General features: G+C 43.8%; 4 protein-coding genes across 14 annotated transcripts; 2 read left to right on the top strand and 2 right to left on the bottom strand.

Annotated features, from left to right (window-relative positions):
* The first annotated feature begins 4,779 nt into the window (after positions 1-4,779).
* On the top strand, positions 4,780-28,323 carry slc41a2b (solute carrier family 41 member 2b). 2 transcript variants are annotated; one of them, XM_010887014.5, is made up of 11 exons: positions 4,780-4,948; positions 5,913-6,582; positions 7,146-7,253; positions 9,948-10,019; positions 10,420-10,564; positions 11,697-11,843; positions 13,517-13,664; positions 15,929-16,008; positions 21,079-21,210; positions 22,174-22,322; positions 26,764-28,323. In XM_010887014.5, the coding sequence occupies exons 2-11, from the start codon at positions 6,043-6,045 to the stop codon at positions 26,947-26,949; spliced, it is 1,707 nt and encodes a 568-aa protein (XP_010885316.2). In that variant the 5' UTR covers positions 4,780-4,948; positions 5,913-6,042; the 3' UTR covers positions 26,950-28,323. The 2 variants fall into 2 exon arrangements, with proteins under 2 accessions (XP_010885316.2, XP_010885317.2); XM_010887015.5 differs by having other exon boundaries at positions 5,997-6,582.
* Positions 28,324-38,987: 10,664 nt separating this feature from the next.
* chst11 (carbohydrate (chondroitin 4) sulfotransferase 11) lies at positions 38,988-83,800 on the bottom strand. 8 transcript variants are annotated; one of them, XM_010887016.5, is made up of 4 exons: positions 83,556-83,800; positions 56,699-56,784; positions 41,086-41,315; positions 38,988-40,995 (listed from the first exon to the last, which is right to left on the bottom strand). In XM_010887016.5, the coding sequence occupies exons 1-4, from the start codon at positions 83,671-83,673 to the stop codon at positions 40,371-40,373; spliced, it is 1,059 nt and encodes a 352-aa protein (XP_010885318.1). In that variant the 5' UTR covers positions 83,674-83,800; the 3' UTR covers positions 38,988-40,370. The 8 variants fall into 8 exon arrangements, with proteins under 8 accessions (XP_010885318.1, XP_019898592.1, XP_010885325.1 ...); XM_020043033.3 differs by lacking the exon at positions 83,556-83,800 and adding an exon at positions 78,225-78,684; XM_010887023.5 differs by lacking the exon at positions 83,556-83,800 and adding an exon at positions 77,055-77,228.
* An 18,150-nt stretch (positions 83,801-101,950) lies between these two features.
* Positions 101,951-105,105, top strand: LOC105020202 (nuclear transcription factor Y subunit beta). 2 transcript variants are annotated; one of them, XM_013140220.4, is made up of 7 exons: positions 101,951-102,264; positions 103,014-103,104; positions 103,257-103,387; positions 103,640-103,837; positions 103,949-104,027; positions 104,162-104,241; positions 104,552-105,105. In XM_013140220.4, the coding sequence occupies exons 2-7, from the start codon at positions 103,014-103,016 to the stop codon at positions 104,582-104,584; spliced, it is 612 nt and encodes a 203-aa protein (XP_012995674.1). In that variant the 5' UTR covers positions 101,951-102,264; the 3' UTR covers positions 104,585-105,105. The 2 variants fall into 2 exon arrangements, with proteins under 2 accessions (XP_012995674.1, XP_010885328.1); XM_010887026.5 differs by having other exon boundaries at positions 101,953-102,289.
* Positions 105,106-105,717: 612 nt separating this feature from the next.
* Positions 105,718-115,961, bottom strand: LOC105020203 (histidine ammonia-lyase). 2 transcript variants are annotated; one of them, XM_010887027.4, is made up of 18 exons: positions 115,741-115,961; positions 115,427-115,501; positions 115,279-115,351; positions 113,833-113,899; positions 113,655-113,692; positions 113,176-113,301; positions 112,156-112,295; positions 111,981-112,028; positions 111,751-111,898; positions 111,474-111,569; positions 111,305-111,363; positions 111,073-111,153; positions 110,644-110,709; positions 110,365-110,530; positions 110,144-110,278; positions 109,949-110,028; positions 107,576-107,674; positions 105,718-105,888 (listed from the first exon to the last, which is right to left on the bottom strand). In XM_010887027.4, exons 1-18 carry the CDS (start codon positions 115,825-115,827, stop codon positions 105,811-105,813), a joined length of 1,662 nt encoding a protein of 553 aa, XP_010885329.2. In that variant the 5' UTR covers positions 115,828-115,961; the 3' UTR covers positions 105,718-105,810. The 2 variants fall into 2 exon arrangements, with proteins under 2 accessions (XP_010885329.2, XP_010885330.1); XM_010887028.3 differs by lacking the exons at positions 113,655-113,692; positions 113,833-113,899; positions 115,279-115,351; positions 115,427-115,501; positions 115,741-115,961 and adding an exon at positions 113,525-113,648.
* Between the last annotated feature and the right edge of the window lie 458 nt (positions 115,962-116,419).

The following is a 116,419-nucleotide window of genomic DNA, read 5'->3' on the forward strand; positions in this document are numbered from 1 at the left end:
CACTGTGCAGCTCGATTGGCATTCGCCAAAGATCACCAGAATTGGCAGGCCCGCCATTGGTGTCCCTTTCTCTTCACAGATGATAGCAGGATCACACTGAGCATGTGACACATGTGAAAGAGTCTGGAGACTCCGTGGTGAACGTTATGCTGCCTGCAACATCATCCAGCATGATCGGTTTGGCGGTGGGTCAGTGATGGTCTGGGGAGGCATATCTTTGGAGGGTCGCACAGACCTCCACATGGTAGCTAATGGTGCCCTGATTGCTGTGGTATGAAATCGTCAGACCTTACGCTGGTGCATCGTGCCCTGGATTCCTCCTGATGCTGTACAATGCCCAGGCTTGTGGCCGGAGTGTGTAGGCAGTTCCTGGATGAGAAGCGTATTGATGCCATTGACTGGCTCTCACATTCCCCAGACCTGAATCCAATTGAGAACCTCTGGGACGTTATGTATCGGTGCATCTGACACCATCAAGTAACGTTCCAGACAGTCCAAGAGCTCAATGATGCCCTGATCCAGGTCTGGGAGGAGATCCCTCCCAGACCAGTGCAAAATTATCAGTTTCTCTGGTTACACATAGGTATGTGTTTAAGTAATGTGTTTATAGAATTTTTTTAATTCTATAAACTACTGACAACATTACTCCCAAATTCCAGTATTTATTTGTAGAAAATTACAACTGGTCAAATGTACCAAAAAAATATGCAATGTTTTCAGACTTCAAATAATGCAAAGAAAACAAATTCATATTAATTTTTCAACAACAAAATACTAATGTATTAACTTCGGAAGAGTTCAGACATCAATATTTGGTGGAATAACCCTGATTTTTAATCAAAGCTTTCATGCGTCTTGGCAAGTTCTCCGCCAATCTGTCACATTGCTGTTGATTTTTATGCCACTCCTGGCACAATAATTAAAGTATCTCGGCTTTGTTTGATGGCTTGTGACTATCCATCTTCTTGATCAAAACCAGAGGTTTTCAATGGGGTTCAGGTCGGGAGATTGGGCTGGCCATGACAGGGTCTTGATCTAGTGGTCCTCCATCCACACTTTGATTGACCTGGCTGTGTGGCATGGAGCATTGTCCTGCTAAAAAAAAACAATTATCTGAGTTGGGGAACATTGTCAGAGCAGAAGGAAGCAGGTGTTCTTCCAGGATAACCTTGTACTTGGCTTGATGCATGCGTCCTTCACAAAGACAATTTACAGCCTTGCTGAAGCATCCCCATATCTTAACCGATCCTCCACCAAATTTCACAGTGGGTGCGAGACACTGTGGCTTGTAGGCCTCTGCAGTTGTTGGGCAAAGATTAAAATTTGACTCGTCAGAGAAGACGACCTTACTCCATTCCTCTACGGTCCAATCCTTATCGTCTTTTGTAAACTTTAGCCTGGCTCTTCTTTGCTTCTCACTGATTGCTTTTTTTCTAGCTTTGCACGACTTCAGCCCTGCCCCTTGGAGCCTGTTTCGAACGGTCCTTGTCGTGCACTTCAGCCCAGCTGCTGTTTACAATTATTTTTGTAGGTCACTTGATGTCATCCTACGGTTGTTAAGTGACATTCGTAGTTGACCGTCATCTCGGTCAGTGGTTGTTTTCGCCTTCTACCTGTCTGTAGCTTTGTTGTCCCTGATGTCTGTTGCATTTTCAGGATAGAAGCAATCTGACGCTCACTCTATCCCTCTGCCAGTAAAGCCAGAATTTAACTCTTCTTTTCCTCATTCAGCTTTTCTTTTCAACTTTTTTGTCATGCTGAATAGTGTTTTTATTTTTTATCCAAATTACCTTTGAGGTACTACTTGCACTGTTTTCGCCATCCAGCTGGTCCTATTGCAAGAGGATAGTAATGACCACAACAGTGTTTTTTATACTTTTCCTTAAATTAGATTTGGTTCAGGTAATCACCTAATCAGCACCTCATTAAGTAAAATGAGGTGTGCCTGTGTTGGAATTTACACTGGAATGGCTGCCCTACATGTAGAGATGCTGATTTGAGAACAATTAGAGATGCTGATTTGAGAACAATTAGGAGTGGAACAATTCCAATCATGCATGCCTGCACTCAGCCCTCTGATAACCCAGATTACTAACCACTCCCTCCAATCTAAATGTGTTCCACTTGTACTTAAGACTGTCGTCATCAGCCCCCTGTCGACAAAGCCCACCCTAGACTCAGAGGTGCTGCCCAATTATAGGCCAGTCTCCAATCTCCCCCTCCTCTCCAAAGTGTTAGAGAAAGTGGTTGCTATACAGCTTCAGGATCATCTCAAACAGAGCAGCTTATTTGAGAAGTTCCAGACAGGTTTCCAGGCAGGCCCACAGCAGTGAAACAGCCCTACTCAGGGTTACCAACGAACTACTGATGGCAGCTGATGCAGGCTCCCCGTGTCCCCTCATCCTCTTAGACGTGAATGCTGCCTTTGACACTGTCGACCACCTCGTCCTCCTAGAACTTCTCCGGGACACCGTTGGACTGTCTGGACAAGCCACAAGTTCCAGTCATACCTCTCAGACAGGACTGAGAATCATGTCACCTGCGGTGTGCCACAAGGTTCTGTTCTTGGTCCGTCCTGTATATGCTCCCCCTGGGTGTCATCAGTCGGCATGGAATGTCCATCCACTGCTATGAGGATGACACCCAGCTATATGTCAACATTTCCCCTAACCCTGATGGGTGTGCCTGTCTGAACACTTGCCTCGAGGAGATAAGGGCTTGGATGAAGCAACACGTCCTTCAGCTGCTCAGCAGCAAGACAGAAGCACACCGCAGGTGACACCCCCCAGGCCCAGTACACCCCAATAACACACCACACCTTTGCAGGACAGATCATCCCTCTCTCTTCATCAGTCTCCAATCTGGGTGTAAAGTTTGATTCCTCCCTGACTTTTGACAGCCACATCAAACAGCTGTATAAAGTGTCCTATCATCTCAAAAACATAGCCAAACTTCATCCCTCTCTTACTCAGTCTGATGCAGACTTACTCAGTCTCTTAAAGGTTGGACTATTGCAATTCACTCTTCGTCGGGATCCCTGGCGGTAGTCTCCATAAACTCCAATACATCCAAAACAGAGCTGCCAGGATCCTGATGAGAGTATGGAAACGTAACCACATCAACCTCAACTGGCATCTCTGCGCTGGCTTACTTTCTCATTCTGGATAGGATTCAAAGCCCTCCTGTTGAACTACCAGTTTAGTCACGGTAGTGCCCCTTTATATCTCAAGGAACTGCTATCCCTCCATTACCCCACCTTTATCCTCAAGTCAAGTGATAGCCTGCTCCTGCTCCTTAGGGGATCAGGCTTTTAGCTCGATCGCTCCTAGCCTCTGGAATGCCCTCCCGAACCACCTGAGGTCACCACAGACACTGGGCTTATTTAAAACAGGCCTAAAGAAATGTTTAGATTGGTGTTTGGTTGATAACCCTGTTTAATTTTGTCCTTACATGTTTTAAAAAATATATTGTTATATATTTTTTTAATTTAATGCACTTTGAGATTATTATGAATAATGAGCACCCTACAATTTATTATATTTGTAGAGCGCTCTACAAATATAACAAATAATTATTATAATGTGAGAAGTGGGGACTGTAATAATATCTTCATCAAATGTAATAAAAGTAAGCTTAACACAATGCATGAGAGTACTGACTGAAACCTACAGTTTGAATAGAGAGGAGGACAAAGAGAGTCCCTTTTCTGTCAGTTGTCATACAGAGGAAGTAATTTGACACCAACACTTATAAGACACATAGGACATCTCTCAAGGGGGTGTGAGGAGTTGACAACACACAATTGCTCTGTTGGGGTCTGAGGACATCTGGTTGGCTAATGACCATTGTCTTGACTGCCTCATCTATTTTCTGGCATAAAAGACAATGTTAACAATTTCCTCCCATGTAGTCAAATGCCACCATCTTGTGGTGATTTAGCAGTGTTGCATTCATTTGCCTAAAGTTGTGTTGGAATTATTCAGCTGATATGATGGCAAAAGCAAATTATTTTACTTTGACATCTGATCCAATCACAATCCTCCATTCATTTATACACAACAACCTATGAACAAAGGGTTTGGTTTTATTTCTATTTAAAAGTGAACTTTATTTATGCTGCTAGTTGTATTATTTATGAAAGTGTTTCCCAAAACTACTCCTAGAAACGCCAAGGGGTGCACCCCACAACGATATATCATTAGAGTTAATAGAGCATTGTAAGGTAAAGAATAATATGTGGAAAACAAGGTTTTCTGCTTTTTGTGTTTGCATTTTCCTTTAATATCTTTTTTTCTAATCCCTAAGTAAAATCTATCCATTGACTTAATGTTATCTAGTGCTTCCATATTTTGGTGATGCATCTACTAGCCTCAACTTTCCATACTATTTCTTGGTAGACTGGGTAGTTTTCTCCATGGTAGAACGATTGTCAAAAATATCCAAGACAATTTCAGGGTTGGTAGAGTCCACTGATTATTGGAAGGCTTTCATTTGATGAAGAAGGCATAGAAGTGAATACGTTTTCTGAAAAACTAAACTAAGAAAGCCCTTACGCGGGCATCTTCTGATTGGCATCTTCTTGTCCATGTTTTTCAAAATGTTGCCCATTGCTGTGTTCTCAAATCATAATTTGTTACTACTTAAAATAACGAGCGGGTTCACTTGCTGTATAGCCAAACGCAACAGATATTGACAATAATATAACTGGTTGAACGTTCAAGTGACGCAATCTTGCAACACCAGAGATGGTTGTATGAAGAGTGGTTCAGGGAGTGACGAGACGGAAATTACGTCCTGTTTAGAGAGAAGTGGTGTTTACGGACAGGTTGGTCTGTAACTGGATGCTGTAGTAGCAGTGCCTGGTTGTCAAGGAATAGACGGGCATCTTTCGGAAAGACGAAGAGGAGAATAAAAACAATATTTAATGAGAATCAGTTTCCTGATACATGTAAGTAAATGGTTCATATCGCTTTAGCTATAGGTAGGACATTTCGCATTTCCCTGTTTCATTAGCTGACGTTAGTTCTAAGACGTCCTACTTTGTCGCTCCTCCTAGCCATCTAGCTATTGACTACTGTAGTTCGCTAACGTTATTAGCTCGGGCTATATTAGCATATGCAGTTGCTTTGCGTAGCAAAAGAAGATTCATACATTTTTTATTTTTTTTTAGAACAACCGGTGATACTCCATGTTTTTGAAAACAAAATAACCAAGCTAATTTCCACTTCGTCATCAAAATTGCTTTTCAGTTTGCTAGCCATTCTAATGACGTACAGTCATGTTTGGTGTGAAATATGTGTCGATATTTGTCCGCCAAGCTTGACAAGACAAGCTTGAAAGTACTTTTAGTTACGGCTGTAGATATCCGAGTGTCTTTGCCTAAACTACCTTTTCCTGGTGACATAGGCCTAGCCCAGCCAATACATACGAAATGATATGATAAGTGTCAGTACATTATCCAAAACAACCATTTACCTCTGATAACAGGTTATGTTGAATTATATTGGTCAGAGCGTCAAAACTGCTAGCATGGACTCGACCTGAGAGCTGGTGTCTACAAACTTAAAGAGTATGTATCCACGCAATGAAATGTGTGAAGGTTTGTAACAGGTATTCAACCTAAAACCAACCAGATATTCTGTTATTATAGACAGATCATCCTATCTTCAGCATCATTCTGAGCATAACTGCACCAAGACTAACATATAACCTTTCTAAGCTTATTTGTGGTGTTGTTTCTTAGTCTCTGGGGTGAATAGCTTGCCAGTAGTCCGATATTGTTTCTGTTTGTGTTGCTTGAATGATCCAGAGGTAACGATCCCATACACTCAGGAACATACATTTTTATGTTCACAAAGTATTTTCTCTGCTCTTCTCCTGTGTTTTTTTTTGTATTTTTTCATCTCTGCCAGACATAACAGGGCTGAACCTTGTGGATATGGGTGCCCATCTGCCTATTTAACAAGCTCCGCCTTCCCCGTTTCTCGCTACACTAGCCGGGATGAAAGCAGATAAGACGTGGATACAGCAGCAGAGCGCAGCATGAGCATTCACACGCTCGGGGACTCACTAGGCCCTAGCCTGGCAGTGCGTTTGAGTGGAGCCGCTGGCATCTGGAGCAGTCTATCCCTGAAGCCAGTGCCCACTGGGCGAATACCGTCTCTGTTCCAGACAATGGTCCCTACGGGATACACCAAGCTCCAGGAGGAGCGGGGCATGGCAATGGCCGAACTGGGGCCCAAACCGGAGGGGAATGGCTACCGGCCCGACCAGCCTCACCTGGAGGCCCGTCGGCACTCGGACCGTGTAGCGCGGACGTCCGTCAGCCTGTCAGATGGTGGGGACGCTCGTTACTCTGAGACCGAGCCCATGCTTCCCGAGGGGAGGTTATCAGCGGAGGAGGGGGATGGTGATGAGGTGGAGGTGGACGAGGAGGAGGAGGAGGAAGAGCAGGGTCAGAGGCCCACCACACGGAACATGCCCAAGGAGTCGCCCCTGGCCATGGCCCTGCAGATCGTAGTGCCTTTCCTGCTGGCTGGGTTCGGCACTGTGTCGGCAGGGATGGTCCTGGACATAGTACAGGTGAGGCTCAGAAACAGGATGGTATGCCATGAATTAGATGAGATGGATTTGGCACAATGTAATGCAAATGGTTGGAATTGTTAACTTCTGCTTTGTTTTCCGGTGTTGTCTATAGTTAATGGCGCTAAGGGTTTTTTGAAGAGAGTTGTGGTACAGGGATATCGGTCTATTGAAATTGTGTTGGTTAAAGGATTATGCATAGTCGCTCAGCAAATGCTAGGGAGAAGGTTGACTCCTCTGCTTCTTGACAGAACCTTTGAATGTAGAATGTAAATACTGTAACGGGCACACATTTCTAGTTTAGAGAGACTGAAACCTAACCCATGGTGAAGACCCTTCTACTCTGTACCAGTATCCAGCTACAGATGATTGTCAACAATTATGTATAACCTACATCTGTCTCTCTACCATCTCCCTCCCCTCCTTTATCTCCCTTCCTCTATCTCTCTCGCATAACCTTGCTGTTACCTCTTTCACCCACCCCCTCTCACCCTCCAATCTCCTTCCCGTTCTCCATCCCTGTCTCTCCCATCTCCCTCTCTCTCTCTCCTTCCTCTCCCCAGCACTGGGATGCCTTCAAGTACATCACGGAGATCTTCATCCTGGTTCCGGCTCTTCTGGGCCTGAAGGGCAATCTGGAGATGACCCTCGCGTCACGACTATCCACTGCGGTAGGACACGCATATTTTAGGCGTCTGTCCTCGTGAGGACACCGAGTTGATTAATTCAAAATTGTGTTCCCTAACATTAACCCTCAAAACCTAACCCCGAACAATAATTCTAACCCCAATTGTAAGTTTTCCCAAAAATGTGCCTTTCCCTTGTGGAGAAAACGGCCCGTTCAAAAGAAGTCAAATCGTGCCTCTTTTCTGTCTTTGTGAACACCCACACAAACCCACAAGCACCATCCCGATCAAAATATTTACACACACACATTCCTTCATGCTCTACTGCACCACAGCTATCTGAGAGCTTCTCTTCTGCCAAACCTGTTTCACATATCAAGGTGGTTTCCTATTGGCCTAATTCTACAGTTGTGATGTCATTGGTTTAAATGAGGATGTTGGCTCTCTACAGGAGGCAGGCAGGTATGATTAGGTGACGCTGGTGGTAATAAATGGCAGTGTGTGTGATTTTGGGGACTACAGTGATCCGTCATGTTTACTGTTGTCATGCCCTGGCTCATCTCTAAGCAAGTGTTTTTATCTTCAACCACGTGCCTGGGACACCGCGTTGTGCCTGGGACACCGCGTTGTGCCTGGGACACCGCGTTGTGCCTGGGACACCGCGTTGTGCCTGGGACACCGCGTTGTGCCTGGGACACCGCGTTGTGCCTGGGACACCGCGTTGTGCCTGGGACACCGCGTTGTGCCTGGGACACCGCGTTGTGCCTGGGACACCTCATACGGTGAACCTCCAGTCCCAAAACATCTGTTTTTTCCTTTCACATTTCATGTATTTTAGTCCTGGGGATGTTTTTTCAGGAACATTGTCTTATTTGCTTATATTGCAACTGTTTTTAACTGGTGCTTGTATATATATTTGTTGAGTAAGAGGCAAACAAATGAGTCATTGGTTGGTGGTGCCTGTCTGTGTATACCATTCAGCCTAGCTGGAGTTAGGCACTCTTAACGTACTGAGCTGGGCCTTCTGCCAACCCTTTACATCCCAAATGACATCTAATGCGTGACCTTTTAAGGGGGCATTGTTCGTTTTGGTTTCTGTGACGTCCATAACAGTTGCTCTATATCCGTAGAGTGTAAATTACAAACTTTTGTTTATTGCTTTTGTGTTCAGCCATGCCTTGTTTGTCTTTTACATTTCATGTAATGACCATGACAGTTTTCCAGTTTTCCAACATAGCAATGTTTCCATGTTTCAGTACAGTTTCAAGGATTTAGCTTGTTTCCCCCTATGAAACCTCCATGCATATTTACCACATTAACATATGATTATTAGCTAAGCTAATAACCTGTGAGTATGTGTCCAGCACTTTTCCCCTGCCTGTCCCCTCATGAGTGCGTGAGCTTGTGAAACCGGATGTGTATGTGTTGAATCTGCTGAGGAACTGGTCTGTGGTACAGCCCCACTACTCTGTCCTTCGTACTCCCATCTCTCCTTGGAATAGTGCGCCAGGGTCCGGCTAAAGTTTGGCCCGATTCAGTGGACTGCAGACACAACAGTGAACCGGCAGGCTGATGACAAATCTGACGCTCCACCTCGAAATGAGAGCGCAAACAAGCTGTGTGAGAGAAGGAGTAGGGCTGTTGGAGAGGGGGCTGAGGACAGTAGAGGGAACTCCAGAGGAGTGGGAACAGACACGGAAACAGTGGGGAGTAAGGGCTTCTCTGAAGTACTGGGATTTTGATAAAATAACTATTCTCGAAGGCAAGACAGTAGTGCGTGGGGAATAGGTTGGATTGGTGAACTGTTTTCTGTTCTGGACTTTGGGTCACTTTCTGTTAAGTGTGAAACGTGTTATGTGACCGAAATTTAAACAACTTCTTGGCCATATCTCACTTGAACTATTCTTTCTGTGGTCGTCCACCTCAAAACTCAAGTGTCATCGTGCTCTCCTGTCCTCACCGCGTTGTCTTCTCCCTCCTATTCTCTCTGTTGGCCGTTCTCGTCCTGTGTGTAGAGAGCAGGCTGGCAGTACAGGTCTAACAGGACCATCTGAAGAGTTTTTCTCTTCTCTGTGCCCCGCAGCCACTGGCCATCTGTCCCACAGCTGCACAGACTGTTTACTAACCAGCTTCCCTAAACCGACCCTATAACAATAATCATCTCCCTGCATCTTGAGTGACACATTTACTTGCATTTAACTGCTAGTTAACATATAGGATACACTCACCTCTCATATCCCGTCTTGAACTCTCTACCCACTGTATTCAACTATTACATACATTTTGTCCGATATGTTGTCTACCTCTAGGAGTACCAAAACACCAAGTAACATTCTGGGTATTTGTCAATGCACTCTAATTGGAGGGATTCTGATTCTATGCAAGTGATGTGGGCATGGAGAGGTTGATGAGTTTTGACCCATTCCTTCTCTGCTTGGCGCCTAGCAGATCCACAATCCCACCATTCTGTTCAGTTTCACACAGAGAACCTCAGTGTTGAGTTTCAGTCGTTTCCTCAGCTCACACTCTCTTCTCCCAACGATACACTGCTCTGCTCGGCATACTTTAGCTGAGAAAACAAGAAGTCATAAACTGTGCTGTCCGAAACAATCCCCGTAACAGGATTAGCTGTTCCTGCATGCTGTGCAACGTGGGGGTGTTTATCCAGTCATAGTTTACATTAGATTCAGGTGAACGTTGACTGATGGGAGTTACTGGTGCTGGTTTTCCCTTGTGCAGGTGAATGTGGGGAAGATGGACTCTCCCATAGAGAAGTGGAATCTGATCATAGGAAACCTGGCGCTGAAACAGGTAAACACACACACAGCCCTCTTCACCACAGGCAGTGTTGGGTCTTTGCGGTATGATTATTTGCCCTTTTCTGTTTATCTGCGTTATGTTTGTACCTGTAGTTAGTTCTTGGTAATCATTGACAGTGTGACTGATATTTAGACACACAGAGTTTGTTGAGCCTTTGACGATGCTGATGGTGTATATCCTTAGAAACCGTTAAAGAAACAGTTTATGTTACACTGACTCATTCCTGTTCATTCCAGACCTCTGTCTTTCTGCCTGTTGGTCAAGTGAGGTTATGTTAAAGCAATGTCTTTTTATGTGGGTGGGCGTGTTGGGAGGGGGCGCCTTTGTTGAGACATTGATGTCACCCAGACAGACAGTCAGTCAAGCCTCTGTCCCCCTGTCCCATCCCCAGGTGCAGGCTACGGTGGTGGGCTTCCTGGCGGCCGTGGCGGCCGTGGTTCTCGGCTGGATCCCAGAGGGGAAGTTCCAGATGAGTCACGCTGTACTGCTCTGCTCCGCCAGCGTGGCCACGGCCTTCATAGCCTCCATGCTGCAGGGTCGGGAGATGAACACACACACACACCCTCACGCTCTGATATAATTGGATGAGGTTTCCTGGTGGGCCCGTTCGGCAATAAACAGGCTTTGTTATGCATTTAATTAGATTATCCTTGACATTGTTACCATGAAAGATATGTCATGACATTTGAAAGACTTAATTTACTTAGCCGTCTTTTGAATGTGGTTTTGATTAACCGTGCGTTTAGCCACCGCTGTGCATTAGCCCTCCGGTCACATCCACTGCCCTGACAGTGGTACCTTTTGTTTTCCACCACTCCAAGCAGCAGTTACAGGCGTTCACCTAACAGAGTTTCCACAAGACCTGAAACCAATCAATGCAAAACCAGTAAGCTCATTGGTACAAGAATCCGTTCTGTCATGTCAGAAATGCTCGCTTTCACTGGGGCTTTTAGCATAACAATTACAGAGAAATGCAGTGTTTTTCTGCTTTATAGCTCTACCATGTGCATTTTATTTTCATTCTGACGGATGTGTATTATTTTAGACATAGGCTATTTAAAGAAAATATATCTACTGTCCAGATATATTTGATCAGTGAGAATTTCCAATGCCCATCCATAAAACAAAGTGTAGGCGCACACAGAAGATAGAGTGATGCTGCTTAAAAACAGCTTCTCCAATAGATATTCCAGATCATGCTTGTAGGCATTTTTAGCTTGCTGAGCTAATTATCCAACTAATTATTATTAGATCTATTTCTGACTGGTTGGAGGGCGTTAGACCCAACTGCACATGTTCAGGCCCTCAAATTCAAGGTCATTCTTCAACAGTCAGTTTGTCAATGATTCCATCAAAGGAAGAACAAGTTGAGCTAACTAAGACATCATCTTCAATCTCGGTCAATTAGGTCACTTTCACTTCTTTCATTGACTTCCCATACCCTGATCTTGTCTGAGCATAGGTCTAAAAAGTGTTCCACCTTACCTTGGACTGTGACATGTGACTCCTGACATTTCCACCCATTTTGACTATTAAAAAAAAAAAAATACGATCAGAAGCCAATCTGGCATCAGGTCTCGTTCATCTACATAAAACTATCGTAGTGTTTAATCATCATTGGTTGGTTGAGGTAACGGCCTCCTGAGCTTTGCTCCCTCTGTCCCTCAGGTTTCATCATGGTGGGTGTAATTGTGGGCTCAAAGAAGACTGGCATCAATCCAGACAATGTGGCAACGCCCATCGCTGCTAGCTTTGGTGACCTCATCACCCTGGCCATCCTGGCCTGGATTAGCCAGGGCCTCTACAACTGCCTGGGTGAGGGGGAGGGGTGTGGGGGGTGGGCGGGGTGGGATGGACTGATAAGAGATGCATTTGCAGCCTGCGAGTTATTTGATTTTCTTTCCAGATGAAAATAATTCCCACACAACTTCTTCACTTAATCTGTCTGCTAGTGTGAATGGTCTGTTTTGGAATAGCTCTGTGCAATTTTCGGCCACTAGATGGCACTCTTACTTTTTTGCTTTCTTTCCTGGTAGCGGAGCTCATCGTAGTCATCAAAACAGGCTTTCCTTCCATAGTCCGTATTTAATTCATGCCATGCACAGTCCTACATACGCTTCCTCACATTACATTGCCCAGCACACATTGGCCCAGCAAGCGTTTCCTCTGGAAAGTGTAGCTAACTAACCTTGACTCGTCTGAGCCCTATGAAACAAGCATTCATCACCACAGCAGAGACAACAAATCAATGAAAGGCTACAGTAAAACCTCTCAGCTAATTTAATACAAGAGTTGTTTCATATTTTTATAGCAGCTCAGTGTAGTAAATCTGTTTGCTATAACACCGGCTGTGTCAAATGACCCCTGTTTCATGAACTACATGGAAAATAGGTTGCCATTTGGGACACGGAGAGTCAGGACACTGGCCCAGTTGTGTCCCTATTGGCCACTGTGTTCTGCCTAATTGGGACTAATGGGAAGTTTACTCACAGCTAAAGTGAACAATTTTAGCCTGGTGGTGGAAACCAATGTCCAAACAGTGGCATGAGCCAGGCAGGAACACAGGCACTCAATTGCTTGGTAGTGAGATAAATATCTGGTGAAATGGGGAGGGGGGAGGATGGCAGGAACACCTGGCAGCAAACAGGTGTTTCCCCATCTCCTGTTCTCCTTTAATGGCTTTGATTTCAGGGCTATAATAATAATTTGCTTGGCTCAAAATAAGTTTGAATTTTCCAGACATCTGACTCTATATAGCAGAGACATTGACCCCTATATAGCAGAGACATTGACCCCTATATAGCAGAGACATTGACCCCTTTATAGCAGAGACATTGGCCCCTATATAGCAGAGACATTGGCCCCTATATAGCAGAGACATTGGCCCCTATATAGCAGAGACATTGACCCCTATATAGCAGAGACATTGGCCCCTATATAGCAGAGACATTGACCCCTATATAGCAGAGACATTGACATGAAGTAGAGCACTCAGAAGAGTATGGTGAGTGATGGTAGTTTCTAAGTCAGTGGTGTGTTTATCCAAGCAGGCTTTAACAACCACACCAGACGGCCTATTCACTTACATAAGACCCTGCGTCTATTTCTGAGTCACCTAGACAGTCAGCCAGAAACGCCTGCCGGGCAGATGCTGCACTGTGCATACATGCCCAGTGGAGTTCCTGTTTTCCAGCTACTGTACTGGCTGACCCATCCCTCGGTTGTTGTGACTCTGTTGTTTTATTCCTGTGTCCTGCTGTCTCTCCTGGGGTGACTGTCAGCAGCTTCCCCTCTGTCCACCTTGCAGCTGTGGCTGATAATTGGCTGTTTGTCCTAACGCCACCATCTGTTTCTCTTTCTCCCCCTTTCCCTTCACTCTCACTATTTACTCTCTCCCCCCACCTCTCCGTCATCTCCTCCTCATCGTCCACCCTTTTTTGCTACCTCTTCCTCCTTCTCTGCACCTTTCTGTCACTTTCTCTGGGTAGATTCTCACCCATATGTGTCGTCCCTGGTGTGTGCGTTCTTCCTGTCTCTGACTCCGTTGTGGATGGTGATCTCCTCCAAGCACCCGGCCAGCCGCACCCTGCTCTACTCTGGTTGGGAGCCCGTTATCACCGCCATGGTCATTAGCAGGTAGGTGTATGCGTGTGCGTCTGAAAGCGGCTCGACTCTAGGCCTTACTGTTCAGAAGAAATTGCCCTTCACAGCTAATTATACATTAATTAAGCATATTGTGCATACAGTTCTAAAATGAGTTTAGCTTCAATTAAGTTTGGTTTATGCTACACCCACTTCACTTGTGTAACAACCTGGCCCTAGGGTGTATTCACTCTGCCAAACACAACGTTTAAGTTGCAAAATAGGCTTTCTCTTGGGGAGATAATGGGTAGGTCCCTCAGTTTTATTTTTTTGCATAGTGTTTTTTTGTAACTAAAACGTTTTGTTCAGCTTGTGGAAAGCTGCCAGTAGTATAGGGTTTATTTAAACATTTGGTGTCTCAGAAAAGAAGGAAAAGGAACAGTTACAGTCATGTGAAGTACACCCCTGGAAAGTGTGTGTGTGTGTGTGTGTGTGTATATATAATTTGTACCTATGTATTTTTGATCTGCATTTCCACACTATTGAGAAATAATAGGTAACCTGAATTTACAAATGACACTGAAAGATTATGCTTAGAATAATTTATTAATCAATAATTAACTGAAATGCAGTGGCATAGGGCAGAAAATGTACAACCCTGTTTCCAAAAAGTTGGGATGCTGGGTAAAATGGAAATAAAAACAGAATGCATTGATATGCAAATCATTTAAACCCTATATTTAATAGTAAATAGTACATAGACAACATATCAACTTCAGGGATATCAATCTGTCCAGTTAGGAAGCGATTGTGAATCATTGTACATGTTTTGGTGCAAATGAAATTGATAACTGGTGCACTGGAGAGGCAACAGCAAGACAACCCCCATAAAGGGAATGGTTTTGCAGGTGGTGGCCACAGACAATTGCTCTCTCCTTATCCTTCTTGACTGATTATTTTCTAATTATTTTCTGACCAGTAGTGTCCTTGTCACTACTGGTCGCATGAGGTGGTACCTGCAGCCCATTCAGGTTGCACAGACAGTCCGGCTCCTCATCCTCAAGTGGGACCTGTGCTCACAGCCCCGCACCATGCAGCTCAATTAGCTTTTGCCAGGGAACACCAGAATTGGCTGGTCAGTCATTGGCGCCCTGTTCTCTTCACAGATGAGAGCAGGTTCACACTAAGCACAAAAAGAGTCTGGAGACGCCATGGTAAATGCTATGCTGCCTTCAACATCATCCAGCATGACTGGTTTGCCGGTGGGTCAGTGATGGTCCGGGGAGGCAGGTTCTTGGAGAGTCGCACAGACCTCCCCGTGCTAGCCAACAGTACCCTGACTGGTGTTAGGTACTGGGATGAAATATTCAGACCTATCGTCAGACCTTACACAGGTGCAGTTCCTCTGGGTTCCTCCTGGTGCAGGACAATGCCTGGCCTTGTGGACGGAGTCTGTAGGCAGTTCCTGGATGACGAAGGCATTGATGCAATTGACTGATACTCACATTCCATAGAGCTGAATCCAATTCAGAACTTCTGGTATGTTCTGTATCGGTGCATCCAATGCCGCCAAGTAGGGCCACACACTGTCCAGGATCTCACTGATGCCCTGATCCGGATCTGGGAGGAGATCCCCCTGGACACCATCCGCCATCTCATCAGGAGCATGCCCGGACATTGTCGGGAGTGCATACAGGCATGTGGGCGCTGTACACGCTGAGTCACATTATGAGTTGCTGTGAAGAAATTCACACAAGTTGGAACAGCCTGTGATTTCAGTTGTTTACTTGGATTTTCGGTGTGAGTTTAAATCCAGCCCTCAATCGGTTGCCGGTTTGAGTTTCCACTGACCGTTGCGATGTCCTTTTGTTCTCAACAAATTACACAATGTACAGTGAAGTTTTTGATCTTTATGTTTCCTTCAGCGAGACCCAATGTGTGATTTGTGTTCGCCTAATATATTTTTTTGCACTTTATATAAATTCATTAATCAAATATGATGTGTCATTTCAGGGGACTGACTTTGTCACGTGACTGTATCCAGTATTTAGTGTCTAAAACCCTCTTGCCATTACAATGTATTTGGCCGACTCATTGTTATGTTTTAGTCTGGACCCTTGACTCAGGAGATCTACAATTCAGATTCCAGCTTTGAGTTGAGACTCAACCATTGGTACTGCTAACTTGGACACTGACATTACCTCAGGGACTTGCGACTAGACTTTGATTATGGTCATAGAAAATCTGCAACAGACGTACATACACATGACAAGGTTATAACTGCCGTCATTTAATGTGTACATTTATTTCCTCTGCAGTATTGGCGGACTCATCCTGGACAAAACGGTGTCGGACCCGAACCTGGCTGGCATTGTGGTGTACACCCCTGTCATTAACGGTGAGCTACGATCCCACTGACCACTTAGACACACACTGTGACTAACCTGGTCCCCCGGCTGGAAGAACGGCCACGTGAGATCGTTTTTGTGGGCGTGATCGTACAGTTCCATAGGAGTGACCTCACTGACTAACGTGTTGGTCACCGTTTTATTTGAGCAAATCCTTTGGTGGCTTCGTTTCCGGCATTTGAGCTTTTAAAACGAACACTTGTCCATTACATCTAGTCTAGCCTGAGCCAGCCACTTCATAGTTGAATCGAGAAACTCTAGCTGGTAGCTTACGATGTTACGCAGAGTTCCATCAATTAGCTAGCTACCGTAGTGATATTATCACAATAAATCAGTTTTGACTCTGCTTTCTGTCTCCCTCCACATACCTGTGTCCCTAACCTCTGCTTCATCCTGTCCTGTCCTTACAAAGTTTCCCAGAAATGTATAGAAAGACATTTATTCCAGTTAACTGCCATGTTCTGCCCCAGTCAATCAGTATCCAGACTCAGCTTTCCCTCAACACACTTGGAGGAAAGTGTCACAGGAGATAGGTTTGTGATTGGTTAGTAGGCTCAGCCCATTTAGCCAATGCCTGTCATGCTTGTCTCGCTGTACTTTCTATTGGAGTAAATTACGGACACCGGTAGTTGCACCAATTTAAATGAAAGTTTATTTAGAATAAAAAAAGTTATGTGGAGTGGTCAAAACACAACTTTTACATTTTTTTTACGTAGCTGCCATTGTTATCCAGGGGCCGTTGCCATGGCTGTTTCTAATTAAACATTGTTATTGGGAGACATTTAACCATATGGAAGGCGACCACTGTGTCTATAATCACTGTTTCTGCTAATATGTCTATGTGTGCGTGGGTGCGCATTGTTTCCATCTTATTGTAATAACACTGCTGCTAAATTGTGACGCTCTGCCGCAGAAAAACAGAATATTTGTATGAAATACAATTTTTGCTTGAGTGCGTAAGGGGAGCCGGCCAAGAAGAGTGAATGTCTCTCACTGAGTGAGTGCCTGACTGACTGACTACCCCTTGTTAAACAGCGTTGTGGTCAGAGACGCTGCCTGCCACGTAGGCAACCGGCGTTCGATCCTCATATGGACAAAACAAATTATACATTAGGATTTGTTCAGGATAGACTATAACTTTGCTGGCTACAAGCTTCAGTAGCTACATTATAGTAAGCCTAAAATAAAACTGTTTACGATAATATTCCAGTGGACGTACTGCATGACAAAGGAACATATAGCTCTTGATTTCGAGTTACATAGCGTAGTGGTTGGCTGTTCAACTGTCATTGTTTTCTAAAGAAACAAACCAGCCATGCAGTGATTGCAGTCATTGTTTTCATTGTAGGTACTGTATAGCTAGACTAAATCTTCGCTGGCTACAGCTTCAGTAGCTACATTATAGTAAGCTAAAAGTTAAACTGTTTATGGTTATATCGCGTTGGACAAACTGCACCTACACCGAGCACATTCCTCTGGATTTCGATTTCCGTCATAGCGTTGGTCATATAGCATAGTGGATCCAACCATGGAGTGATTGGAGTCATCGTTTTCATTGCTGTATCGCTATTAGCTAGCCATGGTAATATGGTAATAAAAGCATTGAATGTAGTGTAGTGACCGTGTTATGCCTGTTGTTGGTTTGGATGTTAGCTAATGTAGATCCCTTGAGTTAATCCGTGGGCTTATTGGTTTAACCATGCAGAAGTAAACAGACACTACATCTGTACACACGTATCACGTGCAACAACACCCACTGTTTAAATAGCCTAGTGGTTAAAGACAGTTTTCCACCTAAGAAACCGCAGATCTAATCTAGCCAGGGGCAACAACATTCATCCCTTCTAATGGCGGCCCAGCAGAACTATGCTTGCCCGGTTCCTTTTCTTGTTTTTCCCCAAGCTGAGCACAGTATACTATTGCAACAGCATCAGAGCAGAGCAACAACATCCTACACCTGACATTCGGAGTATCAAACTAGTGAGTGAGGTCAAAGAAACGTAACTGGCTTTGTCTGTGCACAGGCACGTTTGTGTTGAGCTGTAAGTGGCTGTGACATGGATGTAAAGAAGGTAGCCTTCGTCTGAGCGACAACCAAAGGTAATAAGCAAGCTAGCTAACCAACTGTCACAACTCAATAGCTACAGTAGGCTACAATAGATTAGTGTCATGCTGGAAAAAATATAAACGAAACAAAATGACTATTTAAATAATAATTTACATACGTTTAAGAATATTATATGGTGGGGAACACTGGGAAATGGGTGCTCTAACCCACTCTTGAGTCCACCTGTGGCAAATTCAACTGATCAGAAAGGCACATATCTGTCAATATAAGGGCCTACACCTCACAGTGAATGTCAGAGCAAAAACCAAACCAAGTCGCAGATAGTTGTGTGGTGACATCAATCTGGGTAAGAGCATTGAATGTTCCCAGGGGCACAGTGGGCTCCATTATGAAATAAAAAGTTTTGAACCACACACTCTTTCTAGAGATGGCCGTCCAGGCCACAACTAAGTTACTAGACAAAACTGGCCTCGTTCAGGGCAGTGACTATGGGAGAAATGTACACAACATTATTTATTCCTATACTAATTCAGTAGGACGGCTGTATCAGTCAGACCTTTTTGGTAGTGAGTAAAACGTATATGACATGCCATCTGGAGTTTGTCGAACTACACTTAACAGGACTTTGATAGCACGAGGAGGAAGATCCTCTGTCTAATGAGACCAATATCAAACAATTACAGGGAGGTCCTTGAAGAAAACCTGATCCAGAGAGCACAGGACCTCAGAGTGGGGTGCAGATTCATCTTTAAGTATGACGATAACCTGAAGCACACAGCCAAGACAATGCCGGTGTGGTTTCTGGACTATTTTGATATGTTCTTGAGTGGCCCAGTCAGTACCCAGACTTGAACCCTGTTGAACATCTGTGGAGATCTACAGATTTCAGTTCACCTATACACCCCATCCAATCTGACAGTATGTGTGCATGTGTAAGGGGACCACACATACAAATAACTCTAGGGTTGGAAAATGGAGGTTTCACCAGCAACTCAGTGATTAACAACACACAGAGGTGGAAACTTCCCAACTGGAAGGAGATGACAAGACTGAGGCTTTTCTTCAGAACATGCCCTGATCCTCACTTTAAAATTACAGACAGAATAGACTACAAGAAGAGGAGAGAGGAGGGACGCTGAGAGAGGGTGGAAAGAGCTGAGAACTGAATGGGGTGGGGGCGGTAGATGGGTAAGGTGTGGGAAGGTTTCTCAGACTTCATCTACTTCTGCATTTAACAAGCTGAATGTCAGTAAAGAGACGTGGAGAATGCTAAGATTTAATCGGGTGACCACTAATTGGCTGCCCTGATTTAGGCCTGCCTGGTCTGGATAACCTCTTGGCTACAGTTCCTTATTTGATTGCACAAACTCTTTCTTCCTACCCAGACATCCCTGTTCAGTACCCATCTTTTCCCTTTCTGTCAGTGTTGTCTGTTCCAGTAACTAGTACTTTTGGTTTATAGTTGTTGTTTGGGCTGCCCACCTGGAAACTCTGACGGTTTCTACTTGAGTACATTTCATATATCTGGTCTACTCTGAGTCACCAGGTTGGAAATTGTGTTTGTCTCTGTTGAGAATATGAAATGGCCTTGTGCTGTTGTTCCTCATGAGAAATGATCCTGTGCTTGCTACAAATTATAATCTCCATGGAGAAGCTGAACGGTATTAAATAGGGCGTTTGGACAATGCGGTGATTCATCACTACTGTATCATGCTATCTTTAGCTGGCGAGGCCAGGCCATGACGTATTGAAAAATGCATATAGCTGGGCATGGCTGCATTCCAAACCAAAACTCACATCCTTTCGTCTGTCCTTATGGATCTGAATGAAATAATGTGGAAAGGACAGTACATTCCCGCATAAGGGGGAACCGGTCTGTGAAAAGTAGGCTATTTTCCCTCTCTTTAGATTTTCTCTTTCTGCATTTTTGCTTTGATCCAAACTTGATATTAAAAAAGCACCAGTTGCTGTCCAAAAAGTTATAATATAGAATGGACATAGCACACTCTTCCAAGGTTCTATTAGAAAACTTGAGTGAACTTTTTGTGTGACATGGGTCTGATTTGATGACTGATTTGATGACTATAAATTGCATCATACAGGACAGAAAAAAACAGACCAGCAGAGATGATAAATACACATGTATGCTCCCACCCCTTCCTCTTGGCACCCACAGGACCTGCTTATTCATGTCAGTTAATTTAAATGACTATTTTGGTATTATCCTGTAGTTTCATTTATTATAATTTTACACCATGGAAACTGAAGAGGAGGCGGGGCTTTGCACCGTAAGACAACCATTCTCTTGGCTGCTTTTAGGATGGAAAGCCAAAACCTTCTTTGCCTTTATTTTAGATTCATTTATGGACTAGTTTTCAACCAAATGCTTGACAGTTATGAAGCCACAGACGGCGAAAAGGAAAAATGCTTTGGGCATTCCCAGACCATATTACTGAATGTCCCAGGACTACTTTGTGCTCAGATTGTTAATGTTCAGCTGGAAAAGTTTTTGGGGAGTTGCATAACTCGTGAACAGAATTGTAGTACGTTTTGGTTTTCTTATGAGAATGTTATGTTGGACTGCACAGTATGCCAATGAATATCTACTGCTAGTATCTTCATTCCAGTGTGTCCCTGTTAAGTGATGCCATGGTAACTGCTTGTTTATTTATTAAGTGAAATGCAGATAAATGCAGTGTTATTTGCTTACTCAGGTTCACATGTTCTAATGTTAGGTTTTAGTTGAAGACCTGAGAACAGTGTGTCGAGTAATAAGTTCCCACATCAATGTACAGTAGATGTCAAGGAGGATATAGCTTATAGAAAATATGGTCTGTCTGCTTCCAGTCATTAGTAGGAAGGCATCACATTTTCAGGGAAGTACTTAAATTACTTGTATTAGTCCTTACGTTGCTTTTTAACCCTCTCATGAATCCAGTCCGCCCCTGACCCACTGACTCCAACCATAAGCCTGTCTCTGTCTGTTCTCCAGGGATCGGGGGAAACCTAGTAGCCATCCAGTCCAGCCGCATCTCCACCCACCTGCACTTCCACAGTGCTCCTGGGGAAGTGCCTGAGGAGGCCAAGGGCTGCTACCACCCCTGCCGCACCTTCTGTGGAACAGGTAACACACAACCAGCACTGGATGAGAATGTCCGTTCTACGTCCAGATGAAGTCACTAAACCCTGAAGGTTAATCCACGGCCGATACACACAGGGCCACATTCAGAACCCGGAGGGCTCCGTTTTTAGTCCTAGATTAGAGATTAGGCGTAATCTGTGTCCTCGCAACCAGACCCTAGATCTGTTTGTGTGCAGACTTCTTTGTGACTGTGGCGATGTTGTTTGAACTTCTTGATCTGGATTATGTTTGCTTAAAAATAATATTGAGCTACATGACTGATGTTCTGTGTTTTTTTGTTTTTTTATCACTCACTTCTTAGGATTTAACTACTAAAACAGAAGTCTAGCTCGGGTGTCAAACTGGTTCAATGGAGGGCTGAGTGTCTGCAGGTTTTTGGTTTTTCCTTTAAACTGGTTCCCAGTTCAGACCTAAACAGCCAGGTGGGGGTAGAAACTAACCAATTAATGACCTAATTAATCAAGTACAAGGTGAGAGTGAAAACCTGCAGAGACTCAGCCCTCCATGGAACCAGTTTGACACATCTGGTCTAGCTGTTTCCAATTTGGAAGAACGTAAGCTAATGGGGACTCCTGATTGGTTGAGAAGTAGTGGCCGGAGCCAGCAGTGGAGAAATAGTTTTATTTCAGCAGTAAGAGCTGGGTCTTCAGGCCTTTCACCATTCCCTGTAATCCACCTGGTCTAATCACTCTCTGAAATAGTGACAATAAGTCAATTCCTAGACCTCTGACCAAAACACAGAAATGTGTAAAGGAAGTAGTTGTCCATGTTATGATGTGGACAAACCCTGACAATCCACTGTTCTTCATTTGCGCAAACACTGGAAGTCATCCCCGGTCAGTATTTAGGCTAAGATACACAGGTTATGAACCCTCTTCACATCTTTCCTCTTGTGAGGCACTGTTACAAAGTTTAAACTCTTTAACTATTCTCTCGTCTCGTCAGGAGCCAATCACCGTTCGGCTCAGGTTCTCCTCCTGTTGGTGCTCCCAGGTCACCTGATCTTTCTTTACACCATCCACCTAATGAAGAGTGGCCATACCACCCTGACGCCGATCTTCATGACCGTCTACCTGGCTGCAGCCCTCTTACAGGTCAGTGGGGAACTCTGCATCTTCCAACTGTGGCCTTCATCAGAGCTCCGCGTCACATGGCTAGCTGATTTGGTGTCACCCTGTCTTCGGTCCGTCTCGGCATCCCGGCCGTTCTCTTATTCCTGTGGTGTGTGATGCCTAGCATGTACTATGAAATATATAGGAATACTAATTGCTTCGTGGGAAACCGAGGAGGTTCAAGCATGACGGTGTAATTTAAAAAATACCATTCGTTTAATTACATTCCAGTTTACTCAGACTACATACCTCTCGGAAGCCTGTCACAGCATGAGCGAATGGGGGCTTCTCATCCAGAGGGTATCCTCACCAGGTGTGTTTCACTCTTCTGAGGCTCATTTTCCAACAGTGCCCCTAACCCTTGATTAACGTCACATAAAACCTTCTAGATGCGGCTGTCGCCACACGCTGCTCACTTTCCCAACACACTCTTTTCATCCTACACTGATATAGTCCATGTTAGGGAACGTTTTATGTCCACAACATCTGCTTAAAGTGCTGCGTCGTAATGCGTTTAAAAAAAACAACAACCAAGATGTAAAAAAGTATTTAAAATCTTTACTACACACTTTCTGCCTGGTGTTAGCTGTGTAAATTCAGACTGGAGTGTTTTTTTATAGACACATATAAAATCTCTACCCACCAGTTGAGAAGCTAAGCATTCCTTTCCCTGTGGCTTTGGGCTAGCCCTGCAGAAGTCTGTCTTGTGTGTTTTCTTTCACTGTTTTGATAGCAATTAGGAACAATTATCGAAGCGAAGGCTGGAAATGTGAATCGATGCTTTTACTGTGATAGCTATTTCACTGCCTGCCATGGCTGGAATGTGTGCTATTTGGTAAAGGTGTGTGCTGTTGATATTTCCTTGGACAGTCGTATTGCCCCCCCCCCCCCCCCCCCGTCCTCAGAGTGCAGTTAAGTAACTGCTTTCACACTCAAGTCAGTACAACTTTATACTTCTATGTAGTATTCAATATTAAATTGCACAAAGACGTCTTGAATTGTTGGTCAGTTACTACATCATGCAGTAACTTTTGTCAGCGGAAGAAACAGGTAATTCATTCAAGTTGACCACTGCTAACTGGATTAAGGTTTTTGGTACTGAAAGATCTGGTGCCCACTGTTAAGTGATTTCCAGTATCAACTAGAACTAGACACATGTATTTCTAAATAAAGTGACACATTTATTTAAAAAGGATTAAATCCATGAGCGTACACAGGTGATCTTGTGTATTTATCAGTAAGTATGGGGTTCTCTTCTGCTGGTATTTCTAGAAGGGTCCAAAGTGAATTGCAGTCAGAGTGGAGGAACCTTTATTCCTTTCCCTAAAATTATTTGAAGGGAAGGAATTTCGGGATTACGGTAAAAATCTCCCAAAGATAGAGGGAACCCGTAATGACAGCCATTACCATTTTTAGACTGTGCCACAGGCCCGGCCTGGTGATTTTGAATTACAGACTAAACAAAAACCTGGTGTGTTTTTGGTTATTTATCTTTGATGAATCTCTTGTATTTCCTCCTCCAAGCAATGATGTGGATTTGTATGTTTCTGAGGAGCAATTTGGACTGACCAACTGCATTGAACATCTGATCTACATTTATTTGCGCTTGTGACAACACACATCTTGCAAGTTGAGGGATTGAAAGGCATAAAAAAAGTGGTACATTTTTGATACCTTTTTTACTAGCATTCAATATTATTGTATTTAGCGTAGATTATTGTTAGAAACTATTTTATACCGCATTTTATGCTCATTTATCTAGGGTGTCCGTCATTTTCACAAAACGCTGCCAGGAGACGCTAGAAGGTCACCAGACAATGTTCATGCTGGGAATCTTCACTATGCTTCAGTTTTCAGGATAGTTGGTTTTTCTACAAGCAGTCAGTTCTCTGTTCCTTCCGGTTCAAGTTGTCATGGCAGTCCAATCTAGCTGATTACAAAAAGGCTAGATTCTATCGAGTCATCTATTTATTACACAGTGGTCAGTCAGCAGTTTCCAAGGTCATGCTTTACGGTTTCACTTTTCCCTTCCCCTGTCTAGATGAGGCCACCTACAGTACTGTTGTGTCTGAAGAGCAGCTCCTGTGTTGTCTGTCTGAATGTTTTCACTGAGCCTGCCTCTACTGCATGTGGACACTACATCAGCATGGCCTCTATCAGTGGATACAGGAATACCAGTGACCCTGTGCCGCTGTCCATCATGAAAGAAGTTCTCAAGAAGTTCTCCATGTGGTTGAGGAGGGATAGACCACAAAACCCAAGGAGCTAACCCACTAGCAATAGATGATGTGTTGACTGAGCAGGACTGTGACAGAAATACAGCAATGGTCCTGAATTGACTGCAGAATGTTTAGGTCAAATACATGGTAGAGCTCAGTAAGAGAGATATGGAGATGGTTGACAGAGAGCAGGGCTTCAGTGTTTTGATGCTCTATAAGCCAGGCTAAGCTAATTGCAGTCTCTGAGAAGGAGCAAAAGCAGAACAGTGGGCTGAAGAGCTCATTAAAGACCTGGAGCAGGAAATCTGTGTTGGAGCAGCTCTCACACACTAAGGACCAATTTCACCACCTCCAGAGTTTCCCATCCTAGGACAATCCCCCACCCACCAAGGACTGGTCTGAGATGTGTGATCTACGTGAGCTGTCTCTTCTGGAGGAAGAGGAGTTAGGAGTGGCCACAGGGTCCGTTCTCCAGCAGGGAGATGTCATATTCAATCCTCACTCAATCAGTACAGGATTGTGTACCAGGATTTTACCTTCCCCTCCTCTCACCCTGACAGGGAAGTCCCAGAAGGGGGGGGGGGGGGGGGTGTTTGGGGATTATGTGGAGGGTCTGGTCTTATTTTACGATGTTGAGGCTAGGTTCTCACATCTGCACTTTCAAAGAGAATTGATTGATTAGCCCTGCCCTCAATGATTATGGTTAAACTCTGCCCCCCTGGTAATCTCTGTCAATCAGGCCAGATATTATTGATCATTCAGTATAGTGTTGATGATTGGTGGCTGGAATGACATGGGAAAGGTTTTCACTGTTGCTCACATGGTGTGAAGCGCCATTTGATCTGAACAACTCTTCCTCTCCGTATCAGCGGAGAGGAACTGAAAGGTGGAGCGGCGAGGCAGAGTGATCAGCCCACAGATGATAGACAAACATGGAAACAAAATGAACCGGAAGGATCTGAAAATGGGCTAATTCAAAGCACTCAGGCTTTTGCCAAACATTCAAAGCACTCTTGTTTCCTGTGTAAATCCCTTTAATTATACAGGCAGAAACAAAGGGTTGGTTAAGAATCCCACAGCCATCAGGACATCAAACAGTGTCTGGGTTCAATCATGGAGATTCTCCCTCATCTCTGCATTGATTTGACAGTTCTTGTTAACACACTGGGGATGGAAGGAGAGCCTGATTGGATGTGTTGATGTTCTCCTTAAACTTGTTTTGACAGAATTTCTTGGACAGTGCTGACTGTTAGTGTTAGTTCATGTTAGTGTTGATTGGTGTTTGCATGGGTGTGTCAGAGTGGTACTTGGTCACCAGTCACTTGTGGTAAAAGGATGGAGTTGGAACCGGGGATTGGACTTGATGGACTGAGATAAGGAGAGAAGGGCTGTGAGATGGGGACTGGGAGAAGAGTTTGACTCACTGCTCTGTCACAAGGAGTGAAGTTTTGGTCTGCATCCCACCCTCCCCATTATCTACTGCGTATGACGAGGCAAATGGACTTTGTCGTGTTGCGCGGAGTCGCCTCTAAGCAAGGAATTTCAGAGACTCCTATGCAATCTATCTTATCTATGCAATATATCTATATAACCTAGTGCAATCTATGTGATATCGTATCTGTTGTTGCAACCTGTCCATTTCCCAAAAATGCATTTGCATCAGATTGTGTCAAATATTGCACATTGCTATCAGTGGATGCTTTATGGTATCCTATTAAAGCTGTCATACTGTGTCTCTGTCTTTGGTTGTCCTAATCGTAGTTGGCAGAGATGCAAGCTCTTTGTTTTTTGGACAGTGAAGCGTGAACAACACCTGTCACTGGAACCCAGTTTATTTTCTCCGGCAAACATCTGATCTCTTTCTCTTCTAACCCTTTCTCTTTTTCATCTCTTGCTTTCTATTCTCACTGTTTCTTCTCTCTCCTCCTTTCCCTTCTGCTCACTTTCTGTTCTCTCTCTCGCTCTCCCCATTTGCTTCAGCTTGTCAGTTGGGTGTTGCCTGGCTGTGTGAATCGTGAGGATTGTGTCTCTCAGGGTTTTTATATTGGCAGCGCGTGCGACGTATTCCATAGTCATGGATGGGGTTTCTTTCTGTAAGGAATGGCATTCATTGATGTCTGCTGCTGTGTTTTAAGTCTAGCTAAGACATTTACACCACTGTATTTTCAAGAGGGACATCTTTGTCATTCCTCCATGTCTTTCAGGTGTTCCTGTTGTTGTGTATAGCTGACTGGATGGTGTACTCAATGTGGGGCAGTGGGAAAGACCCGGACAGTTTCTCCATCCCCTACCTGACGGCCCTGGGCGACCTCTTGGGCACTGCCCTCCTGGCTCTCAGCTTCCAGTTCCTGTGGTACATCGGTGACCAGGACAGCGATGTGGGCGACTGAGAGGACCTGGGACGGAAGGGAGGAGGGGTTACGCCCATGCCTCTACCCCACTCTACCCCACTCTACACCCTCCCCCTTTCTGCTTTGCAGGGTGGTTGCGGTGAAGTCAGTTGGCCTTGCTTAGCTATTTATTAACCAACCAGGAGCACATTTTGAGTTGGGGAAAAAAAATATATATATATATTTTCTGGAATAAAATTTTCTGCATCTAGTTCATTTTTACATTCAAACAATAGCACTGTAATCTAGCCAAATGATGCTTCTTACAGTGCATTTTATAAAGAGATTTGACCCTTATTTGTTTGCACAAAGGCACTTCAATTCAGCGGACACTGCAGGACTTCCTGCAAGCCTGTAGTTGGTAGCGGTAGCGGGGCTGCAGTATTTCTCTTGACAGGAGGGATTCATAGACTGACAGGGTTATGATACGACAGAGCGTCAACGCTGGGCCTGCAGAACGTTTTGTTCCAGCCCTGCAGCCAGTGACAGTCCTAGTAGCTGATTCAGGCCTTTTAGAGCTGGTCTGGAGCAAACGCCTGGATCTGCCTGCTCCAAACTACATACACCCTGAGCCCAGGCCACTGCAGAGGCATGTCGTTTTAATAAGGCTCAGCCATACATTGAACGTCTGTAGTTTTTTTTCCTGATGGGACTGTTCGTATGTCTTCGTTATGCATAATCACCAGAGGACTAGTCGCAAGGACAGGGTGATGGTGACGCTGATTAATGGTACTCAAAGGGACTAAGGAATGTACGGGATACTTGGTATTTGTGTCCCTCGTGACTTTTTTCCTTGTCTTTCCCGGACTCTTTCTTTCTCTTCTTTCTCTTTTCTTTCTTACTCTTGCTCTCTCTCCCTCCTTCTCTCTCTCACTCGGTTTCTTGCTCGCTCTGTCTTTCTCTCTTCGCTTTGTTTCACTCTCACCCCTGCTAGCTTGTGTGGTCTCCTGTTTGCTCTGTCTATCAACCTGTCTATGTTTTCCCTCCTCCTTTCTCTGATGAGGTCCGGTCACAAACACAGAGTAGAGAACAACGGCGACGTTCCAGTCAGGTCTTGTACGATCATGTGGTTGTCACCATAGACGTTTACACGCCAGGCCCACTCTGTTTCCATGTATTTATGTTCACCATGTTGACTCGGACGTTTATATTCCATTGAAATGTGCCTCCAGAGATTCACTGGTTAAAAGGCTGTTTCTCTGTCTGATGCCATATTCCTTTTTTCTTTTGTTGATTTATTGTGTTTTTCTAAAATCTAATGATCAGTTCCAAAAAAAAGAAAAAAAAAGCTAAACAATGAATGTCCTGTTTGCCAACTTTTGACATATATAAACCTTTTCATAAATAAATAATGTCCAACATTTCGTAAATGTTTCTAAGCTGCCTAACAATGTCTGATTTATAGTTTTGCCGGAGCATAAGAGAGCGGTTGATTGGATTGTGTCTGCTGAAGCTTTCGTCTAAAGAAGCTTAGGCCAATGTCTGTAGTCCACGGTGGCTGGTGGGATCCTAACTGGGGAGGACAGGTTCATGTTAATGACTAGATCAGGATGGTTTATGCATTTCTCTCCCCTCCATTTGCTCCATTCCATTCTTTATTATTAGCCTACCAGCCTCCTGTGATACGCAGAGGGAAGGTACGGAACAGGACACATTTCTACAAGTCAGCGTCACAATGGTATAAGATGTAGTGTTCTTCCTGATTGCCAGGAGATCACTAGACAATCACTAGCTCTTTCTTAGTCTCCATGGTTACATTGGTGTTTATGTCACATTTCATGACCTTCGCATTCTGTGAACATGCCTACACACACTCACACACACACACGTGCGCGCGCTACCCCTTGTTTCCTTTTGTCATGGCTTCTCGCTGAGCTTTTCTCTCTGTTTTTGAGCTCTGATTGTGTGCGCTTTAAATCTCTACACTCTGTTTCTGATACCATCATATTCCTTTATTTTTCTAGTTATTTTCTTTCTCAGGATGCTCAGAGGTTGACTTATTAATGTGCGGTTGTGTGTGTTCCCCGTTATTGCACAGATTTCTTGTTGTCTCTGAAGTGTCATTACCAGCAAATTAATGACCAGCAGGGCCTACCGAGAAACAAGTAACCCACGGAACAGAGTTACTCTTGGCTGTCCACCTGCTTACCACAGGACCGAGTTAAGGATCAGGATATCTTTCATCTATACTTGTGTGGTGGTTTCTGTTAGACTTTCCTCATTAAATACTCATTCTGAAATTACTTAATGCATGAGGGAAGAAAGTGAAAGACATTCAAATCATTTATCTGCGTGTCTCAGGTTGATCTAGTGGTCTAAGCCGCTGCCTCCAGTGCGTATATAGTGATGTTACATTCCGCCTACTGTTTTAAAAAAATCTATCCTCTTTCAGTAAAAAGCATTAAATGGCTTCTGAAATAATGAATGCTGCTTACCATTCAAGTAACTGCCAAAATGAAGGAACAAATGAGAGATACAAAGTATATGGTCTTATTCCTCACTGGTGTGTCTTTACACCAGTCATGGTCATGATTGGCTATTATTTTGGATGCCATTGCTATAACAGTTCTTTGTGAAAAGAGGGGTGATTGTTGGAGTATTAAAATAAATGTATCTGGCTCATAGCAACCAAGCCCCATGTAGTACGGCCAAGTCTAGCAAGATATGGTGGTTGCTATGGGCTTTCTTAGCTTTTAACATGGAAAATACAAAATAATTTCATAGCACTGAAGCAAGAATACTTTCTCTACATCAGACACGGAGTCACTATCTCCCTTTGAAGTGTTTACACATTTGAATACTTTGCAGTGCTGACTGGATGTTTCTAAGTACACCTCAGGTTTATAACAGTTTATCAGAAACGAGTTACTGAGTTTTCCAGAACTGTGCAGCATTTGCTAGTTGTTATTCATAATGAATAATAAATTAGGAAAAATTGACATGTTGCAAAAAGGTAGTCTCAGATTGTTTAGAGTGTGAACTCCTACTATATTACAGTTAAGATGCTAAGCATGATTTACTGCAATTACACCACTCTGGTTTTATGAAATGGCATGTCTCCAGTGATGGCCCATGACTCTGTCTGGCTACAGGGAGGAACTGTACTGTAATGTCTCTGTCTGGCTAAATGGAGGAACTGTACTGTAATGTCTCTGTTACACGCTTCTGGTCTTGTCCAGTGTGTGAATGCCCATGTGCAGCTGGTGTATGTAACCCTGGGATTTTAAGTGGGGGTACAGTATCGGGCTTCTGTTTGGCTGTTCATGACTAGGCGCCCTGGTGTTACCAAGGAGGCAATCCGGGGTCAGTCAGGAATGGTTTGAGTTGACTTGTGGCTCAGTAAAAGGAGCACCGACTGCTTCGGGGGGGGGGGGGGGGGTGGTGCATGCATGCATGTATGTGAAACCTAATCCAGGGGTGCTCTTTAGCCCAACCAGTACCCCCAGGGGCTCTATTTGGCCCCTGGCCTGTTAACAGCATGTTAACGCGCTCCAGACAGAGAGGCACTGAGGCATCGGGAGGTAGCCCAGAAAAAAGTGCTCCATACCCAAGCACTGAGGTGTCTGCTCCCCTCAGGGAGAACAATAGCTGATTCACATTGGGAGCTAATAGGAAACAGATTATTAAATGAAAAAAATGTCAGTGATGTCACGGTAGTCACAGCTAGAGTGGCTCAATGGGCCCAGTGTTTTATATATTGTAACAGAGAATGACTGTCTGGGTTGTAGTACATGAGGGTCATTAAAGGCCCAATGGAGTCGCAAATATGATTATCCAAATGTTTTATATTGTTTACTAGCTTTAAATAATATTCTGAAATTAAATGTATTTTTGCTTAGCTGGCTGAGAGGCGTTGTGTTTTGATTACGATAGACAATGACTGTTCAGTTGGGTTAGGGGGTGAGATTTAGACTGTCCTATCTGATCCCTGTTCTAAAAATAAATTCCAAAATAGGCCAAAGGAGGCTCAGAAACAAATTAATCTTAGTTTCAAAAAATGAACATGAACTATTGGCCAAAAATCTGATTAAACCGCATGGGAAATTCAGAAGTTATAATCTACGTTACCATGTATTTTACTACTGTGACTGGAGGAAAGAGAGTCAGGGATGGACCGCAAAGGAAGGGAAATAATGGTAAAGAAGGGGGAGAGGAATGAAGGAGTAAACAGAGAGAGGTCGCTATCACCGAGATGTGAGATTCTTTGGTGACTGATCAACGGACGAGTGGTTGGTAGGGAGGGGCACAGGTTTTACAATTGTGGTTACCTTGCTACTTAGGATATCCAACAAGTTTGAAGGTCTACAGTACCCCCAAAAAGAACTTCCTCCATGTCTGCATTTACCTTTATGGCAGTTGGACGGGCTAAAACTAACTCTTGCCCTTACATCTTACTGTAGCTGTTATCTTTACTGTATCTCTGAGGTAATCTCTGAAACAGAATCTGCCCACCAGTGATGATCTCTGGAGGGTGTCAGAGAAATTGAGTGAAAGTGTGAGTAGGGTCCCACTGAGAAAGTGAAATTCTTCTTTATTTAGACCCTAATCAATCTCCCATGAGTGGGAGTGAGATAAAGTCAAGGGACAGAGTGTGTGAGGAACATTATCTGAGGTGAGAATCACACATCTGCATTCATGGGATCCTGAGGGACAGCCAGTGGCCGTGAAACACTGACGCGCCAGATCAGAGCACACACCATAGACAACGTATACAACACTACAGTATGCCCGGTGTTGGATTTGCCTTAAGCATAAATTAAGCCCAGTCCGATCAAAGTAAATCCCAAAACCACAGTAACACATTTCACAGGGATGGTGTAGCTTTGAGTTAAAACACACACACACAGACCGACACACCTTGAAGGGGTGGATTTACATTGAAAATCTTGTTTCCCCTTATCTTAACCTCCAACATGCCTAAACGTCAAATGTATCTCGGACTCCTAACCCCTAAAGTTAACCGCAAAAATCCCTAAACCAAAACGTAATCCTAACCTTCATTGTACCTTGATCCCCTGGGCGGAAAATAGCCTTCCTAAAAGCAAGGACAAGAATTCCTCAAAAGTGCTTCTATAAATAAGTACTGTAAATCCAGTGCCCTAATAAGTCAAAGGGCCATACTATATTTATGAGGCCTTTTGAGTAATTCTGGTTCCTGCTAGTAATGTACCACAACACACACAAACACACACACGTGCGCATGATGTGTGGGCAGCCGTCCTCTAATGACAGGGTGCCTAACCAATGCAAAGGAAGGGCCGTGGAAATAAGCTGGATGTGTTTTTGACAAATTAAACACAAGGTCAGTTACTGCAGGCAGCTGTGGAGAGCTACCACTCTGTGGGGAAAGACTGGATGTTTCAGAAGGGGAGTTTCAACCCTCCTGTGATTTAGAAAATTATCTGGTTGGGTAATATGTTCTCAGGGTATATTTGTTTGTTGTCTGTGAAGGTGGTAGGTCACAGTTTTTTGTTGGAGAATCTTAATGGTGTTGAGAGAGAGATTTATTTTGGGTGTATTCCATGACCATGGCCGTTTTCTTCAAGTGCCCACTTGAAAAGGACCCGCAGAGCTGAGCACGAGTTCTGTGTAATGAGATCAAAACCTCTGTTCAGAAAGGCTGTACTGGGAGCACATTCAAACCCAGCTGTAGACATGAGAAAGTCCCTTGTATGAACTACAGGGGTCAATAAACAGCAGACACCTCAGTGACACAGCAAATTGTCCATTAATCTATGATAGTAGAGGTTTTACACACATCATGCTTGTGCATTATTAGTTTGTATTGGCAAGTGTGACTTGTTTGATCCCTTCAATGTATACTTGAATCCAGCTTTAATGTATTCCGGTGGATTCAATCCTAATCACTTTTTCTTTTGGTCCTTCTGTTGATTGAGCTGTGGTAAATGTAGCATAGTGTGTCTATATCACAGACAAATTAGCATGACATGTTACATTAGCGTCCATTAAATTGCACTACTCAATCACATTTCTCATACATTACACATGCTACTATGATGAATCACAGCTGATTATACGTGGTTGTAAAATCATGTTACAGATGTAGGGTTGTGGCATCCAGAGGCGCCGTGATTTCGGCTGTTGGCTGGAGAACATGGGCTGACGTGGCATGGGATGAAGTTCCAGCGACTGTTCTTTCAGCAATTTTTTTTATTTTTGTCCACAAAGTTATATATTTTAAAGTACTTCAGTTAAGAATAGAAAACGAAGGCCTAATTTGAAATTGAGTCACCACCCACAGTGCGAGTCACTTGCATTTACCCCCATCCCTGACCAATTTATGAATTAAGGGGACTTGTGACTTACAGGTGGTTGAATGGTCTAGGTCAGGGCTGCCCCGCCCTGATCTATTGACCTGTGTTGTCTCTTCAACCCTGTTTGTGACTAACCTGATTTTTGTCGTCCAGCAAATTATTAGAATCAGGTGTGCTGAATTAGAGTTAGAAAACTCTGGTGCACATGGACTGCTGGGGTGTTATAGTTCAAATTCCACCTACCCTTCTTTCAGATATATTTTTTTTAAACACGGTAGTTAGGTGAAGGATGGATTTGAACTTGCAGCCTTTGGCACAAAAGTCATTGCTGTTTATGCCCATCCCTATCCACTAAACCCATCAATGTTATTGATTTCTTATTATCCTCACTACTGCCCCTAGTGGCTAGCCAGCAAATGTGCTGATCACAGTGTCGTATAAAATGTTACAAATTAAGGATAATATTGTGGTTTGTTGGTTGAATGGTCTAAGATGTTGTGTTTGGAGTACATCAATTGCTGGTTCAAATCCTACTTGCTCTTCTTTCAATTATTATACTTTTTTTATAGAAAGAAACTATAATTAGTTTGAGGGATGGATATGAAATCGAAACCTTCACAATGAAGGATACTGTTAGTTGAATGGTCTATTGCTGGTTCAAATCCTACCTGTTCTTCTTTTAATTATTATTATTTTTTTTTATAGAAAGAAACTATAATTAGTTTGAGGGATGGATATGAAATCGAAACCTTCACAATGAAGGATACTGTTAGTTGAATGGTCTAAGTGGCTGAGGTGGGAGTACATGGATTGCTGGTTCAAATCCTACCTGTTCTTCTTTTAATTATTATTATTTTTTTTTATAGAAAGAAACTATAATTAGTTTGAGGGATGGATTTGAACTCGAAACCTTTGGCATGAAGGTCGTTGCTGTTAACGCCCAGCCACCAACCCCGTCCACTACACCCTACTAAGCCAATATACTATTTATTTCTTACCATCCTCACCACTGCCCCTAGTGGCTAGCCTAAACATTGACCCTACCAATGCAGTACAAACTCCAGAGACCAGCATGTGCAGAAATGTTACTGGAGCATGACCCCCTGTACCAGGGCCAGAGTCCTTCACAGTAAGTGCACTTCCTAGTTGACGTTGCAGAATGTACCTGAAAATACATTTGCCCCCACGACCTTGGGATCAGTGTAGCTTGCTCCAGACTGGAATCTCAGAAAGCCTCATGTTATTTTTGGCCTTGCGCAGTTGCGCACAAAATGTAAGATATCTGTGCCATTTTAGAGACTTTTTAAATACCTGGAAAATGTTTTGACAGTTACTGGAAGTTAATTTACATTTTAATTTGTTATTAATTTGGTGGACAGTTCCTGCCTCAAGTGGAGGAGTTTAAGTATCTAGGGGTCTTGTTCACGAGTGAGGGAAGGATGGAACGGGAGATTGACAGACGGATCGGTGCAGCTTCTGCAGTAATGCAGTCGATGTATCGGTCTGTCGTGGTGAAGAAAGAGCTGAGCCGCAAGGCGAAGCTCTCGATTTACCGGTCAATCTACGTTCCTACTCTCACCTATGGTCATGAGCTTTGGGTTATGACCGAAAGGACAAGATCCCGGATACAGGCGGCCGAAATTAGCTTTCTCCGCAGGGTGGCTGGGCGATCCCTTAGAGATAGGGTGAGAAGCTCGGTCACCCGGGAGGAGCTCAGAGTAGAGCCGCTGCTCCTCCACATTGAGAGGGGTCAGCTGAGGCGGCTTGGGCATCTGTTCCGGATGCCTCTTGGACGCCTTCCCGGGAAGGTGTTCCGGGCCCGTCCCACCGGGTGGAGACCCCAGGGAAGACCTAGGACACGCTGGAGGGACTGTCTCCCGGCTGGCCTGGGAAAACCTCGGTGTCCCCCCGGAAGAGCTAGAGGAAGTGTCTAGGGAGAGGGAAGTCTGGGCATCCCTGCTTAGACTGCTGCCCACGCGACCCAGCCCCGGATAAGCGGAAGAAGATGGACGGATGGAATTTGTCATTCAATTATATACAGGTGGAAGATGACAAGCTGAAATGGGGTTCTTTATTGGCAAGTCAGGGACCCCATAGTGACTAAGTCATTGAAGGATGACAGAAGCCAAGCTAGATATGTTTGCCTTAGGGAACTAAGACAAAACGTGTTGGTGAACCGCATATGGGTGGTTTGGAACAGAGCCATGCTTAATGAACAGTATTTTGATATGCCGGGAGTGCATCGTCTGGTCGAATGCAGCTACAGACTTCTACCGGAAACGTTCTAGAAACATGACAGTAACATGGGAGTTAGCATGGTGACTCACAAGACTGTACAGTGTGCATGTGTTGTAACGCCATACTCGAAATGGGTGAAGGACATGATTTCCATCCCAACCACACTGTTATCATGAAACCAGGAGGCAGGCCGAAGGAATGAGAAGGCGTTGTCAAACATGGGACTAGATTAGTCAATTCACATTTATTTTCCATAGCCTTTTTATAAGGGCTTCTACAGATCCCCAGCATAAAATGGTGAGAAGCATTTCACTATGGTAGGTTTTGTGTAGAGGCATACAGTCAAAACAAACAGGAGGCCAGGGCATCAGGAGTTTGAGGTGTTTTATTGTGAAAACATCAGACAGAATGACCTATAGAACCCTGCTGGGGACCACAGCCCCTCTCATCCAACCGGCAATCCATGTATTCAATTATTCAGGTTTCTGGTGAGTGCCTGATGTTGAAACGGCAGTTTGTCCCGTGAGAAAGATACAAATATTGATAGAAAATAAGGGTTGCCATGGAGACCGCTATGAAGACTGTTTAATGGGTAGTTGTTGGTGATTTAATAAATAAATAAATAAGATGTAACCTGTTTGAACAAGTCTCTGTTCATAGAGTTCTAAGGCAGAGCATGTACAGTACAGAATGCTCAGAGACCCATACAGCTGGAAACAAAAATGATGACATGGTATTAAACAACAGAGCAGCCCTGACTCTGACCAACGATTTAAGAGAACGCTCTCACACACACTCACACACACACACACACACACACACACACACACACACACACACACACACACACACACACACACACACACACACACACACACACACACACACACACACACACACACACACACACACACACACACACACACACACACACACACACACACACACACACACTCACCATCTGGCAACAGATTAGAAAACAGCTAAATCAGCCCGCAGAGATCGAAGGGTTGAAACGTGGTTTTGAAGGGCGTACATACCACCTCTCTGAGCCACAGCAGGACCAAGGGTCCAGAGGCTTAGAAGAAAATAGGGAAGATCTGAGAAGCATTTTCTGCTACTCAAAACTGCTTCTCAGGCGCTGTGTGTATGTGTGAATGTGACGGTCTGACCAATCAGATGACAGTAAAGTCTCCAATGAGAGGGGTGAAAAGGCACTCAGATCATTTCAGCACCCAGTGACTGTGTGGTGAGCCTATTAAAAGGCACTGTATGGGAGGACTGGAGTGCCCGGTGGTTCTGCAGGCATATATGAGGCAGATCATGGTTCCATACAACTCAGCACGGAAGAGCACAGGAAAAAACAAAAATGTGCTTTGGTTTCTGTGTGGTTGAGTTAGAACTGATCAAATATTCTAGTTATGAAAAATTGGCAAAGCATCATGGTCTCAGCATTGATGCCAAAGGCTTTATTCATAACTATGACAGCGGGAAACGTCATAGGGACCAAAATAAGTACCCCAGAGAAATACAATGGAGAATGTGGGGACAAAAAAGTTGTGTTCGGCAGGACCAAAACCACGATGTATTATGAGCAGATTTTGACTGAGTTACTTAAAATAAAAGATTTGTCACTTATGACAAAAGGTGATTTTTAGATCAATCATCTGCAGTCATTTTGATCCTATTCAACATGACCACAGTGCCTGAAATAATAGCCAAACGAAAAACACTAACAGATAAACTATTCAAAAGAACTGCTGCATCCATCCTAGGAACCCTGGATACAGAGTGGACATGTGTACAGCTGTGCAGAGGACTGAGCTCTTCCTGTGCCTCTACATTTATCCAAACAGTAAATATGGGATTCAGTCCAACAACAGACATCGTTCTCCACCAAAATATACGCCTTCACACTTGTCAACAGCTACTTATAAAGCACCAGACCAGCAAATGGACACGTGGAAATGGGATTCGGTTGCATTTATAGCAACTATGAGAGGTCATGGAATGAGAATAGGGATTAAAAAAAGGTTTAAATCAGGTCAGTATTTCCACAAGGACAGTTAGGCTGGGTTGGTTCCCTGCGGGATTTTAACAGCTCTGTTTATGTACGAAGGTTGCCCTTTTCCTGTTTTGAGCATAGGGATCACTGACACTAAGAGAGAGAGAAGAAAATTAAAAAAAGCAGTTGGGTTTTTTATATGGGGCTGTTTTGGGAGAGAGGTTGGAGTCAGGAGGACAGCAAAAGAGAAGATAGGCCTCCATAACTAGTAGTCAACAGGGGTTGTCAGACCGGTTTTGTACTCTGTGGGTCTTATTTGGGAGGCTAAACGTGCTGTTAGATTTCAGCTGAGCGTGTGGTGTTATTTGATGTACCCTCCCGACCCCCCTTCATGTAGGAGACGGCGTGGCATCGACATCGGCACGTATGTGTGTGGCTCCAGAGGGAGAACTCAGAATGCTTCTATTGTTTCCTAAAGTGGATGGGGGTTGGAGATCGAGGCCAAACCAGTAGCCTGCCCCTTCATCAGAGCCAGATGTGGACAGCACTGCTCCTCCAAACCAGTTGCTTATTATAATTCTACACACACACACACACACACACACACACACACACACACAGTTTTCAGAAACCGAGCGAATGAGGCAAGCTAAAGCATGCCACCACAGTCTCAAGGCCTGTCTAAACAAACAGTCTGCCAAACAAATTAAGTGAAACTTTTGTGCGCTGCCGTTACTTACGACCTGGGGTGTTTCTGTTATTGAAATGGAAGAGGAATTACAAAAGGTATGTAATAAATGGCTGTACCTTAATAAGCTTGGGCTAATTAAGTTGGATTTTCTCTCAGTCTGCGCTCTCTTCCTCACTCACTCGCCCAGTCGGTTGCATACACAACTCTGTGATCCGATAGGTTACACAGAGCAAGGACTAGATGCTGAACCTGTGGAGGGCAGATACAGACCTGACTTTAATTACCAGACTCAAAGCTAGATGGTTCTATAATTGCCTATTGTCAACTACTGTATCACAGTTTTAATCATATCAACCACCCTTATCAACAAGGGTTTCAGTTGTATCAACCACCTCTGTTGTAACCAGTTTCAAGTAGTAGCCTGCTCTTCTTGACTTGAGATATATATGATACTATTTTGTCTGCCATTTCCCATGCTTTCAATGGAACCGAGGAGTGTAGAAAAATGAGTGAGTTGGATGCTTGACAATGTGCTGCTAACAGCTGAGTTCACTCACTGACATTGTCAGGGAGTAACAGAGTGTTCACTACTCCATGAGAGACAGGGAATAACTATGACATCACATGGGATATCTAAGCTCAGCCAGCCCATAGAAACCAAAGCCATCGACTTAACTGTTTAGTATTGTACGCCCTTCGGAAAAGGAAGAGAATTAAAATGTTACCATAAACAGTTTACCGGAGACAGGCAGGAAAAACATGAAAATCAAAATTCATAACAGTAAAAACTGTTTAAATTAAAACCTATTTTTTCCCCACACAGTAAAAGTAAATTTAAATAATATTTTATTATTGCTGCTCGCAGCAATATTTTCATAAGACAATAACAAGTGATAAGATAAAAAAGAAATCATTCTTAATTTACTAAAATACATGTTTGGTCATGGAAGCGGGGGATCAGTGTGGCCTGTGGGTGTGTCCACTGGGTCCCTCCCTAGTTTAAGGGTGTGGTGTGGGCACAATGAGAGGTGTGTCCACTAGGTCCCTCCCAGGTTTAAGGACATGGTGTGGGCGGGTTATGAGAGGTGTGTCCACTAGGTCCCTCCCAGGTTTAAGGGCATGGTGTGGGCGGGTTATGAGAGGTGTGTCCACTAGGTCCCTCCCAGGTTTAAGGGCATGGTGTGGGCGGGTTATGAGATCCTGTCCCTATAACACCTTCACAGCCACGCAGGCCAACATTTCTCGGGTTCCTTTCTATGTCAGTGGGAGGCACCTGTCAATCACATCCATTCATAAGCACACTTCCTGTATCCTTCTGATCAATTCCTGCGGCTCAAAGTCTTAGGGGGTGCTTAGTCAGTCAAAAATGACCCAGTTTCCCACACAGCTGTGGGAGTCTGAGGCCTTACTGGACAAACCTCAGTATTAAGGATATATTAATGTTAGCAGTAAGTTGCTTGGTGTGGAATTCTTTCATCCATGATGGAAATCATGACACCATAGCGACTCCTTTAGAGCAGTTGGCTGACAATTTTAACTCCACTGCTTAAGCCTGATGGTGGGCCAATGGCTGTAAAGACGTCTTTAGGGCAAGGTCAAAGGCCAGCAATCAGGCAGCGGGCTTGAGTTGGAGCTTAGTTTTCAAATATGATTTCTAATAAAAACATGGTTGATTGGTGTTATCAAACACACCAAGGATACAGCACAATGACAGGCATGGACGGGTTTTACAATTCGACGGACTCTCATTATTGACCGTTATAAAATAAGCTCAGCTCCCATGATGCTTTGGGGTCAGGACACGTGCATATGTGGCAGCCGGTAGCTGTTCAGAATCCAAAGCAGCCCATATTTTTTTTCTTCTCCAAGAGTCCCACCTCATTTACATCCCTTCATAGAAAATCTCAGACATCCGCCCCAACCTAACCCTGAATTCTGACGCTACAGAATCAGCTCCAGCTTTATCCTTCAGAACAATGCTCTGAATCGTTCACATCAAATCAGATCAGCACCGTTTTCCCAACCTCTCCCACACATTCTCTTCCAGACCTTCCTGTCAACCCCCCCACCCCCTGACAGAAACAGCGACGACAGTTTTGCATTTGCAGAAAATATCACATTTTCCTCTGTCAGATGTTTTTTTTTTTTTTTTTGCTTCTCCAATTTCACAAAGATGGACCTTGCCCAGTGTTATGTCCTGTTCTGCCAGTCATTAATCCAGCCGCAGGTAGCTGGGCATGGAGTAGTTGAACATGAGGAAATCCAGTTTGTACAACTGGTAAACCTGGGCCTGCTGCTGAGAGCTGATATTATTGAAGAACTGGGCCGTCATGGTGTCGGTGGTGCGCGTGGACTTGGCGTAGGTCGGGAAGCGCAGCGACTCGCCCACACCAGTCAGCCGAAGCACGTAGTTGGCGTCCTCCTCCAGGGTCTCGTACTTGCCCACCAGGTCGTAGTGGATGTGGCAAGGGTGGCACAGCTGGTAAACCGTTTGCCAGTGCTCGTTGAGTGGTCCATCGCGCTGCGTGGCCGGGTCCACAAGGTACTCTGCAAACTCCTGGAACTTGACGTCGGCGCCGTTGAGCAGAGCTTCCTGCGTAGCGTTCTTGCGGTAGCGGCGGACGATCTTGGTCCCGAAGCGGCGGTGGAAAGAGGAGTTGTACTTGAGGGTGAACTTGTTGCGGTAGGCGGAGACTAGCCTCTCAAAGGGCTCACGGACAAACAGGAACTTGAGGTAGCTCTTGAGGCGGTGGTTGATTTCTGCAATGCTGTACTGGTTCAGATATTTCAGGTTGGACGGGACGTGAGCCTCATTGGACGGGATCTCCATGGGGTCACTGGAGATGAAACAAAGAGGAACACAATGACAACAACGTTAAGGTTGTCACAACGAAGAGGTGATGATATCTGCTACTCATGCTACCGACCTGTATTTTCCACGCCCAGTGAGAACCATCATCACACGTTTCCAGTTGGTGCAGGCCACCTTGGGCACGTAGCAGTAGATAAGCTCATGCTCCTCGTCCACCACCAGGTGTTTGAGGTCACCTGGGGTCAGGACCCGGCGCTTGCGGCTAGAGGCACTGTGGGCCCGACAAGACTCGGCTACCTGGTCTCTTCTTACTTGGTGGAGGATGGCCGAACTGGAGAACTCCAACTGGATAGAGGGAGAGGGACAAGAGAAAGGAAATACAAATGAAGATCCGTAAAATAATAAGCATAGCACAGTCCACACGTAAAAGTTCCGATTTCATTCAAAACAGTAGTTTTGACTCACATGAACATTTCAGTGTAAAGAAAGGATGGTGAAGGAGCGGGATCAATGGAAGGAGAGAATGAAGGGAAGGAGGGAAGGGAGGGAGGGCCAACCATGCTCTGGATCTAAAAAGCAGGAATGTTTTCATAGATTTGGGGTTTATTTTTGCTCGGGGCCCTAATTCCCATTTCAGGGAATTCCGTTTTTTCCCCTGGGAACTCTGAATCGATCTGGCCATGTCGTGTCAGTGCACGTTCTCAGACGCCTGTGCAGATATACACACACACACACACACACACACACACACACACACATCAATGAGAGCCATTCAGTGCCAAAATGAAACTTTGAGGGGGGCTGCAGTAATAACTCTTGTCCAAAACAACCTTCATGCACTCAGTACTTAGAAAATGTTTACCAGACCCCAAAAAAAGTATTTAACTCCTTAACCATTTATCCTGTGATTAGTAGACCATACGGCATTCTGAGAAAACAAATCATGATTTGCATACCTAAATATAACTCAGCAACAGGTTCTGCCTATTAAGATCGATCAGCCCCTGAGGAGATAATGTTTAGCCTTCCACAGTGTTACAGTAGGAAGTGTGATTAAACCAACAGCTTAAAGAGCAGATGTGCCAGGCTTCTCAGTTATACCCACTGTCACAGTCCATTAGGCCTTCTTCCATGTAGAGAGACCCAGGAGTGACAAAATGTGACATTCATAGGAGCACATCAAATTTGGTGTCAAAAGAAAGCCTGTCTTTTGTGGAAATGAAGGAAAATGCTTGCAAAAGGGGGCTTAGAGAACATCTAACAGAAAAGTATTAGACGGTATTAGAAAATGCATACATCGAAACACCATCAAAGCTGATCACTGAATGTGTGAAACATGAAGAATGACATTTATATCGATAATCAGGTATTTTTAGCACAAATCCGACACCCATTAATTTTATTGAGAGTAACACCACTAAACTCACCGTAGTTCAATAACCAAAAATCTATATTTCAGCAGAGATCTTTCGATCTTAATTCAGAACAGAACTTCAACATGTTTTTTTTCAGCTTTCACCGTGGGGTTGGCAGAATAAAAGCTCACTCCCTTTAGGAGCTCATCAGTAACTCTGATGGTCGTGGTCTATGAGAGGTCAACTCGAACACCCCTGCTGTTGTTATCGTACCAGTCTGCTGTTCTTCTGAAATGGCACGACGGGCCCCTAAAGTGAACAACCTTTCACTCGGCGATGGGACCAAAATAGCACCCTGTATGGAATATGCCCTGTCTTCATTAGAGTTCCTGTCCAGTGGGTCACCCTTTGTTTCCTCCTGAACACAGTCATTTTTTTTATATACTATAGTAGAATAGTTGAAAAGCTAGGGTGTTAGCTCCATCCATTTCACAGAAGACAGAAAGGACTATTGAGCTCCATCCATTTCACAGAAGACAGACAGGACTACAAGATCCACTCATTCACTGAATAGGGACAAGATTGATCAAGTTTAACAAAGCATGCTATGCTCCTCTACCTCTACCCCCTTCTATCTTTCTACTGTTTGTCTCTACTCATCAGCTTTCTCTTCTCCATAAATTTGTTTCAAAGACCTCAGTGAGTGACTGAACAAACAAGTGATGATGGACAATGAACCTGTTTGTAGGGAAAAGTGAAACCTTCATCAACATCTTTTCTTTACCTCTCTTTTTCTATCCTCTCCTCCCTTTTCATGTCAGGTTACATCAAAGTTGACTGGGGGGGGGGGGGGGGCTTTGTGAATACCAGCTCTTTGTTATGTGGAATTTCCCTTCTGCTCCTCGCAGGGATATAAAGGCCATGATTCACCGTGAGCCTGGGTTCACAAAGAGACAGAACATCACTGTATCCGTTGGTGGAGGACAAGTGCTGTAATTAAAGGAGGGAGCAGAAAAGTGAGAGCAGGAGAAAAAGGAAATCTTTTCATGATTCTCACCAACTGTCAGATAGCCAACTTCCTGTTGTTTTATCTACTTTCCTGAGGACCGTGGAAGCCGCTATATGGAGGAAATGACAGGAGGAGAAGATAGCACTGTCTTCCCAGAAACAGCCTTCAGTTATGGTTACAACTCCTAGGGATTAATTCTGTCCTGCTGTTCACATAGAACAGACAATATCCTAAGTCTGTCTCCAAACTTACTCCAGAGAAGTACTTAACTAGTTCAGTAGCCTAAGATGAACACGTTTCTCAACCCTAAAGCTTGTCCCATCACGATTGTGTACAGCCAGAAATCTATTTAGGAAAGGGATCTTAATTCCCACAATTTCATTCAAATAATTCAGACTTGTTCACATTCTTGGGCAAGCTCACTTTCGTTGAAACCAAAACGTACGGAAACAGCGCTGTTAAAACATTATGTTGAAAATGTTGAAAAAGCCACATGGTGACACTGGGAAAATTGGGAAGGTTGAGCACCAGACAAACTGTGGCATTCTGAATAAGTTGCAGGGGTTTGAAGGCACAGGCTAGGAGGTGTAACAACAGTAAGTTGCTGTACTTTAGACGTGAGATGATGAGTGTCTGGACAAATACCTGCACTGCATTCTTTTTGAGGTAAGGTGGTACTGTACGAATGTTGGAGAGCATGAACCTGAAGGAGCAAGTCACAATGTTAGGAGAGAACAACAGGGATAAGCTGGCTGAGAGGAAAGGGGACACAAAGTCATAGGATATGGAAAGGGACCCAGAAGAGGGGGGGGGGGCAGGGTTGTAGTGCAATTAGTTGTCAGACAGCACCAAAGATGTGTTCAAGGTCACTGGCTGCTTTGTGAGTGGGAGGGAAAGAGGGAGTTTCCTTCATCACAAAATGAGATTAGCAAGGTATCAATTTCATCGAGGAAGTCTAGAGGATGACAATGTTAGGCTTGTAGGGAGAAATGATATTGAAAGCATGGAATTAAGAAAAGGCCATAGACAGGTGAGTGGGTGGGAAGACAGAAAACCTCCACTCTGGACTGATGAGTAGCTCTACACCCACCACGACCAGACACTCTCAGACTATGAGACAGAAGATATTGAAGATATTCCTAAAATTATACATTTCATGACTAAAAGGTCAAGCAGAGATGAACTCTGCTTTGTTGGCAGCAGTTCGACAGTTCCAAGCGCTGCGGGAGAAGAGAAATTCCACATGGGTTGTGCGGAATGGGGACAGGAGATTAGAAGGGTTTGCAGACGTCGGGTGGAGAGCATCTGTAAAAACTACCAGGACCGAACAGGGATAGAAAACTAATTAGATAAAGCTACAGAAGCGCAAAATGAGATCAGATTATTTATATATTAAAAAAAAAAACGCTCCACTTAAGTATAACTAAAATGAGCCGTTCATTTATTTTCTTCCTTGACAGAACTGTCTTTGTTTTTGCAAAGCTTCATTTTGGACATTACTGCATCCCTAGAGAAATGAAAAGGCTGATGACTGTCTATAGGACCCAACCAAGCCCAGTCCCCAACCAAGCCCAGTCCCCAACCAAGCCCAGTCCCCAACCAAGCCCAGTCCCCAACCAAGCCCAGTCCCCAACCAAGCCCAGTCCCCAACCAAGCCCAGTCCCCAACCAAGCCCAGTCCCCACCAATCCTGACACTGATTACCAAAACAAATACAAATTGCCCATTAAGACATCTTAGGTGTAGACTGATGGTAGAGTCATTTGGCAGTCTGGGCTTTGTACACAGGTTTGCAGTGCATCCAGTCCTCCACAAAGACTAGGGCAAAGCAGTCGACGCCGTACTGCACCGTTTCAGACATCGTAGGCCGCTTGGCAGTCTGGATAAGGAGCCCAGAGACTGTGTATTCACAAAACTGCTCTCTTCAGTAGCACCAGCTTTTGTGGTGAAGTGTGTGAATAATGAGGAGGTATGAGTATTTGTGTTTCCATATTTCACTTCACTGAGACCCGTCAAGGCTTCATAAGTGCCACTAAAGTCTGTTGCGGTTTTGATGTTGAAATATGGTGGGAGGCAGGGTGACGGCTCTTCTTCTGCACAGCACAGCTAGAGTAAATAGCCCTTCACAGTTCGGCTGATGGCCACAAACACAATAGGCGCAAACTCTTCGTAGGCACAGGTGGAAAGGGAGAAGAGGTGGAAAGTACAATGCAGAGACTGGCAGCAAGCTACAGTGCAACTTCATGTAGCCTACTCTCTTCAAAAGAAAAACAGACATGCTAAAGTGTGTTTTGGAAAGATGGCTTCAGATGGCGAGAGAAAGTAAAAGGAAATGTTAAAGTGTAAACGGGACAGGCCCCTTAGTTGCGCAGTGATGTATGTCACGGCCTTGCAGTGAAGCTTGCTTCTCTCCTGCTTGTGGCAAACCGACAGGGCCCAGATAGCAGGGGTTGGCTCGCTGTGTGGACTGAATGTTCAGGACTGAGCAGCCTTGACTTGTTGGAATTCTGTGACATGTTGGTGTAGGTTGGGCTCATGCTAGTTCAAGTGTGTTCTTTGGCCGGGGAACGGAATCAAATCCATTGCATATGAGCCGGTGAATATTTTCTGTTTGTGCAAGCAGTGAAATAAGAGGCAGGAAGCCTTGGCAAGATGTGCATTGGATGACATGTGCCTTTCGATTACTGGCCCAATGCGGTTATCCAGTGGTATTCTAATCTGGCCCTGAAAGCCAGTTCCACTCCTTTTTTCATTTCAACCCCCCTTATTTAGACCTGGTACAACAGGTGATACTAAGGTGGCTGATACTAAGGTAGAACAGTAAACCAGCAGGCCATGGACCTTGTGCTCTACCCGTGCTCTAAACTGTCTTGGGTGGCACTGTGGACCATAAGGGAAGCATCCTCAAAAGCTTATTTGCTTACTTAACCCTGGTAGAACAGAAAACCAGCAGGCTCTGGATTTCTTAGGGGAAATGTTAAAAACCCCAGCTCTATAGACTTGAAAACCTACAAACAGTACTGCATGTGGTTGAATATTCAGTATGGGCCCAGCCACGCCCTCTCAACCCAGCCACGCCCATTATGTCACTATCATTAGGTTCACCAAACCACCCAGTTTACCCCTCTACATGTCACAACTATTTGGTTCACCCGACAACCCAGCTCCGTCCTCTACATGTCACAACCATTAGGTTCACCAAACATCTCCTTTAGGCCTACAAATTCTGTATATACTTGCCTTACATCACCCCATTTCAATCAAGTACAGACAAAACACACTATACCATAAGGACGCTGCATTAACATGAATGCCCCAATGAAACGGCCAAGCCAAAAACAAACTGCTTTTAAAAAGTGACCTCACCCTTTCTCAGACATATCACTACCCAGCAATGAAATGAAGTTCTGATGACTAGCAGGTCATTTAGAGGAGGGGCGTGTCATTGCTCTGTTTTTAAAGGCTAGAATCAGATTTGTCTTCTGAACTAATTCATCATTGGTAAGGTGTGACACTTCAGCTTAAATGAAATTGCAGATGGATGATCATGCGACTTAAACATCCCATACATTAGCCTAGAGAACATAGCCATGTATATTAACCCTGGCATACACACTCAGAAATTGATGTACCGGTGTCTACTTAAAAGGGTACAAATGCTTGTCGCTGGGGGGGTACCTTTTTGAGAGAGAATTGTGTACCCTTTAGTGCCAGTCCATTTTTGTACCTTATCAAATTGTTCCAGCAAATGATCTACACATGTTTTCAGTGCTGCACGGTCCCATGCAGACCCTACCCTCTGGGGTGAAACGGTACAAATGGGTTCTTTTTGTATTAGTCTGTTAGTCAAAGGGTGCTCTCCTGTCCCCATAAAGACCAAAATTGTACCTTTGAGGGAACATTCTTCAAAAGTGTACATGTTCTTGTTTTGTACCTCCATTTGTGAGTGTGTATAGTAACCTACACCTCCCATAATGACAGCCATACAACAAGGCATTTGCATGCCTCTAGTGCATTATAAAGCAATGATTAACCAATACACACCCAGCCACCCACCCACCCAATTACTAGATCCACTGTACGGGACTATACATCATTCAACGACTAGCTAATTCACATAAAACCAATAACTAGAATCAGATTACAACTCTCATTCAGTCAGTGGGTGTGCATGTGCACTAACTTTCCCCCAGTCCCTTTTAAACCACGGCTAAGAAGCCATTAGAGATTTTTACAGTTGATTTTACACCACAATACAAATGCGGTTTTGCGACATTGTCCGGGGCGAAACTAGCAGAAGAAAATTATAAAAACTATTCCCGCGCAGACCAAGGTATTGAACAGTTGGCAGAGACATTGTCTGAATTCCATCTTCTACTTTCTCACTCTTCTTCTAAATTGCCTTTTCCCGCTAGAAAGGAAAGGCAGCCACTTTGTTCTGGGGGTTAACACGTCAGCATGCTACGAGCTTTACAATCCCCAGTGTCACATTCTGCTCCATGCTGCTGCAGGCTCTCTGCACCGCTACCACAGACATAGCTCCCCAGAGTGCATGCAAGTCAGCAACAGCAGACCACACAAACCCGCCCCCCCCCCCAGTCCACTTGACCCCCCTCGGCCCTCAGGTCTCGGGGCAGACGTAATTTATGGCCCCGGACTTAATGCGGCCATTTTGTGTCCATGCCCCAGAATAGCAGGCCAGCAGTTGGCAGGGTGAGAGCTTGGCTGGCAGACACACACACACTCTGGCTATATTCAAAGTCAGCCTATGTAGTCCATCTGGGCACAAAACAATGTCCACCACACAGACTAAATATAGGTTAGTAGAGATTCTGGGTGCTTGGATAGGTGTTGCTGTTATCGCCACATATATGCATGATAAGATCTAAAATACATGTGAAATATGAAAATCATTTTCGGAAAATACATATGCAAATATCATTTGGAACAGCTATAAACATGGCAGAGACAACCTACTGTATCCCAACTCGTTGTAGACCTCTAGATCTGACGCCTTACTCGATCTTAGTAACCACACCTATCACAATGTTATATCTGAGGAACTCTGGTGCACTTCAAATCACTCAACAATGAAGCCCCTACCAAAAAGCGTGTCTGTTAAATTGAAAATGTGTCACTGAAAATGGAGATGATGAGAGCAGATGGATTTTCACCACTTTACAGACAAGTCAAAGGTGTGGACAGAGCATCTCCAGAGGTGTAGCCAGTGACGGAGTGGATATGAGACCTGGCCTCAAAGAATGCCAGACCCTCTCCAAAATCCACAAACATCCCCAACCTTCGGGGGCATCGCTGTTATGAAGAGCTAGTGAGAGCCTCTTTAAATCAGTTCCATTTTTAGCCATTCAGTCCAGTATACATCCTCTGAGAGATAAGCCCTTCCTGTCGAGATAGTCTGTCCCCTCCTAGATTTTGTTGACATACTCTCTGGCTATTTCTACATCTCAGATCGCTCCTAGATCCCTTGCAATCAAATCCTGTCATCTCATAGTACTGACGGAGAAGCCTTCATTTGCAAGGACAAGACGACAGCTATAAGACCTTGAGATTAAGGTCTGGGAGATTCATTTCTACACTTGCAGGAATTGCTGTATCTGGGTCCAGAGTACTGATGAATCTTCTTCAGTTGGACTTTCTCCATGTCTTTTTAAAGTTTCCTCCAGAAAAGACAGTTCTTCTCACAGTCGCTACACGTAGATCACAGATCTCAGACCAGTCCTTGGTGGGTGGAGGGGTGTCCTAGGATAGGAAACTCTGGAGCAGGTGAAGTTGGTCCTTAGTGTGTGAGAGCTACTCCAACTCAGATTTCCTGCTCCAGATCTTTAATGAGCTCTTCATCCCACTGCTCCTTATCAGTGACTACAATTAGCTTAGCCTGGCTTCTCTCAATACAGCATCTAAACACTCAAGATCTGCACTCTGTCTGCCATTTCTCTCTGTATTCCTTCTTTGATGCAATACTGACTATTTGATTTCTTTAAATTTCCACTGTTGTCAAGGTCCTTCAGATGGTATAAACAGCAGAATTCACTCTTGAAGCCAATCTCCCTGCCCTCCAGGACCTCTATACCAGGCCATGTCAAGGGAATGCCCTAAAAAATGTCAACCACTCCAACCAACAAACATTGTTCTAAATTTTCTATATGATATGCAGTACCAGTGCCTCAAGCCTGTAACCGACAAGACCCTGCAAAATATCTACCCAGCTCTCAACTATTTCTGCCTCAATCTTGCTCAGCTTAGACCTCTTCTCAAACTGTTCTCATAGTTCCTCTGAATCCACATACTGTTTTCCATAAAAGTAACCTCTAGTTTCTTTACTGGCATCCAGCTAAGATCAAGATGGCTTCCACATACCTGCAATAATCCCATTTCATAAATCAGAGTACACATGTTCCTTAACACAGATCACAGCAAATCGAGATAACGTCACACAGACAGACACACACACAGTGGAGGACTGAGGCAAGTCTGTATCCTCTGACCCCCACTGCTCCTCTCCACTCACACTGCCAGGCATTCACAGGCATAAAGCTGCCAGTGTATCAATCGCACGCACACACATGCACGCACACGCACGCACACACACCACTCCCATTACAATTCACCTGATTCCAAAGCACCAGCTCAGGTCACCATCATACGGCCAGGACAGGACATTCTGCAGAAAGAGGTCTACCTATAACACTACTGTCACCTGTAGCCCCTCATCTCTTACTCTCTTTCTGAATGAAAGAATCCCAAACCACCTGACTTTGTGTCCCAGCGCCATAAATCCCTGACATGGTCACTGTTTTATGGGGTAAAATCATGTTTTCCATCCAGGGCAGGCTGGGCAGTGTGAACGAACAGGACGGAGGAGAGAGCTGCATAAAACCCTCTAACCCCCTCTTAGAGAAACAGTGTAACAGGACTTGAGGTCAGTAGAAATCCACAGAGAGGGCAGAGGAAAAGATGGGGGAGAGGGGAGACGAGGGGAGAGTGAAATGGGAGAGGGGAGCCGAGAGGAGAGTGAGATGGGAGACGAGAGGAGAGTGAGATGGGAGTCGAGAGGAGAGTGAGATGGGAGTCGAGAGGAGAGTGAGATGGGTGTCGAGAGGAGAGTGAGAGGGGAGTCGAGAGGAGAGTGAGATGGGAGACGAGAGGAGAGTGAGATGGGAGACGAGAGGAGAGTGAGATGGGAGACGAGAGGAGAGTGAGATGGGAGACGAGAGGAGAGTGAGATGGGAGAGGGGAGAGTGAGATGGAAGAGGGGAGACGAGAGGAGAGTGAGATGGAACAGAGAACATGAGAGGAGAGTGAGATGGGAGAGGGGAGTCGAGAGGAGAGTGAGAGGGGAGTCGAGAGGAGAGTGAGATGGTAAAGGAGAGTGAGAGAGTCCATTGGTGAAAGGGAGCAGTGTCTACAACACAGGAAGTTTCCACTGGCTCTGCCCTGCAAACACACGCACACACACACACACACACACACACACACACACACGCGCACACTCACACAGGCACAGTGGCGCTGGCAAACCTGGCTGACTTACTCCCGTCTTTCACACCACATACATTTCAAATACTTTAGTTGAATCCATAAATCATATTACAGTGAATAGGATAATTATGGTTCCATCCACCATGAAGCCCAGCAGCACTGACACAGAAGAGCCGTCTGCTCATTGCTTAGCCTTGGTTTAAATCAGGCCTGCAATCTGAAGGCTACTGGCTGCCAACCTGTGAGCATGGCTGAGCCGACCAGTCAACAACCAGAACCACAAGTCTGCCCTGACACCAGAGGCTGCTCAGGCGTGAAATGAAGGACTGGTATTTCTGGACCTTGACAGCGAAGGTCTGCCCCATGCGTATGTGTGTAGGTTTCACCCAAGGTGGTGTGTGGTGTGGAAACATTATTTACATTTAAAATCCTAATTTCGCAGCCCCCCCCACCGCCCCCAAATGGCACTGTGATCCAAGTCACTGCCTGACAAGTGTGTCATCGCTGCCAGGTTTTCAAACTCTTTTTACCTTGGGGGAATTTTCTGCTCCCATCTGGATACTTAAACGTCAACAGAATTACACACATACAAGGACAAATCAGGTCACAGTGATACCAAAACCCCAGATGGCCAATATAGATAAGAGGAGTTTTGGATATATAATACATCCACTACCCCATATCTCAACACCGAAACACAACACCTGTAACCAGAGCACGGAGATTCTCTCTCAGGCGAGAGACAGAGGGTGAAAAAAGAAAGAGTGCGCTACTGTGAAAATAACCCAGTGTTTTTCCACTTATCCCAGACTGGTAGGGGCTGTACCAGAGAAATAACAGGTGTACACGGCTAATAAATCCAATATTACATGCATGCAGTGAACACACCAGACATTGTGTTAATGTGGACAGTATGGACACAACACTATACTGAAGGCCTTTATCAGACTGAGTGGGAGTGTACCTCACAGATGACATGAGGAAGTCATAATTATTACAATACAGAGAGTATAATGACAAACTGCTCCCACTTTCACTTAGCTATCAACGTCTACCGACACTGACAAACAGGTCCGTTTACACTGGTTAAACTTTGTTTCATTTGGAAAATAAATGTGCACTCAACAAGCAAGTCACCATGAAGTAAAGGTTGGAATTATTAAGAGCAAGTATGTATGGGCCCTGCACAAGGATGGCTAAGATTAAGACCAAGTACTGTGGTAGGGGTTAAATACTATGGTTAGTGTTGGGTATTACAGGGATCGACTTTTAATCCACATAGTTAAGGTTAGGGTCAAGGTTTGGCAAAGGCTTGAAAACAATTAGAATTCAGATTTCAACATTCATACCGTTAGTCAAAGTCAACAGCTTAAAACACCAATCCACCATACATACCCGCACACCCTAGCAAACTGCCAGTTTATATAAGTACAACAGCATTCATTCTTACTGCTAGTGACTAGTTTGAGAGTCTGATAGGCATTTTACCCTCCACTATAGACATCCAATACAGAAGTAAATCTGCTGTTATTCCTCAGATGCATCTACAGTATTAAAAGGAAGTGTATAACTGAGCAGAAATGAGACCTAAGCCTGTCATACAAATGGTTATGCTGAAGTATTGTGTCCATAAGAGGGCTATCCTGTGACCCAATGAGTCTCCCGCACAATGCAGTGGGCCACAGAGGATTTGTTTAGTAGTACTTTACTAGGATCCTTCCTATCCTCTTCCTGTTTGTATGTGTGAGACAGGTAATGCGCTCCAGGCTGAGGTGGTGCTCTTGTTTCATGACAGACTTTCCGTTCACTGTGCATGTGGAGTCTTGCCCGGGCAGATGATAGAGCCGCACACACAGACGCACAATGCTTGCTTAACAGGTACCATTTCCTCCTGATCCAGTCAGCAGATACCTGGTTCAGTCTCCAATCATCGGCTTCACAAACACAAGCCCTCCCTGAAAAGGTCAAATCAGACGAAAAGCATTGTTTGTGGCAGTGCGAGCGTGAAGAGGTCCGGCTAAGTGTCACACGTCCTTATCTACATGGAATATGGGGCTACATGGAATCAGCGAAAACACTCGACAAAGCGGGTATACTGGTTGGTTGAGCCAGCAGTGTGATAAGAAGCAAAATGGCTTGGTTATACATCGGAGGACACGCCTCAAATCTTTGTGAAGATTTGGTTCAATTAGAGTGAACAATTTTTTTCTGAAAGGATGTTTGCGAAACAATTTGATGATCCTTCTCTATTTTTTCAGTGCTACAGTTGCTATTTTGGACAGCTAGCAACAGAGAGAGAGAAAAATTGAGAGAGAAGGGGAAATGGTGACACCCAGAGATAAACACCTAGAGAGAGAGAGAGAGAGAGGGAGAAAGACACAGACACACACACACACACACACACAAACAGACAGGCACAGAAACAGAGACAAACAGACACAGACAACCTGACATCTGCCACAACATCATGCAAACCACAAGCCCCAAAATCTGCCTCCCTCAATTTCAGCTCCATGCTACACTACTATGTGCCTCCTCAGACCTCCTCCGTTTCCAACCCAGCGTCCAATCATCCAACCAAAACCAGCCAAAGGCACATAGAGAATCAAATCAGCTCCAGGGGGGTATTTAACGGTGAAGCTGTTGACAGACAGACCCCGCATGCCCCTACACAGAATATACAACCACTGACGATATATGCATGGAATCTCACACAGAGGGTTAACTGACTCAGTGTTACCCAGAGAGGTTTTATCTGCTGTCACTGACATGTTGGACATTTGATTATTCTTCCCCGCTCCACTGACACCCCATTCCGGCTCAAAATATAGCAGTTTCATTCATCCCTGTCGTGTTCCAGCCAAGGGCTATGCCACCGAAATCCGCATACATACAGATTAATTCCCCGTATCTCATCCACATATCTGCATCCGCGTCTAACTGCTGGGCTCTGGGTTGGTAATGACAGCATTGGTTGAACAGACGCTGCTCGAAGGCGTTACCATACAGGAGGAGAGAGCATTAACCATGAATGGAAATTAAGTGTCTCCTGGCCTGAATGCTATATTAGACCTGATCAGATAACTGGGGATTTTGCAGACGCTGCAGAAATGCAAGGGACATTGCAATGTTATGGTTGTGTGTGTGTGTGTGTGTGTGTGTGTGTGTGTGTGTGTGTGTGTGTGTGGTGCTGTAAGGCCGTGTTATATTAGCGCTGTAGAGGTTGTTAAGACGCCCCGGTATGAACTGTGGAGACAGCTGGCAGCTCACAGGCAATGTCAACTGGTCTGTTAAATTAGAGCCTGACAGAGGCCTTGGGCAAAGGGTTTACAGAGTGTTGCATCGCCCATCTTTCCCATCTCACTTCCACAACACCATTTCTTTCCTTGCCTCTCGTCATCTTTTCATTTGCATCCTTTTACCTCGTCTGAGATGCAGTCAGAATGTTGGATACAGTAAAAGCACAAACACAAACCAAAAAGCCAAACGCCTCACAGAGACCAGCCCACTGACAGTTCTGTTAGTAGTACATATCTGTGAGGATATTGTCTGGGATTACCTCCTACACACAGAAAACAGGCCAAGTGTAAATTAAGTTTATTCAACATTCTGACTTTTTACAAAGTGCCTATACAGAGCAAGTCTCGCACTCTCAAACTCTAAAACACCCAGGCTGTTTCTCTCAATCTCACAGGCAGACAGCATTGATCAAAGAGACAGAGAGAAAAAAGGTTACCATTTCTCCTTGAAATCAATCGCCCCCTTTTAAACAGAGGTGCGTTCAGTTCACTTGAACGTTGGTTATGTTTCATAATTTATCAAAGTGAGGCTTGAAGCGATGGTTGAGTCATCCTAACGGTTTTCCTGTACGACAACCAAAATGGGTTTTCAACTTTAAATGGTTGCACAGGGTTGAAGAACATACAGAGAAACTGAACACAGCTCTGTGCTGCCATAAACACATGGCTGGCCAGGAGGTTTGAGATTGGACTGCAGGGCTCACATGGTGGTGCTTTAGTACCACTTTTACATTAATTATGTGAGAGGGTTTGAGGCCAAAGTTACATTTTATCGCTGACATAATCACTTAAGGCAATAGATTTCAATGTAGTCAACTACCAGGGAATTTTTGCTTCCTGTTGTCCTGGTAGGACTTAAGCCTGTCCCAAACACCTGACTACACACAAATGGAAAAATGCCATCTGTGCCTTCATAAACTAGGCAATAAATAGGGATGTATCCTCTAAGCTCCTCTATGCTGTCACGTCAATCTGACCACTCTCTCCCCCCATTTCCAAATCCCTGCCCCCCACCCCAACCCCAGCTGGAACTGACACAAGCTACAGTACTCTCTGCTCATTGCTCACACATACAAACATATCAATGGAAGTTTACATGAGTTAGTAGGTGTGGAAAACTCCTCAGCGGAAAGTAGTCTATCCACGTGCACCCGGTCTAAACTTAGCTGCTGAACACCACTTTATGGCTCCTCGTATTCCTTCCTTCCTTTAAAATGTGCGCTGTGATGAATAGGCTTGCATAGGAGTGGACGAGACGGTCAGAGAAAATAGAGCAAGACAGAAAGCGAGAGAAGAGAGCAAGAGACTGAGTTTGTGTGAGAAGAGTGAAGGAGAAACTAGCGTGTCCATCACTGTGATAGTAGCAGTGTGCTGGCTGACTGATGGACTGTTGACTGACTGATAGACCATACTGCTGGTGGAAACCCCTCATAATACTGCAACTTGGTATATCACACAGTGCGTTAGTAAACATCTGCAAAGACAGAGACAAAACAAGACAGGCAACCATTATATAATGTCTAAAGGTAATTGCTTTCTGACCCAGGCCAGACTTTGCCTGAAAACCCAACCAAAATCTTCTACTGTACTAAGATTCACTTGAATGGAAGGCTGAAAGTTCTTCCATTTCTGTCCCCTGGGTGAGGTCAAACAGGGGGGGGGGGGGGGTGTTGTATAAGTCAGCAGTGACAACATTTCTCACCAATATCAAAGTCAACAACATTTTGAAACTGTCCTTTTAACCAAGTATGTAGCTGTGAACCACAACTTTTGTTTTTGGGACCAATCAGATGAAAGCCTTTGGCATCTAGGACAAATCAGGTTTTTAATAACCGTAGAGTTCTCAGGCAGGGGGTTCGGATCCAGACTACATAAGAGAAGAAATAAATGTCTGTGATAACGGCATGGAATTTGGGCAGAGCAATTTGGCCAGCCGGGCAAGGCCAGACAACGCGTCTGTTGCAGTTTTTCAGCCAATCCTCCCCTGTTCCCAAGGGATGTATTTACAGAAATATATCCAAGTCATTTCGCTCCCAAGAGGAGCGCTGCCCGATATGCTGAATAATGCAATTCTCTGAGAACCATGGACAACAAGATGGATGGCGATTTTCATGGTGTTTCTCCATCATGTCATACTGACATTAAGAAATTAAAGACACAGGAATCCAGGTTTGTGACAAACACATAAGCATGTACACACACACATTCAAAGAAAAGGGAGGACAGGGCTAAAACAGACAGGGTCAAAGTCTGAACCAGGCCTAAAACAGACAGGGTCAGAGTCTGACCATGGCCTAAAACAGACAGGGTCAGAGTCTGAACCAGGCCTAAAACAGACAGGGTCAGAGTCTGAACCAGGCCTAAAACATCTGGCTCTGTATTTACAGAGAGGGAGGGTGTGGGGGAGGGACCCAGAGACAGGTGAACAAGAGAGACAAGTGAAAGAAAGACACAGGCGGAAGACACATATGAAAGGGAGACAGACGAAAGAGAGAGACAAAAAAGAGAGATGAAAGAGAGACTAAAGAAAGAGACAGGAATACAGGAAGGCACTCCCTGACCCTACCTGTGTGGGGCTGTAGAGTTCCTGTAAGGCATTGCGGGAGCCTTTCCTACAGCACATGTCCGACGTTAACGTGTTCCTCCGCATTACTGTGGGAGAATACAAAGAGGACTGTTAACAATGACCAACCACACAAACTACACCATCAGTAACCAACGACACTGCTGGCACATCAGCTCTGACGTCCAATCACGTTGTCTGAGCTTAAAGAAAAATGGGTCAGAGAGTGGGCCCAATAATGCTAAATTGAAAAGCATTCAGTGAGTGTATATCACCATGAAGCGCTATTCTTGAAAGGCATCGCCACAGCATAATTATCCATACAAACATTTGTAAAAATTAAACAAGTCACCAGTGCTTCCAGCAACCCACACACAAACCAGCCAGACGGTACAAACTCTAAAATGACTGGATGAAAGGGCCTGCTGGATAAACAGAGGAGACTCCTCGTCAACGATACATTACACTGCCTCCCTGTACCATGTTTTCCATTTCATCTCCCTCACTGATCTAAAAGAAAGGAATATCTAATCCCATATGGTGGAAGGACAAAGATATTACTGTGGGAAATCAAGACAAAGATGATGTGATGATAAACAACGCCTGCCAAGTGTGAGACGAGGAAGTTAACCAACCGCAGAAAAACCCACGTCCTGTGTCTTACCAGCCCAGTCAGTGCTCAGCACTGGAAAAACCATCACAGCAATTTGTGTCACCTGGTGAGAAGAGAGTGTAATGAACCAAAGCACACTCTCATTTGTACCTAACCTTCAGCCGACAATGTGAAGGGTGAAAACGCCCTCAGATGGGCATCATAAATGCGGGCATCAATCTAAATATAAAGTAGGAAAGCGCGTGAATTGGAGCCCCCCCCCCCCCCGGTGTGAGTGCATGTACGCCGTGTGACGGGGGTTCTCACACAACAACAGATACGTGCAGTAGACCAGGTGACATTCTGGACTGAACTGCTTGAAAACTATGGAGTCAGCATACCTTCAATTACAGCCAACACGCCTTTTCTGACCAACTACTTGGTAACACCAAAAAGCTAAATGTATGCTCTATAAATCAGAGACTACTTTAACCTCCCTGCTCCCCAAACATCTGAGCTGGAGTATGTTGACAACTAAGAATATCTTAGTATTCAGCTTGACTGCTCGCACTCATTCAATAGTCATATCACCCACCTGCAGTCTAAAGATAGGAAGAATGGAATGAATAGGTTTCTTGTTCCACAACAAGGTATCCTGCATCCAAATAAACACTTGATCATTCTGACAATCTTTGACTTGAGTCCATAGGATTGCCACCAAAAAGCTACATTTGATGGAATTTACAATACTGCCATCCAGATTGTAACCTTTACCCCCTTCAGCATTCACCACAGTGACCTTTACACTTTGGAAAACTGACCCCAGCTCCACACACAATGCCAGACTCATTGGTACCAACACACTATCACAGTATGTCCTGATGTATTTACTGTAGTGTAATTTTAATGTTTTCTGTTTATTTTTCAGTTGGCCTAATAATGTAACGCAGTTTGAATTGCCCCTGTGTATGAAATGTGCTATACAAATAATCTTGCCTTGCCTTTATTTATTCATTGAAATTGTTCACAGTATTTATGATGTGTACTTTCTTGTTTTGCAATTGAACGTCTTTAGCTAGGTCATCACTGAAAATGAATGTTATCAGTCGACTTACCAGGTTAACAGTTAAATAAATTAAAACAAATAAACAGGGTGTTGTGTTGTTTCTATCTGCCAGTTACTTGCGCTCATCTGGTGACCCAGGAGTGAATTATTAGTCCCTAATTAGCGCAGGTTTGTTGAAACAGTCACACCATAGAGAATGATAGAGGGAGCATCCCTATGTAGTTCCCATCAAGATGTATGTGAGCATACCGGTAAATGCAATGAGGTGATCACCATTTTGAAGTAGTAAATGTTTTTCTTTATGATTGTCTGATACATCCTGATTTCCTGGCTGGACATGCTTGCTGTCAGCAGGAATTAGCCAATGAACTGGAAGCCCCACTGAGCCCCATTCACAAAAATAAAATGGCTGAAGTCCTTCATTGTGCTCCCCATTCTGAAATGGCCTTTGGGCTCATAAATAGATTCAGAAAGAGCTTTATTTCCAAGTAAGTTTCACAACCAACAAGGAATTTGTTCTGGCCTGTTAGTGCAACAATTTATACAAAAGAAATACAAAACTAATAAAATACTTCTCTCTAAGACCCTGAAACTAAACTCAGGACCTCGGAGCCAGTTCCACTCCATTTTTTTCATTTCAACCATCTAATCAGGACTTATTTAGACCTGGGACACCAATATTTAGACCTGGGACATCAATAAATGATGAGATAGAACTGAAAACCACCAGACCCCATATTTCTTAGGGTAAAAGATGAATAGCCCTTTTACTTGGTGAACATACAATTGGCTAGTTGAACTAAGGTTAGAAGAGTTTTATTAACACTGGTCAGAGAAACGTGATATATTATTTATCTGAAAGTGTAACCTCTCATCTTTCATGAAACTCTAATGTTCTGTGACTAAGGAACATTTTTATGAATTGCATAGATTTAAATTGTACTTCCTGTCACACAATTGGTCCATCCTATGAGGTATGGCCAGTTCATTTGAGTTTCAACTCTTGACTTGAGCAAGTATGCATTCCAAAACTGCATGTCAGTATGAGTAATTACTGACAGTAGAAGAGAATGACCAGAACAGTGAGGAGGATAAATCTTTTACTCTAAATCTAGCTGGACATGCCAGTACTGGGTCGCAAATCTATGCTGAAATGTATCTTACTCTCTTTCACAGGCCCTTTGCTAATGATGATGCATGCCAAAACATATGAAACCTCTACTGTACTGCATCTATGAACTGCAGACCAAGGGGGTGATGAAGAAAAATAATTAAAATCCCCTCAGTTAGATCGAGTATGACACCCAGAATATTACTTGGTGTTATGTACTGCTAGTCGTAGACTGTAAATATTATAGGTACACAATACACTAAATCTACAAAGGCCTGACATAAAGGTACACTCGTATAGATGGGGCGTTGAGGATGTAAAATTGTGGGATGTGAACTCCCTTCCTTGAGCTCTCACACAGACATACACCCACACTCATGTACAGTCACAGCTGCTGTGTCTTAGACCAGCAAGCCCCCCCCCCCCCCCGCCACTGACCCCCCCACCCCCCAAAACCCGCCCCCCCCAAGGAATCTGTGGTAACCCAACACACCTGTGTCACAGAGCGTGGTGAGGTGTAACCATGGCAGCCAACTCATCACACCTGCCCCCTTCCGATTGGCCACATTCCTCAAATGCCCAATCAGGTGAGGACATGGGACGTAGTGTCTGCTAAGTTCATCTACACTGAATGCTCAGACACTAATATATTAATAGTTCTGGGGAATTCGAATCCCTGTCGTCTTAACTTTGTGTTGTTGAACTAACACAGCCCAACCAGTGACTCTGACCTGACTCTTAATCATCTGTCAGCTTTGTTATGGTTTACTCGACCAAGCAGAATCTAACATTTAAAGGGTACCTCTCAACCCAATTTTAGAGCCTCAACCCATCATACTAAGGCAGCTCTATTACCCCAGCTTAGGGCTAAACAGGGGTTATGACCTGTCACCTCATTGGCCGATAGCGGGGTGGGAGAAGTTACCTTCTCCAATGGAACAGTAATGTGTGCCCATTGGTCAGGATTGTCAACGGGAGCGTGGTGCATCATCCAACAACCTGCATGCATCTTCTAGCTCAATACCACTGCAAATGGGGACACAGAACAGCTGCTAACATACGGGGGAGGGCGTAGTGGTTGATTGGTTGTTCAAGTTTGCCGATTGAGCCAATGGTTATTGATCTGGACATTTTGACCGGTATTCGAATAGGCCAAGTTGGAAACCTAGCTCCACCTGGCTCCACCAGACCCTCCGCTAATTTGGCCGGAGGTGCCTGGGGAACGAGACTACTTATTTTGAGTCAACTTGGCCCTTTTGCCTAAATGGGGAACCCAGGCCACAGCCCAGTACAAAACATGCATACAAAACATAATGAAGAGGATCCACAGAACCGCCATCTTGTTGTTACCTGAACCCCGCCATTGAGATGACAATATAACACCAATTCTGTGCAAGGTGCATTGACATCATGAATGTCAGCATGAAACAATATGTACAACTAAAAGAAGAAATTAGGTAATATCTGCAAAAAACTGTCAAAACGAAGACCAGAATTTATGTTTCGGTATAACTAAAACATCTTGTTTTGGCCGGCAAATGCAATTATTAGAGCTAGTAAGAGCTAGTAAGTCTTGGAGTTGATTCTGATGGGTCAGAGAGGTTACTGTTACTGTATTACAGTAAAGGCAGTCTCCCTACACGCTTGCTCTCTCTCCTTTCACACGCTACTTTATCCATTCCTCCCCCCCATTTCTGTCACAGTCTTTCTGTATCTGTCTTATTCGCTCATGCGCCACTAGACCCTCTCTTTGCATACCTCCCGTCTCTCCCTCTCTCCTGTTAATGGACAGAGTGCTGCAGTGCCAGTTTAAATACCAGTGTGGGCAGGATGTATCCAGAGTGTGTGAGCGTCTGTGTGTTCCACAAACATCAAAACATTTATAAAGGTCTATTAAACACACTCTCCGAGGGTAACACACAACACCTTTCATATTCCATCAGCCCTAGCTCTCATATACCAGGAGAAATATTCCTCATTCTACACCCCTGGATCTTAAAAAATAAAAATAAATGATATTAACCATTTAAGGTATACGCTTTATGACTATTCTGGAATTGTACAAACCAATTAATCCAAGAATTCTTTGTTATGTCATCATTTGGTATTAGTGAAACAATCTCTAATTCGAATTGTCCCTCTGATCTACCAGGGTAATTACTGTTGGTAATGTCCCTCTGATCTACCACTTTAACTACTGTTGGTAATGTCCCTCTGATCTACCAGGGTAACTACTGCTGGTAATGTACCTTTGATCCAGTATTTCAGAGTTAACTTTCCTCCTCAGCACATAGAAGCTGCGTATATATGGAAAAGACTGAAAGAAATAAGCAGAAACAACAGCAATAGGAACCAAACCAAATCAAAATATACTAAATCAGATCAAAAGTCATCAGAAAGTTGTCAGCGTTTTAGCCTGTAATGTAAAACAGCTTCTGAAGGAGTGGCTTAAGGTTATGTTGAGAGACACTGTATGCACTGTATGAATCCTGCTGCTTCCCTTGAATAGAGAGGTCTGTTCTGCACATGCTCAGTAGGTCTTTAATCACACAAAATCTGCAGCCATCTATCAAGGGATTTTGGGGATAGTGGAAGATTAATCTGCTGCTAATCTTACCTACCCAAAGAGAGCACCAATCCACTTGCCACTGCCACTCACACACACATAAATACACACACTTACATGTGCGCGCACACACACACACCCCCTCCACACATTGAAGAGATTCTACAGGAGGTCTGTCACAGAAAACAATCAACCCTCAGAGGGTGTCTGTGCATTTGTGCATGTGTGTCTATGTGTCTGTGCATGTGTGTCTGTGTGTCTGTGCATTTGTGCATGTGTCTGTGTGTCTGTGCATTTGTGCGTGTGTGTCTGTGTGTTTGTTTGCTCAGAGCTGAAATTCTGCTGTTTAATTAGGATTCAGGTGAACAGCATACCTAGTATAGATGCACAGAAGACAGATGATTAAGCCTGTTTATTAAACACGGCCCAATAAGGGCCTGTCAAGTGTGTGTGAGGTGGTGCATATAGTTGGGGACGTGAGTTTTGTGTTTGTGTGTCTATAGGGAGAGGCTTAGCTGAACCCAATTACAACAGTTGATATGATTGGCTGCTCTTTTCTCCTCTTTATTCATTTAGCTGTGGGCTTAATCCTTTAATTATGATCACTAACATGGACATAAAACACATTGTAATATGGGAACATCTCTCAGTCTGGTGAAGAATGGAAGTGTCTGTGTCAGTCTGTCTACTTTTTTCTCTACACATTTAAATCAGGTGTGGACCTCATTTTGTCCTTAATGTAATAACATCATGAATTGAAATATAATAATGTATCGGATGAAAGGAGAGGGATGAGAGGGAGGGATGAGAGGGGGGATGAGAGGGAGGGATGAAAGGGGAGACAAAAACAAAGTGGAATGGACTGAGGACAGGAACATGGCGCTCACTGCATAAAACCCAGACATTCACCAAGCTTCACCCTATGGTCTCTTGGTCTTGTTACTTTTATGAGGTCAGTGTGTAGGGTTTGGGGTCAGACCGCCGTGTGGAGGAGGGAATATGGGCCACCATCAAAAGATTATTCATGAAGCTGAGTAAGAATCAATGAAGAAGTGGTTTAAATGTTTCCTGGTTCCAAAACCTCTAACTCCCAAAGATAGGACCCCATTCCGAGGAACCTGAGTCACAACTCAAGCCTTTCCACTTACCGCTTGACTCAACATTCCCAACACTAAAAAGGAATGGAATTCCATTTTGGACCATTGGAAATGTGGGACATGACCACAGATGGTGATATATTGGTCTGTCTGTGTCACCACAATATAGTTTAAATGTTCACCCCAACACTCGCCTTTCCTCAATTTGGTCATATCCAATTGTATCTCCTGACCCAACCCAAAAGATTTGGGGGTTTAGGGAGAATTAGGAAGATTGCTCCAGTCCTTTCTCTCACCCTTACTAAGCCATTCTGCTTTGTTTGAAACTCAGCTAACTACCCAGGAAGTCACCTGGGTCGATGTGTGTCCAGGCGTGCTCCTGGCAGTCGGCTGAGCCATCTGATTGAGTTGCTATAGCATAAAAAAAATAAAAGGAAATCCCTGCTGACAATGTCACCCTCCTCCCTGGGCAATGCTTGACACTATTCATCACCCGTGGGGCTTGTAATCTAGTGACACAGTTGAGGCTTTAACTTAAACTGTGTTGTTCAGCTTGGTTCTAAAAATGAGCTCCTGAAATCCGCTGTGTCACCTGGGAGACCTCATCTTTCTTACTTTCAACAAAATAAGATAATTAGTTGATTGTTGCTAAGCAACACATCAGTGCAAAAAAATCCTAGCTGTGAATAAAAAATTTGGAAGCAGATATACAGAAGGTTCACACACACACATACGCACACATACACACATACACACACACACAGCAGGTTGGAGGGGAAAACACAGGGTTGTGTTGTAAACGCATATTTGGCCTCGAAGAGACAACATTCACACAGTCAGAGGCGGTCAAGCATGGTCAGACACGGTCAGAGGCGGTCAAGCGTGGTCAGACACAGTTACGCAGAAGGGTGGACAAAGTATGAATCACAAACCACAAACCCAGAGGAAGGAAGAAAACTAGATCAGTGGGAGAATCCTAACAGGCAAAGGGGGGGGGGGTATTGAAGTGAGTGATAAAACCCTTCCTTTCTGCCTGGATACAGACAGCAGACAAACCCACTGGCCCACTCAGCGGGTTACCCCAGAGGGTGACACGCACGCACGCGCACACGCACCCCTCTTGTGCTGTCCTGTCTGTAACCCCTGCAGTCTAGAATGTGAATACGAGTAAACGGAGGGTGGACTTAAGAACAGAAGCCTGGTTATATCTTAGACACAGAGAGGTGATCCTTTTTAACCCTCCTGCCTAACTCTGCCACTGAGTCATCTGATGAGGAGCACCCTTCAAGGATCTGTTTGTAGACAGGGAGGGGAAAGGAAAGAATCCAAGACCACCCAAAAAAAGACAGACACGGCCTTAGGAGTCTTGAGGTGATTTAAAGCAACCAGCCTTTTCAATGTTCCCCTCCAACCTCCTCTAAGGCATCATGGTATTGTGTCCGGCTAGAATAGTTGTCTCAAAACGCTCCTCATTTTGCAGTCAAAGGGAATTCGGACTGGGTTCAACAACCAGCAGGGAGAAACCACACAACCCTCATGGATGTTACAGAGTGATTCTGGACTTACTCTACGAGTGTGGACATGAAGTCCCCAGATGTCCCTGAACATACAGTCCCCAAAAAGATCCGGTCAGTCTTCAGTGACTAGTACAACCAGACTGGAGTGTAGAACCTCACAAAGTGACACAGACAGGAGAGTTCTTTTACAATTGTTTTACCATGTAGGCTAAGTGTGCTGATAACAGATCGTTATTTACAGCAATGACTGAGGATTATTTATAATTGCAAACCTGCGTAACTGATATTTTAGAAACTGGGCCATGTTCATAGGCAGACAGTACATGGCTTTCAGATTGCAGGCCTACCTAGGTCAACGATGAAACAAATAGCGAGGTACTGCTCAGCAATCATGGGTAGCCTCAGGCTTTGGAGAATAAGGTCATAACCGTGCCCATGGGTGTCCTTGCATTGAAAGACCCTTGAAAAGAGTTTCCAAACTGCTACGGAGGGATGTGGAACAGATGTAGAACTGACACATGTACATGGGCTTGTTATGCACACAAGAGCTTCTCTATAGATCAGAGTCTACATAAAAGAGTCTTAGTACAGAAACACATTTAAATGTGAAGAACCGCTCAGATAACTGAGTTACCAAGGCGTGATTTTCCCAGTAATACTGCAGACCTTCAACCTGCCAGCTCACAGACGCATCATGCAATTTCCACTGAACAGAAGTCCTCTTTGATTTCAGTGAGTGGGATGTGAGTGTGAGTGTGTCCGTTTATTACAAAATTGATTGATTGATTGGTTCAATGATACAGAAAAATAGAGGGCAATGTGTGTCAATGTCTGTGCCTCTCTTCGTCCGTGTCCGCGCTCCATCAGATGCTGTGGAAGTAACTTCCCCAAAGGCTCCTAAGAGCCTCAAAACCCGCCATGTTAAACCACCTCACCACCAAGCAGTGACACACAGGAAATGAGGAAGTGACAGTTTCTCAACTCCTTCTAACCTCAGAATAAGAAGTCACACTGCGAAAGGTAGTGTAAGTTCAAAGTATAACGTGAGGAGTTAACGGCGAACTCTGAAACACTCAGACGCATCTGTGCACAAACGTTTTCGTTTTTTTTCTCTCTATCTGACTTGGTTTCCTTTGTCTCAATCTCCATAATGAATCATCTCTCTCTGCTTGCCTTTCTCTCTCTCTCTCTCTTTCCTACCCTGGTTCTTTGCTCTTACTAATTGTCCATATATAATATGAATCCTTCATGTCTCATGGTTCTCTGGCGTTCTTGAGCTCTCTACGCCTCCCCACAGTCATCCGCCCTCAGATCGAACGGCTCCGCCTTCTGTCTCACAGTCCCGCTGGGACAGAGATTTAAGGATATCATACACACACAAAAACACACACGTTTGTCTAACTATCTTTCCGAGGACATTTTAGAGATTATTTTCCCATATCCTCACTGGTAAAACCAACCCCACCCCCCTTTTCCTAACCATATAAAATCCTAAACTCCAACCCAAAGCCGAAACAGCTCACCGGATTTTCCTTGGGTTAATATTCTTGCAAGGATTTCTAGTCCACATATTTCTCTGATGGTCATTTTATAGTCGGACTTGGATTCTGGTCAGGTTAAGTTGGATCAGTTCTTCAGCTTTGATGAGGAAGTGTAGGGATTAACTCAGATCTCTGCTGCTCCTGTGAGCCTGCCATAGGAGACTGGGCCTCTCAAACTGACACTAACATCAACACAAGGATACACACACGCACGCACGCACGCACAGACACACGCACACACTGTGAGTCTCTGATTAAAGTGGCGTTTAAAGACATCGTCCTCCCAATCAGGGGGTCTGGTCAAAGAGCCCATCTCAGCTGGGGCACAAACTCAGATATCTTTAAACTAAGCAGCGCGCACACACACACACGCACACACAAAGTCAAAGAAAAAAAAATATATAACTTACATTTTAATGATTGACTAGCCTGGTGCCCCCCCACCCCCTCCCGCTGTTTTCAGTTAATGAGAGGCGGAGAAATGGATGTGGAAACAGCAAGGGAAAGGAGAATGGGAATACAGGCATATTGCCATAACAGGTGCTGGGTTTTGTATTGAGCTCCAGCTGTGGATTTAATTGGCTGTTTTTGTACTACCGAACATCTGATCAAAAAAAGATGACAGAGCAGCCCTCATCACGTCTGAGGGTCCCAAAGGCAAAGGGAGGACACGGGAAGTACTGCTGAAAAATGTGGTTACCTGGCCTGAACCCCGCCAAGCCTATGAAGCTCCCGTCCTTAGTCAACACGAGTTACACAATGTGATATCCCGCGCACTGAGTCAGTCCTACCGAGTACTGATATTAACAGGCTGTGTGCAGTCTCTAAGATCATCAGTATGGTTGTCCGATTAACAGCCTAACGCCTTTGTAGCGTGTGTCTTCTGATGTCGTCGGAGTAGGTGGAGGGGCGCAACTATAATTTAGACGGCGAGACACTACAAACGCTCACTGGCTCCCTCCTACCGTGCCACCGCCTGTCCCCTTAATGTGGCTCATTATAGAAACACTGGGTTTAACTTCCGCTACAAAAGGATCCCCTCCGCTTGCATTGGTTTAGCCTACAGATGAGCAGTGTCGTCACTGGACAGCAGTGGCGGCCGCTGTGTTTACGAGACCCCTGTGGAGACGCCATTGTCTCAGCTGCCCACCCATGATGCTTTGAGGCTTACGGGGACTGGGACACCATCTGCCCGACACAATCAGAACATCACCACAACCCCAGAACAACGGCAGCAGTCAGGGTTGCGGTAAATTCCATTTCAATGTCAGTCAATTCAGGGAGCATGCTAATGCCTATTTGTCATTAGCACAATTTCATTTAAACAATACTAACATAAAACGCTAATACAATACGCATTGTAAATACATTACCAATACATAGGTTGTTTACCTGGGAACTAACATGGTGCGCTCAGTCGAAGAAGTGCTGTTGCTGGTAACAGTAGCTACGATTATTTCCGTGCCAGTGTGAGATGTTTTAGTTGCTGCACAAAAACTATTTATGTATTATTTTTCCGACTCTGTGAAGCTGGAAGGAATTAAAGAACCAGACTTCATACATCACAACTTATTTCACTGTAATACACACTAAGTGAGATGCTGTCGTTTGTCCTAAATTGCCGGTTGGAAAAGCTTCCCACATTACCTCAGTACAGGGCCTGCAACAATTGCCATTTTCATCCGTTTATGCTTTCTCTGATGCAAATCTGTTTTTTTTCATCGAACAGATATTGTAGTGTTAAAATTAGAACGTCACACTCCTCCTACACATGGTTTGATACATCTGATGCACAGATGATTCAATCACTGATGATTTTCTACATTGTATTTTTATCACACATTTTGATAAAACAACTGCACCAGAAAGAGGGTGTGCTTGTGTGTGTACACACGTGTCTGCAAGACGGATGGAAAAGCTCCAGACGGTCTCCGATCTCAGAATTTAACGTGTCGTAACAATGACTTAATAGGTTGGGGAAATTTTATTTCTGTTTGTTCTGCACCTTTCCTCTCCAATTTCATCATTTCTTAAATCTACATCCCTGTTTCATTGCAACAAAACCCTCTGATGATACCAGTCTCTGGGAGAAGCACTGGCCATGAAGTTAGTATGGAGCAACGATTAAGCCCCTTGTAGGATTTTTACAGGTGATTTCGATTATATCTTGTGCCGGATTTGCGTTAGAGATACTTTTTTTTAATCCAGTGTAAACAGGTGAACATCTTAATTGTTGCGTGCCACCTTCCCGAAGTTACGTGCAGAGGCGTTGCTAGGATCATAATACATTCGGGGCTTAGCGACGTCTATATTGCCATATAAAGCACAATCAGAATGACAGATTCATAGATTGGGGGCCATTTTTTGGGGGGGTGGTCCATTTGAGATCCGGGGCTATTCATAAAAGAACCAGAGCTATAGCCCCGGCCGCCCAGGGCTAACGACAGCACTGGTTACGTGATACACTTTCCTGACAGATACTCCCTGCCGCTACTGAGGTCTGTAGACAATGTCTCACTCAGTGTGTATTGGAGGGGAATGAGCAATGAAGTTGAAAGTCTGGTTCTGTAATCCCAGAACAATCTGGGAAGCAAATGAAAACATCTCACACTGACACCGAAACCAGTCTATAATCACCAGCAGCTGCACTTTTTCACCATATAGCCCCATGTTAGTTACCAGGTAAACAACACTGTCAGGGTTTATACTCCTTCCAGGACAGGAGCCCAAAGAATGTCACCCTGGTGTTAAGCCTTACTGCATACCTCTGGTCCAGCAACTTTATCCTTATACGGTGTGAGAAGAGAATAGTATTTACATATTATGTAAATGTTATTTAAATGAAGCACAGCTGTTCTAAACATGCTCGCTGAACTACCAGTGACAGATCATTTTGATAAAAGATTTGCCAAATGAATAAGACTTTCCTGTTTCACCTCTGGTGTAATTGGTATTAATTTATTGGAAGGAACTTTGACTACCTTTAACTCAACATCAAAATATGCTTCCTGTGGGGCAGAGTCAAATTAAATGAAGATTAATTGTTTGCATTCAATAAAATGCTTCCTGTGGGGAGGGTCAACGTCAAATTCAAATGAGTCGTTTGCATACAATTAAATGCCGATTGTGGGGGTTATGCTCTTCTCGTTCTCTTCCTCTGTCTGTATATCAGCCTGAGTGTACAGATACACAAACACACTCGCTGAAACACACACAAACACACTTTCTGAAACACACACACACACACAAACACACTCACTGATACACACACACACACAAGCACACTCGCTGATACACACACACACAAACACACTCGCTGATACACACACACACACACAAACAAACACACTCGCTGATACACACACACATAAACGCACTCGCTGATACAAACACACATAAACACACTCGCTGAAACACACACACAAACACACTCGCTGGCCACTATTATTATTGTTTTTTGTACACCTGCTTGTTTACTCACATCGTGAAATGGCAAATCTTGTGGCTGCAAGTCAACATATAAATCCTGCAGACACAGACCACATTAGAATGGGGAAGGTGAGTGATCGGTGAGACTGATTGTTGGTGCCGGGATTGGTGGTTCCACAACGGTGCAACAAACTAAAAAAACATCCAGCGAGTGGCAGTTCTTTGGATGAAAACTCATTAATGAGAGGGATCAGATGAAAATGGCAAGATGCGATCAAGCTGACCCAAAGGCTGCAAATACTGAAATAACAACTCTTTATAACAGAAGCCTGCAGAAGGGCATCTCTTTACACCCAGTGTGTTGAACCTTGAAGCAGAGGGAGGCAAAAGGGGGACATAACCGATAATAGATAGGGGTGCCTAATAAATTGGTCGATGGGCGTATGTGTACATGGACGCCAGCTGTGACTCCATAGGAGTTCGCCCCTTATCGAAACAACTGCTGCCGTCTCTGGGACACTGCAAGGCCACAAACCCTTAACCATCAGAGACGCACTCTCGAGAGGGACAAGACTGTTAGATGGAGGGAGGGATAGAGACTGAAAGAGAGAACGACAGAAAAGGGAAACGGAAATCCATAAAGTCAGTCCAAGTGTTGATGAGTTGGAGAGAGCGACTGAGTGAAAAGCATTAGGAGAAAATGAGCCTATAAAATGTACCCATTAAATCAGGGCAGCAATCTAATTTACAGCTACTTACTGAGAAAGAGGGGAAAGAGAGAGAGAAAGATAAGAACAAGGGAGCAAGAAAGTAGTGAATAGAAGGGAAAGAGAGAGGTAAGAAAGAGATGAGAGAGCGAGACAAAGTGCATGAGAGAGTGAATGAGAGTGTTCAAACTATAGAAGAAACCCAGCTTTAAGGAAGTCTTCCTATACAGACTCCACAACACAGTCTTCACTACCCTATCCCTTTATCTTTGAGAGACCTACAGTATATTAACTCAGGAGACCAGTACAAACACTCATTACAGAGTTACACTTGTACTTGACAGTCTTAGTTCCAGTTGGTTTCTACCTTTAGTCAATCCTATTGTTATGACTACTAATGCAGAAAACACAACGGACAAACATGGTTGTGTTCATTACATTCAAAATCATTGAAGGCTATTTATTGAACTGGCTACAGAGGTAGCTGATGCTAATTGAACCAAAGTGTTTGCTGTTATCTTGCAAGGGTTTAGCTTGATCCGCTACCCTATTAAATAGAACACTGCTGCACCAGCTTTTCACACAGAAAGTAGACATGTACAGTGCGTATGCAAGTATCTCAAGTGCATGCACCTCTTGCGTGTACGTCGCCTAGCTCAAATCAGACCGGGTTAAAGGGTAAAAGAGAAGTCAGGGCACACTGATTGGGTACAAACTATAGGATAATGTTAGGACGATGTTGTGGCTAAGACACTCCAATTGGGAGTTGACTGCGTTTGAAGTGTGAACACGGCACGAGCTGTTCTGTGGGGTGTAATTGGGCACTCAATAGCCTTCAGCTGGCCTACAGTCCCCAGATGACCCAGCTCTTTCCTCTCTGCTGAGGGCACACGAAAAGGGCGTGTGTGTGTACAGAACTATTCGCGCAAAAAGTTCAATTAACATTTTGATGGTGTCGAAAATAAGAAATGTGAGACTGTATTACGACCGTGTGTGTGTGTGTGTGTTTCTCTCTGTATGTTTTAAAAGGGAGGGAAAGAGGACCGACTCAGCACAAGTTCTGTTTTAAAGGCAGGTACAAAACACGGCACCAACACAGCTTTGACTGTATTATAATGGATGTAGCACTCCGACTGCGTTCCCTTTAAGAACCTATCTCCTTAGCAGGTTGTGGTGTGGTTTCCTATGTCATTAACTTCCTGACAGCCTCGTTCTTCAGAAGAGCTTTGGCTTTACTTGCTGTAGGTCCCTGCTTGCATTTATTTAAAATCAATTTGTCCCAGCAGACATAAGGAACAAATGTTTGAATTAATTGACTTTTAATTTCCATGTCAAACTGCCAGTTGGTAGCCCAACCAACACAGGATTAATTGGCATTAAACAAATATTGCAACGCTCCCAATTCCTCCACTGTACCATGATGAAGCGCTGCCTCAAGAAATGTATAATGTCAATAATAACATCTGCCATTCATCACTCTTCTATCTATCTTCTATCCAAGTCTTAGAGGCATCTGTTTCATAAATGGATTATTTCTTTAGGGTCTTCCTTTTACAAGATCTCTTTCTCCCAAACAATGTGTTTGAAAAGCACTCAACTTCTCAAGAAGGCTTTTCTCTCAGCAGGTGTTTGAATGCCATCACGTTCATCTTCAGTGTCTTGGGGGAAAAAGTGACGCTGCAACAAATCCAACGTCACCATGACCACTACTACTGCAACATTAGAACAATGCTAACACTTGTCTCTCACATCATCTGTCAAAATCCACACATGCAAGATAACAAGAGATGATGTCGGTACATTAAGCCCACATCCTGACTAGATCAGTAGGTCTACTGATATTATTTAGTCTGGTCGGTGTTTTCCATCCAAACCCACCCAAGATATATTCTCAACCGGAGTTCCTGTCTTTAAATAAACTCTAATGTACCAAAACACTTTCCAGATGAAGCTGCAGTACATATTTTAGTCTTCCAAAAAAAAAAAAAACATTTAAACTTGCATAATTATTTTCACACACCCCGGTCTGCTCCGGGCCATACCATTCCTCTGAGATGGGGAGAAACGGGGGGAGAAGTGACTGTGTCATGGTGACCTGCTGTCTACTCCTCCCATTTCAGTGTGAGCTCACTTACCTATAATGTTCTCCAGTGCTGAGGTCTTGCACCGCTAAATTATAGTGTGTGTCCAATCGAAGTCTGTGTCCTCTTAAAATAGACAGCTGGGAAAATTATAGTCCTGTGTGTGTGTGTGTGTGTGTGTGTGTGTATGCATGCATGTCAACCCTGGGCAAGATAGAAAGAGACAGTGGAGAAATATGAAGACGCTATTAAAAAGCGTTTTGTGATTTCACATGCTGTGATCTATAGACGCCCGTCACAATTTTATGCCACAGGGAGTTACAGGAAATCGATAACTAGTGGCATGACAAACAAGAGAAGAAGACAAAAAGAGAAATGGGCGTGTGGGGAGGTGGGGCGGAAGAGAAAGAAGCCCAGCAAACATGACAATATTCTGAAATGTTAATTATTCCTACGAGGACTCTGCCCTAAGTCAAACTGTTGACTAGCTGCCATCTTGGATGGACCTTCTGCCAACGGGGGCGTATTCCAGCGTATTCCACTGTTACCATGGCTACACTCCCCTACCTGACTAAAGACCGTCGGGAGTATGAGTTGGTGAACAGCTTGTGTTTCCTTCATTTCTCTCCATATCTTCCCTCTTTCTGTCCTCCACTCTCTGTGAGCTTTTCCTCCTCAGAGTCCTGTCTCTATATCTACAAGTGACAGATGGTTCACAAATATCTCGGGAACAGTAACACTGGGGATTCGTCAAGCCCGAAACAATGATAGACATGTCACTTTCTCACTGTCTCCCACTCACACGCTTGCTGGGCAGGTGAGCCGAGTCATTCTCTTTGACGGATGGTGACAGAAGAACTTTAAAAACTCCCTCTTCAGGAGAGACAAACAGGCTGAATACAGGCGCAAATAAGTTATCTACACTAAACAGTTTGGCAGACTGAACAAATGCTGTAATCAAGTCTGACTTTCAGTAGTGACTGCCCAAGTACTCCTGGTCCCCTGCTGGAATCAAACCGACAACCCTGGCGTGGTATGGACCCATCTGATGACCCGGCCATTTGCTATCATATGCAATCACCTAACAGAGAATATCAAATCACCCAATGCCACTGTGGTTTAAATGTTATGTCCCACCTCTCTCCCATCACCCCCCAACCCTTCTCATCCCTTCTCATCCTCCTCTCCCATCACCCCCCAACCCTTCTCATCCCTTCTCTTCCTCCTCTCCCATCACCCCCCAACCCTTCTCATCCTTCCCTTTTCAAATCAAACCCAACCTTTAGCCCTTCTACCTTGTTCTTCCTCCTCTTTTTGCCACACCTCAAACCTACGTTCCCTTCCCAAACCACCCTTTTACTCAGCCCACCAATCCATCTGCCTCCACACCTCCTCATCTGACATCCTCTTTCCTTCTCTCATGATCCACTTTTCCTTCTCTTTTCCCCCTCTCTCTTGGCTAGACTGAGTGACTGTGTGATATGATCTGACCAGATGACTGTGTGATATGATCTGACCAGATGTCCCAAGTCCACAATGAGCTTGGACTGAAATGGCAGTCCTTTGGTTTGGAGAAGTAGTACTGTGTGTGTGTGTGTGTGCGCGCGCATGTGTGTGCGGGCGTGTTAATGTATATTACTATACCAGAAGTTGTGACCCAGTACTACACTGAGGTAAAGGGTTAAAATTGGAGTTAAGCTTCAGGTTGGGCATCAGGAATTAGGGTATAGGGCAAGGTTTAGAAATTAGGGTTAGATATAGATTTTAGAGGGTAATGGTTACGCTTACTTTTAGGGTGTGGCTTAGTTTTATGCTTCAGTTTTCCAGGAGATACTATTTTTATGGGAATAAATTTTGGCTACATAAATGTCCTCACAAATATAGTAATGTGCGTATTAGTGTGTGTGTGTGTGTGTATATGTGGCTTTCAAGTTACAATTAGCCCTTGTGTCCTCAGTAAAAAAAGATCCTGTCTGCATATTTATTTGCACGTAATTCACACAATTATGCTAAATTAACATAAAGATTAAAAAATGGACCATCAATGCCGAGGGCTGAAGTCTTATCCAACAGACTACACACTACCTCTACATTGGGCCCTGGTGGAGAGGGGGAGGAGAGAGCGAGGAATCAAAGAGATGGAGGATGAGACGACGGACGAGGTATGATACAGGGATGAAAGGGAGTGAAAGACTGGGAACATTTAGAGCGATAGCGAGAGAGTGAGAATGAAAGACACTCAGAAAGAGACGGTGACAATCTGAAAGTGAGCTGGAGGCAGAGAAAGAACTGCTGAGTAGCCGAGAGTGGAACACGTCCCCCTGACACGCAGGTGTGTCAGACGTTACCCTGTAGCCAGTCAAGTTGAGCAACACTTTGATTGTTTCCGCCGTGGGCCACATTACAAGGCATGGTGGCTCAGACCGTGCGTTTAATGAAGACCGTGATTCATCCACTCTTTCCCCACCCCAAATCGATACGCCATAGCTTGTTGCTATAGACCTGGGTGAGCCTTCTAACGGTCATTACAGTAGGAGTTGCCGAGATGACATGAGAAGATCTGTGAGCAGGCTGAGTTGGCGCTTCTGTACCCTAACAGTTGTCTGGCCTTCCGTTTAACTTTAGTGTTCTCGGTCTTGAAGGCAGCAGACTGCAGTGACTTGGGTTAGCAGTCAGTCTAATGACTAAATCGATGTCTGCTCCACACTCTGATGTCTGCTCCATGCCCCTGTAGTAATACAGGGGCGCCAGACTTGAGAACTCGACCAAAAGGCAAGAGCAACAGCACCAAACAAGCGCGCCGTCCCACACGTGCACCTTCTTATTGCTTTTCAATAAAACAAAAATTTGCCCCCACACAAGTCAACAATCCTCAAATGACCAGCGTATCTGGACATTTACGTAGCCAACACGAACACTCTCCCACAGACACACACCTCACAAACACTCTCCCACAGACACGCGCCTCACAAACACTCTCCCACAGACACGCGCCTCACAAACACTCTCCCACAGACACGCGCCTCACAAACACTCTCCCACAGACACACGCCTCACAAACACTCTCCCACAGAAACGCGCCTCACAAACACTCTCCCACAGACACGCGCCTCACAAACACTCTCCCACAGACACGCGCCTCACAAACACTCTCCCACAGACACGCGCCTCACAAACACTCTCCCACAGACACGCGCCTCACAAACACTCTCCCACAGACAAGCGCCTCACAAACACTCTCCCACAGACACGCGCCTCACAAACACTCTCCCACAGACACGCGCCTAACAAACACTCTCCCACAGACACGCGCCTCACAAACACTCTCCCACAGACACGCGCCTCACAAACACTCTCCCACAGATACGCGCCTCACAAACACTCTCCCACAGACACGCGCCTCACAAACACTCTCCCACAGACACGCGCCTCACAAACACTCTCCCACAGACACGCGCCTCACAAACACTCTCCCACAGACACGCGCCTCACAAACACTCTCCCACAGACACGCACCTCACAAACACTCTCCCACAGACACGCGCCTCACAAACACTCTCCCACAGACACGCGCCTCACAAACACTCTCCCACAGACACGCGCCTCACAAACACTCTCCCACAGACAGGCGCCTCACAAACACTCTCCCACAGAAACGCGCCTCACAAACACACTCCCACAGACACGCGCCTCACAAACACTCTCCCACAGACACGCGCCTCACAGGCTCCTCCATCCACTACAGATAAATATTAGCCGTGGGTCCATCTGCAAGCCTGACCAGCACTCCGCATCCAACCATACTGTCACCACCCAAAAATGCCTCAGCACCCTCCTCCACCCGCCCGTCCGTCCCTGCGCCTTGCACGGGTTATTAATGCCCAAATGTGGCGAACCTCCTGTGCTAACCGCCTTCCATCCTGCTAACCTCACATAACAATCAAGTCAATATTTATCTGCAAAAGGAAGTCTGTATTTCCATTCACGCATAGACCATAGGCTCAGTTGCTGTGTGTGTGTGTCTCTCTCTCCTTCTCTTTTCCACTCTCTGCCTGCACTGCAAGGCATGCTACGATAGCAGTGACACATTGCATTGGACTCTGACTAGACACAATGACTTATTGCACACTCGTAAATCTGTAAACACACATAATGACACACGAACACACATTTCCACAGAAGAACACATCCAGGTAGACAGACAAGCACAGGCACAAACACTCAATCACAAGCCCGGCCACGCCAGCTGAGGAACAGAGGTCTGGAGGTGGATGGAGAACTGTCATTTTAGATCTGTCTAAGACCAGATCTTAAGGTTAACACACCCTCAGCATTCAAGCGTTGCTGCAACAGCCCCGGGAGAGAGAACAGAAGAGGTTACCGAGATCAACAGAACCCAGACAGACTGGTTAATAGGCCCGCAAACAAAGGCAAGCCCTTTAACGGTTTACAATCTGTGGCAGCCAGATGTTGACGTGATGAAAACACGGCTTAAGCAGACAATTTCCATCATTAACAGTCCCCCTTCCATACCCACCTCCTATCTGGGGGGAGGAGGGGGGGGTAATTATTGTTTGGGGTTGAGAGAAACCTCTGAACATCTGTTAGCCCTCTGCCTGTAAAATGGTGCTATGAGCCATTAGACAACCTACCTTTCACCCAACTATGTCCACCTAAGTGTGTTTATGGTACAGATGTAGCCATGGAACACCCTCACACTCGCTCTTCCTCTCTGACTCAAAGCTGTTCCCCTCTCTCTTAACGCTGTTCCTCTCCCCTCTTTTGCTCTGTGTTCTACTTCCTATTCCGCCTCTCTTACTCAACACTATGGTCTTCACTCTAGCTTCCTCCCTGACTCAACACTATGTTCCTCTCTCACTCCTCCCTTACCCAACACCATGCTTCTCTACTTGCCCTAAATGCAACACTACAGCTCTGTAACAAAGAGACCACTGCACCTTTTTCTTTCCTTTCCAAAGAAGTTGAAAAGGAATGTTCTGAGTGAGGAACAGAAGTGTTCAATTTGCAGTGGTCTCTTAATTTTAACCCTTCTGTTCCTCACTCAAAACCTTCCTTTCCAACTTCTTTGGAAAAGAAAGAAAAAGGTGCAGTGGTCTCTTAAATTTTTCCAGAGCTGTATGTTCTTCTCTTCTCCTTTACTCCACAATCTGTTCCTATCTTCATCCTCACTCACACATACACAACCCCCAGTCTAATGGCAGATCATTTCCAAACCTTAGCCTTCAGTGGTCTGTTTTTCAAACATCACTTGCCTGTTCTCTATATTGTCATATCTCATTTATGATGAAGCCTGCTTCATAGAAGCGACTCCCAGTGAACTCTGGACAATTGATGTTGAGTTATAACGCTGCTCACTCAACAAGGTCCAGAACTGAATCTTTCTTGCCTTTTAACTCAAATAAGGCGACAGGCGATCAAACCGCCACAAGGAGTCGCTACAGCACGACAAGGCAAGACAACCATATTTGATTATTAACACCCCAGACATGCCCTCTGGTCTTACAATGACACAGCTAACTGCAAGACAGTGACTTTACTACGGTACCATTTACATGGCTCTACAACTCCCCTCCAGAACTGCAGAGGAAAGAGATGAATGTGGAAAGACCCGGTCTTGAACCAAAGGCAATGTGTAGCAAATGTGATTCATATAGAAAATGTATTATGTATCATTAGAACTTTTTCTTCTTTAAATATATTTTGGATTGGGTCAGCATTTCACATATTATTTGACATTATCACACAGGTCTGACATCCACAAAGCGTGGTCCGACGATCAACGACATAATGTCATTACTCACCCAGTAGAATACCGGCTTGGATCTTGGGTAATAGGATTTGGATATATCTGTGAAGACATCAACCACAAAGTCCTTGGTGGTTTATAAAGGAAGGTAAGATGGTTCTGTTAGTAGAAGAGTAAAAGTTGACTCGCTGAGAGAGAATGAGGGTATTCTCAGTGGTTTCCGAGTCGGATATCTGACTTCAGTAATTCAGTTAGGTATACAATATTATCCGTAAATGTGTTAGTGGATAACTGTGTGTGTGTCTGACTGTAAATAACTGTTTGCGCGTGTGTGTTTGCTTGCATGCGTGCGTCTGTGTGCATGTACACCCCCTGCTGCTGTAAAGCCCTTCACTTGAGGCCCATGAGAAGATTATGAGAAGAACAGGAAGTAAGAGGAAAGTGGGGTCTCTCTCCTCTCTCTTTCTCTCGGTCTGTCTTTCTCGCACTTTCTCTCTTTTTATAATACTGTAGCTGTTTATTATAAGAGTGTGTGTTTGCAGTTCTTTGTTAAAGAATGTACATAGCTGTTGATTAATGTGCACGCGCATGTGAATGTTTCTGTGTGTGTGTTTAGCTGTCCGTGACCCAGTGGCAGTTCCCTGTAATGAAGTCCAGAATCTCAAACAGATGGCTATCAACCTCATTAGACCATTAGACCTTATCGAGGCTTCCCCTGACTGCTGCCTGGCCAAAAGTCCAAACGGAACAGAGCCGCAGAAATAAAGGGCACAGAATGGACACAGGGCTCCACACAGAACCACAGTGTCATGGTCCCCTCCCCCAATACCAAGGCCCATTGGGGACGTTTGATCCAGGCTTCGTGCCAAACTGTAGAGGAAAACAACAAGCCCGCTAAGATCACACAAACAGGACGTCCAGGATACGTTCCCACAATACAGCTTCACATGCAGAGCAGAGAGGGAGGACACGGGACAATGGGCTGAAAGACGAGAAAGAAGTTGAGAGCCAGAGAGAGGATAAGCGAGGCATAGAAAGAGACACTGGGACAGGCAGAGATCGTCAGACACACAGAAAGAGAGAGAGAGCAGCAATTGTATCTTGTTTCATCACTCTAGGCCACATCTTCTCTATACAGGATAACATCTAACGTTTTTGTGTGGAGAATTTCACAACACAACACACATTTCAAGAACACACATTCAGAGAACTTCAGAACATCAAACAGAAGAGGTACAAGCCTTTGAATTGCTATTCAGAATTGGAGGCACAACTTGCCATGCTACAGAACGGAGTTTCCCCCAAACACTGAGCACCAGATCTGTACCGGGATATTGAGGGTTGGATCCTGGGATGCTTCACATCCTGATTTCTTATGAGCACATGGATGGTTCATCAATTAACTTGGTGCAGCCCATTTAGTGAACTGGTAATACATCTCTGACTCCCTGAAGCATCTTCGGGAAACCACAAACATGCGGTTGGGATGGATTAAACATATATCCCATCTCTGACATTCTAACCTCCTCCCCTGGCTACTGCACACAGCATGGAAGTGACCTGCAAAAGAAGATGGATGTTTTTTTCAATGTTCCTATAGCTTCTAAGTAGGAATCTTCTATGAACATGATTGATATTCAATATCATTATTTATTACAGTGTATACAGCATATAAGAGACAATTTGCATGAGAAGTTACATCTGTGGTAAGGTGACTATATAGCCTATTGCCAAACAACGTTGCTAAACACAAAAGCCCCTTATTTCTTCAAGCAGCGAGCATTAGCGACAGTTCTCAGGTCCGGGATCCAAGAATGGGGGGGTTAAACGGATTTAGTATTCTGCCAAATAAGGCGTGCTTAGAAATTAACTTTTTGCAGGGCAGATGAAAAGAAATGACACTGTGTATAGCCGCTGGCAAAATACCAGTAGATACCCTTTTTACAAAGGTCATGTGTGATCCGGGTGAAACTTGGAAATATCTCTGTGTCAACCCCGATCAGCAGTGAAATACAGGCTGGGAACCCCTGCACTAGAGTCACAGAGTCTATCATCAAACTCCTGTTATTACAGATGAGGTCACCACAGTTGGCAAATCAGACACCATACCCAGAGTATCAGTTACGCCCTACATTCGTGTCCCCGACAAGCAGTCAGTGAGGAATTTCGAGTTTTCCAAATAAATTCCACTGTCGGCAGCTTTGGCCACCTCACTCTTTCCTAGATATCTCAGTGAAAGCCAGTCCATTTCAACTGGCTCTCTTGTAGGTCTGTGGCAACGGAGACTCCTGGGAATGAAGCTGGGTTTGAAATCGGGTTGTTTCAGTCAGTGTCTAGACTTGTGTTCACACTAAAGGCTGCTTTATTTTGCACACAATGGTGCGTATGGGAGAATCTGAGTGTGTGCCTCTGACGCCAGAGTGTACAACCAGAACAATACACACACACACACACACACACACACACAGCAGGGAAGATACACCAAGCAGAGCCCCAGTCTAAAACACACACACACAGACAGACAGCATATATCCCTCCAAAAACCCTTCATGGCACCTCTCACCCAAATAACACTGACCAAATGCTAGCCATGTTAGCGAGTCCCTGGGTCCCAGCACTAATGCCTTTAAAAGGCTTGGTGAGAAAGAAAGAAGCCCAGACAGACACGGTGTTCAGTCAGCCTAAGCTGAGTGGATTTCTGTTTGACAGGGTATGGTTCAACTCACACACACTCAAACCTTCTAATAACAGCGTAACGACTGATGAAGATGTGAAGGCCTATTTACATCCCAGGGCTGCACTGATTACCTCCGTGAGACAACAGACATTTACTGGTCTATGTACATTTCCTGATGAGACCCGCCGGGTCCATGACCACTGTGTAGCGAGGGGCCCAGTCAACAAACACTGTTTAATAGGGGGGTCCGAGTCTGTCTTTTTGAAGAAGACTTTCCACTGAGCAATTGCGTGTGACTGAGGCAGTGTACACGTGTGTGAGAGTGAGTGCACAGCCTCACTCACACGACAATTGGTCCAGGGAAAGCTAATGTTTCAAGCTTACAGTGAGACGCCCTGATGAGGACTCTCTACTGTCTGGTTAACAAGAGGCCGTGACCCTAGAGAACCTGTGAATGAGGTGAGAGTTTGCACAGGGGGACGAGACGGAATTCCCAGGCACCCTAACATATCGGAACCAGAGGAATGCACCTCGGATGTCCATGTAACGTGAAATGTTTTAGGAAAACCAGACGGGTTCAGACTGAGGGGAGAGTAATGCATCATAGCAATTCAAGGATTTAGTACGATACGGTGTACCTGGGCATGCAATAGCACACAAAATGGACAACTCGAAGTTAGCACGTCCCGGAGGGCAAACATACTGTATTGTTCGTCATTCTCCAAGACCAGGTTGCATGTCGCATTGAAACAAAAAGGAGAGATATGGGGGAATGTATAGTAGTTAGGTGAATTAACAATGGATTGGAGGATCAGGGTTTAGGGAACTAAAACGACAAAGGTTACTTGTTTAGGTGGAGTGAATTTGTTTAAGTGTAGATCTCTTTTTGGTTCAGGCCTTTCTAGGTAATTTTTTCCTATTTTTAAGGCAGTATACCTACTTTAGCACTTTATGACAAGGCTAATATTAAACAAAATGTCATTAATTGATGACCTAATGGGCAACCTCAATTTCACAACAGCTCAATTCACTTGTCCTAGAGCAAAGACAATCACTGACTCACAACATATGTCACAACTCCAGAAACAACCCCACTACCATTAATCCCACCACACATACAGTGTCACTGGTAGTCTTCAATTAGACTACAACTGACACACACATCATACATAGTGTTTACTCTCATATATCAGATATTTTTCTTCAAAACCCGTGTACCATATCCTTATGGCCCCTCTAATAAAACAAGATACATATAGCTCTCTTCCTAAGCATGGCTCCTAGCAACCTTCCTCTGTCTTTTGTCTTTGTGCAGCTACAGAATGTCAAGGGGGAGTCATGCGTCACAGCAGAAAACCATGTCTCCGCGGTGTTGTTTGGTTAACTGAATTCATTTGGGAATAGGGATGACACGCATTCCCGTGCAGTAGCCTGTAGTGATGAGAGACCCGTCGCCTTAGTAGTTTTGATGACTCACAGAACACGCGTCAAAAAATAGACCAACTGATCTGTAACTATGGCCTGGAAAATTCAGTTTTATGCATTACCTGTATCTGATATTTCTCCTTTCATTTCAATACAACTGTAATAATTCTTAATTATTTTATAATTCATCGGCCCGCATGACAGGCTATTGTTCGCAATTAACTGAATGAACGAATAATGTGTCTTAAAGATGTTCAACTATAGTTCTGACAGTTATTTCCATTATAAATAAGTAATCACGTTGGATAACTTCTGAAAAAAACATCTCTTTGTTACAACTGTGGTTCACATCAAATCAGTAGAGGAACGATCGACCATAATGACAGCAGCAACCCCATTGCCTATAATCAATAAGTAACCCAGCGGTCGCTCGGGCTGGGAAAAGTGCGAAGCGTAATATCATAGACTATTATAAACGTGGCTGTATTCATAATAAGCACAGAAACTTTTCAAGATAATTGAGATTATTAACACACAAAAATTCGCTCAAACGGAATTTGCACATTAATCTCCATCATTTCCTGATTCTGGACCCGGCACCGCACAGCAGCTCAAATGAAACCGTTTCAATCTGAGAAGAAATTTAACAGCAACTCCTGGTTGCTCAAAATCTTTCTTGCGTTACAGTAAATGTGTTGTAGGTCAATATTGATGCATTTCTGCTGTTTGTACAGTGCAATCCTTGCGCGTTTGAACGCATTTTTTTATTTTTTATTCAAGGCACAGAGAGTCTACTGTACGGCCGCCGCGGAATTCAGCGCACGACGCCGTGGAAGTGGCACAGGGTCCATTTCATGCACTCTGACTGGAGGGAGATAAAAAAACATCCATCCATCCATCCCTGAACAAACACCTCTCACTACCGGGGGTTCTTCTCGTCAGCGTAGGAAACGACTGTGACATTTACATTTCCAATGCCGTGCACGTTCCCCAAGAAATTACTGGACTAACTCGCACAAATATACTACATAATGAATTGCATAAGCCCATCACAAACAATTTCATTCTGTTTGACCTAAAACAGGCCTCCCAAGTCATGTTCCAACATCCTCGTCACAGGACGGAAACACGCGTCCCCTTAAAACGTAGTAATTATCTATTAATTGCGGACCAGCAAATTAATCGACCGTTCCAACATGCCACAACAAAAGAGTGGGCAGATGCCCGAGAACGTTACAGATCACTGAACACAACACAAATTCGTCAGAGATAGAAAGGTCCTACCTGGTTGGAACATACTTTGAAAATAAAAGATGACTAGAATAAAAGATCCCAAACAAGTGGCGAGTACCATCCGGCATATTCTGCTCATCCTCATCAGTTCGAGCAGAGTCTGTTTCATGGCTGGTGGGCAACGGCTGAGGCGGATGCTGGTTGTTTTGTGTGGAGGGTCGGTCGTAGCACCGGGGCTTGGCGTGCCGTGCTGGTACTGATGGTGATACTCACTGCGATTGTCCGATGCTCAAAGAGCTCAACAGCAATATGGACTGTACTATTCGTCCCACCCCTTCGTCACTCCCCGCAAAAAAAAAAAAATCTTCCCCCTCTAGTAACAGAGAATGAGCGCGCCCAAGCGCTGATGAGGAACAAACTCCAGTCTAGAACCAATTAATTGTGGCCAATTGGCTTATACGAGGACGCCGTTATAGTTATTTGTGTCTAAATACGTCTAAACGTTTCCCGCTTGTCTTGTGACCATTTATGAAAAGCTCAGTTATCATAAAATGACTGTATAAGATGTATGCCTGTAGGGATTCATTCTCTTCCCTATGACACCAAGAACAGACAAACATTCTTCGTTGCCAACCAATTCAGGTGTCATGTCTCGAGATTTTACTTCAATATGGATCGAGCAGTTAAAAACATAGGCCTAAAAAACAAAGAGATACAGTGGTTAAGTCTACACTCCCGTATAGAACATGCAACCAAGGCATCGACCGTCTTTTATTTGATGTGCTTGGCAGACACAAAAACACTATAGATTTCTCTCATAGTTTTAGTTTCAGTTCATCATGAATAATATAAGCTATGAACCAAAAACATTTTCTCAAATGTCCAAATTAACCCTACTTTGGTGGCTTGATAAGATGGTTTTGAAATCATGAATCGTTTTCTAATTATGGAAACTACTAAAACTACTAATGCATATACTACTAAGGTATACTAGAATGGGGACAAAACCACAAATTCATTAGCTATGAATTCCAAACCAACGTTGAAACTTGATGTTCAGACTGGCCCAATGAGGGATTTCTTTTTTGTTATTAGCATTTAAAATATGTATGGGTTAATTAGGGTTTAAATGAGAGCCACAGGTATTCTATTGAAAATGGTTATGCTTCTTGGTCTTTCAAGCTAAAAGATCAACTTAAAACTTCAAGATTATAAGCTTTAATACTTTAAGTCACACCCTTTTCAACGAATCAAATCAACCAAGGAATAGCTTGCAAAAAGGGATATTAATATCCTGGAATGGCCGGTCAGAGCCTGGACCTCAATCCTACAGAAAATCTACGTATTGACCTAGAAGCCCTTGTATAAAAAGTATATATAAACTGGACCTCAATCCTACAGAAAATCTACGTATTGACCTAGAAGCCCTTGTATAAAAAGTATATATAAACTAAAGACTTTATTAAATAGCCTGATTTGCCTACTATTAAGTAACCCTAAAATGTTCTCAATCTGTTCAAGCTAGAGACCAAACCAACTTCGTTTCACCTGTTTAGACTATTCAAACTTAACATTCTTAAATATTTATCAACGTGGACTATATTCATTAGCCTAATATGCATAACTACACTGGATATAAAAAGTCTACACACCCCTGTTAAAATGCCAGGTTCTTGTGATGTAAAAGAATGAGACAAAGATAAATCATGTCAGAACTTTTTCCACCTTTAATGTGACCTATAACATGAACAATTCAACAAAAAATAAAAACCTTACAACAGAGGTCTCAAACCGGTTCCACTGAGGGCCATGTGTCTGCAGGTTTTTGGGTTTTCCTTTAAATTGGTTCCCAGTTTAGACCTAAACAACCAAGTGGGGGTAGAATGAACCAATTAGTGACCTAATTAGTCAATTAAGTACAAGGTGAGAGCGAAAACTTGCAGACACACAGCCTTCCGTGGAATCGGTTTGAGACCTCTGCCTTACAATAACCTGGTTGCATAAGTATGCACACCCTCTTATAACTGGGGCTGTGGCTGTGTTCAGAATTTACCAATCACATTCAAACTCATGTTAAATAGAAGTCATTACACACCTGCCATCATTTAAAGTGACTCTGATTAATCACAAATAAAGTTCAGCTGTTCTAATAGGATTTTCCTGACATTTTCTTAGTGGCATCTCAGAGCAAAAGCAATGGTCTGTGAAGAGCTTCCAAAGCATCAGAGGGATCTCATTGTTGAAAGATATCAGTTAGGAGAAGAGTACAATTTTTTTCCAAAGCATTAGATATACCATGGAATACAGTGAAGACAGTCATCATCAAGTGGAGAAAATATGGCACAACCGAGACATTACCAAGAACTGGACGTCCCTCCAAAATTGATGAAAAGACGAGAAGAAAACTGCTCAGGGAGGCTTCCAAGAGGCCTACAGCAATATTAAAGGAACTGCAGGTATTTCTGGTTAGATGCTTACTGCATTTCGTTGTACTGTACTTGTACTGTTCAATGAGAATAAAGTTTAATCTAATTAGCATATTTGTATATTTAGAGTTAATAATAAAACTGTCTCAAGCTAAAGAGAACAAACCAACTTTGTTTCATATAATTAGGCAAAGCCAATTACATTTTCTAAAATGTTTATCGACTATGACTATATTAATGAGCATTATTAGAGTAAATTATATATTATATATTATATTAAATATATTTGTCTTGGACCATTCAAGCTAGAGGGAATTAACCAACTTTTGACATACATTTCTGCTTAATGTTCTTAAATGTTTAGTGTCAATTATTATACTATTCAGCTAAATTAGCATGATTATCATTAATTATCAATAAAACCTTATCTCTTGAAGCATTCAAGCTAGAAAGAGACCAAACTAACATTGTTTCATGTGTTTAGGATATACCACACCAAAAGTCCATAATGTCAAAGTAAAAAGAAATTGTTCTAAATTAATCTGTCTACTAATCTATGATCTCCAACAGGAATATACAAGCTATAAAAGTAACCATCCCTAAACGTATGTTTAATTGATCAATACTTGTGCAATCAACTCAGTTCATACTTGAAATGTACAACAACATTAAGTGCAAAACGGAACATGTAAGAAAGTACCAAACTAGTACTGAACAAGCATTTTAAAAGACATAAACCCAACAAAAGGCCCATAAATAATTTAATAAATGCACATACCTCTTACATAAAAAACCTTGCAAAATATAAAGCCAATGTGCCTGTCTCTTCGCTGAAGAAAATGTACACTCTGAAGGCTGAGTTACACAAACATGGGAAAGCTAGTGACCAACATATAACTGATTAATTATAACAGGTGACAGATCATCCTTAAAGTGAATGGAAAGCCTCATGTGTTTGTAAATAAGAGCGCTTAAATAACGTGCAAATACAGTATACAGTTTAGATGGTACACATTCAAGTCCAGTGAAGTGAGTTTTAATTCAAGACTAAAAAATATCCAATTGGATTTCAAACAAATAATTCAGTCAAATCAGGCAGGTGCGAGGTTTAATATGTTTCTATGAGCTGAATATAATGTAATTCATTAGCACATGTACTATGTTTTTGGATTATACCGCCATCTTGTGTCCACACTGATCTAGCAACCAAAGGAGAACATCACTGTGACAGAATGTGGATGAATGGCAACAAGGACATTTAAGACATACATACATACATTGATTAATAGTATTCCTATTAACTTGTCCTGTCTGGGTGATATGATCTACTATGAACTATTGGTCTCTGGATAGATGTTCTGCCTTCACTCTATTGATCCATTTACAGTGGACAATATCCACTGTATATTGTCAGTCATGGTATGGGTCACAGACAGTTGTAGCCATCAGTGGTGGACCTACTTGGGGTCCCTTAAGATACTGTGCTTGGGTCACTATGGATTTATATCTAAATGCTGCCCGTGGGAAACATCTTATGAACAAAGCTTAAATGATTTATGCTGAACGTCACCACAAACCAGCCAGTGCCAATCATCTCCTGGTCAGTTGGTTACAGAACATCAAAGATTGAACTGAGCTTTTACCTGGAGTTAACCTGCAAACAGAACAAGGTCACCCTGATTGACACTCGCACCATCATGTACAACACCAGCAGTTACGGCCTCAATATAAATGGCGTCAACGTCCTTGCTTTCAGTGAGGTTCACAACCTGGGTGTTATATTTGGCAGTAAGCTTTTGTTTGAGGCCCACATCATTTGTATTTAATTCATTTCGGAGATTTGAATTTTCCCAGAACGACATATGGTTGCAAGTGCATATATTTTCATATGGAAATGAAAACCCACAACCATAATGTATGCTCACACACTCAAGCTTCAAAATCCTGGCTCACACCTGACAGGCTCTCCACAACACTGAATCCAAGTATCTGCCTGACCACGCCCCTTAACTCCTCCCGTACTGTTTCTCTTCAGAAGCTCCAAACTAGGCTTTCAGATGTATCTCTATTGGGCTGTAGCAATCTCTGGCCTTGTTTAACCCTGTGAAGACCATCATTAGGAAGTGGAGGCCCGACGGCAAGACTTGGACATTGCAAAGACCAGGATGTCCCTCCAAAACTGTTGACATGGGCAAGAAGAAAGCTCATAAATGAGGCTACTAAGAGGCCAACTGAAAGGATAGGGTGGCAAAACAAAACCTATTTCTCACAGAAACAGTACGGTCTGAGATGAAGGTAGAACTTCCGGACCTTCATTCCAGTTCCTTTAAGTTTTGCATAAAGCCAATACATCTGGAGGCACACAGTATGATGGGTCTGTTTCTGTTCAACAGGGACAGGGGATTTGGTCAGGATTGATTGGGGAAGGAATAGATCCAAATATCAATTTATCGTTGTGCAAATCCTGTTACCCACTGCAATGGGATTAAAGAAGAATTTCCCTTTTCAACAAATCAAATCAACCAAGGAATAGCTTGCAAAAAGGGATATTAATGTCCTGGAATGGCCGGTCAGAGCCTGGACCTCAATCCTACAGAAAATCTACGTATTGACCTAGAAGCCCTTGAAATTGAAATCAGTTGGAACTCTTCTGTAAAAAAAAATGATGAAAATTTATGAAAATCTTGCTGGGCTAGGTTGATAGAGACCTTTATCAAAACAGACTTCCTGCTGTTATCCATGCAAAAGGTACAAAGCCGTAAAGTATTAGTTGATGTGTGCACACTCAGGCAAAAAAGGCACAGATCGTTTTTTTATTATCAGAATTTGTCAGAGAATTCATCCACTTGTTTTTTTAATTAAATATTGCTTGTATCTCATTAAAGGTGAAAAAAGGTCTGACTGTCTTGATTTCAGTCTATGTTTATTTTTTTTTTAAACCAACATTTTTCAGTAAGGGTGTCTACTGTCAGACTTGGGCTTGCAACGTTCTGTTTTAGATTGTGTTCATAATTATTTCTTACATTTACACTTGTTAGCGTTTGGGAGTGAGAAAGTCGCTGAATGTCATGAGCTACTGTAACTAGCTTTGTGTGTGTTTGGAGGGTTACATACACTTTCGTAACACAGACACAGTCTGGCAAATTCTGCAACCCAAGTCAGCCGTCAATATGTGCAGGATCACGCGTCTCAAATCCCATCTTTACTGCTCAGTTGGAAAGAATAGCATTCTAAACAAAAACCCATTATACGCTACATTCAAGATGCAATAATGCTTTAAGAAGTGACTGGAGCCTAAAAAGCATCCCAGCAGGACACATTGGTCTGACAACTCCCTCCTGGATGAGCTTATAGGAAATGGACTGTGTGTGAGGTGGTTGGTAATGTTAGTCTATTAATAATTCACACAGGGAGTATTAGATACAGGAAGCCTATCATAGATAGTTGCTCCGGGAAGGCTGAAGTTTTGATTATGTACGGCAGCCATTCTGTGCCAGGTTGTTGCCCATAAGTACTGTATGTTACTGCAATGAAAAAAGTTAAGGAAACTGATGTGCGGACCTGTGCACACAAGATGGAGTCCCACTGTGGCATCAAGCTGCTTTTTAGTCAGACCACACTTTAGGGCCATCACAAAGCCCTGGATAACCTCTCCTGCATTGGGTCCCATCACATGGATCCCAAGGACACGCTCCTAAGAATGAGACAAACGGACACCCACTAAAACAAAAACAAAAACCACACAAATACCCAGATACATGGTTGCAAAAGCCATCTAAATATGGCGTTTCACACCATTTTAAAAGTAATGCAATACGCTGAAAGAGGCCTTTGGCATAGCAGGAGTTCTTGTCTCTCCGAGGTCCCGTCCACTCCAGTAGTAGCTGTGGTATGCCTGCAAAGGAGAGAAGATCCCACATAGAATACACATCTAGAGTGTTTTCCTGTACAATACAAAAAGTTTACCTCCACACTGTCTTTTCCAAACTTGAGAATGGTGTCCTCCTCAGACAGCCCACAGGCAGCATACTCCATAGGAGTGAACAGCACTGTGGGGACGTTACTGTAATCACACTGGGCAAGAGAACACACACACGCACACATTAACCATCAGTACTCCCTGCACTATTATCATTTGGGCCTGTGATTCATTATTCATTGTGTTACTTTTTCTTTAGTTTGTATTTGTACTGTTTATTCTTATGTCTTTTTCTTGTATTTTCTAAATGTGCTTTGTTGGAAAAGGGCCCGTAGGTAAGCGCTGATTTGACACTAGTCCACTAATTTATACACAATTGTAATCCTAATCCAATCTTTGAACTTGAACAGAAATCAAATCCTAGTTCTGGGTTTAGCACCAATCCCCCTCCAATCCCCCACTCAGCACTGTTGTACTTTGTCCTCCATAGAGTCTGTGGGCCAAGAGTCGCCCAGCCTGCACCCTCTCGGATTGCCCCCACAGCATATCCCACCGTGCTCCGCTCCTGTTCCTTCACAAGGATCCTGCCACGTCTGTGGGACGGAGACATACATGCGCACACATTTATTTTTAATGTGAACCAACAGAAATGGTGCAGCCCAGCGGTACTCACTCCTGATTGGATTTCACTCCGACACGGTCAAGACCAATGTCACCAGGACAGGTTTTTCTTCATACAGCCAGCAGTACCTGCAAACACATACAGTGTCTTTGAAAAATATTTAGACCCCTTCACTTTCTCCACACTATTTGCAGTTATAGACAACTGATAGTTGACCAGATATATGTTTTGCCATCAATCTACACACAGCACCCCATATTGACACTGTGAAAACATATCCTTGAGATGTCTCAAGACGTTGATTGGATTCCACCTGTGGCAAACTCAATTGACTGCATGTGATTTAGAAAAGCCTACAGCTGTTTATTTACAGTATGTTCACTCAGGTCAAGTTATATGTCAGAGCTAAAACCAAGCCATGCCGTCCAAGGAAATCCCTGCAGTCCTTCAAGATTTGTGTCAATCTGATCTGGGGACGGTTAAGAAATAAATTGCTAAAGCAAGTTACCAAGAAAACAGTGGTCATCATTGTCAAATTGAAAACTTTTTTGAAACATCAATACTCTTCTTGGAGCTGGCAGACCAGACAAACTGAGTAACCAGGCAAGTAGGGACCTGGTCAGGTAGATGACCAAGACCCTAATGGCTACTGTAACAGAGCTTGAGTTTTTCTGGAGACAGGAGAACCTGCCAGAAGGACAATTTTCTCTGCGGCACTCCATCAATCAGGCCTTTATTGTAGAGTGGTTAGACATATGACATGCTGCATGAAGGACTCGGAGAGCATGAGAAAAAAAGACTGGTAAAATGAGACCAAAATCAAACAAAATCAAATGCTGTTCAGCTGCAGTGACGCAGAAGCCAATGAGGGAGAAATACAGCAAGGAGAAGAAAAGGAGAGGCCACTAAGAAAACCACCACCCAAACTTTCACTGGGATGCCAACCCAAAGATGAAGTTGCCTTTCAAGCAAAGCGGTAGCTTTTAGATTTTCCCTCCCGGTCTTCCTCTACCACTTTGCTTAATAAACACCCAACAGGACACTAAAACACTTCTCCTGTGTCTGTTCTCTTGGTCTCTCCTTGTTACAACATATACAAAGTTATACAAACATCTTAAGACAACTGGGTTGCTCCCTGAGTTACAGTGCTCATAAGTTTGCATAACCTGGCAGAAATTGTAAAAATGTTGCATTTATTTAGAAAATATGACTGATCATGCAAAAAAAAACTGTATTTTATTTAAGGATAGTGATCATATGAAGCCATGTATTATCACATATTTGTTTGGCTCCTTTTTAAATCAGAATGATTACGGAAATCCCCCAAATGGCCCTGATCAAAAGTTTGCATACCCTTGAATGTTTGGCCTTATTACAGACACACAAGGTGACACAAACAGGTGAAAATGGCAATTCAAGGTGAATTTCCCACACCTGTGGCTATTAAAATTGCAATTAGAGTCTGTGTATAAATAGTCAATGAGTTTGTTAGCTCTCACGTGGATGCACTGAGCAGGCATGGGGAGCAGAAAAGAACTGTCAAAAGACCTGCGTAACAAGGTAATGGAACGTAATAAAGATGAAAAAAGATATAAAATGATCTCCAAAGCCTTGCAAATGCTAGTCAGTACTGTTCAGTCACTTATTAACAAGTGGAAAATTCAGGGATCTCTTGATACCAAGCCAAAGTCAGGTAGACCAAGAAAGATTTAAGCCAAAACTGCCAGAAGAATTGTTCAGGATTAAAAGAAAAACCCACAGGTAACCTGAGGAGAAATACAAGCTGCTCTGGAAAAAGACAGTGTGGTTGTTTCAAGGAGCACAATACAACGATACTTGAAAAAAAATGAGCTGCGTGGTCGAGTTGTCAGAGAGAAGCCTTTACTGCGCCAATGCCACAAAAACCTTCTGGCTACAAAATGGCCGACAACAACTTGACACGCCTCACAGCTTCTGGCACAATCTGGAGTGACGAGACCTGAATAGAGCTTCATGGTCACAACCAAAAAGCACTACAGTGGATATAAGACACCCCTGTTAAAATGCCAGATTTTTGTGATGTAAAAGAATGAGACAAAGATAAATAATGTCAGAACTGTATTCACTTTTATTGTGACCCAACAGTTAAATTGAAAAACAAACTGAAATCTTCGAGGGAGAAAATGAAAAATAAAAACCTTACAATAACCTGGTTGCTTAAGTGTGCACACCCTCTTATAACTGGGGCTGTGGCTGTGTTCAGAATTTACCAATCACATTCAAACTCATGTTAAATAGAAGTCATTACACACCTGCCATCATTTAAAGTGACTCTGATTAATCACAAATAAAGTTCAGCTGTTCTTGTAGGATTTTCCTAAAAATGTTCTTAGTTGCATCTCAGAGCAAAATCCATGGTCTGCAGAGAGCTTCCAAAGCATCAGAGGGATCTCATTGTTGAAAAATATCAGTCAGGAGAACGGTACAAAATAATTTCCAAAGCATTGGATATACCATGGGACTCAGTGAAGACAGTCATCATCAAGTGGAGAAAATATAGCACAACAGAGACATTACGAAGAACTGGACGTCCCTCCAAAATTTATGAAAAGATGAGAAGAAAACTGGTCGGGGAGGGTTCCAAGAGGCCTACAGTAACATTAAAGGAACTGCAGGAATTTCTGGAAAGTACCGGCTGTGTGCTACATGTGACAACAATCTCCCGTATTCTTCATATCAATGGGCTATGGGGTAGGGTGGCAAGACGGAAGCCTTTTCTTACAAAAACATCCAATCCCAGCTGAAGTTAGCAAAAACAAACATCAAGTCCCCCAAAAGCAAGCGGGAAAATGTGTTATGGTGTGATGAAACCAAGGTTGAACTTTTTGGCCATAATTCCAAAAGGTATGTTTGGTGCAAAAACCACACTGCACATCACCCAAAGAACACCATACCCACAGTGAAGCATGGTGGTGGCAGCATCATGCTTTGGGGCTGTTTTTCTTCAGCTGGAACCGGGGTCTTAGTCAGGGTGGAGGGAATTATGAACAGATCCAAATACCAGACACTTTTGTCACAAAACCCTCAGAAAGCCATTGGAAAGCTGAAGATGAAGAGGGAGTTCACCTTTTAGCATGACAACGACCCAAAGCACACATCCAAATCCACAAAAGCATGGCTTCACCAGAAGATGATTAACATTTTGGAATTGCTTAGCCAACGCCCAGACCTGAATCCAATTGAACATCTGTGGGGTGATCTGAAGAGGGCTGTGCACAGGAGATGTCCTCGCAATCTAACAGATTGCTTTTAAAAAGAAGAGTGGGCAAATATTGCCACGTCAAGATGTGCCATGCTAATAGACTCCAACCCAAAAAGACTGAGTGCTGTAATAAAATAAAAGGTGCTTGAAATATTAATTTAATGGTGTGCTCACTTATGCAACCAGGTTATGGAGAGCTTTTTTTTATTTTTTTACCTCAAAGGTTTCAGTTTGTTTTTCAATTGATTTGTTCACGTTATGGGTCACATAAAAAGTGGAAAAGTTTCTGACATGATGTATCTTTGTCTCATTCTTTTATATCACAAGAACCTGGCATTTTAACAGGGGTGTGTAGACTTTTTATATCCACTGTATGTTTGGAGAGGGGTCAACAAGGTCTATACTGAACAGAATACCATACCCACTGTGAAGAATGGGGGTGGCTCACTTATGTTTTGGGAGTGTGTGAGCTCAAAGCACAGCGAATCTTGTGGAAATTGATGACAAGATGAATGCAGCATGTTATCAGAAAATACTGGCAGACAATTTTCATTCTTCTGCAAGAAAGCTGCACATGGGACGCTCTTAGACTTTCCAGCATGACAATGACCCAAATCACAATGCCAAGTTGACCCTCCAGGGGTTACAGCAGAAAAAGGTGAAGGTTCTGGAGTGGCCATCACAGTCACCTGACGTTTAATATTATCAAGCCACTCTGGGGAGATCTCAAACGTCAGGTTCATGCAAGACAACCAAAGACTTTGCATGACCTGGAGGCATTTTGCCAAGACGAATGGGCAGCTATACCACCTGCAAGAATTTGGGGCCTCATAGAACACTATTACAAAAGACGGCACACTGTCATTGATGCTAAAGGGGGCAATACACAGTATTAAGAACTAAGGATATGCAGATCACGGGTCAGTTCATTTTTTTCTTTGTTGCCATGTTTTGTTTTATAATTGTGCCATTCTGTTATGACCTATGTATGTTGTATACTGAAATAAAAGATATGTTTTGCCTGATCATTTACAAATGGTACATACACTCACCTAAAGGATTATTAGGAACACCATACTAATACTGTGTTTGACCCCCTTTGGCCTTCAGAACTGCCTTAATTCTACGTGGCATTGATTCAACAAGGTGCTGAAAGCATTCTTTAGAAATGTTGGCCCATATTGATAGGATAGCATCTTGCAGTTGACGGAGATTTGTGGGATGCACATCCAGGGCACGGTGCTCCCGTTCCACCACATCCCAAAGATGCTCTATTGGGTTGAGATATGGTGACTGTGGGGGCCATTTCAGTACAGTGAACTCATTGTCATGTTCAAGAAACCAATTTGAAATGATTCGAGCTTTGTGACATGGTGCATTATCCTGCTGGAAGTAGCCATCAGAGGATGGGTACATGGTGGTCATAAAGGGATGGACATGGTCAGAAACAATGCTCAGGTAGGCCGTGGCATTTAAACAATGCCCAATTGGCACTAAGGGGCCACACCATTACACCACCACCAGCAGCCTGCACAGTGGTAACAAGGCATGATGGATCCATGTTCTCATTCTGTTGACGCCAAATTCTGACTCTACCATCTGAATGTCTCAACAGAAATCGAGACTCATCAGACCAGGCAACAGTCTTCAACTGTCCAATTTTGGTGAGCTCGTGCAAATTGTAGCCTCTTTTTCCTATTTGTCCATCCGCCTCAAGGTTGTGCGTGTTGTGGCTTCACAAATGCTTTGCTGCATACCTCGGTTGTAACGAGTGGTTATTTCAGTCAAAGTTGCTCTTCTATCAGTTTGAATCAGTCGGCCCATTCTCCTCTGACCTCTAGCATCAACAAGGCATTTTCACCCACAGGACTGCAGCATACTGGATGTTTTTCTCTTTTCACACCATTCTTTGTAAACCCTAGAAATGGTTGTGTGTGAAAATCCCAGTAACTGAGCAGATACTGAAATACCAGCCTGTCTGGCACCAACAACCATGCCACGCTCAAAATTGCTTAAATTACCTTTCTTTCCCATTTTGACATTCAGTTTGGAGTTCAGGAGATTGTCTTGACCAGGACCACACCCCTGAATACATTGAAGCAACTGCCTTGTGATTGGTTGATTAGATAATTGCATTAATGAGAAATTGAACAGGTGTTCCTAATAATCCTTTAGGTGAGTGTATATTATCAATTATCCAAGGGTACGCAAACTTTTGAGCACAACTGTAATTCAATCTCAGTCAATTCAGGGGTGAGACAGTTAACCTCAAATGCTCCCGGATCACTGCTGTAAATACGAATGTGTTCTTGTTGTGTAGAGTACTTACCTAGTAAATAAAACAACAAAAAAATTGCTTACCAAATGATTCTAACTGTTCATTTAGAAAAAATCAATCCCTTAATATTCTGGTAAGGGTTTTTGTATATATATTTAACTTACAGCTTACTTTAGAAAATTACAAAAGTTTATTTTATGGCTGTCAAGATTAAAATAAGTAATCAATTTTATTAGCCTCCATATTACCATGTCAAACCCTAGTGAGCGTATAACACTTACTGACCGTATTAAACTCTTCCTGGAAAGACTCCCACTCATCAGTCGAGACTACTGTCACTCTGAGACTCCCAGGGTTGCCTGCTGCAACCTGCTTAACCTTTTACGTACGTACACACACACACACGTTTGTACAGCTACCCTCATGGGGAACAGAAAATTGAAATTGCATGCTCCCTAAACCTAATCTTGACCCTAACCCTTACCCTAACCTTAACCCAACCCTAATCTAAACCTAAACCTAACCCTAACCTTAACCTCAATAAAGTAACATTTATGCCTAAACTTTACCTAGATGTAATGCCTAACCATAACCCTAAACTTAACCAACAATGCCTGGAGTTTGACCCTGAACCTAAACCCTGAGCCGGAAATTGACTTTTGCCTCATGGAGACCTGCAAAACTTCCCAATGAGTCAATTTTTTTCTGGTTTTACTATACACACCCACACACACACACACACACACGTGTGTACATCCACACACCCACACACACACACACACACACGCATACACACACACACACACAAGCATACACACACACACACGCATACACACACACGCGCATACACACACACGCGCATACACACACACACGCATACACACACGCGCATACACAGAATGGCAGAATGGATCTCCCCCCTTCAGGTAGGTGACGCCACTGTTCCTCAGCTCTCTTCTCAGGTCAAAGCTCACAGACTTCACATAGATCCTCTCCAACCCTCACAGAATGAAATATAACATGAAGTAACAGACAATACGATAAAAAATAATGCCTGCAGAACACACCCGGTTCAGAGCCATTATGCTTGGGAGCCTCAAAGTCAAGGACCATCACCTTCTTCCCAAAGACAGTAGCTTCCTGGTAGAGAGAAAAGAGGAGAAGGCACAAACAAAGAAAGAGATGAGGAGGGTGAAGTCTCTCACCTTCATCCGCTTATCCGGTATCGGGTCACGGGGGCAGCAGCTCCCGATGCCCCAGGAGACGTCCTGGGGGCATCCTTACCAGATGCCCGAACGACCTCAACCGGCTCCTTTCGATGCAAAGGAGCAGCGGCTCTACTCCGAGTTCCTCACGGATGGCTGAGCTTCTCACCCTATCCCTAAGGGAGAAGCCAGCCACCCTTCTGAGAAAACCCATTTCAGCCGCTTGTACTCGCGATCTAGTTCTTTCGGTCATGACCCAGCCTTCATGACCATAGGTGAGGGTAGGAAAGAAAATTGACCGGTATATCAAGAGCTTTGCCTTCCGACTCAGCTCTCTTTTCTTCACAACGGTGCGGTAAAGCGAATGCAATACCTCCCCCACTGCTCTGATTCTCCGGCCAATCTCCCGCTCCATTGTCCCCTCACTTGCGAACAAGACCCCGAGATACTTGAACTCCTTTACTTGGGGTAACGCCTCATTCCCTACCCGGAGGAGGCACTCCATCAGTTTCCTGTTGAGAACCATGGCCTCAGATTTAAAGGTGCTAATCCTCATCCCAACCGCTTCACACTCGGCTGTTGTCCAGTGATTGCTGAAGGTCACAGACCAATGATGCCATCAGGACCACATCATTCGCAAAAAGCAGCAATGAGATCCCCAGCCCACCGAACTGCAACCCCTCCCCACCCCGACTACGCCTCGATATCCAGTCCACAAAAGTTACAAACAGGATTGGTAACAAAGCGCAGCCCTGCCGGAGGCCAAACCCCACCTGGAACGAGTCCGACTTACTACAGAGAACCCGAACACAGCTCTCACTTTGGACGTACAGGGATTGGATAGCCCTCAGAAGGGACCTCCTCACCCCATACTCCCGCAACACCTCCCACAGTACCTCCCGGGGGACCCGGTCATACGCCTTCTCCAGATCCACAAAACACATGTAGACAGGATGGGCATATTCCCAGGCCCCCTCCAGGATCCTTGCAAGAGTAAAGAGCTGGTCGGTTGTTCCACGACCAGGACGGAATCCACATTGTTCCTCTTCAATCTGAGATTCAACTATCAATTACCTCAGTGACTTCTGCCATGGAGATTGACGATGCTTCCCCATCAGCCTCCAGCTCTGCCTCCACTATAGAGGGCGTGTTAGTGGGATTTAGGAGTTCCTCAAAGTGTTCCTTCCATTGCCCAATTACCTCCTCAGTTGAGGTCAACAGTGTCCCATCCTTACTGTACACAGCTTAGATAGTTCCCCGCTTTCCCCTCCTGAGGTGGCCTATGGTTTTCCAGAAGCACCTTGGTGCCGACCGAAAGTCCTTCTCCTGTTTTGCCTCTTTCACAACAGAGGTCGCAGCCCTTCGGGTCTGTCGGTACACTGCAACCCTCTCCAGAGTCCTCCGAGATAACATATCCCAGAAGGCCTCCTTCTTCAGTTGGACGGCTTCCCTGACCTCCGGTGTCCACCAGGGTGTTCGAGGGTTACCGCCCCTTGATGCACCTAAGACCTTTAGACCACAGCTCCCCGCCGCAGCTTCGGAAATGGAGGCTTTGAACATCGACCACTCAGGTTCAATGCCCCCAACCACCACAGGGATGCCAGAAAAGCTCTGCCAGAGATGTTCTTTCAGATCTTTCGGATGGGGGCCTCCTCCAGATGTTCCCAGTTCACCCACACTACCCGTTTGGGCTTTCCTGGTCTGTCCAGAGTTTTCCCCCACCCCCTGACCCAACTCACCACCAGATGGTGATCGATTGACAGCTTTGCCCCTCTCTTTACCCGAGTGTCCAAAACATACAGTCTCAGATCCGATGACACAATCACAAAATCAATCATCGGCCTAGGGTGCTCTGGTGTTAGAGTTCTGTGCTAGTCATGGATTATCTATAACGAACACCATGTTCGAGGAGGGTGAAGTAAAATCCCAAATCCTCCTTATGTCAACTTCTCACTTTGAGTTTTCTCAGGAGTTGAGAATATCACAGTTCCTCTTATTAGCATAAACCCCATTAATATGATAATTATAACAATATGCTTGGGCAAGCTATGTGAGCATGAGCCAGATATCTACTGATTAAATTGGTTTGTGTGTAGGTTGAGCTATAACACAGGACATAATGCAGATGAAACTTAAGACAGGGACTTCGGAAGGAAGTATGAGAAGAAAAAGTGTAGATTGAAACAGAGAGGACAGTTGAGGGTAGAGTGGATTACTCAGATAAAATTTTATTGACGAGTTCATTAGAATTTAAACTTGAACTTGAATTTAGGGAAAGTGAGCCAAATCCAAAAAGTGTCTGGAACCAGGGGTAGAGGCGGAGGGACACACAGACAGTACTAGTTGTGTGGTGGTACTTTGACACACCTTGGCCACAACAAGTCCTCCACAGTGTCCTGCAATGACCAGCAGGTCAAAGTCATACTGACCATCACGGGGGTGCCCAGCCTGCTCCATGTCTCTGTGCTAAAGTCTCTGTTCTTTGGGGTTGATCAGACCTAGAGGGAGAAACAGCAGGCTGACCAGAGACACACAATACTCAGATGGGTTTTAATCCAACCCCAATCACGTACAACCTGATTCATCTTATCAACTAGCCAATTAGTAAACCTACAGGAGTTCAAACCTACAGGAGTGTAGCTCTTTGAGAACAGGGTTGGAGTTAAAACCTACTGGACAGAAGGAGATTATACAACCACAGACACTCAGAATGGTAATCCTAAAAGCAAACACACAAAGGATTGGACTTTGACCACCCTCACTATGTGAACTGTAGCCCAGACAGACTGGAATGGATCTAGGAAAAAAATAACTGTCATGAAATGGGACAAGCTTAGTAACCCTACAGCAAAAGGTCCAATTTGGGACTTGTAGTCATTGCTAATTAGCTTGCCATTGGGTTTTAATTTAGACACCCTGACCGGTGTCAGGGTAGAACTGATTCTAACATTCTACTGTAAACATGCCCTTCACTTTGATCAATAGGACACAGGCAGAGACTAAGCATTCAGCTCTGTAATGTATGCATTAGCTTAGCTATTGGATATTTAAATAAGAGGACATTAGTGTACATTACAAAGCTGAGCTCAGAGACTTCTTTTAAGTGTGCTTTTTCTGTCCAGGTAAATATTAACAATCCACATGTATAATCCTTCCCGTCTGCCTGGATTTAAAAAAAAATCTAGTTTCAATCTGAATAATAAAATAATTATACACTGGAATACTAATTATAAAAAAATGTGGGTCTAGAAAGATTGTTTTATGACCAGAGAGATTTTTGTAAACTTCCAACAGACAATTTTTTTTACCCCATCCCGGATCCATATTTGACACCAAGTGGCATATGTTTAAATGAGCAAGTGGTCTCTGCTGGTGTGGGTTTGAACTAGAATGGCATGTGGTCTCTGCTGGTGTGGGTTTGAACTAGAATGGCATGTGGTCTCAGCGGGTGTGGGTTTGAACTAGAATGGCATGTGGTCTCTGCTGGTGTGGGTTTGAACTAGAATGGCATGTGGTCTTTGCTGGTGTGGGTTTGAACTAGAATGGCATGTGGTCTCAGCGGGTGTGGGTTTGAACTAGAATGGCATGTGGTCTCTGCTGGTGTGGGTTTGAACTAGAATGGCATGTGGTCTCAGCGGGTGTGGGTTTGAACTAGAATGACATGTGGTCTCTGCTGGTGTGGGTTTGAACTAGAATGGCATGTGGCCTCTGCTGGTGTGGGTTTGAACTAGAATGGCATGTGGCCTCTGCTGGTGTGGGTTTGAACTAGAATGGCATGTTAATAAAACATGATGTTGTAATTTACACATCTCTCCTTTCGTTGAAGAAGAAAATATCATGGACAATTGAACATTACATTTTGGGTATTTTTCATTTTTTAAGTATTACGTCTTGAAATCTGAAGTAAACAAATGCACATGTCATTTCATTGGTCATGCCTACTCATTCTTTTAAGCGAAATTGCACAAGCTCAACTAAAAACAAAAAAAAAACAGTGCCTTGTGGGATTCCACTCCACTCATGGAGGCTTAACACCGGCCTCAACCGGCCACTGGAGGGTGTAATTTGACTAAACACCTAGGAACATTTTCACTCCGTAATCTTTGGGACACTTGGGCGAAGGGTAGAGGCGCGGGTGGAATGGGGAGGAAATAAAGCTCTACTTACAAACCTTCTGCAAAATGTATGACCATTTTTTAGATACTTATTTCTCACAGATCATAGGGAACTATCAAACATTTACAAACTCTCACAACTAGATAAAATTCCTTAAAGTGCAATCACAGAAATAAGATCTGTGACCTGTTGCCATGACAAAAGTGCAGCCACTGAAGCATAACAATGGTCAACCGAACCATTACTCATCCATTTATTTTCTCTTGTCACAGTCATATCTATTTGCACATATGACTACACAGTTTACTTGGCCCAGGCTAATGTTAACTTAACATTTTGTTTTAATTTTACTTGTACTTTCATTGTACTTTTTAATTTTCCACTTGTTTTGGTAATGTAAAACTGTTTCTCGTGCCAATAAAGTAATTTAAATGTAAAATGTAATGTTAAAAAAAGTGGGATGTCTTGGTTTCAAACCATGTTGTTTACATTAACTTCATGAGTCGATGTAACTGAACCGAACTGACAGTTAGACCTAACGCATGCGCAAACGTACAAAGCTATGGTGACGCTTTCGTTGTGATGACAGGAAAACACATGGATATTCATAGTTATGTGAATTCGAAATAATATTTTATTCAATGAATATGTTCTCGTATTTAATACAATGTATTTCTTACTAGGTTTTTACATGTAATGCAAATGCCCTCAATATTCATAAAAGCGATAATGCGTGACGGTATCATTAATGGTAACATATGCACATTTAGCAAGGGAGGGTGGCTTTTGAATAGAACAGCTTTTACGCTAGTGTTGTAGCTGCAAGTAGGGAAGGGTGGCAATTTGACGGAACAGTTTCCTAGTGCCACTGTATTTTGGGAGGACGCGTAGCACCGCGCTGGGACTGGTTCTTTGCAGCCATTTTCTGTCCAACCAACGGCCGTTTCGAGAAGGTAACCAACCAGGGCTTCATTGCAGGTTTGTGCCTGGCTCCGGCCAATGATTGCTAACCAGTTTCTCGTTAGCTCGAATGGAAATGTCCGTCTCTGACTGATTTTTATTTGTTGAGTGAAGTTTGAGAGCAGGAAGTATCTACTGTAGTAGAAATATTGTTAATTAGCTTCACGTCAAGCTATGACCGCCTGCTTCAGTTTTCGAGACAAAGAACAGGCCGAAATTCATACACCCAATAGGACATTGTCCGTGTGATATCTAGCAATCGGACAACCAATTTGGCTGAAATGCAGGACAGCAAACGTTACATGTAACCAGATTAACGTCACTGCTGACATTGCTAGTAATAAGGAATAGTCTCAGAAGAAACATTTACGTGTTACTGGAGTCGATTACTACCTCGCTAGCTATGAAGCTAGCGTATGCTTCAACATTTACCCAAATTGTATTTTATGCAATTCACATTTTCTATTCAGTTAACATTACACTAACAATGTACATGGATAGTTAGATAACTACTGTACACTATTAACGTTAGCTAGTTTCTCATTCTGCAAGCAAGCAATCATTATGACAACTGGACAGTGTAATTTGGTATATATACTGCTAGCTACAGTAAATAGCTAGCTAGAGTACAGTATAGTACTTCTAGTAAACATAGCGACTTCGCCAAATTACAAAATAGCAAGTAAAGTGCCTCCCAGAAATCTCAGAAATTTGAGTCAAACCATGATGTCTTCGGTTCCAGATGGAAGGAGACAGTTCTACCACCGACGCTTCCCAGTTAGGCATCACTGGAGAATACATGTCAGGAGGCTATGTTCTCCAGTCTCCGGATGGTAAGGCTGGGAAATAGATGCTCTTTATGTGCATGGCAAAAACACCTGTTAGGGTCATCAAATTATCTACATCTCAATTCCACATAAAAAGCCTTTGCCTAATGTATACAGTCAAAGAACCATGCTTTCCACTTAATGTCTGTGTGATAAAGATGATGGAGAGGAGAGTCTGAACGACCATGAGGATGGTGGCATGAAGGAGAACTTCCGGGAGCAGGACATCTACCTCCCCATTGCTAACGTGGCGCGCATCATGAAAAACGGTATCCCACCGACTGGGAAGGTAACCGTGTGTGTGTGTGTGTGTGTGTGTGTGTGTGTGTGTGTGTGTGTGTGTGTGTGTGTGTGTGTGTGTGTGTGAGAGAGACGTTGATCTTTATTGCTGTGCAGTGTAGAAAATAGATTTCTAACAGAAACCCAAAATCTGAAAATATATTTTCAGATCCCTCCTTGTTTTTTTCTCTCCTCTTGGTGCCAAGTGAATAACACCCTGAAATCTTATCATCCTCATCCCCTGTGTCTGTTTGTCTCACAGATCGCAAAAGATGCAAAAGAATGCGTTCAGGAGTGTGTGAGCGAGTTCATCAGCTTCATCACGTCCGAGGCCAGCGAGCGCTGCCACCAGGAGAAGAGGAAGACCATCAACGGAGAGGACATCCTGTTTGCCATGTCAACCCTGGGCTTTGACATGTACGTGGAGCCCCTCAAACTCTACTTGCAGAAGTTCAGAGAGGTATAACTGCACTCCTTTCCTGCTCTGAGGTTCTTTCACATAACATCACAAGGGTCCATTAACAGACAACTAATTACACGCTATTGAATCACTCACTGTTTTGTTTCCTAGGCAATGAAGGGGGAGAAGGGAATCCCAGGTGTGTCGGTGGGAGAAGGCTTGGGGGAGGAGCTCACAGAGGACAACTTCAGTGAGTGGACAGCCACGTCATAGGCTGCTTTATTTTGTTCTGGTTTGGGCGGGGGCATTAAGCATTCCAAAACCAGAGTGGGCCGTCTCTGCTGTGTTCTGGTTTGTTTTGTAACTTCTGCTTCCCTCATTCAGCAAATCAATTGCCAGCCGGAATCATAACCGCAGACGGCCAACAGCAAAATGTCATGGTGTACACCACCTCCTATCAACAGGTGAGTCACATCAAAGTAATTTCAAGAAAACATAACCATTAGTAGAATGGGTGCACACCAAACCAGAGAGCCCCTAAGCACTCCCCTCACCACTTCCGCTAGGGAATTCTCTCCCAAATCGGTTGCCATCAATTAGTTATCAAACTCTGGTCACCACCGTGCCTTGCTTTGTCAAGTGCACTTGAAAGTACCGTCGGATATGACCATGTTAAATGCCATTCAAGGGTGTAGGGTCTGTGTATGTTGCTTGTGGAGTCCAGCCTGTTTTGGTGTGCGTGTCCTTATCCTCTGTCCCTATCTGCTCCTGTAGATTCCCGGTGTGCAGCAGATCCAGTTCTCCTGATGAGGAGCTGCTCTCCTGCTCTGACCAGGGCGGCCATCGACTGCACAGACAGAGGCCTGGTGATCGTAGGTCAACCGTATGCTGACCATATGAGCCCACCGCCCAAAGGCCATCGTCAGATGGACAGGAGGCCTTGGAGGGGTACTGTTATGGGGAGGGGGGGGGGGGGGGGGGCTGGTTGACTCCAGCCTGTCATGTAAATGTAGGCTATACGTCTGTTAAGTAATGTAGTGTGTAGTCATGATGTACCACAAGGTTTGGAGTGCATCTTACAACCAGTTTGTGTAACATAGGCTTTATTTGTATGGTTATTTGGACCACTTAGTTCGTGGTCAGTATTCTTTCGTTCCGTGTCTTGAGGCAGGTTTTGGAGGGAAGTGAAGTGGGCTGGGGCCCTCCTTTTAATCACGAGGACAGATGCCCTCAATTTCATAATGAATCATGCAGCTCTTTTTCTAAGTTAAGTAATACTATGTGCTTTAAAGTGATGTAAATCCTTTGAATAAAAAATAGTGACCCAATGCCTTGTGGTTGTAATCCAGACTATTTCCTACACTGAATAATTACACCTGTAATTAGCACGATCATACAATGCCATATGTTTCATTTGATTGAATCATTATTTAATGGTTATATTTATGGAGTTCGTTTCATACACAGCTGAATCTTATTTGATGGAAACATCTTGAGTGGAACTGTATAAAGGGCATAATAATATTGGCATTGTTTGAGATGATCAAAACAACTGCAGGTGAGTGATCTATCATTCTTCACAACCATAGTCTGGGAGCCATGCAATAGGTCACAAAATTCACAGATTAAGGGATGCTGGTCTACAGTCCTAAGAGAAGAAGGTACTTGTACCTTAGCCTCACTTTCACATATAATCTCTGTGCATTCCCTGGCCATAAGTCACTCATAACTCCTGTCAGATACAAAGTTGTACTATTTACTGACCAGTACATTCACAACTCTTGTCATACACATGGGGGAATATTTCACTATAATATGATGACTAAGCTGGTTTCTGTTTGTCATAACCAGCCTCTGTCGCTCTGTCAGACAAATAATATAGTCACATTGTAAGACAAGAAAAGCTCTTAATGCTATTGACAAGGAATGTTTGCACAGTATATCTGGAAGTCATTTTATTATCAATCCAAATCCTGCATTTTGAATCATGCAGTAAAAGTATGAAATACCTGAGTCATTTTAATACAAATATACTAGTCATCCAGTGGGTGTGGTTTCAGTCCGAACCTCTCTCGGTATTGATCCATGTATGGTCGAGCCACCTCCCACACCTAGAGATGGACATGTGAGAAACATAATTTTATTGGACTCTGATATTCAATTTTATGTCATTTAACAAGGCTTAAAATGTAACTGACAGTTTTTCAACTACTTTGCAGATATGAAGCACACAATCACAAAGGTTATAAATTGGTCATATATAGGTTATAACAGCCTTTTTCTAACTCTGGAACAAATTACAGCTTTAATTACATCTACTACCCTAAGAACACATGGAGTCAAAACATGGCACAACAAACAATTTCATTCTCTATTTTAGGTCACATGGGTGTTAATTTTCAAGTATGAATGATTTAATTCGATGGTTTGTAGTGACTGCCATACATTATAATGGTATTGAAAAGATGAAAACGTCAGTGAAATAGAAAGCATTCTGTATGTGCCAAACAATAGTTAGCGGACATCAGTGAATATTTGCTTGACTACAGTTCTATGAAGGTAGCGTTAATGCAATCAGTGGGACAATTTCAATAGACATAGGCCATGGAATGGCAGCCATTTCTCTTTAGACAATGAGTTCAATGAATGAGTAACATAATTCATCACTTATTTTGGACAAATAAGGCTGGTAATGTCAACATAATAATCCTAACCCTAACCCATCCAAAACTGTTTTAGTAGCAACAACTAGATATACAATAGCGTCTATAATGAGAGATCTGGAGTATACAGGCTAGATTATCTGTTAACCTGAGACTGTACAGTAGTGCGTGACAATCCCATGAGGTCTGTGGTTTCTGAGATGCTTGATCCTCCACGTTGTTAGATTGCAACAAGCCGACCACTTCCCCATTCAATGTTGGGTCGAACAACAACTAAACCTCTTGACGATGTCTGTATGCTTTATATATTGACTTGCAGCCACATGATTCACTGTTTGACTATTTGTGTTAACAAGCAGGTTGCCTTAATAAAGTAGCCAGGGAATGTTGTTAGCTGGCTTGCAAGAAATGTGAATCACTTTATTAGCTATGCTAGCTGTTGTATCCTGAACAAATCAAAGAGTGGATATATCTACCTTTTGGTCAATTAAATGCATTGGCAATGATCACCAAATGGGCACAGCGGTCTGACAGGCCGTCTTGACTTAAACTGGATTGGGACAGAAGCTTGCATTGCACTGCACAAGCTGCAGAAGAGGGAGTGCAATTTCATCTCACCCTGGCTAGTTGAATTTCTTGTGTTGTTGATCTACACAATTAAGGCAGAGACAGCCTGCCTCTTCATGGCTGTTTGATAAGAACTGATATGTTCCCCAATGATATACATATTTGCGGTAAAACATTCAGGGGAATGTGGTGACTTTCTTAATTTGCACCATTCACAACTGTAAATGTTTGCCTAGTTAAAAGTGTATGAGAGGGCCCTTATGGGAAATGTCTTATTTGCATGTAGCCCTCAAGTAGCACTGATGCACAGGCTTGAGTTTAGTTTATTTTTACTTCAATGTGTAGAATTTGTCCAAACATGCATTCACATTCCAACCTTGCATTGAATTTTGAAGTATGAACATTTGAAAATGACATCATCTGTGTAAGTGTTATTGTAGCTGAGCATACTTCAATAAAATCATAATGCTTTTAAAATGCTGGCAGTTTCACTTTAATAAGTAGTGATGTTATAAATGTAGCACTGATGAAAGATACATATAATACTGAGAAGAGGTTTGTTTCTTGCCTTTCCCTCCCTGAGAAGCATGTGAGCAGCCTCAATGTCTGGGCTCATTTGACGGTCACAATCCCAAGGCCTGACTACGGAACGTACCAGCTCATGGACCTACAAATTCAAAATTCAATTAATTTATTGGCAGGAAAACAGTTTCGTAAATATTGCCAAAGGATCAATATATATAATACTTTTTGTTTAAAATAAAACAATACGTATTAGTGAGATAATACGAAAAAAAAGAAAGAAAATGCAACACTTTGGCGGTCCTGCCAATATCCAGCAACTTTGCACAGCCATTGAAGAGGAGTGGACCAACATTCCACAGGCCACAATCAGCAACCTGATCAACTCTATGCGAAGGAGTTTGTGTTGCACTGCGTGAGGCAAATGGTGGTCACACCAGATACTGACTGGTTTTTGGACACCCCTGGACCGCCCCAATACAGTGAAACTGCACATTTTAGAGTGGCCTTTTATTGTTGCCAGTCTTAGGCACACCTGTGCAATAATCATGCTGTCTAATCAGCATTGTGAAATGTCACACCTGTGAGGTCTCATCTCATCTTCATCCGCTTATCCGTATCGGGTCGCGGGGGCAGCAGCTCCAGCAGGGGACCCCAAATTTCCCTTTCCCGAGCCACATTTGCCAGCTCTGACTGGGGGATCCCGAGGCGTTCCCAGGCCAGTGTCGAAATATAATCTCTCCACCTAGTCCTGGGCCTGCCCCGAGGTCTCTTCCCAGCTGGACGTGCCTGGAACACCTCCCTAGGGAGACGTCCTGGGGGCATCCTTACCAGATGCCCGAACCACCTCAACTGGCTCCTTTCGACGCAAAGGAGCAGCGGCTCTACTCTGAGTTCCTCACGGATGGCTGAGCTTCTCACCCTATCCCTAAGGGAGAAGCTAGCCACCCTTCTGAGAAAACCAATTTCGGCCGCTTATACTCGCGATCTTGTTCTTTCGGTCATGACCCAGCCTTCATGACCATAGGTGAGGGTAGGAAGGAAAATTGACCGGTATAACGAGAGCTTTGCCTTCCGGCTCAGCTCTCTTTTCATCACAATGGTGCGGTAAAGCGAATGCAATACCGCCCCCGCTGCTCCGATTCTCCGGCCAATCTCCCGCTCCATTGTCCCCTCACTCGCGAACAAGACCCCGAGATGAACTCCTTTACTTGGGGAGGAGGCACTCCATCGGTTTCCTGCTGAGAACCATGGCCTCAGATTTAGAGGTGCTAATCCTCATCCCAACCACTTCGCACTCGGCTGCAAACCGGTCCAGTGATTGCTGAAGGTCACAGACCGTTGATGCCATCAGGACCACATCATCCGCAAAAAGCAGCGATGAGATCCCCAGGACACCGAACTGCAATCCCTCCCCACCCCGACTACGCCTCGATATCCAGTCCATAAAAGTTACAAACAGGATTGGTGACAAAGCGCAGCCCTGCCGGAGGCCAACCCCCACCTGGAACGAGTCCGACTTACTACCGAGAACCCAAACACAGCTCTCACTTTGGACGTACAGGGATTGGATAGCCCTCAGACGGGACCTCGTCACCCCATACTCCCGCAGCACCTCCCACAGTACCTCCCGGGGGACCCGGTCATACACCTTCTCCAAATCCACAAAACACATGTAGACAGGATGGGCATATTCCCAGGCCCCCTCCAGGATCCTTGCAAGAGTAAATTACCTCCTCAGTTGAGGTCAACAGTGTCCCATCCTTACTGTACACAGCTTGGATAGTTCCCCGTTTTCCCCTCCTGAGGTGGCGGACGGTTTTCCAGAAACACCTTGGTGCCAACCGAAAGTCCTTCTCCATGGCTTCCCCAAACTCCTCCCACACCCGCTGTTTTGCCTCTTTCACAGCAGAGGTCGCAGCCCTTCGGGTCTGTCGGTACACTGCAACCGTCTCCGGAGTCCTCCGGGATAACATATCCCGGAAGGCCTCCTTCTTCAGTTGGACGGCTTCCCTGACCTCCGGTGTCCACCTTGATGCACCTAAGACCTTGAGACCACAGCTCCCCGCCGCAGCTTCGGAAATGGAGGTTTTGAACATCGACCACTCAGGTTCAATGCCCCCAACCACCACAGGGATGCCAGAAAAGCTCCGCCGGAGGTGTGAGTTGAAGATCTTTCAGATGTGGTGGATAAGGTGGATGGATTATCTCGGAAAATATTGTGAACAACATTTGAGAGAAATAGGCCTTTTGTGTACATAGAGAAAGTATTAGATCTTTGAGTTCAGCTAATGATAAATGGGGGCAAACGTGTTGCGTTTGTAATTTTGTTCAGTGTAAGAACAATAGAATGACAGCTGTGAGTACCAATGAAATTAAACAAATTTGATTGAATAATTGGGAAATGTAACAACAATACCTTCTCCAGAGGAGTAGTGGACTTGAGGGGGCGGAGGAACTCTAGGGCTTGACAAGCAGCGAGGAGTTCGATGGCCAAAACTAAAACGCATAGTCAGCCGTAATCATTCATCGTCGTCTCAGGGATAAATATGTAGGCATGCTGTTTAATGGGAGGAGTATCTGGTACATTAATGTCATGTCACGTATGAGTTACCTTGTTCTACATGTTCCACCACCCTCAGGGCCTTCCTGGCTGCCCAGCCCCCCATGGAGACGTGGTCCTCAGTGGCTGCGCTGGTGGACAGGGAGTCCACAGAGGACGGGTGACACAAAGTCTTGTTCTCAGACACTGCAGTGGAACATACACAGACACACACAGTTTTCTAATTGCACACTCAAAAAAACGCGCACGCACACACGCACGCACAGACCTACCAAGAGCGGCTGCAGTGCAGTGTGCCATCATAAAGCCAGAGTTGATGCCTCCATTTTCGACCAGAAAGGCAGGCAGCTCACTGAGGGATGGATTAACCAGCCTTTCGGTCCTCCTCTCACTCATGCTGGCCAACTCATGTACCCCAATGGCCAGGTAGTCGAGAGCCTGGGAGAGAACCGAGGGAAAGGGGTGTCCAGGCACAGAAGGACCAGGGAGAATGATTACTATGTTGATGAGGATGTTGGTAATGATGGGCTCGAGTGAATGTTTAGCTTCACCTTAGCTGGATACTCTCCATGGAAATTTCCCCCCGATATGGTCTCACCTCTCTCTGCAAAAACCAGCTATAGAAAAGTCAAGGTTTTATAGTGGAGATGAACTTTACTGTGAGCGCACATCTGTAATGTAAATTTTAAGCAGGAGCCCACAGATAGAAGATATAATGACAATGTAGTTTTCCCTATAATAGTGATAGTTGTCTTTAATCTACTAACAGAAATACTTCAGATGAAACAGCCCCTGCTGGAGAAGACAGAATTTCTGCTCAGTTGGACCTATCTGAGGAGATGAAACACCTAAAGCTGGTCCATGAGCTCCTTCTTGTGGTAAAACTACATAATCACGGGTGGAGAAAAACCAATGTGATACCAAAGACATGACAGGTCTGCATGATAACATAACCATGTACTTTGTGTTGGGGCGGATACAGGGTTGTCCGTGGCACTGTTGAGCTCTGTGAAGAGGAGACTCTTAACGAAGGCTATGGTGTCATTAACCACCCCATGCACCTTAAGGAGAGGAGAGAGATCACAAATCAACACTGGTCCGAGTGAGAACGCACACATACACACTATAACTGCGGAGCTATGACTTTAACAATGTCTGAGACTGATCTGCCCAGAAGCAGAAATGAGGGAGAAGTCACCAATTGAAGCCTACCTGTGGGATACAGCGGAGGGTGTAGGCATCCTGGACACGGTCACACAATCGATGGCTCTCTATTGGTAAAAAGGAAATCAAAGATTTGAAACAACCTAACAGCCCTACCGCCGAAGGACTCAGCGTCTTTATTTGGACGTGTGTTTGTGTTTTGCAGTCCAGACATAACCAGAAATCTGTGAGGGGAAGACTTCAGAGTCGAGTAGAGAGCGAAGCCTCAGAGCCACCTCTACCTGACCAGGGTGAGGCCTCACTGCATGAACGTCTAGAAGGACAGAATGAATCAGGAAACAATGGAAGGGAACCGTTACGTACAGAATGAATCAGTATTCAAATGAAGGGAACCGTTAAGGACAGAATTAATCAGTATACAATGGAAGGGAACCATTGAGTTCTTATAGCATTGAAGCTTTAAAATGAACTCGATATATGTTTGAGTGTCTGACCGCTGTGGAAGGCCTTGGTGGTGCCCCTCAGAGCCTCGAGGCTGAGGGCTGCGATAACATCAGCCTGCCTGGCAACACCCACAGCTCTCTCCACCACCTCTGCCCCCATTGATGATATCATCTGGGTCCCGTTGATCAGACTAAGACCCTGCATGAATAAATAATCAGTGGATCCTGAATAACAGTAGTAAAAGAGATGTTTATTTTTTACTAAAGCTCTAGCACTTTACCTCTTTAGCCTTCAGTACCAAAGGTGTAAGTCCATTACACTCCAGTACCTGGAAAATAAGAAAATACACAACAAAAGATGAAAAAGTAGAGGCCCTGTTTTATATATTTTATCTTAGGTATGCAATCATTCATCCAACATAAGTACACCGTGCGGAGCATTATGGGTTAATCAACTGTTTTGGCATGGCCCCAGCCACTCCTTGGCGACCACATCCTGCCCTCTCCCATCAGGCCCAGGGTGAGGTGGGCCAATGGGGCCAGGTCTCCACTAGCCCCCACCGTTCCCTTCTCTGGGACCCACGACAGGCAGGAGGCTGGGGATGAGAGACAGATAAGTTATACGCATAAAAACTTTTAATGGCTAGAACGCCGCGGTGCACACTGGTAGCACGTGAATTAAAACTCCCTTGCTCAGACCTAGAAGCATTTGTTTTCCTCCTTCCTGGAAGAGTTTCTCAGAGGAATGTTTCTAATTTCACCCAACCCATCCAAACTGACGCGACGCCTGCCACACTGATCTCCCATCGACTGAAAGACAAACTTTAAACCTTGCTGGCTTAAGGATTTGATGAAGCAACTGTTTTAGTTACTGATCAGATGCATTAACCACTAGACAACCTGCAGCCCCGGATTCGTGAAGACTTTTTTGAAGGAAGCAATGTGATACCCTGACAGTCATAAACATACACAAGAGATATGCAGACACATTCACTGATATACATATTCACTCACATACACAAGAGATGCACATACACATTCACTGACATGCACAAGAGATACACATACACATTCACTGACATACACAAGAGATATGCAGACACATTCACTGATATACACAAGAGATATGCAGACACATTCACTGATATACACATTCACTGACATACACAAGAGATACACATACACATTCACTGACATACACAAGAGATATGCAGACACATTCACTGACACACACAAGAGATATGCAGACACATTCACTGACACACACAAGAGATATGCAGACACATTCACTGACACACACGAGAGATATGCAGACATTCACTGACACACACGAGAGATATGCAGACATTCACTGACACACACGAGAGATATGCAGACACATTCACTGACACACACGAGAGATATGCAGACATTCACTGACACAGGGGGAGTCAAAATTAAACAATGATTATTTTTCTTATCTTAGTCTGTATTTACCATTGAAGGCATTGATCATGGCCTGGACAGTTTCCATGGAGATGCCACTGTACCCTTTGGCCAGGACATTGATCCTCAGAGCCAGCAGCATACGGGTCCTCTCTACACTCAATGGGGAGCCCACACCTAAATACACACACACACACACACACACACACATACACTTTCACTAATTCACCTCAGAATCAGTTCAATTCAGGTGCAAATGTTTTAGAGGTGGAGATATGCTGTATGTCGATGGGAGACATTCTCAAGTAAAGCATAGCCCCTGCACAAGGATAAGAGAAAAGAGCGACCTTCACAATAAAACCTAACCAGAAGGCATTGTTGTTGTTTTTTAGGAATTTACCAAAATACCACAGCTCAGTGCAGTATCCATGTTCTCTGCATAAGAGCAGCTCTGAGTCATGGTATACTGGTCCTATAGAACACCCCCTCACGCCTTACTGCTTAATTAAAAACAGTCCATGGTAACGCACCAGCGCAAGTAGATCGAATCAGATTTTCCTGTAGTTCCCTGAAGACCAGAAGAAGAAAAAAAACACACAAACACACAGTCGGTAGATAATTCTGATAGTTACCGAATAACAAATCAGATTTTACACCCGGTCACAATGTTGATTCAGTTGGGAAAACACTTAATAAAGAACCACTTACAGCAGCTTATCCTGTGGTATAATTGTCTGGGCCAATTTCCCAAACCCGGTGTTGACGCCATAGATAACTGCAGGAACAAAACCGAGAGACATGAACAACCCTTCTAGACCAGGTATTGTGATTAAGACTATTAAATCCTCATGAAACCCAAACAACAAACATTTTCATGTCATTACATCAGAAGAATTGTCCTTCGGAAGGATTGCTGACATGCAAATGTCAATTACTGGATCTAAAACCACAATATTAGGAAATTACTGAATGTGGGAATATTTATTGAATTTGGGCCTAACACACTTTCAATCGTCATAACGTCTCAACAGTAGGTGCTAAAAGGCAAAGAGTTCCTGTGATATGCGTTTTAATCAGTAGTATTTTAATTTTATATGAATGTCTTAATATTAGAAAGCTATTCATACTGGAAAAAAAGGACACATTTTTGATTTAACACATATAGCACAAGCTATGGCCCATTTTATTAGAAGAACATTCTTTAGAGTAGGCTTTTTAACCAGTATCACTTATATTCCTAAGGATCATATTGAAATTACATACAGTATTCCCCCAGCTACCCGCGGTCCCACATTCGCGAACTCAAGTATCCGCAGACCTTTTTCAAGAAGTCAGAAATTCAGAAAATGCTGGCGGATATGGGGGATGTACTGTACTGTATTCTCATTCACACTTTTGATAATACATAGAAAACTCTGAAAGTAACTTTGAAACTTGATATACAATGTATTATGTTCAATACTATATAGATTTATTTTTTTAAAACATGTTTTTTATGAACATGAATGATTGTAAAACCAATATTGTTTTTACATTTTTAAAACTTTGGATAAAAATGCAGAGCAAGCAGTAAAGCTTTTCTGCATTACAAATCCTACAGGGGAAACCTGGGAAAAGCCAAAATATCACAAATATGCCAACTTTAATTATGCTTTTAGATACAGATGTCTAATCAAAGCATACAATCTATTCTCTAAAGAAACATTCTATAGAGCAGGGGTATTCACATCTTACCCTAAACAGTGGTATTCAAATCTGTCCCTCAAAGAAAGTTCCACATTTTTTCCATCGCTATCGCCTAATCAGGGACCTATTTAGACCTGGGACACCAGGTGGGTGCAATTAATGATGAGGTAGAACAGAACTCTAAGTCCCTGATTAGGGGGCCGCAATGGAGAAATGAAGTGGAACAGACTTTGAGGCCAGATTTCAATACCACTGTTTTACACGTTCATACCTCATCATTAATTATACCCACCATGTGTCCTTGGTCTAAATCAGTCCCTGATTAGGGGGTAGACATGAAGTGGACCTGGCTGCGAGGTCCAGAGAACCCCGACACTATTTTTTGGGGGCTTATATTTCATGTAATCCTTTAAACAAGTAAAAACTCACATAAAGTGTACATATACTACTGTCAATAATTATCCCTACCTCGGTTTTCTTTTAAGATGGTTTCTATCACTTCTCTGGCTTCATTGACTTTCTCTTCAGCGTGGTTAGTCAGCTAGGTGTTGAAACACAGGAGTTTAAGTTGGTAAATTTCACTGGCCTTTAATGGACCAGAATCTTTAAATCATACCTTGATTTTGAACAGGCCTTTTCCCAAACGGACCAGATCAGCAGTTGTTAGACTGTTTCCATCCAGATAGAGGTACTGCAGTGCAACAAGTCACACAGACAACAGACCAACAGAAAGACAGACAGCAATGTAGACAACTTTTAAACATGGATACATTGTTGAGTTGAGTAGCACATTCTTTGCCTTTTCATTACTTTTTTGACTAAAATGCACTATTTCCCTGTAAGTCCCCAATACATTTTCTTCTGTACCCTCATTTTTTACCTATTTTAAAATATTTCAAGATAATATAAAATCAAAATGCAGACACGCACCTCATTGGGATCTAGACTCTGGAATTTCCCAAGGGTAATATGTTCCTCACTGAGGTTGCTAAACTCGTTGTGTTCGAGGACGTCCATTATGATCCAAAATAAAGACTGTTAGCAAGATAGAGGAGAAGGATTCATAGAAACAGACAGTCGGCTACTGTGTGACAATGGCGACAATCCTTTATAAAGCCAGTGGCAAGGATCTGTTACATTCATTAACTGGTCACCTCACTACAGGTTAGACTCCATATGGGCGGTTACACTACTGGGGACAAACATTTAAGACCAATTTTGTTGTGTAACAGTTCTGTCTCACATTAACACATTAACTCACAGTCAATGTACAGGTGCTGGTCATAAAATTAGAATATCATCAAAATGTTGATTTATTTCAGTAATTCCATTCAAAAAGTGAAACTTGTATATTATATTCATTCATTACACACAGACTGCTATATTTCAAGTGTTTATTTCTTTTAATTGTGATGATTATAATTGACTAATGAAACTAATGAAAATCCCAAATTCAGTATCTCAGAAAATTTGAATATTACTAAAGACCAATACAAAAATATTATTTTTAGAAATGTTGGCCAACTGAAAAGTATGAACATGAAAAGTATGAGCATGTACAGCACTCAATACTTAGTTTGGGCTCCTTTTGCCTGATTTACTGCAGCAA

This window comes from Esox lucius, chromosome 23 (assembly GCF_011004845.1).
Source record: "Esox lucius isolate fEsoLuc1 chromosome 23, fEsoLuc1.pri, whole genome shotgun sequence".
In the NCBI taxonomy this organism is placed as follows: Eukaryota; Metazoa; Chordata; class Actinopteri; order Esociformes; family Esocidae; genus Esox; species Esox lucius.

Coding starts and splice junctions, on each gene's coding strand:
- slc41a2b (XM_010887014.5), top strand. CDS start 6,043: ATGAGCATTCACACGCTCGGGGACTCACTAGGCCCTAGCCTGGCAGTG. Junction 11,844..13,516: donor GGGCCTCTACAACTGCCTGG/GTGAGGGGGAGG, acceptor TTCTCTGGGTAG/ATTCTCACCCATATGTGTCG. Junction 13,665..15,928: donor ACCGCCATGGTCATTAGCAG/GTAGGTGTATGC, acceptor TTTCCTCTGCAG/TATTGGCGGACTCATCCTGG.
- chst11 (XM_010887016.5), bottom strand. CDS start 83,673: ATGAAACAGACTCTGCTCGAACTGATGAGGATGAGCAGAATATGCCGG. Junction 56,785..83,555: donor TCAAAGTATGTTCCAACCAG/GTAGGACCTTTC, acceptor ATTCTCCCACAG/TAATGCGGAGGAACACGTTA. Junction 41,316..56,698: donor AACTCTACAGCCCCACACAG/GTAGGGTCAGGG, acceptor CCCTCTATCCAG/TTGGAGTTCTCCAGTTCGGC.
- LOC105020202 (XM_013140220.4), top strand. CDS start 103,014: ATGGAAGGAGACAGTTCTACCACCGACGCTTCCCAGTTAGGCATCACT. Junction 103,388..103,639: donor GTATCCCACCGACTGGGAAG/GTAACCGTGTGT, acceptor TTTGTCTCACAG/ATCGCAAAAGATGCAAAAGA. Junction 104,242..104,551: donor ACACCACCTCCTATCAACAG/GTGAGTCACATC, acceptor CTGCTCCTGTAG/ATTCCCGGTGTGCAGCAGAT.
- LOC105020203 (XM_010887027.4), bottom strand. CDS start 115,827: ATGGACGTCCTCGAACACAACGAGTTTAGCAACCTCAGTGAGGAACAT. Junction 113,302..113,654: donor GATTCGATCTACTTGCGCTG/GTGCGTTACCAT, acceptor GTGTGTATTTAG/GTGTGGGCTCCCCATTGAGT. Junction 111,899..111,980: donor TGGTACTGAAGGCTAAAGAG/GTAAAGTGCTAG, acceptor TTATTCATGCAG/GGTCTTAGTCTGATCAACGG.